Source organism: Miniopterus schreibersii, assembly GCF_964146895.1.
Source record: "Miniopterus schreibersii genome assembly, chromosome: 16".
In the NCBI taxonomy this organism is placed as follows: Eukaryota; Metazoa; Chordata; class Mammalia; order Chiroptera; family Miniopteridae; genus Miniopterus; species Miniopterus schreibersii.
Window position 1 is genome coordinate 24,731,339 of NC_138116.1, and position 141,095 is coordinate 24,872,433.

Below are 141,095 nucleotides of genomic sequence, written 5' to 3' on the forward strand. Positions count from 1 at the left end.
ACTCTTAATTGATCTCCCTTCAGGTGAAGTAACCAATACAACGCATGCATGCGCACACATACTCCAACATATCTCCTTTTCCCTGAAGTTCTCTTCAGGGTCTCCAAAATGCATGTAACACTCCTCCAGCTCTTACAGGGCTGCATATATCCCCCAATATACATATCCTATGCTTGTATGGACCCATGCTCAGATGTCTCAACCGTGTTGTAAATTGTAAAGCAACATATCAGTGGTAGTAGTTATTATTAGAATTCTCCAAACCACAAACTTAGAGCAACTCATTCTCCATTCTCCACTCAGTACTCCTTCCCTCACCATGACAGAGATAACCAGATGCCCTGAACACACACTCTCTTGACAGAATCCTTTGCACCTCTTAGATAAGTTCTAGAATTCTCTCAGCTACAGATTAGAGGTTGACCTTTCCTCTCCTAGTTAGGACCTCTGTCCTGCTCCTCATGTAGATGAATGATACCAACTTATGCCTGGAATAAATGCACTCCAGCTCATTCACCCTGGAATGACAGAAAGGAGAATCTTATGTTCCAGTATCTCTTGGGTACTCCTCCCTTATGAGCTTTATGCCATTTAACATATATTTATTAAGTACTTACCTTGGGCCGTGCATAGGGACGCAGTGGTGAACTGAACAGACAAGACACATTCTTATAGGAGGAAGTCAGGTGGTAAATGGTAATGTGCTAAATGCGATATAGGGTGTTAACTATGACACATGATAGGGAGTCAGTGGGAAGGGAGATGGGAGGGCTACTTTATTTTTTTTTAATTTTATTTTTTTTATGGGGAGCCAGTGGGAGCAGAGTTGGAGGTGATTAGTGGCCAGAGAATGGAAGGCCTGTTGCACATGGATTTTATTTTAAGTCATTGGAGGGAAATAAGCAGAATAGTGATAAAATGATACAGCTTTTATAAAAGACCACTGTGATAGATGGCACCCAGACCTGTTCCTGCCCCTCTTTCAGAATTCTTTTTTTTTTTTTTTTTTAAATACATCTTCAATGATTTCAGAGAGAGGAAAGGAGAGGGAGAGAGAGAGCTAGAAACATCAATGATGAGAGTCATTGATCGGCTGCAGCCCGCAACCCGGGCATGTGCCCTGACCGGGAATTGAACCCTGATCGCCTGGATCCTAGGTCGATGCTTAAACGCTGAGCCACGCCCGGCTGGGCTCTTTCAGAATTCTTGTTCCCTTGCCTTTTCCCACTCCAAAGGACACCTGGATTCCTGGGCTTATGACCCATCTTCAAAGCACATCGCTCCAACTTCTGCTTCCATCCTCTAGGAGGGCTACTTTAGTTAGGGTGATCAGGGAGGACTTCTCTGAAGAGGTGACATTGGAACAAAGCCCTAAATAAAGGATGAAAAAGAGTCAGCTATCCAAATAGCTGGAAGCAGGATCAGCTACATAATTTGTGCAGCTCAGTGCAAAGGGCTCTTTATTCAAAAATTATTAAGAAGGCCCTGGCCATTGTGGCTCGGTTGGTTGGAATGTCATCCTGTATACTGAAAAGTTGTGGGTTCAATTCCTGGTCAGGGCACATACCTAGTTTGTAATTTCAATCCTGGGCTGGGGCACATACAAAAGGCAGCCAATCAATGTTCTTTCTCACATAGATGTTCCTCTCTCCCTTCCCCTTTCTAAAATCGATAAGCATATTCTTGGGTAAGAATTTTTAAAAATTAAGAAGTTCAAGACAATGGCAGCAGAACATTAAGTGAAGCATGGGTGTTTCTGATGGTGGGGGGCACTGAAATTACAGAGTGAAATACACAGTTCTGAGTTTGCTTGGGGCCTGTTGGCGGACAGACTGTAGACAGGTAAGCCATAAACAAATGGTTGCAGAAGAGTGAGAGCTAGAGAGGGACCAAGTTAGCTGGGTGTGGGAAGGTCAGCATTAGGTGGGGGTGGGGAGGGGGTAGAGGGAAGGATTCCCTCTACCAGGAACAGACTGGCTTTGACCCATCCTTCCTTTGTTCTCTCTTCAGACCTCTGGCTCTTCTGAGAGCCCAGAAACACCGCCTGAACCTCATGACTCTGGTGGTTCCCTGCCCCTGACACCCCGGGTGGAGAGCCACTCAGAGGAGGAAGATCCTTCCGGGGCTGGCGGTGGCCTGGGCTGGAATAGTAGGGGTCCCGGGCCCCAGAGCCCCAGGGCCTACTCTGTGGAGTCAGTGCTGGGCCGGAAGAAGCACCGCAGGCGGCCTTCAAAGCGCAAGCGGCACTGGCGGCCCTACCTAGAGCTGAGCTGGGATGAAAAGCAACAGCGGGATGAGAGGCAGAGCCAGAGGGCCTCCCGGGTCCGAGAGGAGATGTTTGCCAAGGGCCAAGCTGTGGCGCCCTACAACACCACCCAGTTCCTGATGAATGATCGAAACCCCGAGGAACCTGACCTGGATGTGCCCCATGGGACCTCCCACCCAGGCTCCAGTGAGGAGAGCGAGGCAGGGGACAGTGGTGGGCAGGGCCAAGCTCCTGGTGAGTTCCAGCAGAGGGATTTCTCAGAGACCTATGAGCGCTACCACACCGAGAGCCTGCAGGGCCGCAGCAAGCAGGAGTTGGTGCAAGACTACCTGGATCTGGAGCGGAGGCTGTCGCTGGCTGAGGAAGAGACCAGGAGGCTGCAGCAGCTGCAGGGGTGCACCAGCCAGCAGTCTTGCTACCAGGTCGAGGAGCTGGCTGCGGAGGTAGAGAGGCTCCGGACAGAGAACCAGCGGCTTAGGCAGGAGAATGAGATGTGGAACCAAGAGGGCAGTCTTGTCAGTGGGGAGCCGGGCACCTAGGGGTGCCCCTCAACCAGGTTAACCCAAGGAGACAGTTCCATTTCATACATATTTAGGCCAGCTGAGTCTCAGGGTGGAAGGTGGCAGATGAAAACCACTCTCAGCACCGCTGAGAACAGCTTGACTTCCACCTTGTCATTTCTACAATTTGTTCTTTGATGTCATCTCATTTTTCACAGAGAAAATAAATGATTTTGGTGAAATTAAATGCAAGTTGTCTGGGACTGATTTCACTAGGGCTCAAGATTCTAATAAGCATATTCATCCCATAGAGGTTTGGGACTTGGGGTCCTAGTGCCCCCTTGCCCCAACCCCAAAAGGACAGCAGACCTCTGCATTGGGAACCTATCAAGATCTCCAGGATGCCTGGATTCTGCTCTGTGTGTTGGGGGCAGTCAGACTGCTCTGAAGGTTTTATAGAAGGGGTGTAGAGGTGGAAGGGGCTCAGTTAAGAGCCTCTGGGTTCAGACAGGATCTGACTTAAGATGTCAGATCTCTGGGAGGAGCTGGCAGCTTCCCCAGAGGAGAGAGGGCTGGGACTTTTGGAGAAGGTCAAGTCCAGGGGTTCCTTCAGGGTTTGTTCCCAGGCTCCCTGTGTTCTCCCTGTCTTCCCCACAGTTTAGAGGGCTGGGCTCGATGAGGTCTGGGTTCCTTGTATCTCTTTGTCCTTGATAACCCCCCATCCCCAACATCTCCCAGCCAGGGGAAGGGCACTTGCAAGTAAGCGCTCAAGGGAAGTTTTCTCCGGGTGGAAAATCAGCTCAAGAGGCAGAGGGGGGCAGTAAATCGATCCTTAGTAGAGTTGGTGGCTTAGCTTTCCTGGTGCCCTGTGTATCCTTCTCCTCTTAGCCTAATCACCTGTATGGTTAATTCCGTCTGAAGTGAGCCCCTCACCTATCTGCACATAATAGAGAGCTGAGTCAGCCACGGTGATGCAGTACCACCAACATGCCAGCAGTATTGGGCTCTGAAAAGAGCTCGCACACCCCTGCTGGATGGAAATGTTGGTGAACCCTGTATGTTGCCAGAACAACTTTCATTTCTGCTCTGCCACACCCAGGCCTCACCAGCACTTGCTTCTACAATGAAGCAAGGCGAGAACGGATTCTAGGAAGGGATGGGCTTCGAGAGAACAAATCTCCCATCTCTGTGGGGTCTGCCCCTGGAACCCTGGCCAGGGGTTTTAGGCCCTTCCATTTACTAGCTCTGTCAGGAAGGGCTAGAGAAATGATTGTCCCCACTTTGCAGAAGGGAAACCCAAGGCTTAAGAGAGGGAGTGGCTTTTAGAACTCTAGGAATGCTGACCTGACGCCTGCCTTCCCCTGTGGGGTGCTAGCCAGGGACCCACAGGCTCCTGGGAGCAGGCTGGGCAGCCTCCCTACTTCTGCATTCCCCAGCATGGAGCTCCAGGGAGGGGAGGGGGAAGGCCATGGGCCAGGACAAAGGCTGTTTACCTGGAGGGGTGTATGTTTTGTGTGTGTGTGTGTTTTAGTAACTAGGAGAGAAGAGAAGATTCCAGAGGGCTGCTGAAGTGTGGGGGGATGGGTGTGGGTGCTAGGGGGTAGGTGTGGGGGGGTGTCAGGAGGTGGCTTGGGCCAGCTGTCCCTGAGTAGGCAAGAACTTCACACAGGGGAAGGGACAGCTGAGAAGTTCAGCCCTTCTTGGCCCAGAAGCTGAGGAGCCTGGAGACAGGAAAGCTGCCAGCTGGCCTTCTCCACCCTCAACACATACAAACATACACAGACACAGACCCCTTCTCCCCCCCCCCCCCCGCGCCCCACAATGGCTGAAGGGCTCTTGGTCAGGGTCGTACCTAGGTGGGTTAATATTCCCAAGGTGGTGGGGGACAGGGTGAGGCAAGAAGAAAACAAAGGAGAAAAGGTGTGAGCTGGGAAAGTGTCAGGAGGGGCTGAAAGGGATCAGTGAAGAAGTCAGTGTCACCCCCTTTCCCCACCTCGTTCCCTGACCTCAGTGCCCCCCACACCCCAGTGGAGCTGGGAAGTCTTCAGTCTCAGTACTGGGGAGAGGCAGTTCAGCTACAGGTGGTAGCCAGGCGCAGGTTCATTTTGCCTCCCCCCTTTCCCTCTGCACTGGTCCTGAGCCTGAGCTTCTCCCCACCCACCACAGTGATGTAAGCTCCAATTTACAGCACCCTGTCTCCAACACACATAGCCCCCTCAGCTGGGAAGATGGGCTTGGACACACTCCCTTCTCTTTCCCAGGCCTTTCCAGAGCAAATGCCCAGTCCCTTACTTTTCTCGTGTTCGTTTGCTTTCCAGGACCTTCTTAGTCACTTGGGCTAGGGGAGGGAGGCCCAGAGAGGCAGATATTTCACAGGAGTGATTGCAGAAGTTTCTTACCACCCACTGTGAACCCTGGCCTGGGATCCTCTTTTCTTCGCCATCCAAGACCCCCCTACCTCAGGTAGGAACTCCTATGTTCCCACCCTGCCTGCAATAGGGTCAGGGAATGAGGAGAGGTAGTGGGGGTGAATCAAGGAGCTGAGAGGCAGGAAAAAGCTGCCAGGAAGTGGGGAAGGGGGTTCTGAGGTGAAGTAATTCAGTATGAGGAAAGAGGGTGGCCAGGTCCCATTACCCCTATTGGGTGCAGGCAAGGATCGCACTGTCCCTTTAAGTGGGGGTGCCAGTCAATGCCCTCCCCCAGCCAACCCAATTTGTGGGCACATTGAGCATGTGCAGGAGCTGTGCAAGCGGAGGGGAGGGAAGTAGGGGGATAGATTCCGGAGGTAACTCCTCACCCCCCTGCTTCCTGTAGATGCCCCATTCTCCTTCCTGGGTCTGACAAAGGAGCTATGGTGCTCCCCCAATCCCTTCCCCCTCCCAGACTCCAGTGGGTGCTGCCCGCAAGGGGCACTGGGGCCTGTAAGGGGTGATTGGCAGACCCTCTCTGCCCTGGGAATTCTCAGGCAGCCCCCTGCTGCCCAAAGGTGGCACACATACTCAGCCCAGTGACATCCTCACTTCCCTGGTGTTGGCGGTGGGTAATCTTCCTATTGCTTAACGTGTTCAATTTCATTCCACTGGTGCCAGAGGTTTTAAAAGATCCATATACCCATGATGACGCATTGCTCTGAAAATTAAGAACAGCTAAAAAGATGAGGTCCCTGCTCCCACCCCCAGGAGCTTCCAGTCTAAAGTCTGAGAGGAAGCAAACAGCTCAGAGGCTGAATGAAGACTGCCAAGTCCTCCTTGCCTCATACCTTACCCCCTCCTTCACCTTCCCTCCCCCCCTTGGCACTTGTCCACTCTTCTCGTTTCTTTAATCTCTTAGCCACAGGTACACTTTTTTTTTTTTAATTTATTGATGAGACAGAGAGAGAGAAACATCGATTTGTTGTTCCACTTATTTATACATTCATTAGTTGATTCTTTTATGTGCCCTGACTGAGATCGAACCCCCAACCTTGGTGTATCAGGAGGACGCTCTAACTAACTGGGTTACCGTTACCCAGCCAGGGCCGGTACCCTTGTTTTTAATTGAGGTGAAATTCACCTAACATGAAATTAAGCATTTTAAAGCGAACAGTTCCGTGGCTTTTTTTTTTCCTTTTTTAAAAAATATATTTTTATTGATTTCATAGAGAGGAAGGGAGAGGGAGAGAAAGAAACATCAATGATTAGAGAGTCATTGATCCACTGCCTCCTGCACTCCCCCCACTGGGGATCAAGCCCGCATATGCCCTGACCAGGAATCGAACCATGATCTGGATTATAGGTCGATGCTCAACCACTGGCCCACACTGGCCGGGCTTTGTGACATTTAATACATTGACAATGTGTGCAACTGCCACCTCTGTCTAGTTCCAACAATATCACTCCAAAAGGAAACCAGTACCTATTAAGCAATTACTCCCCATTCTCACCTTTGTCCAACCCAGGCAACCACCAATCTGCTTTTTGTCTCTATGGACTTAGTTACAGTGGTACCTCGGTTTTCGAACGTCTACCTTGACGAACATTTTGGTTTTGGAACCCCGTAAACCCAGAAGGAAATGCTTTGGTTTTCCAACATGCCTCGGAAGTGGATCACGCCACACGGCTTCCGCTGAGGGCAAGATCCTGAGGCCTGGCTGTCCGCTGTTGATCCTTCGGTTTTCGAACATTTCCGAACTCGGTCTTCCGGAATGGATCATATTCGAAAACCAAGGCACCACTGTATTCTTGATATTCTGGTGGTAGAGCCAAGGGGGAAAGACTGGTCTCTTGGAGCCTGTGTCAGAAAAACACACAGGCCCCTGAAGGCCTATGTGGAGGGTGTACTAGACCAGAAGAACAGCAGTCTAGACACTTGTGAGCTATCCCAGCTCTGCTTCTAATTCAGGGGCCTCCTCTCCTGCTTTGTTCAAGCTGGTGGGGACTTAGGCCAGTCCAGGATCCTGAGCTCTCTATGGCCTGTCCCTCGTCAGGGGGCTTCTGTCTGGGATTGTGTTACCTGGCCTGAAAAATATAACACCTCCCCATCCTCTTGGCTCCTCCCTGCCAGGTCCAGGAAGTCAAGGTGGCCCCAGGGGAATTGCTGTGAGGTTTGGGGTCGAGGGCATGAGATGAAGAAACTTCTTCAGTTTAGAGAGGTTGAGAAACTTGTCCAAGGCCACACAATGCCTGTAGCAACCAGTTCTGATTATATTTGAGCTCTTGACCATTGTGTCCTCCTGCCTTCAAAAAGATAAGTTAAGGATTTAGCAAAGTGTCAGCTGTATAAGAGGTGCTCTCAAATTTTACTACTTTTGGGGCGTTGCTTAATGGTGAAGTGGCTAGCTCCATTCCAAGGTGGAAGTTCCTCTCACCCCACCTTCCCTTATCTTTTGGAGGGGGTTTCCACTTCGCCCTCTCTACTGGCCTCCCTAGAATGACAGCTTTCGTGGGGGCGGAGGGGCTGCCTGGACCTGAACCCTTAGGGTAGGCGGGTATGGAAAGCATGGCTCCTCCTCCCCCAAAGAAGGAGATATTTGTTGCCTTCACCTGGGTGGGGCTCAGTTCTCCCATTTCTCCATGGCTGAACGCTCACCCCTGCCCCCCAAACAGAAAGGCCTTTGTGGACCCAGGAAATGGAGGGGACAGAACAGGCTGTGCCTGGCAGGGGGACAAGCTGAGCAGCTGCTCCCAGTTGGCCACTGTGAACTGGCTGCCTGTGAGCATGGACATTCCAGAAACCACCTGTCCCAGAGATCTTCCCTGGACTCCATCCAAGATGGGACGCCCAGATCAGCCCTCAGGGCATCTGCTCTCAGGGTCCTGCCTCATGGGCCCCCTCCCCTGCTTTGTCCTGGCCCCAGTGGCCCTGAGAAGAAGTTCCCAAGGAGACTAAGTTGTGAGGGGGACATTATGAGCCCCACGGATGTCCAGAGCCCATCTCTGCCACAGCCCACCATTCTTCAAAAAAGGAAGGGAAAGGGGTCTCCTTGGGCCCATAATCTCCTGTGGCTCTTACTCCTTCCAGCCCTCCCTGGGATTCTCCTCAGGCCCACACCCCCCCAGTCAGCCATTCGGACTCCTTTACCGCATGTGAGGACAAGGGGACGCTTCAGGCTCCCTCACAATAGCACCTGGAACCAAGCTCTGTGGCTGGCCGGCTGGCTCTCCCTCTTACCATTGGGACCTCGGGCTCCACTGTCCTTTCTAGCTAGACCTTCCTTCCTTTCTTTCCCAGTCCCAGTCTCAGCCATTTCCCTCTTGGGCCTTTGGAAAAGGCCCCTAGTCCAATTGTAATTCACAGTTGGTCCTCACTTGTAATTCACATCAGCCAGACGTCACCCCTCCTTGGATTCACCCTACTCCCAGGATCCCCCATGGACAACTTTGGCTTCCCTGGCCTCCCTGGGCAATGCTTCTCAGCTGCCTCTCCTCCCCCCTCCCCTGGGCTCCAGATGCTTGAGGACTTTCTTTTTAATCCCCCAAATGGCTACACAAGTGTGGTCCTGGCACTGTTGAAAAATTCTTTTTGTTATGATATGAAATTCGATGTTTATGATAAACTAACTTCACATATGCCTTTGTGGGTTTTCTATTCCACCAGTTGGCTATCTCATTTAGTTTCCTACTCCACCGGTTCTCTATCTCATTTATTGATAAACCAATCGCATTTAAAAAATTATTATAGCTGCATAATATGCTTTAATATCTGATAGCTCTATTCTCTCTCATAACCCTTTTACTAAAGATTACTGGATAGTCTTAGATTTAAATTTTTTCTAGAGTACATTTAAAAGCAGCTTGTCCAGATCCCTTCCCCAAAGCATATCTTTATGTCTTTATATGTGTGTTATGTGCTGCTGAGTCAGCTCTGACTCCTGGCGACCCTATGAATGAGTGATGTCCACAGCATCCTGTCCCCAACAGCCCTGCTCAGCTCCTATAGACTCGTGCCTGTGATTTCTGTTACGAAGCCCATCCATCTCATATTTTCTTCCTCTTTTCCTGCTGCCTTGTCTTTTTCCCAGCATTATTGTCTTTTCTAAAGAACCCTGACTTCTCACCGTGTGCCGGATGTACCTGAAGTAGGACAGCTTCAGTGTTGTCATTTTTGCTTCCAGCGATGTTTCAGGATTAATTTGCTCTAAGACCCACTTGTTTGTCTTTCTGTTGCCTAATTCAATATCTTATCTTTAGATTGGATGAAATATATTTCTAAATCTATGACTCTGTCTCATATTCTTTAACCATTTTTAAGTGTACAGTTGAATGGCATTAAGTACATTCACATTGTTGTGCAACTATTACCACCATCCATCTTCAGAGCCTTTTTCTTTCAATTTTCTCAAACTGAGACTCTGTACCCATTAAACAATCATTCCCCATTCCCCCTCCCCCCAGTCCCTGGCAGCTACCATTCTTCTTTTCATGAAGCCTTTTGATATGATTGCTTTCCTGCTGCTTTCCATCCAGCTGGAGTCCAGGTTCCCTCTCTTTGCAGAAATCCTTTGTCCAATAAATTATTGCTTCTCAACTTGACTGCCTATTGGAATCACCTAGGAAATATTTTTAAAATTCTGATATCTGGGTGCCACCCCCAGAAATTTCGATTTAATTCTTCTGGGGTACAGCCTGGGCCTTGGAATTTTTAAGGCTCTCTAAAGAAAGCTCCTGTGCAGCAAGGGCTGAGAAGCAGAGTTCTAAGAGCTCCAATGTTCTCTCTGCCCAGTGTGTGTGGCCCCGAGTCCCACATGTGGGTGTCTCTCCTTTGCCCACATCCCTAGGAGGACTCCCAGATGCCATACAAAGAGTCAGGGTGTTCGGTGAGCCTTGGTGGCCAGACCAGGGGATGAGCAGAGCTCAGGTTAAAGAAGGAAGAATTTCCACCAATCAACTAGGGGTCAAACTATCTCTGGAGACGCCTGACCTGGTTGTACCAGGGCCCGCGAGGAAGGGCAGGAGGTGAGACCAGAAAAATGCTGAGGACCCCTCCGGCAATCAGATTCTGAAATTCTGCCTGGTGAAGAGCTGTTGCTTCATTGTCACAGCAGCACCACCACCCACACACAGTGTGTGTGTGATGGTGACTTCTACCCATCTGGGCAGGGGGCCTCCAGCTGGGGGTTTTACCCAGGCCTCCTGCTATTGGCATCCATCTGTGTGCAAATGCTGTGCGTGAGTCTACAAGGAGTTTCAGAATCAAATGCTATCTTTGCCTCCCTTTTTAGTGCCTTCTTGATTGTCCCCTGCTCCTTTCTTCTCACTCACCTTGGAGATTAGGGAGGGAGGAAACCACTTGCAGGCCAGGGCAGGGAGGGTGCACCAGGGCCATCTGGGCTTCTCCAGTGTAAAGGTTAAGAGCACAGATTCTGGCATTGACCTACCCACGTTCAAATCCTGCCTGCTTTATGCTGCTCACTGCTGCTCTCCAGCCACTGCAGAACAGGACAGACACCTTCCCCATTGCCTGCCTGGACACTTATCCTTCTCTGTTGGCCAAGATGCCATGTCTCAGTGGGATCACCAACAGCATGATTTGTTCATCCGACAGATATTTACTGGGCGCATTAGTCTTCAAGGGCAGCCGTAACAAAGTACTATGGACTGGGTGTCTTGGAACAACAGAAATGTATAGCTTCACAATTCTGGGGGCTAGGAGTCTGAAATCAAAGTGTGGGTAGTGCCATGCTTCCTCTGAAACCCATAGGGGAAGGAGTCGCCTTTGCCTCTCCTTAGCTCCTGGTGGTTTGCTGCCAATCTTTGGCATTTCTTGGCTTGTAGGTTCCTCATTCCACTTCTCCATCTTCCCTCTCTGTGTGTTTGTTTCCCCTTTTTATTTTTTTAAAGGATTTTTTAATTAATTAATTAAGTTTTTTATATGTTTTTAAAAAAATTAATTTCAGAAAGAGGAAGAGAGGCGGGAGAGAGAGAGAAACATCAATGATGAGAGAATCCTTGATCGGCTGCCGCCTGCACGCCCTCTACTGGGGATTGAGCCACAGCCCGGGCATGTGCCCTGCCCAGGGATCGAACCATGACCTCCTAGTTCACAGGTCGATGCTCAACCACTGAGACACAATGGCTGGGCTGTTTCCCCTTTTTATAAGGACACTAGTCCTATAAGAGCCCAACGTAATATCCTCACTTTATTACCTACACAAAGACCCTATTTCCAAATAAAGTTACATTCTCAGGCACTGGGGGTTAGGATTTCAATGCATCTTTTTTGTTGAGGGATACACAATTCAATCTGTGACATTGGGTGTCCATGCTTTGCCTGGCCCAGTTCTAGACACTGGGGATATCACAGTCTCTGCCCTCGTGGAGCTTACCCCCTCTTCTGGTCTTTTAACCTATAGCTGCTGCTTCTTTTTAAAAAATCCTCAACCAAGCATACGTTTTTACTGAAATTTTTTTTTCCTTAAAGAGAGGGGGGGGGGAGAGAAACATTGATGTGAGAGAGAAACATTGGTTGGTTGCCTCCCATACACGCCTAGACAGGGGATCAAACCCACCACCTTTCAGAGAAGGGGATCATGCTCAACCAACTGAGCCACCCGGCCAGGGCTTAACCTATAGCTTCTTATTTAATACTAACCTTTGCTTATGAATCACTCTGAGCTTTCATTCACATGAGTTTAATTGGGCGATGTGAAGAGATCCTCATTTCACGGATAGGGAGCCTGAGTTTTGGAGAGCTGAAGTGACTTGCTCAGGGTCATGCGACTAATGAGTAATAACACAAGTAATAACAATATTCAGCACTTGCTAGATACCACCCAATGCAAGCTTCACACACTTCATCTCATTTGATTCCCACAAGCATTTTTTAGGATGAGGAAACTGAAGTTGCCCAATGTCATGGGGCTAATAAAAGATTGCGCTGGGACTTGAACCCAGATGGCCCAATTCCAGCGTCTGTGCTCTTAGCCACCACCATATGGCTCACTACAGGTAGACACAGCCTTGTGTCTTTTTTTGCTGCTCTCTGCTTTGCACTCTCAAGTCCAACCTACTACTCAACGGGCCCTCCAGGCCTAGCAGAGAGCCACCTCTGTGTTCTCCTTTGTCCAAGGGAATCGCCTTCTCCCTTTCTTCTTCCTTCCTGTCCCTCTCACTCTGGAAAGAGTTGCTTTTTCAAATGTTTAATTTATTCTGTAATATTATAGACATAAAACAAGCACCCATGTACCCACCACCCACTTTAAGAAATAGCAACACGATTATTGTTAAAGCCCCAGCTTTATATCACTCTCCAATTGCATTTCTCACCCTGGAGGGAACTAGGATACTAGATTGGTGGCAATCATTTCCATGCATCTTTAGAAACACAAAGTTTCTTTTGATTGACAGTAAGGAATTTTTGAGCTTGATTTTTTAAAAAATTCTCACCTGAGGATATGTTTTTCCCTGATTTCTTAGAGAGAGGAATGGAGAGAGAGAGACGTGAGAGAGGGACAATGATTGGTTGCCTCCCACAAGCCCCCCAGAAATGGAACCTGCCACCCTTTGGTATATGAAACTATACTCCAACCAACTGAGCCACACTGGCCAGTGCTTGAGATTGATTCTTGACAAGGAAAGGTGGTAGCAGGAGCTGGATCAATTTTGAAAATATATTATGATGAAATACTTCAAACACAGAAAGGCATATAGAATAATGGAATGAAATTCCTGCTTAGGAAATAAAACATTAAAAATAATTCCCATTTTAAAAAAATCCCTAGGGTTTTCCTCCCTGATTGCATCCTCGCAGTTGAACCACCCACCTGAATTGGGGGCTTATAATTTTGAGATGAATCTTGGGGGAGGAGCAGGGATTTGCAATCAGGTGAAGGTGGGGAAAAGGTGTCACCAACAGAGAGATCAGCAGGGCAAAAAGTCAGAGGAATCAGTTTGGGCAGCATGTATTGGGCATGGCTGGCAAGCTGGGAATCTGCGGGGGAAGTGAAAGGGGGAAGTTTGGGGCTGTAGATAAGCAGCCAACCCCACTCTCCTTGGGGGCCTCGCTTCTGTATTTCCCCCTATCACTGCCCTAATCACATGGAATCATAATTATCTGTTAGCTTAACTCAGATCCTAAAGGGAGAGACCATCTCAGTCATCTTTGTCACCAGAGCATCTAACACAGCGACTGGCACAAATGGGCTTTATTAAATATTAAATTGATAATGAATGAATGAATAATGGTTTAATTGATTTCGCCTTCCTTGGTGGGGGTGAGATGCTGGTGGCAAAAGAATGTAAAGTGTGATGGAGAGTGTTTTTGAAGAGAGTTGTCATTTTATTATCACAGGGTACAGTATGCCACTCCCTTCAGCAGTGTTGCCACATAGAGGCCTTACTTTAAGGTGCGTGAGTACGGGTGAGAAGCTGCTGTGCAGACAGGTGAGATGATGGGGTGGGTGACCAGAGGGCTTCTCCCCGCTTCAACCACCAGTTTCATTCAGCATTGTCACTGGCTCTGATTGGAGGCATGTGAATAATCAGTTTCCCATAGAAGCAGGGCCTGTTTCTCTTCCTTCAAAACAATCCCCAAATCCCCGACTGGGTGGTTCGGTTGGTTGCAGCAGCATCTTGATATGCCAAGGTTGCAGGTTCTATCCACAGTCAGGGCACATACAAGAATCAACCAATGAATGCATAAATAAGTGGAACAACAAATCAGTGTTTCTCTCTCTTTCTCTCTCTCTAAGATTAACTGGAAAAAAATAAAATCCCCAAAGCCTATGCCTCCCCTCCTGTGTGTTTATTATTTAGCTAACTCCGCTTATGGCTATAGAGTCAGTCCCTCATTTGCATTCCTAGAAGCCCCTCTCAGAGCTGGGCATGCTTCTGTGGGTTCTGAGTGGTGAGAAGAGCTTTTCTCAGAAGGTGCAATCCACATGAGGCCTAACAACCAGATAAAAGGAGTCTGCAATTAGTGGCATCTCTTTGCACACAAAGAATTAATGAGCTGAAGGCTGATTATTCTCTTGCACAAGTCAAATATGCCCTGCAATCCATTTTGACCAAACCTCAGAACTCCCCAAGGCTTGCAGTAGTAGTTCATTCTTTTTCATTGCAATGTAGTATTCCATTGCATGAACATACTAAAATGCATCAGTTCATTCTGCTGCTGCTGGACTTTTCAATTGTTTCCAGTTTTTGGTTATTTATGATTAGTGCTGCTATGGAAATCATTTTACGTGGCTTTTGGTGCACATTCTTCTTGGGCATGTAACTAGGAGTGAAATTGCTGGTCATCCTGTATGCATCTTTCACAGGAACTGCTCAGTGGTTTTCCCCTCTACCACCTGAATATGAGAGTTGCTCCACACCCCTGGCCAACACTTGGCTTTGCATTCTTTTTTTCATTTTATTCATTCTGGTGGGGATGGGCTTCCCTTTTCAAAGTCAAATTCACTGTGCTAAGCACTATATATGCATCTTTTTATTTTTATCATCAAGTAATCCCATGGGGAGGGTATTGCCATTATCACTGTTTTACAGATGAGAAAATTGAACTTGAAGAAGTGAAGGCACTTCCTCAAGGTCACATAGTGAGGCTAGAGTAGGGCCCCCAGACTTCACTGTCCCCCCCTGCTGTGGCCTGGAGCCCTGTCTGCTAGGGGTGGGAGACCCATGAAGACAGATCATTGGAAGCAGGTGAGACAAATGCAGTAACTGAGCCATTATGTGAGGAACAGTGGTGGCCCCAAAACTGAATGAGATCAACCCCAATGGGTGAGTCAGGAGGAGTCACAGAGGAGCACTGGATTGAACTGGATCTTTGGATAAGTCAACTTAGAGAAATAGCGCCTGTCTCCAACGGTCCTAGTAAGGATTTAAGGTGCTGGCATTAGGTAAAGTTCCTGGTACCTTGCACAGAGCTCATCTTCAATGAAGGGTTGTTGAAGAAATTGGTGAACATGTAGGAATGGTGAAAGAACTTCATACATTTATGGTCTTTCCTGGAGCCAGGGGGAGGGACGAAGTGACCTCTTTAGGTCCTTTCCATCTTGAGTCTGGGGAGGGGGAGCAGGGGAGAGCTGGAGTAAAGGGCCAGCTCCACCGTCCCAGGGAGGGAAGACCCCTACCCCCACCCCAGCCCCCTCCACTGCAGAGGGGCTGTGAGACCAACTCCTTTCTGCACAGGAAGAAATAACATCACAGGGCATCTCCCCACCCCTTCGGCACACTGTCGTCCTCTCCCCACCTCCATCCTGATCCCTGGACCCAGCAGAAAGGACTGGAGTCTGGGAGCAGCAACTCTTGGAGAAAGGCCCAGGCAGGCTGGGGATGGGCGGAGGAGGTGTGTGTTTGTTTTGAAAGCCTGGTGAGCTCAAGAGGAGAAAGAGGAGGAGAGGACTCGGAGGAGGAGGGAGAGGAGGGGGGGGAGGAGTAAGAGGGGAGGGGGAGGAGAGGGGAGGGGGAAGAGGGAAGGCGGAGAAAGAGGGAAGGGAGAAAGGGGTAGGAGTAATGTTTTATTTAGACTCTAGGGCCAAGAACCGAAGTCTCTTCCTGCTTATCCTGTCACCGCCTCCCCCAGGCGTCAGATGTGGGGGTTGCCTTGGGGTGCCCGAGGTGGGGAGGGAGTGCTGAGGGCCTGGAAGTGGGAAGCTGCACCCCGGCAGGGACGCGCCAGGCTGCCCACCGACCCGGAGGGCTGGGTTCTGGTAGCCTCGGCGCGGGCCAGGCCAAGCAGCTCCAGGTCCCCGCAGGCCCGGCCCAGGCTGCCGGGCCGGCTCAACAGCGGCACCTGCTGGCCGGGCCTCCGCGGGGGGGCTCTCCCTTCCCCGGAGCCCCGCGGGTGAATCACCCTGGAGGCCGCTCCAGGTGTCAGGGCGGCAAAAGTCCTGGGCCGGTGAGTAGCCCCAAGCGCTGGGCCTCGGCTCTTCCGGTCGGCACCTGTTCCCCTAAATTTGCCCTGTACACCCAGGGTCAGTCCGGGGCCAGCGCTTGGAGAAAAGAGCAGGATCAAGGTCCCCAACTTCAGGAGGCTTCTGGGCTGGGTAGTTTTTTGTTTGTTTTGTAAAACTTTATTTGGAAAAAAATATTCAAGATTACAGAAGAATTACAAAAACGATGCAAAGACGCTCCATATACCCCTTACCTAGATTCACCACTTGTTAAATAAAAATATATAAATATATTTTTTTCCTGGACTGAGAGGATGCCACAATCATGCCCAGTTACTCCCAGAAAATACTTCAGTGGGTGTTTTCTAAGAACAAGGACATTCTCTTGCATAATCACAACAGACTTCTCAACTTTGGGGAATTTAACAATAGACACAATACTTTTATGTAATCTACTGTCCATATTCCCATTTTATCAACTGATTCAATAAGGGTCTTTTAAGGATACTTTTCTCCTCTGTGTAGGATTCAGACCTGGGTCACACCTTGTATTTAATTGTCATGTTTCCTTAGGCTTCTTCAATCTGGAGCAATTTCTTATCTGTTTCATCTTTCATGACATTTTTTTCAGAGTAGGAACCCCCTTTATTATTTTAACTGAGCGCTCCTCGTTTTGGGTTCGCCTGGTGTTTCCTTACACGTATTCAGGCTGCACAGCCCTGGTGGGAATATTGCATAAGTGATATTATGTCCTTGGGGTGGGATTCTCCACCTTAAGGGTTCATGGGACTCCCGAACCTTTAAGAATTAATCCCTGAGTTATCTGTAAAAACTTTAATCAGATTTTCAACACAGGTTGTAAAGAACACCATTAATTATGTGTGTGTTTTCTCTCTGCTGAGGGCTGGCTTAGGCTCTGCCCCTCAGTTTCTCTCCTTCTCTCGCTCCTGCCACCAAACTTGCCATTGAAATTCGGCAGCTCCTGTTGAAAGCATTATTCTTTTTGAAGGCCACTAGGGACACCCTAATTGCCCAACTCAGTCATCTTCAGAGTCCTTACCCTCTTGACCTCCTCTCAGAGCATGGGGCTGGCCCTTCTCCCAAAACCTCCCAAGGCCAGGCTGCTTCCCCAGTCTCTGCCCATCCTCCCTCACCAGTGGACGACTGGACGCTCCCCTGTGCCTGCTGGGCACACTGGCAGTGGCCTTGCAGGAGGTGGTTTTCCTGGGGAAATCTGCAGGTCCTGGTCTTTCTTGTGCCGTCCTACATCCGAGTGAAGACATCTTCCCAGTTCCTGCCCTCAGATGGGTGTCTGGACTCGTTCAGCTTTCTGGTGGCTTCAACATCCCCTCTCCTCCTCAACAACATAGGAAGCAATCCTGAATCTCCATTGTCCTGTCTGGATTGGCCCAGTGGATGTCCCTCAGCTTCCAGGAATCACAAATGCAACTGTTTACTTTTCTCACAATCTGTAACTCTTCTTTCGTCTTTGTCCCGGTTGTGACCCACCACCTCTCTGTCACCTGCGCTCCAAACATGAGCTATTTTTCACCCTTACATCAAAACCATGCCTTCCCTCACTCTGCTTCTCTTTCCTGATCTGAGTTTTGTTTTGAAATCCCTAAATGGTCTTCAGTTCTTCCTTCTCTTTCCGACACCCTCAGCTGATCATGTCCCTCCTGGCCCCCCTCACTCTGTCAGTCACCAGGCTCAAGTCTCATATATTTAACATGTCCCCCAGGACCTTGAGAATTGGGCTTGTGGATCCTTCCAGACTCCCACCCTCCCCATCTAGCCTCACACCCCTCATTCCATTCATACCAAAGCTGTCATATTTCTCCCAACAGGTCATTGCCACTGGACCTTTGCACATGCTGTTCTTTCTGATTGAATGGACATTCGCAATTCTTTTTTCCCACCCCCTTCCACCAATTTGGTCAAATGCTCAAATGTCACCCTCTGTGTGAAGACTTCCTGACATCCTCAGGCAGCTCCACCTTTACATCTGGGCAAGAGGGGTCCAGCTCTGGCCTCCTCCAGCTATATCCCCTCACAGGGCAATGGGCCCACTGGGAGCCCTGCCTCACCTTCTAGACCACTGCTTCCCAAGATAACTTTCTACAGTAACGGACATGTGTTCTGTTTGCACTGTCCATTATGGTAGCCACTAGCCACATGTGGCTATTGAACACTTGAAATGTGGCTCAGTGTGACTAAAACTGAATTTTTAATATTATTTGATTTTAAATAGTTTAAATAAAAACTTAAATAGCCACATGTGGCTAGTGGCTACCATATTGGACAGCACGGGACTTGGCCATGCCTTAGGCACCTGGGATCTCAAGGTTCCCTGCCCAGGGCCCGCACAATCTATGTCTCAGGTTTATTCTCCTAAGGGCAGACTGTGCAGCTGATGTGCGTAGCCCTAGGTGTGCAGGTAGGTGAGGGTGCTGTTTGTGTGGTGTGGCTGGGGCTTGGATATATGACCTGGTGTGTGTGTGTGTGTGTATGATCATGGCCTCTCTTAGTGCAGGACAGAGCTGGGGGCGGGAGAAGAAGGGGGTGCTCTCCCTGAACTGTCATGTCCCAGTGCAGAGTCCTAGAATTTTTTTATTTGAACCTGGTTTTCTGGGTCCTCTTGAAGGTATATTTGCCAGAGTAAGAGGATAGAATTTATTTATTTTTATTGGCATGATTTATAACTTTTAAATGTTTAGATGAATTGTAAGCAGACTCCAGTTGACTTCTGGCCCTGGACCCACAAATGTCAGGAGTGGGGCTGGAGTTAGTATCTTCCTCTGTGGTCCCTGTGGCACCCAGAACCTCCCCTTACGCCCCCATTCTAGGCTGTGAGCTTTTCCCAGGCAAGCCCGGGTCTGATTCTTTTCAATTTCCCCAGTGCCTGGAAAGCTGTTGGCCCATCATAAATTGTTACTAAATAATGAGTGAAGAGGTTCAGCTGCTTGCTCAAGGCCTTGCCCTGATCTTGGCTTTCGTCACAGTGGCAGCTGGGTTGGCTGGCCAGCCAGGAGGGAGGCCTTTGAAAACTGGCTGTCCCTGGTCCAGGGGAAGCAGTAGGCCCCTGGGCCCCCCAGACCTAGGTTCTTGTCTCTGCTCTGCCATTTTCTTTTTCTAATCCTCACCAAATGATATGCTTATTGATTTTTTTTAGAGAGAGAGGAAGGAAGGTAGGGAGAGAGAGAGTGAGAAACATTGATTGGTTGCCTCTGGTACTTGCTCCAACCGGGGATGGAACCTGCAACCAAGGTGTGTGCCCTGGCTGGGAATTGAACCTGCCACCTTTTGAAAGGTGTACAGGATCACCTTCCAACTAACTGAGCCACCTGGCCAGGGCTGGTCTGCCATTTCCTTCCTTCCTTCCTTCCTTCCTTCCTTCCTTCCTTCCTTCCTTCCTTCCTTCCTTCCTTCCTTCCTTCCTTTCTTTCTTTCTTTCTTTCTTTCTTTCTTTCTTTCTTTCTTTCTTTCTTTCTAAATATGTTTTTATTGATTTCAGAGAGAGGAAGGGAGAGGGAAAGAGAGAGAGAAACATCAATGATGAGAGAGAGCCATTGATCAGCTGCCCCCTGCACATGCCCTACTGGGAATTGAGCCAGAAACCTGGGCAAGTGCCCTGACCGGGAATTGAACCCTGATCTGGTGCATAGGTCAATGCAACCGTGGTGGGGCTGCTCTGCCATTTCTCGACTTTGGACAAGTCACTTAACCTTTCTGAGCGGTGGTTTCCTTATCTGTAAAAAATGGAGTTAATAACACCAACATCAGCCTGTTACCATGAGGATTAAACTAAATGACACCCTTTCACAGGCACAATGCCTGGTATTTAACAGGTCTTCCATAAATGCTCCTTCAGTCAGCATTCATGAAATGCCTACTGTGTGCCAGGAGTTAGGCTCTGTGCCCCTTATCCTGGAAGATGGGCCTGGGTACTACTCTCAGGGGCTCTCTCAGTCCACCCTCTCCTCTTAGCTCTGCAGGTCTGGACACCTGGGAACCCCATTCAGTTGGTCACTGGTTACATGGGGTTCATCTGCCCTAGTTTATGTGGGCTTTAGGACCCTGAAAGGAAAGATCATGTTTTTCATTTCTGGCTGGGGTAGCAGAGCTGGTTGAGAAAGATGGATGGACAGACCAACAAAGGTAACAACTGTTGCTCATGGCCTCTCGGCTCAGCCAGACACCCCAGAGTTTGAGAGGGGACTAAATGCCTTCTCGGCAGACTGTTTCAGCTATTATGACACTTAAGCTGAAATTAAGATTTGGTGTTAACCAAATTGCTCATTTCCACCTCCCTCAACTGTCCCCTCAAAGTCAGGAAAAGCCTGAGGGCGAACTTGGGTGTGAATCTTCGCTGAGATTTTCTATCTGGGTGACTTGAGTTACTTTCCCATAAGCAGCCTCAGTGGCCTCATTAGGAAAATGGGACCAGGACAATCCCCAACTCACAGGGCTGTGCTTTGTAACTCATGCTTTGGGTTCTCCCCTCCCAGACTGTTACCTAACTCAGTCCTTCAGTATTTACCCCTTTGACTTCAGAACCGATTGCTGCCAAGTTTGTCTTCCAGACGCTCCTCCCACGCACACAAGCTATTTCCGCATCTTCATTGTCATCACCACCACTTCCACTTTAGGGCACCATGTGCTAAGGACTTTATACATAGGATTTTTGATATTTTATTCTAGATGTTTTCTAATTTTTATTAAGAGTTCTTTAACCCATGAATTTTTGACAAGTGAATTTTGACATTTTCAAATGCCTGGGGTTGTCTTTTCTTTTTATGTTGTCTTTTTGATGATTGATTTCTAATTTAATTCTGTTGCTGTCAGATAATGAGGTCTGCATGATTTTTTAAAAAATTGGTTGAAACGTGCCTTATGGTCCAATACGTGGTCACGTTTGTAAATGTGTGCCTGAAAGCAAAAGTGTGTTTGCCTACTATTAACTAGAGTATTCAAAATATTCAATTGAATTAAGCTTGTCAACTGCATTGTTTAAATCTTCTACATCATGACTGAATTTTTTGTTTAAACTACCAATTCCAGAGGGAGTTGATTTGAATCTTCCTTGACATTGGCAGACTTGTCTCCCCCCCCCACTATTTCTGCTTTATGATTCTGAAGTCATTGTTATTAGTTGCATACAACTACGGAATGGTTTTATCTTCCTGATAAATTGAAGCAGGGAAGTATCTTACCATCTCTCTCTGCATGTCAATTTTTTTTCAAGTTTACCCAAGGATATCACCTTCTGGACACCCTTGACTTTTATGAAGGAGGGATTGTCTCTGATTCACCCTTCTACCTTCTACCTTCTGAAGACCCAGGTTTTGTCTCCTTCCTTTCTGGATTTGCGCCTATGGGGTTTTTTCTTTTCTTCCCAGCTCAGCCTTGCATGGAAAATAGCCCACACTCACATTTTATCTTTTATCTAGCATTTTTAGTTGCTTTGTATCAGAAGGGGTTCTCTGGAAATAGAGTCCACCTTATTGCTAGAAATAAAAGTTTCTGCTAAGCCCTTTACATGAAATTTTATTTACTATTCAAAACAATTCTATGAAATACTATCTTGATTTTTTTCAGAATAAGACTGAGGCTCAGGGGCTTTATGACTGGGTTTGGATCCTAACTCTGACATTTACCAGCTCTGTGGCCTTGGTAAATCAGTCACTCAAGAGGGCACTGAAATCAGAGGGCACAGAAAAGAGGTCAGCCTTCCAGGGCTGCTGTCCAGCTTTAAAGGACACATGGAAAGTGCCTACTTTTGCACCTGCTACGGTGTTGGTGCTCAGAAGACTTCAATGACCTTTGCTGTCTACAGGGAAGGGCCATGTGCCTGGTTCTAGGAGCTTGTCCTCTCTTCAACGGGAGGTGTTGACAAGGATAGTTCAGTGTCTGCCTGAGAGTTACCTGGGGGACCAAAAAGGGCACACTTCCCTGACCCCACCTCCTGTGAGATTCTGATTGTGATGCACAGCCAGGTTTGGGCACCTTTGTCACCTGAGGTGTGGTTCATGAAGTATTGTCTATGTCACTTCCCTGGGCTGCCCTCTGGTGGGTTACAGAAAGGACAGTGTAGTGAGGTTACTTTCCTCAAGTTGCTTTTATTTTACTTTAACTTTTGAATAGGTAATAAATGCTTATGGTTCAAAAATCAACATGGTATAGAAAAAAATGCATTGAGAAGTCTTGCTCCCACCACTGCCTTGTCTACCCTGTTTCCCCAGCACATTATAAGTTACTACGTTTATTACTTTCCCTATGCAAAGTCAAACAAATATGAACATTTATTTTTATTTCCACCTCCTTTTTTCACACAAAAGATAACACACTATATATATACTGATCTGCACTGTATTATTCTTCAAAATATATCCTGGAGATCTTTCCACATCAGTACCTGGCATCTTCATTAAAAAAAATTTTTTTTTACAGCTGCATAGTTTTGCATTGTGTTGATTTAACCCTTCACTGCCCAGTATAGTAGCCACATGTGACTACTTACACTGAACTTAATTATAATTAATTAAAATTTGCAATTCATTTCCTCAGTTGCATTAGCCACATTCTGAGTGCTTGGTAGCTACCTGTGCTAGTGTACAGCGCAGATAGAGAACATTTCCATCATTGCAGAAAGCTCTGTTGGATGCTGGTTTCACTGATGCCCTACATCCAGACCCTTGGTTAATTTCCGGTCTTTCAGCAGTTCAGTGATGATGAGGCCCATCCCTGGGATGCAGGAGAGCTGAGTGTGAGCTGTCCTGGGAATCTGGGCCTTCAACCTCTGATCTCAGAACCTGGAAGGGTCCTGCAAAGGGAGGGCTTTTGGGTTTGGGGGTGAGGCTTGACCAGGGCCTGGAAACAAGAGTGGCCCTTAAGCATAGGCCTCAAACTTAACCATTTACTCTCCTTCCTCCAGGCCTGCCAAAATGCAGTCCTGTTCTCTCACTCAATATTTAAGTCCTGTGCTGGAGACGCAAGGATGGAAAAACACAAAGACGACAGAGTCTCTGCCTTGGAGAAAGAGACAGATCATCACCTGCCTTGTGACAAAGACTTTGAAAGAGACCTCACCAAAGATCAAAAGGCCTGCTAATGTTCCTGTTAGTGGGGAAACAGGCAATCTCATCCATTGCTGGGGATTTCAAATTGGTGAAAACTTTTTGGAGGGCAATTCCATGAAAATGTATCCACAATTTAAAAGTTCATAACCTTTGACCCAGCAACGTCATATTTATACATTTGTCTTACAGATACACACATGATTGCAATGTACTAAGATATATCCTGCAGGCAGCAGGGTGGCACAACCTAAATATCCACTAGGTGAAGGATAATAAAATAAACTGCGACACACCCATATGATGGGAGACTAAATATATTTTGTAAAGGCAGATATATTGTTAAGTGAAAAAACAAGATGCTGAACAGTGTGGAATGTATGCGATCATTTGTGTAAAACACAGACACACACATATACACACTGCTTGTATATACCCAAACTATCTCTGGAAAGATACAACTGTTTTTCTTTTTAACTGTGCACATGTATTACCTTTTATTTTTATTTTTGAAGAGGCACCAGCTGAGTAATGGCTAGCAAGGAGAGGGAGGGAGGAGATTCCTGAGTAAACCTGCTCAGTCACCAGAGTTCTGAGTGTACCCAGTGGCTGCACAAGCCCTGCATTGGAGGTGACAAGCTGACAACAGTCCAGAAATGTCACCCACGATGTGACTCCATCTTTCAGGCCACTGGAGGCCTCGCCCTATCTTGGCTGTCATAGTGCCTGTGCCCAGCAGGGGGAAGCACAGACCCACCAAAGCATGGGCTTCGAACTTCACAGAGCATCCCTTCTAGGATTTCTTCCTCTGTGGACCATGATTGATTGGAAAGGTAAGTTCTGCCAAACCAATCAAATTTGATTAGGTAGTAATTGACTAAATCCCCCCCCAACACACTTTTTTTTTTTTTTTTTTTTGGTTCCTCACAATTCTGAACAGCACAAGAGAGAGACAATGTGGTCTTGCTGGCCTGGTTGTTTTCCATACAAGAGGTCCCACAGCCCAGCCTGAATTCCACCACACCAGGGGTGAAAGGTGGTTGGCAATGGTGCTGATGGTGCAGGCTGGCAGCTACTGCATTTGAGGCTCCCCAACCTGCTTGGGTTTTCAGCTGCAGGCACAACTCCTGCCCTTCTCCTACTTGCTCAAAGAAGTGGTTCTGGGCAAGAGGAAGGAAGTGTGAACACCTGGCTCCACAGGCTTGACTAGTGGCAGCTACTGTCCCAGATGTATTTATAGTCTGTCCCTTGCTAGGCTGTGAGCAACTCAAGGACAGGGACTCTTCTCACCTGCCACAGAACCTCCAGGAGTGAGCACAGTGCTGGGCACATGGCCGGTGCTAAGTGGAAGTTTGTTGTTAAATGGGAAGAGGTAGTCATTGAGGAGATCGGGGACTAAATTCTTTAAAACAAAAGAAAAAGGGGAAAGAAGAAAGAAAGAGATCCTAGCTCATCTCAAGGGCAAGAACCCAAGGGCAAGACTCTGGTCTGTTCTAGGCTGGAGTGAGGACAGTGGGTACAGAACGGATCACCTTCTTAGCATGTCCAAGGAAAATTCTGCTTTGTCTTACCTTGTGGGTCCCTGACTGGGACAGGAAATAGGTGACTACATCTCTCACCCACCTGAGGTGCTGATGACCTTGGCAGAAGAAAGGTTTACATCAGGGCATCCTGGGAGAAGGGGCTGGCTCCTTCCACGACCTTCCTTAAGATTAGATGGTTAATTTCCCAGATCCTATTTAAATTCTTGTCAGGGATATTTTATTTATTTATTTATTTATTTATTTATTTATTTATTTATTTATTTATTTAATTTGAGAAGGAGGGCAGAAGGAAGATAAATTGATAAAGGAAGGGGACACTTATGGCCTCTGGCCTGGCCTAGAGAAAACCCAGTGCTCATTAATGGTTCTTCTCTCCTCAGTGCCCTGGTAGTGCAAGAAGGGACCAACTGGGGGTTCCCACAAACTAAATAGGGTACAAGAGGTGCAACTGAAAGAGAAAAGCTTCAAATTCAGGCTGGAGATTGTACCCAGACCTGGGGTTCTACACCCCCCAATACTTTCTCATCCTCTGGTCCATCCTGGATGAGAGCGGCAGTGGAGCACCAGGACAGCAGCTCCAAGGTAGTGTAGATTTTGAAGGTAAACAGAAAGGAGGCCTGTTTCTGCTTTTTATTAGCTGTGTGCCCTTGGGCGAGTCACTTAACCTCTCTGAGCCTCAGTTTCCCCATCTCTAAAATGAGGATATAAATATCTACCTCCCCTGGTTATTGTCAGGATTAATGAAAGGAGACCTCTGGAAGTATTCCTGTAATTGCCAGACATCAGAGATTGTTATTCTTCAAGATGAGAGGCTAACTTAGGTCCCTGGAGGTGCCAGCGTCAAGGAGATTTCCCACCCCCTCTGCAGTGCCTGTTCCTTTCCCAGCCTGGATGCAAGCTTTAATTCTTCATTCCCAACCCCCACGCTTCTCCTTGAGACCGCCTTGGTGGTCCCCAGAGTCTGAAATTTTGCCTTTTTCCGAGGGCGCTCGCATTCGAAAACCACTGGGGATGCTGGCACCCGCGCAGAGTTGGTCCAGGGTGGGACAGGTCTCAGGAATGGGGGAGGGGTCTCCGCTGGACTGGGCCTGCGCCCCCTGCCCTGCTTTGGGGTTCTCATTTGCAGATGGTTCCCTCTGGTTCTCAGCTCTTCTCTGGGCTAAATAGAGGGGAGAAACAAGGGGTGGGGGGCCTGGAAGGGGGTTCCCACCTTCTCAGCCGGGAACCCGACAGTGGACGCAGCCCTTGCGCCCCAGTGCTGCCCTGTTACGGGTCTCCAAGCTGCGCTCACAGTTGCCGACAATCCTCCACTCCGAGATTTGGCCCCTGCGGCCCCCAGCCGTGACCCCATCCCCCCCCCCCCCCCCAGCCGATTCCCAGGCTCGGAGGGAGACGGAGCCTGCGGTTCTAGGACCCGGAGGCGCTGCCTTGCGCGCCACCGCCTCAGCCTTGCCTCGGTCGCCTCCCGCTCCGGCAGGTGAAGCGGCACCGGCCGCCCCCTCTGCGGCAGGTGAACCGGGTCGGCAGCCCCCTCCCCGCCGGGCCATGGCTGCAGCCGACCCTCGGCCGGCACCCCACGCCCGCCCCCTCCCTCCAGCCCGCCCCCCTGGGGCTGGGTGCGTAGCGGCGGCGGCGAGGAGCGGTTTGCGCGCACCGGGAGCGATAGCAGAAGTTACACTCGCCGAGGGGGGAGCCCGCGCCGCAGCTTCCTGCCCCCGGCCCAACCCTCTGGCCCGGGCGGCCTGCAGCCTGACTTCCTCCCCCCACCCCGCAGCTCGCTGCCCTGCTTCTTGGACCGGGCCGCCGCGATGGGACGCCGCGCCCCGGCCCCTGCGCGCCGCTGAGCCGAGCTCCCGCATCCCCGAGCCCCCGCCGCCGCTGCCAGCTGCCGCTCACCTCGCCCCCAGGCCGGGAGCCTCGTCCCCCGCCCCCCGGAAAGCTGGATTTCCGAGGCTGGAGGCGCCTGGCCGGCTGGGTGGGGACCACCATGGGCAACGCGGCCGGCAGCGCAGAGCAGCCCGCGGGCCCCGCCGCACCTTCGCCCAAGCAGCCCGCGGCACCCAAGCAGCCGATGCCCGAGGCCGAGGAGCTGGAAGAAAGGTTTAACCGGGTCCTGGTGAGTGTGACCTGCCGCGCGCAGGGCGCGGACGGGGGTGGGGTGGGGTGCGGTGGGCGGCAGGAGCTTGGCACGCGTCCCCGCCCCCGGGGGCTCAGGTACCGCTTGGAGATCCCCAGCCCAGCGGCTGCCCTCCACGGGGTGGGACTGACGGTGGCTTCTTTAGGAGTGACTTAGCACTCTCCCCCCAAAACTTTCTTCTTCAATCACCCGGCCTCCCTCCCCAAGACACCCCTGTCCCCCAGCGCTCTCGGGTCTAAAGGTATAAGCAAAAATGTCCTGTGAGCAAGTTGGGAATGGAGCACGGAAAGGGGTTCCCAGGACACTCCCTTTTCCACTGCACACAGGCCCAGACACCAGGCTCAGGTCTGGAGCACCTGCTTGCCTCTCAGGGTCAAAGATGGAAGGGGTTACATTTTAACTCCTAGGAGCTGGAGACCGAGTTGAGGGGTTTGGTCTTGATTTGCTGGTGCCTACGCTGCTGGGAGCTGGGTTGTCAGATCACACAGAGGGGATGTCTGTGTTTCTCAGCCTCTGTATCCGGGAGAGGTTGCCTGTGGGTCCTTATCTTGGGCACCCCCCCCACCCACTGAAGGGATTAAGGTTAGGAAGGGTGCTGTCGGGATGGGTTGCTCACTCTGGCTCCGTGTGGAGCAGTCTGGAAGAACCCCATGTTGCCCACTGTCACTTGCCCCCTGGGGAATTGGGCATTTGGGGAGTAGGCCACTGGGGAGGGAGCCATCAGCTCAGGCTGAGCCTAGAGGCAATCAGGATGTGTTTGGTGGGTGGGGGCTCCAGAGCAAAGTCAGGGCTCCCTAAGACCTGGTGGGAGGCAGAGGTAAGGAGAAAGCGTCACTCATTCTCACTTCCTGTTCCCCACCTTAGCCCTGTCCCAGGCTCCCTTCTCTAACTAATTGCCTGATGGCCTGTCTCCTGTCAGCTCCCTTGCTGGACACTGGGTGACAGGCATATAAGGGAGTGCTTTTTCTGAGGCACTTCCCAGTCTGAGCCGCTGGCACAGCAGGTCTGAGGGTGGGGGCCCCAGGGAGGCGCAGACAGCAGAGCAATGCTGGCTGGTGGCAGTCTTAATGCTTATCCCCTCTACCTCCTTGACATCATTTCCCTTCCCCTGACTATTAGGTTGTACTTGCCAGATCCTCTGCATGGCCCCTCCTAACAGTTCCTGGAAATCTTGGCTGCTGCCCCCTCCCAGGAGAAAGGCTGGGAGGGGTTTGGAGGAGCTATGGGGTGGGGTGTGGTCTATCCTTGTGAAGGCACCTTGCTTGATTATGGGAGAGGGAGGGACTCTGAGGGACACCTCACACCAGGCTAGGCCATGATTACCACATCCTTCCACTTGCTCCCCTTTCTCCAAACCCATGGCCTGGCAAAGCTGAGCTGAGCTAAGCAGATGGGGAGGGGGGAGAATGAAGAGAGACCGTGTCTGGGGGCCATCTGGGGAGCCTGAGCTGCTGGTGGATCCCTGGACCCCTGCCAGCCTGCTTGGGGGGACCAGGGCCTGTCTTTCTCCCCAAGAGTGTATCACTGGATGGGGATGGGACTGGCTCTCAGGGTGAGGTCCAGGCCCCAATTCCTTCTCTGTTACATACACTAATGAGGAGAAGCCATGTGAATAATTCAGACCAGTGGAAAATCCAGAAGTCAAATGGTGAGGTTCTGATGCATGTGTAGGACTTGATTGCCCTGATGGCGTTTTGGCCTTTGCTCCGATTGGCTGAGTCTGATACTAAATGCCATTGGGAGTTCCTAAGTACCAGGGTGTGGAGGGTGGAGGCCCCAAGATGTGTCTTTGAGGGTGTCTTGGTGGGAAAGGGTGGTGGCTGGGTAGAAATCTAGGGCAGCACCACTCCAGCTCCCAGGAGCCCCAGTGTGCTTACATCTCCTCTTCTTCCTGGGGAGGGGTCAGCCTGTCCCTCATCCTGTATAGGTAGAATGCACTCAACCCAAGGTCGCTTGGCTAAGAACTTGGCTCCTCTCATTCCCCACCAGCAGGGCATGATGAGCTCCACCCTGGGGTGGCAGCTTGGTGTCTGCTTGAGGCTGCCCAGGGCTAAAGATTTGGCTAAACCCACAGGCCTGGCAATGGGTATTGCAGGGTATGCCTTCATCTGAGCACTGCCTCCACGGCTAGAGCTGAGTCCTGTCTTTAGTGAATGTCTAAGAGAAGGATCTCAGACTGCTGAGAGTGATGGACCACCTCCTGGAGAGACCCCCAGTCCTGATGGGAGAAGCACAGCCCTCCCCTTGGGATCTAGTCACTTGGCCCCAGGGAACCTCTTCCTTTCACTTAAGCTCAGCCCTTTCATTCCTGGTAGGGAGTAGGATCCTGAAACCCCAAACCACTCCTCAGCTCCTGGCTGTGGGACCCATCTTGTGGGTGAGGAGTGGTGCCCCCACCATGGCCCACAGCCAGAAAGGAGATGAGGGCCCTTGCTCTTCCTTTCCCATGGGCAGCCTTTCTCCTATGCATAGGTGGGTGGTGGGGGCTACTTTTCCAAGAAGGTTGTAAGAGAGAGGGGTGCTCCTGCTTAAAATGGAGGTGGGGAGAAAGAGCAGGTTGAGCCAAGGTTTCCCGCTGCTTCCTTAGCAACAGCTGAGGAGTGATGGCTGCCCAGCGACATGGGCCTGCTGCAATGGTGGGAAAGCAGCCCGCCAGGCTCCACGCTCTCGCCTCTCCTATGCCATCCCCAGGGTTGGGTGTCTTCCAGCCCCTTCAGGCCTTTCCCTGCCAGGGTTAGGGTTTGGGATGGTAAGGCACTCTTCCCAGACCTGCCAGAAGTGCCATGCTTATGGTCAGGCATAGCACATCCCTGATCTGTCTGAGCAGGGAGGAGCCTGTAATCTTGGGGCAATGGGATCAAGGTCAGGTGCCCGGGATGTTGTGCTTGAGGCCAAGAGTGATGCTGGGCATCCAAGAGGAGGCTGGACCACTTGGAGAAGAATTCGTCTGATGGGGCCTAGCATCGTGGAGTACCCTTAGCATGTGCCCAAGGTCATGGGCCTTTCCCCAGGCTGTGTGGAGAGGTCAGGACGGCCCCAAGGAGGGTGTGGGTGCTGAGATCCTGCTTTCAGCTGGATCCCTTCTCTGCTGGGGCTGGTGGTAAAGAGCAGAGGTGATATCTCCATTCTGTGGGCCTGTGACTGAGGTGCTGTCTCCTTGACCAGCTCCCTCCTCTGGGGTGGGGCAGATGAAGTATGGGGGGCATGTAGCTGTGGGGTGGCTCAGGCCTCGTGCCTCCCATCTCTGGGGTGTCTCACACAGAGGATCCCAATGTAGTTGTGGCCATGTGGTCAGATGTTGGGCTGGGCAGAGGCTGTGGGATGACATTCCCAGCAGGCAGGGCTGGCACATGCTGACCCTGGAACCCAGGGATGTAGTAGACATGATTCACAGTGACATCTGGGGCCAGTTGGCAAAGAGCTGGGCGAGATGGGCAGGAGCAGGTGGGGCTGCTCTTGGGGCCACCTCTGCATTTTTCTTGGGAACATGGAGCCCTGGAAGGTAGCTTGGGCCTCTTGCCTCTGAGAGGGGCCAGGGCTACTCATGGGAAAGGCAGAGGAGCTCCCTGGGATTTGGGGTCAGGAAGCTCAGGGGTTGAATTTTGTCTTTGCCACTTTGTGACCTTGAGCAAGTTATCTACCCTCTCTGAGCTTCAGTTTCCCTCATGTGTAAAAAGAGCATATGCCGACCTCCTAGGACTGTTGAAGGGATTAAATAGAGTTGAGGGGATCAAATAGAGTGCCTAGCAGGGTGCCTGACACAGAGCAAGTGCTCAGTAAACACTCCCCTGGGTGGGAGGGATGATGGAGTCGGTCTGGGCGGTTCCATCTTGGCGCCCTCCTAGGTGAAAGGGCCCAGCTCTGCCTCTCCCCTCTCCCCACTCCCATTGCCAAGAGCAACCAAGGTTGCTGTCTTTAGCCATCCCGGGCCAGGTTGTCCTCTCTGGCATCGTGCAGGTCCGCACAGTGGAGCCTACACCGAAAACTGCCTGGTGGCCGGAAACCACGAGAGGGAGGGCTCCCTTGGAGGGTGGGGCAGTGGCGGTGCTAACGGTAGCTGGTAGCTGTGTGCACATGTGGAGGAGGGTAGGGAGGCCTCCACTTCCCTCTGAGAGAGGGTGCACTGGTTGGGGGGGGGTTCCCCAGTGAGTAAGAGCTCAGTGTGGGCAACAACAGGAAGCGTAGGGTGCTGGGTGGCAGGAAATGGGGCTGGCTGTTCCTGGTTCCTCAGAAGGGGGCCTGGGGCCACGTTGTCTGCAGAAGACCCTGGGGATTCAGGACCCACATTTTCCATAGTCTTCAGTGCTCCTTCAGAGGAAACTGGATTTTCTTACCAGCTTGCCAGCCAGGTCATTTTGCACAAGCAACTTAATCTCTCTGTGCCTCAGTTTACCAATTGTGAAATGGGGATTGTAACAGTATCAGTTTTGTGGGCTTCTTGTTGAGGTTTAAATGAGGTAATAGATGTAAAGCACTTAGAATGGAGCCTGGCACTGAGTGTTTTGGGAGTATTAATTATTATTGTGGTGTCTCCTATCAATCTGACTTTATGGGCAGTGCCTGCTGCCCTGGCTGTCACCCTGCTTGTCCTTGCCCCTGCTGTGGGGACCCTTGAACCCTGATGGGAGAAGCTGTTAGCTTTTTGGGGTTATCAGCACTTGATCCTAGGCCTGGGTTACCCCACAACCCTCTCCTGTAAGCCTGGGATTGCTTATAAGGGACTCAGAAAAATCTATATACCGGAATTTTAAAAAGTGGATAAAATTGATTGTTTTTGGAAATACGCTGAGAACTCTAAAACAAAGGTTGAGGCCAGATAGAGGCGGATGGAGGAGATGGATGGAGAAGTGGGGACTGGGGGACAGGGCCACTTCTAGGCTCATCAGGCTATGGAACCGCTGCAGGGCTGGTCTGAGATTGGGGCTGGTGTCCAAATTCAGGGGCATCCTGGGGCTTGAAGGGCAGGCCTCAAGGGGAGAGGCTGGGCAGGTGGGTTGGAACTAGTCTCAGTTCAAATGAAAGTAAAACTGGAGGGTGTGGCTCTGTCCAGATGTAGCTTGAGCTCCTTCAGCCTCCTGGGACACCTCCTGATGTCAGCATTGGCTGGGGGTGGGGGTGGGGGTGGGAGGCGTGATATAAACCAGCAAGGGGCTGGCCTTGGGTGAGCAGGGCTGGACGACCCTCTGGCACTCAGAGAGGTAGGGGCAGGGAAGGAGGAGACACATTCTAATAGAAATGTTGGGAAACCAGCTCCTTTTCTTGGCTATACCCTAGGAGATGAATCCTGTCTCCTCCCTCTTACCCAAAGCATCAATGGCAGCAGGGGAAGGGTGCCGAAGAATCAGTTAATTTTCAGCCAAGCCTTGGAGACAGGTCTGTTTTGTCTGGATGTTTTCACTAACTTCTGCTTGCCACAGGATCCCTCACCTTGCGGTCATAGATGAACTCTCTCCATCCCCCCAATCCATGAAATGCCTCTTCACTGTGGTGCATCACCAAAGGGTGTTATAATCACATCAGAACACAGCTCCTCACAGGTGCTCCTAGGAGCTCTGTGAGCCTATGAGGCAGGAGGGAAGCGTGCCCATTTTATGGAGGAGGAAGCTGAGGCTCAAGGAGCAAAGAAGCCATAGGGTTGGTGGGCCCAGAGCTGGGTCTTGCCTCATAGCTGCTCCTTCCCTCTTCCCCCTCACAGGAGGCAAGTCACACACACCTGGACTTCCCTGTCCCTGCCCTTCCTGTTCCATTTGAGCTGTCAGCCTAACTTCTACTTGTCTCTCAGTGCTCAAACCTATAACGCTGCCTCCTTGCTGGGGCCCTGGGTCTGGGAGTCTGTTCTTAGTTTTCAGGATGGTCTCACCCACTCAGAGTGAGTGGCATCCACTGGCTCCTCTCCTGCTCCCTAGGGTGCCTGTCTCCTCGGTGGGCACAGCCAAGGAACAGCTGCTAATTAGCGCTCAGCGCTGTCAGAGCTATTTCTGATTTCAGAGCCTAAATTTAGCCCGTCTGGCAGGCTGGCATGTGGGCCTAGGGGCCTGAGGAGGCCCAGGTGGGGAAGGGGCAAAGGGGCACCATGTCCTCCATCACTGTCAGGACAGATGTGCCAGCTCCAGCAGAGGCCTCCCCCTCCCCACTAATAACCATGGGTCTGTCCTAGGGGACTGGACCAGGGCCCTGGTTCAGAGTCAGCTCTAGGCTCAAAGCCCGCCCAGCTCCCCTCTTACTGGCTTCGTAACCTTGGGCAGGTCACTAATCTGTGCCTGAACCTGTAAAATGGGAGCAATAGTAGCGCCAGTGATGGTGGTGAGGGTGGACAGCGGTCATCTGCGTGCAGGGCTCAGAGCAAAGCTGGCTCCCACAATTGTTGGGGTCATTATTATGGTTAGTTGCTGCCTCTAGAAGTGCCACTGGGACATTCGGGGAACCAAACAGGTGCCCAGGGTGGGTGAGGGCCCGGAAAGACCCATGTTGGGAAGTGGGTCTCCCCTCTAAGGCTCAGCCACCCCCTAAACTTCCCCCACTGCCATCTTCCTCCTCTCTGGTTCTGACCACTGCTCCAGTTTCCCTGTCCCCTCCTCCGGCTTCTTCCTTCCCCCTCATCCTTGCCCCATCACTTCAGCCCTGCCCTACCCTGGGTCTCTATGGGGTGGGGATAGATCAGGAGGGATGGGGGGAGAGAGAGAGAGAGGGAGAGAAGGAGAGAATGGTACCAGTGAGGTCTCCCTGGCCCAGTAGGACCCTCCCCAAGGCCGCTTCCTGGGCAGCCCCTCCCAAGGTGGTGGGCTCTGGTCTGGCTGTTGTAGTTGGTTTGGGGGAGGGTGGCCATGAGACAGCAGCAGTTTCCTCAATCAGGGCTCACTTTCACAACGGGGGTGAGGAATGACGTATCCCCATGCCCAGCCGGTGGGGGGGGGGGCTGGCGGAAGGTCAGTTTCACCTCTCAACTGAGGCCCCAGACAGAAGGCTTAGGCAATGGGGGCTGAGAGCACCCAGCTTCCTGTGGTCTGGGGCTGACCAAAGGCAGTGATTTTTAGGATGAGGCCTGGCTAGAGCCAGAGAGCTAGGCCCAGCACTCCAGAGAGGATGTTGGCTGAGGAGCCTTGGGTGGGTGAGGCCCCCTCTCTGTTCCAGCTGTGGCCTCCTCTCAGGGCCACGTGAGCTGGTGACAGGAGCTTCCTCTCATATCACCTGAGGAGACTTGGAGCTCCTTGAGGGCAAGAACTGTTTTGGGGGTCTGACACAGAGTAGATTCTCAATAAACGTGGGGTTTACTGAATTGACGTGAACTGGCATCATCTTCTGGGTCTATTAGGAAGACATGCTAAGTCCTGGGGGTCCAGGGAGCCCCGAGTGCTGGTCACACCTGGTGGTCCCACAGCCCCAGCGGGGACTCTATGCACGCCCTGCGGGGGAGGAGCTTGACAGGGACCGCGCACCCGTGTCATTCATTGCTGGGGAGGACCTTGGCTCCTGAGGGGAGTCCCAGCCTGGCCACCAGCACCACAGACCCAGCGTGCTGTCTGCTCTCCCCAGGTCCTGTGGCTGGGTGACCTTCTCCTGGAATCCCCCCCTCCCGCCCCCATAGCCATGATGCATCTGCTTGGAACTCCCTGTCCTCTGACCTCAGCTCCCTGGGCCTGCCTCCACCTCCTTCCTTCCAGAAGTGAGGAGGTGGGAGGGGCTGGAGAGGGAGGAAGAAGGGTGCTGCCTGCCATCCTTGCAAGAGTTTCTGGTGTTTGTGAGACCCTGGTGCCCTGGGCCGGGATGGTACACACGTGGTGTCTCTGGCGGCGTGTGGCCACACGTGGGCCTGTGAGCTTCTCACCCCCGTGGGAGCAGGGATGGTACCTTCTTATCACACATGGGGAGACGAGCCCAGAGGTGCTTGAGGTCCCAGGAAGTTAGGCTGAGAACCTACACTCCTGCCTCATGTCAGGTGTGTCAGGGAGGCGAGGTGGGGAGACAGAGCTCAGGCCCTGGAGTCAGGCACACTCTGAATCAAATGGCAATGTCACTTTCTAGCTTTTGAGCCCAGGGCAAGGTGCTCCACCTCTGTGCCTCAGTTTCCTCATTGGCTAGTGTTACTTATCTCCCAGGGTGAGGGTGACAGGGATTCATGTGTATGGTGGGCCTACTAGGGAGCTGGCCCCTAGTGGAGTCCCTGAAAATGCCCGTGTCCCCCTCCCCATGTGTTGGGGCACCAGGCTCAGGGGCTTTATCTTGTCCTCTCCCTCCCCAGAACTGTATGAACTTGCCCCCGGACAAGGTCCAGCTGTTGAGCCAGTATGACAACGAGAAGAAGTGGGAGCTCATCTGTGACCAGGTGGGTACCAGGACCCTTATGCCATTGGGACACCTTTCCCTGGCCAGGCTGAGGCTAGCAGGAGAGGGGGCGCTGCCATACTGTCTAAAGGGCCAAGACCCAGCCCAGAGGCCAGTGTAGCATCTGGGGAGGGTGGCGGGGACCTGGGAGCATCAGCAAGACTCTGGAATCTCCTTCTCTTGGACATGGGCCTCCCTGGGGACCTTATGAGTCATGAGCAGGGCTGGGCCTGTTCTCTGAAGAGCTGGCAAGGGCTAGTCCAGGCGCTAGCCAGTTTGGGTGGGGCTGTGTCACCGTCCTCCTGCTAAGCTTCCTGGAGCAGCCTCTGTGGACCCTCCAGCTCTGGGTGGGGGAAGAGAAAGGGTAACCCCAGGTTTGGACATCTTCATTTGACTCCAGAGGAGGTGGTGGGCAGGACCCCTTTTACTTGGGGTCCAGAGGAACTGTGTCAACCAAGCAGCTCCCCAAAGTCAGCTGGTTACTAAGTGGTGAAGTAAGGACTAGAACCCCTGTCTTGTGGTGCTCAGTCAGGATCCAGGCTTGCCACCTTCGTGGCTCACGGCTGCCCTGGCCCTTCCAGCTTTAAGGGCTGCTGTCCATGGTAGCAGGAGGACCCCTCCCACTGCTGGGACGGGGCGGGACCTTCTTGCCACAGTGATTTGGTGCGGGAGGGAGGCGGTCCTGTGGCCTGGAGGCTGGAAGTAGGGAGTGGGGAGCAGGAAGTCTCCCCTGGGAGCCAGGGCTAGGCCTTCAGCTGCTGCTAATGGATGGGAGGAGCTGACAGGACAGGATGGGGATGGGGAAAGGGCTGGGCCTTAGGGAGAGGGTGGGCACCTGCCACCAGAGGCTTTGAGACTGTAGTAGGAGTCCCTGCCACATGGCCTGGCATCTCAGGTTGGAGCTCAAAGGCCTGGGAGAGGTGGGAGGTGGAGGGCTGGGCATTTCTGAAGGGTTTGGGTTGGGAAGGATGGGAGCTTCTCTGGGTAGGAGGCCTTTGATATTGCCCCCACCTCTTTGTGGGAGTGGCTCCTGGAGTGCTGGGTGGGGCGGGAGAGGCAGGAGCCCAGGAGATGAGCCTACACCTGTCATCCCAGGTGAATGGACAGCTGGGGTAGCGTCCTGGGGAGGGAGCCCTCCGCCTGCGGAGGACTTGGGCCCTTTCATAAGGCCCCTCCAGAGTGTTCCTCTTCCTAGTACTCCCAGCTGTGGGCTGGGTGTGGGCCAGGGTGGGGGGGGTTGGGAGACTGCCCCCCACTGGCCTATCTGAGTCCCCTCCTCCCAGGGTGGGGTGTGTGGCAGGACTGACTCCTCCATACTCCATCCCAAGGGCTGGGCTATGAGGCCACAGTGGGAAGGAAAGGCTAGGCCCAGGGCTGGGGTCTTTGGAAGTGGCCTGGATGATTGTTTGGTTGGGCCTTTGGTATTTCACAGGGGTCTTAAGCAGCCTGGGATCTCTGGTCAAAACTGAGAATGGGACACTGGAACAAGGGCTGGTCATTTGCCCTGGCTGGTTCCCTGTACACCTCATTCCATCTCCCTAGGAGCGGTTTCAAGTCAAGAACCCCCCCACAGCCTATATCCAGAAGCTGAAGAGCTACCTGGAAACTGGTGGGGTCAGCCGAAAGGTAGCAGCGGACTGGATGTCCAACCTGGGGGTACACATTTCCCCCTTTTTCTCCATCTCTTTCCCCCTGCACCTTCCAAGCTCTGGGCAGCTGGAGTAACTGTGTGTATAAACTTTCCTGTGGTTGTGTGGTGCATGTGCGAGTATATGTGTTCATAGGGACTGAGAGTGCCCTGGTCAGGCACTTTCACAGGTTCCTCTGCATATTCCTTGTGTGCTTACATGGCACACATGTGTGTACTTGTATAGGTGCATGAGCCCTGTGTGTCTGTGCATGGAAGTGCAAGTGTGTGCTTTTGTGGTCACATATGGATGTGTGTGTACCCTTGAGTCTATGTACAGGGTGTGTGTGTGTGTACCCCACGTGTCTGTGTATGGATGTGTGGGTACCTTATATTTGTGTACCCAGGGTGCTTGTGTCTGGATGTGCATGTGTGTGTGTGTGTGTACCTGGGGTGTTCATGTTAGAATGTGTGTGTCCCCTGTGTCCTTGGGTACATGTGTGTATGCTGTGTGTCTGTATATGGAGGTATGTGTGTGCGCACTGCGTGTCTGTGCACAGGGGAGTATGCTTAGCCTGAGAATGCTTATTCTGTTGGGCAGGTGTGTGGAGGTGGTGGGGGAGGCTGACGTGAAAGGACAGTTATGGGGGGAGGGCTGGCTGCCGCCTGAGGGTTTTGTGGGCCTGTGGGAGGCTGGGTGTCACTCACCAGACTCCTTTGTTCTTGACCCCCAGTTTAAGAGGCGAGTTCAGGAGTCCACTCAGGTGCTGCGGGAGCTGGAGATCTCCCTGAGGACAAACCACATTGGGTGAGCAAGGGCTCAGATTTCCCTCTGGAGGATCTGGGAGAGCTCTGCCTCCAGGCAGCCCCTGGGGCTTCCCTTGCTTAATCCCCTGCCTACATCACTCTTCCTGTGGGCAACCTCCAGGGTGGGTGTCCAGGACAGCTTCCCTGCTTCCTCTCCTACCCATGCTCTGCCTGCCCCTTGAGGCATGGCTCGGTCATGGGTCCTGCTTGAGCCCCCGAGCATCCCTGAGCACCACTGGGTCTGAGACTGGAGCTGCTTGGTGTGTTCCTGGGGAAAGTGCACCCCAGGGGCCCTTGCCTGTTTTGTGTGCCCGCTCTGGGCAGGACCTTCTTCCTGACTGGAACTTAAGGAGCCCTGTGTCCTGCAGGTGGGTGCAGGAGTTCCTCAACGAGGAGAACCGTGGCCTGGATGTGCTCCTCGAGTATCTGGCTTTTGCCCAGTGCTCTGTCACGTAAGCCCCCTGCACTTGCCCTCATGCTGCTCCTCGGAGTCTTGATCCATGCTTTCCTGTGCCTTGCCACTCCTCTGGTCACGTCCACACAGTGCAGCCCAAGCCTACCCTGGAACCTACCCTTGGCCTTGAGCAATGCCTCTTCCTGAAGGCCTGCCATGGATAGGGAGGGATGTATCTTGGGGAGGCCAGCTGGGACCTGGTGTCTTACTCTTCTGTTCCACCATCCTCTCTCCCCCTACTATGCCCAGCACAGTGCCAAGAACACAGCCTCCTCCTGCCTTCTAGTCTCTCCCACAGAACTGTTTCTCCCCTCGATTCCCCCATTCCTCTCTTAAATACCTCTGCAGTGTTGGCATCCAACCCCACTCTGACCCCCAGGTATGACATGGAGAGCACAGACAATGGGACCCCAAACTCAGAGAAGAGCAAGCCCCTGGAGCAGTCAGTGGAAGATCTCAGCAAGGGCCCACCCTCGTCCTTGGCGTCACAGCCCAAGAGTCGCCACCTGACCATCAAGTATGTGGGCCCATGGAGGGGTGACGGGGAGAATGGAGAATTCACCTCTAGACTGCTGCACCCACCCAGCCTCACTCTGGGCTCTTAGGGATGGTGGGAGGGGTAGCCTGGCATTGGGGATCAGAGTAAGGGCCTTAAACAGAGCTCGGGACGTTGGTGTGTTAATAAGCCTTCAGGGGCGGGCACCTAGAGGCTGGAATCTGGGTGGATCTGGAATAAGGAGGAGGTTTTTGGGTCAGTGGGACCCTCTTCTACCCATATAACTCCCTGTTTTCTTCCTTGCTGCCTCCAGATGTCCCCCTTCTCCCCGGTATGTAGCTGCTTGGGGGCAGGTGCATGCCTGGTGGTCTCCTGGGTGGTGGTGGGTGGGGTGAGGCATTCAATTAATGCTCCTGGGTTCAGCTGCTATGGATAGGTCACCCCACCCTAACTTAGGGCATCCTGCTGGGAGGTGAGGAGAAGGAAGGAGATGGTCCTGGAGCCTTATGTGGATGCCCAGTTTCCTCCCTTCCTACTTTGGGTCTAGGGGACTCACTTCATATTAAGACCCAAACTCTCATAACATGTTTCTTCATTCATTCATTCATTCATTCATTCATTCACTGAACAAATATTTTTTAGCATTTACTATGTATCAGACATGGTAGCAGGTGTTCAGAAGAGAGATTACCCTGCACTTGTGAGCCCTTGGTCTAGTAGGGGACAATGTGTGACAGACTGTCATGGAAGTGTGACTTCGAGCTCTGAGAAGGGAGGCGGCCACTGCCTGGGGCATCAGGAAAGCTTCCCAGAGGAGATGGTACTGGAACTGTGTCTCATGATATGAGCTTTACGAGTAGTGATGGAGACAGGGAAGGGCATTCCAGGCAGAAGGAACAGCATGAGCAAAGACTCAGAGGCTTAGTTTTGCAATGATGAGAGAAGGGTAATGTGGCAGGCAGAGGGAGGAGGTGGGACCTCTTAGTGTTGTCGGATATGTGATATAACTGTCAAGAGGACCAAGAGTCGCAATTGTGATGTGGAAGTCACAATTGGCAAGATCTGCAACAATGAAAAAAAATCACGATTTTTAGCCAAGAGTTATTAAGCACTTACTATGTGCCAGGCACTGTTCTGAGCTCATTTCATAGTCCCAACAACCATATCAGGGAGGTGCTATTATTATCACTCTTGTTGCACAAATGAGGAAACTGAGGCACAGGAAGTCTAAATAACTTGCCCCGTAAGTGGTGAGCTGGGCTTTGGAGCAAGGCCCTCTGAATTTCGAGTCCACTTCTCAAGATGAAAGATAAGCCCATGTGGCTGGAAGCGCCACCTTGTGGAGAGCATTTCTGCGGCCGTTCCCACGCTTCCAGGCTCTCCATCCCAACACAGTGACCCTTCTTAATGCAAAGTTGCTGTGAAGGGTCTTTACTTTCCTGACCCGCCCTCCTCACATCCTCTCCAGCATGCCAGGCCCCAGGCCTAGGGCCCAAGGAGGCCTTCCTGCCCTACGCCAGCCTCTTTGGTTGGGTAGATGTGCCCCCCTCTTATCCCAGAGGCCATGGGAGTGTGTGTGGGGGACCAGGAAGAAGGGTTTGGGACTCTGACCCCTGCTGCCTCCTCCCACCCCCCCCAGGCTGACCCCGGCCCACAGCAGGAAGACCCTGCGGAATTCCCGCATCGTCAGCCAGAAGGATGACGTCCACGTCTGCATCATGTGCCTGCGCGCCATCATGAACTACCAGGTGGGTCAGCCAGGCCAGTTCTCACCAGAGGCTGCCTCAGCTGCTGAGGTTCTGGGACCAACTGTGCCCCCACCCTCTCCCCCACTGGAGAACCTGGGGATCTGGGCTGTTGGCTCGGGGTCTTGAGGCTGACAGTCTTGAGGGGAAGCCCGGATTTCTGACCCTTCCTGGTCAGGTCCCCTAGAGTACCCTGGACATGATTGGGAGCATGGGTATGCCTCATGTGGGGGCTTAGGCATACCAACCGAGAAAGGCTAGACACCAGGCCCATGGGGGAGCAGCTCTGGGTTATGTCACTGGGAGGAGTGATTAGTGAAGCTGGCCCTCCCTCACTCAGCCAGCCTTTGAGGACTCACTGTGTCCAAGGTACTGAGTCCTGACACTGACTTTTGAATAGACAAAAAGGTATTTAAAAAGAGGGACCAGACTTTGGCTGCCTGAGAAGAGGTTGTGGGTAGATAGAACTTCCTAAGCTTGAGGGCAGTTAGAGACCAGAATGGTATGGCACTGGCAATCCCAGAAGTGTGGGGTGGGAGGGTGCTGGCAGTTCTGGGGGTCTGCCTGGAGGAGCTGAACTCTTTCCTCTCCCCAGTCTGGCTTCAGCCTCGTCATGAGCCACCCAGCCTGTGTCAATGAGATTGCTCTGAGCCTCAACAACAAGAACCCCAGGTGAAGTCCGGTCCCCTAACCTTTCTGCATATCTAGATTCTCCTGCTACTTAACCCCTTGCCTACTCTGTCCCCCCACTCTTAGGACTACTGTTTAGGCAACCTGCCCTTCTCTCCCCAGAACCAAGGCTCTGGTGCTGGAGCTGCTGGCTGCTGTGTGCCTGGTGCGGGGGGGACATGACATCATCCTTGAAGCCTTTGACAACTTCAAGGAGGTACTGGAGGCCCCACTCAAAGATGTACTTGTCCTCTAGTGTTGCTTAGAGCCCTGATACTGGCAGTTGTGGCCTGTGCTGGGAGAAGTTGGGTGGACGTTTGGGGAATATAGGGTGGGGACAGTCAGGGACGGGGAAGCTCTGAAGAGGTGTAGAGTCACATGGGGGGACGGCAACAGGGACAACTATGTGCATTTGCTGACCCTCTGACGCTCAGCCTTGCCATATCCAAATTAGACTTGATCCATACATCTCAGAGTTGCTGACTCTGGGTCACTAATCTGGTTAATGGGCTCATGAGAAGTAAATGCTTGAGAATATGACACAGAAGGCAGCACATGGCATTCATTCTTTTAATGAATATTAGCATCTACTATGTGTTAGGCACAGAGCGGACACTTGAGATATGTTAGTGATCAGTGAACAAAAGAAATACAGATAATAACCAACATAATAAATAAGCAAATTAAATAGTGTGTTAGAAAATGATAAATGCCAAGGGGAAAAAGTCATGGATGCTGTAGGGAGAACTGGTTGCAGGGCGGTGAGGGAAGCCTAATGAGAGGTGAGATTTGAGCAAAGCTGTGAGGGAAGCGAGAGACTTGGCATGGCCGCTATCTCAAGTAAGAGCACACTAGACAGATGGATCAGCAAGTGCAAATGCCCTGAGGTGGGAATGTGTCAGGACACCAGCGTGGCCAGAGTGGAGTCAGGGGGAAGGCTGTGAGAGATCGAGAGGGAATGGAGGTTTTGAGCAGAAGAGTGACATGGCCTGACTTAGATTTAACTTGAGAGGAGCCTATAGAGGCACAAGGGTGGCAGCTGGAAGATGACGTAGAAGGTGTGTCACTGGGGTCTCAGTGACAGCCATTCTCCCCGCCCAGGTGTGTGGGGAGCAGCACCGCTTTGAAAAGCTGATGGAATATTTCAGGAACGAAGACAGCAACATCGACTTCATGGTGAGCTCAGGAGCCCAGCTTGGGCTGGGTCACTCTCAGATGCAAGGTGCATCTGGGGATCGCAACTGCGAAGTATGAGGACTGATGGTTGGTGGGGGAGGGGTAGATGCTAGAGAGGGGGAGGCTGGAGGGAGGGGACATGGGGAGAAATGTGGATAGGAATAAAGCTGGGTTAGTGGAGTGAGAAATGTGCAAAGGGAGGCAGACTTGAGTGGTAAGAGGGGGGCAGAAGGCACTTAGAACCACCCCCCAGAGGATCATAGACCTCCTCATGTCCCCCACCCCCCAGGTGGCCTGCATGCAATTCATCAACATCGTGGTACACTCAGTGGAGAACATGAACTTCCGTGTCTTCCTGCAATATGAGTTTACCCATCTGGGCCTGGACCTGTACTTGGAGGTGAGCCCTGCACTGTCCCCTGGACTTAACCGTTTGCCCATTGCTCAGTAGTTGGCATCATAGGTGTTGGGGTCAGGCAGACCTGGGTTCAAATCCTGGCTCTCCCACTTCCTAGCCCATGTGACTTTGGATAGGTCTCTTTTCTCTCAGTCTCAATTTTCCCATCTGTAGAATAGGAGAATCTTAGATATGATAATGACTCTCAATAGGATGGTGTCTGCCACGTAATAGACACCCAGTCCATGGAACTAGGCCCTAGAATAGGCTCCAGGTGGCCCTGGGTCTGGCTCTGGGAGCACATAATGGGGAGTGCAGAGATACTGGGCCAAAGTGAGAACTGACTGACTCCGGATGGGTGCAGGTCATGGGGGAGTTCCTTTCCTTGAGGAAGGTGGGCAGAAGGGCTTGGTGCTTCCTGGCCTGAGCAGAGAAGCTGCAGCTTTCTTCTCTAATTCCGTTGGGAGGCTTCCTGGAAGAGCAGGGTCTTTGGGATTGGATTTATTAAGCCAGGATTAACAGCAGGCTAGGGTAATACACACACACACACACACACACACACACACACACACACAAAATGTAATATTACTCAGCCATAAAAAAGGAATGAAATACTGAAGCATGCTACATCATAGATGAGACTTGAAAACTTTATGATAAGTGAAAGAAATCAGACACAAAATACCACATAGTGTATGATTTTTTTCTATAAAATGTCCAGAATAGGTAAGTCCAGAGAGACAGAAGTGAGTTGGTAGTTACCAGGGGCTGGGGGAGGAGAGAATGGGATATAACTGTTAATAGGGACAGGGTTTTTTTGGGGGGGGGGTGATGAAAATGTTCTGGAACTGGATAGTAGTAATGGTTGCACAACCTTGTGAATATACTAAAAACTACTGAGTTGTACAGTTTAAAATAATGAATTATGGTGTGTGAATTATATCTCAATAAAAAATAAAGGAAAAAAGACAGGCTAGGGATCAGATCCCTTCCTCTGGGCTCTGGTGGTGATGGGAGGTGTTGGAAAGATCCCTCACACCAGGCCTCACCCATCCTTCCATCTGGGAGACAGAGGCTTCGGCTCACAGAGAGCGACAAGCTGCAGGTGCAGATCCAGGCATATTTGGACAATGTTTTTGATGTGGGCGTGCTGCTGGAGGACACTGAGACCAAGAATGCTGTGCTGGAGCACATGGAGGAGCTGCAGGAGCAGGTGACCCTGGTGAGAGCTGCTACTGAACTCGGCCCAGATCATAGTAGGCCCACAGGTCCATACAGCAGCATCAGGCACTGGGCCTAACACTGGTTCTAGGTGTGAATTGGGCATGGCTGCCTGGCTCCTGAGTTTGACCTGAATCTAAATCCTAAATCCTCTGAGTGCCTTTCTCAGTGAGTGTTCATTGAGCATCTACACTGTGCTGGACCTCTGAGGAAGGCAGGCACCCTCCTCTCCCAGTGCTTAGACCCCAGGCCATGACTTGGGTGGAACCTCAAGTCTGAGGCCCCTCCCAGCTCAGTTTCCTCTTGGCCCAACACCCCTCAGTGGTGCCTTGGATTTCCCTCCTGAGAGAACTTTAGTGCCTTCAGTGCCTCACCCACTTGGGCTCAAGTGCCAGGCTGGGCCCACCCGACACCCTGGGCTAAGTACGTCAGGAAGCCTCCCCCAGCTCTCCAGGCAGGCATGCCTGATGCCACCCCCTCACCGGTGGTGCCAGTGCCTGACAGCGGGTGGGAACTCACTATGTGCCTGGTGCCACAGCTGACAGAGAAGCTTCGGGACGCGGAGAACGAATCCATGGCCAAGATCGCTGAGCTGGAAAAGCAGCTAAGCCAGGCCCGAAAGGAGCTGGAGACCCTGAGGGTGAGGCTGGGGAATGGGCCGTGCCGGGGGTGGTCTGGGCTCCCAAGAACAGACCAGTTGGGGCTTCTAGGCTTGATACCTACCTCCACCCTGGCAAGAGGATGGGGCTCAGCGCCAGGCCTGCTGGTGGGCACTGACCCTTCCTTTGGGGCTTGCAGGAGCGGTTCAGGGATTCGACTGCCATGGGCGTCTCCAGGCGTCCACCTGAGCCTGAGAAAGTGCCTGCCCCTGCTTTGGCAAGGCCCTCGGCCCTAGAGCTGAAGGTGGAGGAGCTGGAGGAGAAGGGCTTAATCCGTATCCTGCGGGGACCCGGGGATGCCGTCTCCATCGAGATCCTCCCAGTTGCTGTGGCAACTCCAAGCGGCACTGATGCCCCGACTCTGGGAGTGCCCACGGGTTCCCCCAGCCCAGGTGCGCAGGAACTCCAAGCTGGGTGGGGCAGGGTGGGGGGACCCGGGCCTGGAGAGGGAGCCTAAGGACATCACCTGCCGGAAGAGTTGGGGGGGTAGGTTTGGGCTGTGGGCGCAGCCCAGGCAGGTGAGGGTGGGTGGGACGGGGGACCAGTGCGCATGCGTATGGCGGGGAGGCGGCGACTAGACCACCCGAGCCCAGAAGTAGACACCCTCACCTGCCCTTCCTTGTTCTCGGTTCTCTTTCCCACCTTTAGCAGAGCCAGTTTCCGGAGTAGCAGCCCCGCCCCCGCCCCCCCCACTGCCCGGCCTCCCCTCCCAGCAGGAAGCCCCGCTCCCGGTGCCACCCCCAGCCCCGCCCCTCCCAGGCACCTCGGAGCCACCGCCACCGCCGCCGCCACTGCCAGGAACCCAACCACCCCCACCGCCGCCGCCACCACCACCTCCTGGCACAGATGGACTGGTGCCCCCGCCACCCCCACCGCCTCCGGGAGGTCCCTCTGATGCTCTTGGAGGGCCTGGCCCAGAGATGGGCCCAGGTGAGTGGACCACCCAAAGCTGGGGGGAGAGAGAGGGTGGGGCCCTGGCCTCCCCGCCTTCCAAGACCCTCTCCTGCTGCCTCCTGCCTGCCCTGTCAGGCCTCGCTGGGCCCTGGTTCCCTCCAGCCACTCCATTCTCTATGGCCTCAGTACTCACCAGTCTCTCCCTGTCCCAGGAGTGAAGGCCAAGAAACCCATCCAGACCAAGTTCAGAATGCCACTCTTAAACTGGGTAGCCATGAAACCCAGCCAGATCACGGGCACTGTCTTCACTGAGCTCAATGATGAGAAGGTGCTGCAGGTGAGTGTGGCATGGCTTGCTGCCAGTGTGGGCACCAAAGGAGGAAGGGACTTGCCTGAATCATGCTGGGCACTAGGAGTGGTCATCTCTGCCACCCCATTTTACAGATGAGGATATGGAGGCCCAGGGATGGGCATTAAGCCAAACTGGATTAGTGAATCTAGTCGGCAGTGTATCCTTACTCCCCTGGAGGCTTTTCCATCCCTGCAGAGGGGCGGCACATCCCTCCCGCAAGTCTGGCCTCTCCTCCTTTCAGGCCCCTCTCCACCACCTTCCCACAAACAGCCCTCCCAGTTCCACTTTCAGTTTTTCAAAAGGCATGTGTTCTCTCACCTCCAGGCTGTTCCCTCTGCCTGGAATGCCCTTCCTTTCCCCTGTTTAACCCTGGCCAATTCAGCTCTCCTTCAGCTAAACTGCTTGGAGTCTGGGTCCCCTGAGTTGGGTACTGCTTCTCCTTCTCCTCAACACTCCCTGTGCTCCCCCTGTATCCCCCATCAGGGCCTGTGGTCAAGCTGAATTACTGGCTTGTTTCTCTGCCAGTGGCCAGGTGAGGGTTGGATAGGTGGCTGTAGCACTGACTACAGTGCTCAGCCAGGAATGTACTCGACCCCAGCTCACCCAGCCCCACCTCCTCTCCTTGCACCCTCAGGAACTGGACATGAGTGACTTTGAGGAGCAGTTTAAGACTAAGTCCCAAGGTCCCAGCCTGGACCTCAATGCTCTCAAGGGTAAGGCAGCCCAGAAGGCCCCCAGCAAAGCCACACTCATTGAGGCCAACCGGGCCAAGAACCTGGCCATCACCCTACGCAAGGGCAACTTGGGGGCTGACCGCATCTGCCACGCCATCGAGACGTGAGTACCTCTGCCTGGGGCTTGTGGGAAGCCCAGCCCTTCTGCTAGGCCAGGGCAGTTAGGCAGGTCCTAGTAAAAGAGCCCCAACTATGGGACAGAGCCCACCAAGCTTTATATCAACCCTGGCCAGGCAGTAGGATGGGGAACCTTGTTCCCATTTTTAGGCCGAGAAACTGAGGCAATACTGTGAGTTCATGCCCAGGTTGAGATGTTCCCATTCCTCCCTGCCTCCTTGCCCAGCTATGGGCACTCAGGCTCAGGCATTTACAACTGGACATCTGCCACTGATGTGCGATGGGGACCCAGGTTTCCCAGCTGCCAACTTTCCTTAACTTTTACCTCTTGTTCCCTGAAGCTGTTGGCAAATAGCAAATGCTGAAGTTCATTTATTCAATCAAGGAAGGGGAGGGGATAGTCCTACTCTCAAGAATTGGTGGGTGTGGAATGATACCTACCCCTCTGCCTCCAGGTATGACCTCCAGGCCCTTAGCCTGGACTTCTTAGAGCTGCTGACCCGCTTCCTGCCCACGGAGTATGAGCGCACCCTCATCGCCCGCTTTGAGCAGGAGAAGCGGCCGCTGGAGGAGCTGTCAGAGGAGGACCAGTTCATGCTGCGCTTCAGCCGCATCCCGCGCCTGCCAGAGCGCATGGCCACACTAACCTTCCTGGGCAACTTCCCGGATACCGTCCAGCTGCTCATGCCGGTGTGGGCGGGGCAGGCAGAGTGGTGTGGGTGCGGCCTGGGTTGAGGAGGGAGGAGGCCACCCCAAGCCTGGGCTCCAAGAGGATATTTGGGAGTACTTGAGCCTCTTATGGGCTTGCCCCCACCTAGCCTCAATTTACCTTGCCTTCCCCATCCCACCCCCAGCAACTGAATGCCATCATCGCAGCCTCGATGTCCATTAAGTCCTCTGACAAACTCCGCCAGATCCTGGAGGTAAGAGCCCAGGACAAAGGTCTGGGACGTAGGGTCCACCCTTGACTCCTTGCCTGTTCTGGGTCTTGTTAGAGGGAGACTCAGGCCCTGCCCTGCACACCTAGGATGCAACAAATACAATAGTCCCACTTCTCACATACAGGCTCAGGGTGGGAGTGAGGGCCATGTACAAAAGAATGAACTCTCAGAGTGGGGCAAAAGAATAACCTCTCAGAGCTTATTCTTGCATTTTTATTTATTAATTATTGTATTCAAAGGTGGCTACAACTGTAAACTACTTTTGCCCCACCCTGTAAACAGTATCACACCTCAGGCCCTGCCTTGGGTTACTGTGTGATTAGCAGAGTACCCACACCTGCTCCGTGGAGTCCAGAGAAGCAGTAGAAATGGCTGTTAGAAAGGTGGTGACTCCACAGCCTGGGAAGAGATGTTGGCAGCACAGTTATGGGTAGGAAGAGCAGAGAACAGAATTGGATGTGCCATGGTGTTAGCCGTGCACATGTGTCAAACACATACACGTGCATGTTCATGTGTCATGGACCTGAAGGGCCCATGCAGGACTGGGCTGAGTGTGGGCTTGCTCTTTGCCACCTTTTCTTGTGCAGTTTATACTTCTGGGGGTTTCCTCAGCTCATTACCCTGCTGGGCTCTTCCCCTGACTCTCCTAGATTGTCCTGGCCTTCGGCAACTACATGAACAGCAGCAAGCGTGGAGCAGCCTATGGCTTCCGGCTCCAGAGTCTGGATGCGGTGAGGGGCGAGAGAAGGGTTCTCTTGGCCTGGGAGGTGGGGGAGGGCTGGTGGCCTGTGGCTTACAACGGGTCATTGCAGCTGCTGGAGATGAAGTCTACTGACCGAAAGCAGACACTGCTGCACTACCTGGTGAAGGTCATTGCTGAGAAGTATCCACAGCTCACAGGCTTCCACAGTGACCTGCACTTCCTGGACAAGGCAGGCTCAGGTATGGGTGGGCAGTACCCCCATCCTTGGGTTGGGGGAGCGGCTCAGCCCTGTGGATTGATATGGGCTGGGAGATAGCAAGGCAACGACAGGATGTAATTGGACAGGAATGCTGCTTCTCTGATTCCCTGCCTCTCTACTGCCCCATCCCCCAGTGTCCCTGGATAGCATCCTAGGGGATGTGCGATCCTTGCAGCGAGGCCTGGAGTTGACCCAGCGGGAATTCGTGCGGCAGGATGATTGCGTGGTACTCAAGGAGTTCCTGAGGACCAACTCACCTACCATGGATAAGCTACTGGCAGACAGCAAGACAGCTCAGGTGGGCTGGGGCAGGCTGGGCCCTGGAGGTGGGGAGTGTCGGGTGGGGGGGTAAGACAGGCTACCTAGGTGAGGTCCAGTAGCCAGGGCTTGGAGGGACGTGGCCACAGCTGGGAAACCTTGGGGGATGGAGTAGGAGTGAGGGGCCACCTGCCAGGAGGAGCAGAGATACAGTGGCTGGTATCTTAATGGGGGAGTACAGAGCAGTGGTCGGGCTCCGAGGGGCCCACACTGATGTGGCTGACAGGCTGTGTCTGTAGGAGGCCTACGAGTCTGTGGTGGAGTACTTCGGAGAAAACCCCAAGACCACGTCTCCCTCCATGTTCTTTTCTCTCTTTAGCCGCTTCATCAAGGCCTACAAGGTATGTGTTTCTGGTAGGCAAGTTGGGACCACTGAAGGACACCGAAGCTTATCTGTGTGGGCAGTGGGAGGGGTGGGGCTGCTTCTGTCTTGGGAGTGGGATAGGTGAGGGAGACCTCAGCTCATGAAGACCAACCTTGACCCCTCAGAAAGCTGAGCAGGAGGTGGAGCAGTGGAAGAAAGAAGCAGCTGCTCAGGAGGCAGGCGCTGAAACTCCAGGCAGAGGGGAACCCCCAGCATCCAAGGTAGGCAGCTGCCGCTGAACTTGACCCTGGGATGCAGGGATGCTTAGTGTTCTCATCCCAAAGGGGTGGCCCACCTCCACACCCTTACTTAAAAATATATATATTTTATTGATTTCAGAGAGGGAAAGGGAGAGGGAGGGAGAGATAGAAACATCAATGATGAGTTATTGATCAGCTGCCTCCTGCTCGCCCCCTGCTGGGGATGGAGCCTGCAACCCGGGCATGTGCTCTCACTGGAAATTGAACCGAGATCTTCTGGATCCTAGGTCTGTGTTCAACTGCTGAGCCACGCGGGCTGGGCACACACTCTCATTTTTACTGACAGACCCTGCGAGTAGCCTGGGATGGGAATGGGTTCCTTCAACTCAAGCCCCCATTGGGGGCTTGCTGTGGGGGACCAGACAGACAGGATTTGGTGGTGTGTGGAGGAGAGGATCCTGGAACTGGAGCTACATACCCTTCCCCTCCCCCCAGTCCCCACCCAAGGTTCGGAGGCAACAGATGGACCTCATCTCTGAGCTGAAACGGAAGCAGCAGAAGGAACCGCTCATCTATGAGAGTGACCGTGATGGGGCCATTGAAGATATCATCACAGGTGAGGGCTTGGCCAGGACTGTCTCGTCCTTGGTCTACTTCTATGCTGTTCTCCATCTACCTCCCCATCCTGGGGGTCTGGCTGCCTCACTGCCTCTTTGCTACTTTGTCTTTTTTCTTTTTCTTTTCTCTCCTCGCTCCTTCCTCCTAACCCTCAGTGCTCAAGACGGTGCCCTTCACGGCCCGCACTGGCAAGCGGACATCCAGGCTCCTCTGTGAGGCCAGCCTGGGAGAGGAGATCCCCCTCTAGCTCTCAGGTACCTGGATGGCCTGGCCTCTGATTCCAGTGGCTGCTCATAGCCCTGCAGGTCCTTGGGGGGACTGAGTCTTGCTGCCCGCTCCTGGGACATGCATGCTGGGATGTATTTGAGGGGGTCTGGTAAACACAAGCCCCCTCCCACATGCATACAGCTTGGGTCCCTAGGAGGGTAAGGCCTGTGCTCTGGAGTGGTAGTCCCAACCCTGGGCAGACTTCTGAAGGGTAAATGTGTCCGTCTCCTCTCTACCAGATCTTCGGAACCAGCCCTATATCCGCACAGACACAGGCCGCCGCAGCGCTCGCCGGCGACCTCCTGGACCCCCCATGCAGGTCACTTCGGACCTCTCGCTGTAGCCTCTATTTCCGCAGATGGACTCTGGGGGGTAGGGGAGGGGGCAAGCCGGGGCTCGAAGAAGGTGGTCCTCAGCTCGGCTGGGCCGGGCAGTCCCTTTGCCGCTGTCCCCAGTGGTGGGCTCACCTCAAATGGACTGGAGCACTCTCATTTTGCTCCAGGGGACAGTATCCCCGGCCCCTCCCCCCAAATGCTGCTTGCAGCACCCTTCTCCCCCCAATAGCCATACTGTACTTAGCCTCAGCGGGAGCCTCGCCTGTAACTTATAAAGTGCAACCTCCTCCTACCCCAACCTGCGGGGATTCTCTATGGACCTTATTTTTATACAAGATTAATAAAGATGTTTGCAAAAGATCTGCATCCGTTCCATGTCCCCACCACACAGCAGCCTGTTTCGTTCAGCAAACGCTTTACTTGTACATGTTCTTCATAGCAGGTATCTGCAAACAGGCAGAAGGGAAAAAGGGCTGCTTCTGCACTAGAGCTGGTGGGGGGGAGCCAACTTCGAGGGGAGAGTATACTCTAGTGGTTGGTCCTGGAATCCTGCTGGAGGCCGAGGGCGCGTGTGGAGCGTCCAGCCCGTCGTGCGGTTAGAGACGCCGGATTAGCTTCCCCTTCAGGGCGCCTTTGTGCCTGCCCCGTCCCGTTTCCACCAGTCCTACCTACTTCCTAGCTGGGTACCCTGCCCTGTCCTTAGTCAAGTCTGTGAGTGACCTCAGATCACATCTCTGACTGTTGGACCTCCGTCTCTGCCGGCCCTGACCCCATTTCTCGGAGTCCTGCTCCCACTCTTCTTTGCCTGCCCCCCCCCCCCCCCCCCCCCGTGCCGCCCTGGCTTGTCACATCCCATCTGTCTGCCCCGCCCTTATTCTCTCTCCCCTCCCCCTCCCCACCCCTCCCCCTCCCCTCCCCTCCCCTCCCCTCCCCTCCCCTCCCCTCCCCTCCCCTCCCCTCCCCTCCCCTCCCCTCCTCCCTCCCCTCCCCGCCCCTAGCATGGTCCGCCCCTTATCTGCAGGGCCCGCCCCCACTCGTCGGCCCCGCCTCCCTCCCTTCCCCTGCCGCCTTTCACCTCCGCTGCAGGCCCCGGGGCAGTCCCGAGCTTGGGGTGGCGGGAGGGGTAGGTCTTGGGAAGTCGGACTCTTGTGCTCGGGCCACGTCCGTCCGCGCGGCCAGGTTGGGTATCTGCGAGTAGGCGCTGCGCGAACCTAGGGTGGGAAAGTCCGTGCGAGGGGAAGGAGGGCCAGTCCTGAGGGCGGGTCCTGAGTGAGAGTCCGCTTTCCCGCGGGTCCTCCCAGCCCCACCAAGGGACGCTCTGTGCGGCGAGCGTGCGGGCTCCGTGCTGGGAAGGCCGCTGAGCCGCTGGGCCAGGCAGGACGAGGTGAGGCCCCGGCGACCGCGCGCCCCGCAGCCTTGGCCGCGGGCCGTGCCCTCGCAGCCTGGGCTCAGCCGCAGAGCCCGCTGCTTCTAGGAGTAGCAGCTTGAAGGAGAAGAGTGGAGCAGCCGCCTCAGACACCGCCTCCCCCGCTCCTCTCCATCTCACAGGTGGGGAAACCAAAGCTGGACAGGAAGCCACTTGTTTCTGGCCTTGGGCCCCAGGAAACAGGCCCGGAATTCAGGGCTCCCATCTCTGGGGCAGGAACATTAAGGAACCCATCCTGGGCCCTGTAGCCGGATATAGTTGTGCCCACCTACCTCATCCCTCCTGCTTGTAGGGCACAAAGCCCTGCCTCATCAGCTTGAACAGGGTCTCTAAGTACAGGGTCTGCAGGCCTTGGGGGGTCACAGACCCTGCTTCCTCACCTGGCCTGGTGTCAAAGAACACAGGGGAGGGAAAGGAGGAGCCTCCCTCAAGCCAGGCCCATCTTGCCCCACAGGCCCTGCCACTCACCCAAGCACTGAGCGAGGTGGTAGCTGTCTGTGAAGATACCCAGGAGGTCTTTGAAGCTTATAATTCCGTCACCTGGGAAGAGACAGGAGGGGGTGCTGTGTGTGCCTGCCCCTGCAGAAGGCCTATACTAGGGGCTTGCCAGAAGTTCCAGGCATTAGAGAAGCCAGTCCTGCCTCTAGCCAAGTGTCAGCCCTGGTTGAGTGGAGGAGAAATAGCCCTTGCCCTGGGGGAGCACCAAGTAAGGCTGAAGATTAACACAGCAGAAATGTTTGGAGGCTATGGGATAGGCATATTGATCAGGGCAGACTTCCTGGAAGAGGAAACTTTAAAATAGACCAGGCCAGGGATTCTGTGGGCTAGAGGTGGGAGAAGATGAGAGGGCAGAGATGGGGGCACCCACCATCCAAGTCTGCCTGCTGCAGCGCCTCACACATCTATGGGCTGGATACCCATGGTGCACAGGGCAGCTTTCATGCTGCGCATGTCCACAGTGCCTATTGGGCTGGAGCGGAACAGTTTGAAGATATCCTGGAATGCTGGGGGCAGGAAGAGGGGCAGGCAACAAGGTGAACTGCATACATAGTAACCCTGAGATCTGTCCACTGTAGCTCAGATGGGACTGAGGATTGGGTCACTCCAACCCCCCTGGGCATTATAATTTTTAATATAAAGAACAACAGTGGCTGCTGTGTGTTGGAACTTGTTTAGTGCCCATTCAATTCTCATGTCCAAAACTCATGTTTGGACATGTCTGTATGAATAACATTCAAAACTTATGTCCAAGGTCACACCACCAGTAGGTGCAATCCTGGGCTTTGAACTCTGGCAGTCTGGCTCTGGAGCTACAGTGCTTTGAGGCTGTAGGAGCCCTGCTGGCATCTGGCATGTAGGAGGCACAGAAAATTACTGATGAATAAAATGCTTCTGTTTTGAGGGACCTCTGCCAATATCAAGGCATGATCTTTGGGGGGCATTGGGTTCCCCAAATGTCAAAGGGGTTTCTTTTTAAATGTTTTTATTGATTTTAGAGAGAGGAAGGGAGAGGGAGAGAGAGATAGAAACATCAATGATAAGAGTCATTGATCGGCTGCCTCTTGCATGCCCCCAACTGGGGATCGACTCCCTCAACCCGGGCATGTGCCCTGACCAGGAATCGAACCACGATCTCCTGGATCCTAGGTCGAGGCTCAACCGCTGAGCCACACTGGCATGTGTGCATCGTGCTTCCTCTGTCTTTGTGTGGATGTGTTATGTGAGTGCCTGTCAGCTCATGGTGTGTGTGTGTTGCATGCACTATTACACATGGCTCTCCCCTACATTTTGTGGTACCTCCAACTCAAGGCTGTGGCCTCCTGGAGGGCCAATCTTTCAGCTTCATTATTTCCCTCCTTCAAGCCCCTGGACACTGTCCCTTCCCCATGCCAGGCCTTCCCCAGAGAAGCAGGAAGGAAGAACTCCCTTCAGAGTCGCCTTCTTGCCTGCTCAGCCCCACCCCCAGGAGACTCTCTTCAGATGATCCCAATGTGTCCCTGGCTTCAGGCCAAGAGGAAGCCCTATTTTATGATCTAAGAAACTGAAGCCTCAGAGAGGGCACTGAGGCCTCCCCAAGACCAGTCGTGAGTCTGTTGATGATATGGAGGCTAGAATGGTGTGAGTGAAGTGGAACTCCCTGTGGGGAGTGAGCAGGTGGGACTGGGATAGCTAAAAAATGAGGTGGCATCCCTAAAAAACTGAGATTAGGACTTCGCAGCCAGGTGAGCTCACTGGTTCAGGAACTTCTGCACAAAATGTCTGAGCTGGGAGCCAGCACTGGAGCCTTTATTGGCTTTGTTTAGTCATTTTTCTGGGGGCAGGCTGGGGCAACAGCTTAAAATGGATTTTCAGCAATAACGGATTCTGTTTCTTGGTTCCCGGCACTGAGCTGCAATGCAAAAGAGAGAGTGTCACTTGGGCCTCAGTGGGAGGGTCACAGGAGAGGGATGAGTCCAGAGGCCACTCTGAGGAGGACACTGGGGTAAGAGGACCTATTCCTGCTGCACACTGATTGGGCAGCTGACATTGTTGTGTCCATTCATCACTAGGAAGCAGCAAGGGGTGCTGGAGAACCATGTCCCCTGTTTTGCCACTCGATGGGTCGGAGCCATTAGGTTCTCGGCAGGGCAGACACTGGCCTGAGCATTTCCGATGAGGCAGAGGTCACCTGGCCTCTGGGTGAGAAGCTTCCTAATGCTAGAATGGCCCTTCCCATTTTGAACCCAGGGCCCTGCCTGAGCCCTGGAGTGCTCACTCTCCAAGGTCCCCAGGCCTCCTGCAGCCCTGGCCTTGGCACTCCACCTCAGCCCACTGGAACCTTGTTTCCGGCAGCCTTTATGAGGTCACTGAGGTTGAGCCAGCAAAACCCACCCCATCCCCCACCCAGCCCCCCATTCTACTGTTCCCCACCCTCACCCAACTGTGTGGGGAGTGCACTCGCCCCCCCACCCAGCCTTCTCTCATGGGGAGCTGTGTGCCGACCTCACTTACTTGATGTTGTCTCCTTTCGGTGGAGAGGGCCTGGCCGAGGTGGAGAAAAACTTTACTTTCCCTTCAAGGGCAGTCTTCTGGAGCCCCGGCTTGCTAAAGTCAAAGTAAGGGTGAAGGAAATTCTTGTCTTCCTGCTTGCAAGCTTTCTGCGGCTCCCCGGCTTCCAGTGGTTTTTCTGGTGGCTTCCCTAGCAACTCACAGAGCTTTTCCTGCTCTGCTTCCTCCTTGGCAGGCGGCGGGGAGGCACTCTCCACCACCGGCACCGTGGAAGGCTCCTCGGCCTTCTGGGGTGGAGGTTTTATTATGTTCCCCAAATTGGGCAAGTCCCTGTTGCTGGAGGAGGCTATGGCCAAGGAAGATGCAAGGTTGATCAGATCTTCTAGGCCGATAGCTGGTGGGAGATTGGAGGGCGAGTGGGTGCTTGGCGGCTGCGGGGAGCCTGTGTCTGAAAGCTCTGGCTGGGTGCTGGGGCACTGGAGCTGCTTCTCGGAGCACGGGGTGTCCTTGGGGACTGACTCCAGTCTCAGATGGTTGGTGGTCTTACCTGTGCCATGCTTGCCAGGCTGCCTGCTGGTGTTCCATTGCAGCAGGCTGTGTTCTGAGGCCTGGACGCGCTTGTCTGCCCAGAAGAGGTGCTTGGAAGTCTGCACAAGGATGGAGCGATGGGTGGGGGACACTTGTTCCTCGTCGGTGAAACTCGGGTGGATGGAGTTCAGCCTCGAACTCGGCTGGTGGGTGTCCTGCTGCCCCTTTGTGGGGGGCTGGATGGACTGTTCCTTGCACTTCTGTTCCTCCAGGTCTTCATTGCAGGCCTTCAAGTTGGAGTCCAGTTTGGTCTCAGACTTGAGGATGGAGCAGCACTCCAGCGGCGGCACAGCGATGGTCTCCTGGTTCAGTTCTGTGTCTAGGTCCCCGTCCATTTTTTGTGGGGGATCCAGCTCTAGCAATTCATTCTCCAGCTGAAAAGTTTTTCAACTGAAAGCTGAGGAGGCCCCTGCCCCTCAGGCCCTCCCTGGGACTCATTCCTTGCTCTGCTCCCTGCCCACGCTCTGCTCACTTCCTCCCCCCGCACTTGCCTCTGCAGAGACCTGCCTGGGGCAGGGAGGCGTGTGAGCAGGTGTGTGTGAGCAGGCCAACGCTGGTCTGGTACTAGGGCCCCAAGGCTGTCAAGGGTAGGGGCTAGTTAGAATTTAGGGAAGATGGGCCTCCAGGAGCCCTGCCCCGCCCTTCCCCCACCGCCTCTCCTTAAGAGGGCCCCCCCCCCCCCCCCACTGCTACCTCCTGTTCATCTTCCTCCTGCGTAGGCTGGGGCCATTCCTGTGTGCCCTGGAACTGGTGCTGGTTCATGTCAGTCCTAAGGCAGGAGGAGACAGAGTGGGTGACAGGGCTCCACGGGGTTGGTGGGATGGCTTTAGGGGGAAAGGGATGTCTGGGGCCCACAAGGCCCCCCTGCCTTATACAGCAACTGGCCCCCTGCCTTGTCCACTCCCCTGGCTGTCCCTGCTTCCACCAGGAATTCTGGAGTTGTGTTCTCAAACTTCAGTGAGTTTAGAAAGTGCCTGGAGAGCTTGCCAAGCTGCCCCTCTCCCCCTGAGTTGGTTGGAGGCGAGGCCTAGGACTCTTCGGTGTAACTAAGCATTCCAGTGAGCTGATGCAGGTCACCTGGAGAACCAGTGCTCAGGAAGTGGCTCCTCATGGAAGGAGAAGCCCAGGGCACTGCCTGCCCCCTAACCTGCTCAGTCCCAGCTTGGCAGATGTGGAAAGCAGAGGGGTGTGTGTGTGTGCGTGCATGCGTGCGTGGGGTCCCCTCAGTTTTGACAGCAGTGTGCTGCCATCTCGGCCCCCTGCCTTCAGTGCTCAGCCATGCGACCTGGGCCTAGACCTCCTCTCCTTCCTTAGGAACCTGCCCACCCCCAACTTGGACAGCTCTGTCCTTAGAGCAAGCTGGAGCTAAGGGTCAGGCCCCATCCACATCCCTGGTGTGCCCCACTACCCCTTAGTCCCCCCAAGGTTGATGACTGGAGGCAGAAGCTGGAGGGGGTGGTACCCCCCACCCCCGCCATGACCTTTTGGCCTGGATACTACCCTTGGGGAGATTTTGAAAACAGGCAAGATGGAGGGAGATCCTGGGTTGGGGGAGTACATGAAAACTTGGCAGTGGTGGCAGGGGGTAAGGGTTGGTGGTCCTGGAAGGTGGGGGAGAGGTCCTCCGATGATGGGGGACTGGTTCTCACTGTGTCTCCATTATGTCCACCGAATCCTTGCTACAGCAGGGAAATCCATTGGCACCTGGCAGGGAGAAGGAGGTGAGGGCAGGGGAGCAGCAGGTGGGAAACTCAATGCCCTGTGTGCATGCTCTCCTACCCAGAAGCCTGGAGCTGTGCGGGGTCCTTCCCCATCTCCCTCCATTCCTGCTCCTCTGTCCCTTTCTCCACTCTCTCCTGCCAGGCTACAGATCTGCCACTCAACCTAACCCCAGCCGCTCTTATCCTGAAGTCCATCTCTCTATCCCTGGCTTCTCACCTCGTCACACCCTGGGATCATCCATCCCCGACTCTGGGCCCAGGTTCTCAACCCAGGTGCTTGTCTTGAGCTGATGCTGACACGGATCTGGTGATTTATGAGCTCTGGTATCCCTCCACAGAGGAGACCGACTCCTTGGGGCAGCTCCCCCCACCCCAGGTCCCTCCCTGGAGGCTTGTATTTTTTACTGCAGAAGCTTTTTTTCATCCTCTGGGGATGGGAGGCACCAGGCTGTCCCATCCTTTGCTCCCCAGGGTAGTGGACCTCCCCATGGTGAGGTCATCATGGCAATGGGCAAGTTGGGTCCCCGTGAGCTGGGAGTGTGTCAGAAAGTGACAACCTTGGCTCTGGCTGAGAAAAATTGCTCCCAGGATTATATCAGAAGGATTGGAATGTGCTGTGGCCTCTTCCCAGAGATGCAGAGGCTGAGGTGGATCCCTGCATGGCTGGTCTTGGGACTAGGATTTGGGTGAGTAGTTCAGCCTGGGCCATGGGATTAGCTGACTGGCTGGGTGTGCCACCATGGGCAAGCTCCCAGGGGCAGCTAAGTGGTCTCTTCAGAACCCTCCACGCTCCCTTGACTTCCTCCCTACTTCTCTCTTCATCTCCAACTCCATCTGCCCAGGCACTGCTCCTCCCAGACCTCTGACCCCACAGCCTTCCTTTCTTGTTTACAAAGTTTCCCTGGCAATTGAATCAACACCCCCCAGCCTTAACCCTTCCACGAACAGCAACTGAGTGTGGACAGGAGGTGAAACGATTATGATGTGGACCTCACAGCAGCACTGGGGGTTGAAAGCAAAAGTCTGAGGTTGACTCAACTTGGGGCTTCTGTGACATTCTGTAGTATGAGAAATAACTTCAGTTTCCAATTGCTGGTTGCTAGTATACAGAAATGTACTGATCTTGTATCTTGCAACTGTCCTAAAATCCTTTTGGTTCTAGGTGTGTGCTTTTTTCATAGCTTCCATAACGTTTTCTAAATAAACAATGTGTATAACTCAAGACAGCCTTACTTTTCTTCCTTTCCCACCTGGTGTCTCTTTATTTCCTTTTCTTGCCTTATTGCACGGAGAACAATCTCCAGTACAATGCTGAATAGAGTGGAGAGCGGCCATCCTTGCTTTGATCCTGAGTGTGGGGGGAAAGCATTCGTGATGTCACCATCAAATATGATGTTAGCTGTCGTTTTTCTCACAGGTGCCTTTGATCGGGTTGACAATGATCCCTTCTATTCCTAGTTTACTTAGCTTTTAATTAGGAAGGGATGTTGGATTTTGTCTGATGCTTTTTCTGATTATTGAGATGATCATATAGTTTTTATTTTATATTCTGGTGTAACATATTATATATTATATAGAACATGTTATACGTTAACATATGAATACTGACATATGTTATTCTGTTAATTCTTTTTTTTTGGTGAAATACATTGATTTTTAAAAATTGATTTTTAAACCACTCTTGCGTTCCTGGAATAAACTTCATTTCACCATGATGTATTATCTATTTTTCTTTTTTTAGAATTTTTACATATGTTCACGAGGTATACTAGTATGTAATTTTCTTTCCTTGTAATGTCTTTGTCAGGTTTTGATATTAGAGCAATGCTGGCCTCATAGAATGAGTTGAGAAGTATTCCCTCTTTAATTTTCTGAGTTTGTGTAAAATTGGTATTATTTCTTCTTTTGGTAGAATTCACAAGTGAAGCTTGTGAACCTGGGCCTGGAGTTTCCTTGGAGAAGATTAATCACAAATTCAACTTTAAAAAATAGATACAGAGCTACTCAGCCTATTTCTTCTTTTTTATCATGGTAAATATACATAACATAAAGTTGCCCATCTAAACTATTTTTAAGTATACAATTCATGGCATTAAGTACATTCACATTTTTGTGCAGCCATCACCACCACTATCTCCAGAATATCTACTTCTTCTTGAGTGAGCTTTTGAAGTTTGCATTTTTTAGAAGGAATTTGCCCATTTCATCTAAGTTGTTGAATTTATTGGCATTCGTTGTTCGTAATACTTCCTTATTATCGTTTTCTTATCTGTAGAGTCTGTAGTGATGTTACCTCTTTCATTCCTCATACTGATAATTTCGGTCATCTTTCTTTTTGTTCCTGTTCACTTTGGCTAGAAATTGATCAATTTTGTTGATCTTCTTGAACCAGAGATGTGTCCTGCTCCTGCCTGATCACCATAAAGTGACACCTGCCAGGTATAAGCCCTGCAGTCACAGGCTCCCAGTCAGCTTTTTATGATTTCACTCTTAAACACAGACAGCCGAGCATCCCCAGACATTTGAGGAAACTGCCAACATGCAAGTGACAGACCAAGAGAAAAGGCGACTCTGGAATACCAGAAGTAACTTGGAAAACATAAGGGAGCTTAAAGAAAACGCTACTCATCTTCAGAGGTTCAGAGATGAAAATATTCAATAATATAAAATTGCATCCAGAAAGCAATTAAGAAAGAATTAGAGCCCAGTTGGGTGTGACTTAGCGGTTGAGCATCGACCTAGGATCCAGGTGTTTGGGGTTTGATTCCTGGTCAGGGCACATGCCCGGGTTGCGGGCTCGATCCCCAGTCGGGGGCGTGTAGGAGGCAGCCGATCAATGACTCTCTCATCTTTGATGTTTCTCTCTCTCTCCCTCTCTTTTCCTCTCTCTGAGATCAATAAAGATATATTTAAAAAAAAAAAAGAAATTAGAGAAAGAACTTTTTGGTAAATAGAACTGGAATATAAAACACTTTCGAGAATCTTCCTAGAAAGTGGAACCAAAATATCAAGACAATGTGAGAAAAAAGGATCAATCGGAAGTCCAATTCTAGAAGGGAAACCCAGAAAGACTAAAGAACAGACAGAAGAAAATTTCTCTAGCTTAAGAATGTCATTGACTTAAAAGCGTTCACCAAATGCCCAGAAATACAGACATCAAAAGATCCTTGCTGTGAAAGTTCATTGCGCCAGGAGTAAAGAATTCCTAAATGCTTCCGAAGTCCGAAAACCAGTCACCTACTACGGGGGGAGGGGAATCGCACTGGACAGAGTTAGCAGCAACGGTTGTCTTTAAAATTCTGAAGAAAACAGTTTTTAACCTAGAATTGTATATTGAGCCAAACTAGCATTTCAGATGTGAAAAGACTCAGAAAATGTACTTCTTTTGGGGAGGGGGGGGGGAAATTAAGCAAAATTAAGGTGTAAAACAAGAGAGCCAGGAAGGAAATAGTGTATCTCCCCCTCGCCCCCTCCCCAGGAAAGCAGCTGAGTCCCAGGATGTTATTTGTATATAGAGACCTGCGACCAGTTCGCATAGTTGTAAGAAGATGGACCCTGGACCATCTGAAGTAAAGAAAACCTGATAGAGTAGTGGATTAGATGTAGAGTTTAAAGAAAGCCAAGGCTTTGATAAAACAAAAGAGTACAAGGAAAAGGCAACTAGAAACTCCAGGAAACAAAAAAAGCTATATGAGAAAGGAAAGGTAATCATGGTAACTTTCCTGGCTCTGCAGTAAACAGTAGTTATGTAGTCACAATGATGTAAACCCTGGTTATTAACTTTCAACTTTTAGGATCAACACATAGACAAAATTTAGAAAACATAATTATGGGTATGGGACAATTGGAAATGCTGCCAACCTTGATATTTAAAAAATAAAAATACAGGCTAGAGTCTTGGAGGTGAAAGGCAGGGAAGAAAGCTGAAGGGAATGGAGGGGCACTAAGAACTTCATCTTACTATGTGGATGTCAAAATATACTGTCTAAAGTTAATGAAAAACAAAGACATAAATATGTTAAACTTACCAAGGTATCTGCAGATCTAAAAGCACTGCTGGGAAGGTGGGGGAGGTGGGGCTATTGGAGCAGGATGGTGGTAACGTCTTGAACTGATAAACCAAGACAGGGCCTGAGAGCTGGTAGAGTGATAAGGTGGTCAGTGGGCAGAAAAACCAGTTCCAACCAAACCGCGGTTCCTCTGAGGACGGAGACGGGGTGTGGTGCAGGGGACTCCTGCTTTTCATCACTGAATAAGCTCTTCAGTACTAGTTAACCACATGCACATATTTAATAAAGTTAAAATACTGAGCCTGAGCTATGAGCCAGGCACTGTGCTAAGGACTGAGGACACAGTGATGACACACATAGTCCCTGCCCCCCTGGAGTTTTCAAGTCTTAGGCCACAACCACCGGAGACCCGCTAATCTCTATTTCCTTTTCCCACTTCTGAGCTCTAGACTTAAATTGCAGTCACCGGTTAGGCATTCTCCCTAAGGGGCCCTCAGCTTCACCTTGTCCAAAACACCACGGTTCCCTCGTCAGAGCCTGACCTGTCGCCTCTCTCTGGAATTCCCTTGTTCCCTATGGTGGTGATGTTCAGGGCTCACTTCTTCCTAGAGGTCTTCCAGGCTCCATCTCATGGCCCTGGTCTGGGGGCTCCTCTTCCAGTCACTCTACCCCACCCCTGTAGACCTGGATCTGAGTGCATGGCCTCTTGCTGACCCTCAATTAGAGGTGGGTAGGGTGGGTTGCTCAGTTTGCATCTCTGATTCCCTGCACAGAGTATGGCACAAGGGGATGCTCAGCAAAAGTCTGTGCAAAGAAATGAATTCCTTATCCCCCCCCCCGCTAAACGCTGCGGTTTATCCTATTCTGTGGGCCCAGAATAGAGTGGCCAATGTCGTTCTGCATGTCTGACCTATATTCCTGTCCAATCTCTCATCTCTTTATAACTCTCTCTCCCCTCTCTCTGGTTCATCCTTCATCCTATCACCCAAATTAGAAGCCTGGGTAATTTGTAATCTTCCCTCACTTCCCAATTTCTGATTTTCCTCCTGCTGATGCTGACCTTATGCACAACCCCTTTTCCACCCCCACTGCCTCTTCTCACCTCTCAACACCAAAGTCAGCGCAAATCCAGGACTTACTCAGTGCTGAGTGCTTTGCACACATTCAATCTTCGGTCACCCTATGCACAAGTGGTCATGACTCTCCTCTCACAGATGAGGAAACTTGCACAAGGTCACACAGTTATAAGAGCAGTGCCAGGATCTGAACACAGACCTGACTAAACTCCAAACCCCATGATGCTAACCACTTTGTTTTCTGAAATCTCTTTAGGCCTCTAGCAGAACCATTGCAACCATATTTCCCTCCATCTTATTTTTTTCAATGACCCCAGAGTGAGTCTGCTGCATCACAGTTGCCTCTGGTCACATCCTGACTCTAGGGTGACCTCAAATATCTTGCCTGATCTGATCTGTTTCCTTCTTTTTAAAAAATCTCTTAGTATGTAGCTCCTTGCCTTGCTCCAAGCCCAAGAAACTCCAGTGCACGGCAGGCCCTTTTATGCCTCAGTGCCTTTGCACATGCGATTTCCAATACCCAGAGTTTCTTTTCTGGCAAAATCCTAGACATACATGAAAGTCCAACTCAAATTTCCAGTGCCATCTATGACATACCTAGCTGTCCAATGCACATTTAAAAATTTTTTTAAACCAAAATTCTCTTGAAAATTTTATTAACCTCTAATAACAATAAATCATTCAACTTTTCATAGTCTTTATGAAGTTATTTTACAGATGAAATTTATTTGAAAAGTCCTCATGTAAACTAATCAGACATGAATAAACTTTTATAATGAACTCTCAAACAAATCTTTTAAATATGTATCTTACTTCTTGGAATGACAATAGTATTACTATAATAGTATTGTTTTCTTTTTTTCAAATAAACTTTTCAAGATTACTGGTTATTAGCAAATCTTGATTTTTTAATACTCTGCTAAGGCAAGAGAGAAACATGATACTTTAAGATTTCTTTTCAATTTCCTATGAACTACTTTATAGGAAAAAATTATTTGTAAGTATTCTTATGCTTAAATTCTAAAAGTAATCTTTAGTTCCAACTGAACTCGGTGCTCCAAGATTTAAAACAAAATTTTAACGATAGTTACATAATATAGTTTTAATCACTAAGTTCTTGCTCATCACTGAAAAATGTGCTTCCCTTAATCCTTGGGTGTCTTGAATCACCAGATGTGCAGGGGCCTCCCGAACTGGTTTCCATTATTTTGTTGGTTTTGGCTTGCTGGAAAGCTCTGGCCTGACCGAGGCTCTCAAGAGCAGGGTCTTCCCCTTATTGCCACTTTCTATTTCTTCACCCACATTCATAACACTTAGATTTATCAAAGTAGTTTTGTCTTCGGGTGAATTCAACCGTTTCCCATTGTCAGTAGCAATGCTTGCTTTTATCACTCAACCGAATAACTGTTTTTCGCCCGGGTACAGTTTTGTGCAGTCTTTATCCAAAAATAAATGCAATGCCTTTATGCTTCCTGGTATCTTTATCTTTCATTAGAGTAACCTTTGCAACTTAGTCACACTTGGAAAATATCCAGTATAAGTCATTGTTGGTCAGGGAAAAGGGCAGGTTGGATTACACTGTGACTTTACTTAGGGCCAAGCCACCTCTCATTTCTTCAGTGGGGTGGGCCTGGGAGATTTGAAGAGCCTGAGCCCTCGGCTTAGTTGGGGCTCAACCCTGACCATTCCTGGCCCCTGGTAGCAGCCTTGGCATCCCGGGTACTGGGAAGGGTCAGGTGCTGAAGGCAAGAAGGTAGCTGCAGCAATACCTCCTCCTGGCGCTCCTTAGACCCAGGAGCTGGAGGTGGGCCCAGAGGCTGGTGCTTTTGCTGGCCTACATTATAACTTTTAGTCAACTCTTCAGACCCAGGGTCTAGCTAGCATAAGAATAAACCCAGAAGGGGGTGCAATAAATGTTTCAGGAATGACTTAAAGTGTCTGCATAATTGCTACCCAACAGATTTGGGAAAGGAGAGGAGCTGCTCTCTGGTTGTTGGTTTTGGTACATTTTTTAATGCTGGCCCACGGTCTTCCTGGGAGAGAGGGTCCTGAGAGAAAAGTCTTGATTTCATTGGGGATCTGAGTCCCAATTATTCGAAACTGGGAGACTCAGGGTCCTGAGGGGCAAACATCTTTCCTCCTTGGTACAGAGAAGAGCGCAAAGCACAAAGGAGGTGCTCATTAAACGTTTGTTGAAGTGGATTCCTTTTTGCTTTCTGCAAAAGTTCCACGCATCCTCCAGGGACAGCTGGACGTGATTTTAGCGGTTGTCAGCGGTTTGGATAATTCATGAGTCCTTTCCTGGGCACAAGGTTACTGCTCTTAGGACCCCTGGGAAAGAGCCCTCCGAATCTGCGGCCTTAAATTAACCCCAAGGTGTGCGTGGGTGCCGGTGCACACGCACGCTGCCGCACCGCGCGGGGCCGGGCTGTGGGAGTTGGGGCAGCACCCGCCCCACCCCCGCGGGACGGGGAGGGGTCGCCCCTCCTCCAGAGCCCCGGGCTCGACTAGCAGGGGCAGGGACCCGGGGCCAACACTGCCCCCTCCGCGCCCCGCCCCTCACTTTCACTTTGCCTGCCCCGTTCGCGCCTCTTCGTCCCTCGGAGCCCCGCCCCGCCCCGCCCCGCCGCGCGCCCGCTCCCACCTGTCACCCCCATGCAGACCGAGGAGGCGACCGAGGAGGCTCTGTCGGGGAGGCGGGGGGAGGGCTGGTGGCTGCTGCCCCTCCGCCTCCGCTGTGCTCTTTGGTTGGGGACTGTGCGTGGGAGGTGGAGATGCTGTGGGCGCTGCGCCTGTGATGTCGCTGCCTCTGTGACATCCCAGCCGCGAGTCCTACCGAGCAGGGGACAGCTTTCAGGATTTCCGGCGCGTGGGTAGGAGCGGCCTTTGGGGGGCGACCTCCGGAGAAGACGGCCCCCCCCTTGTTCAGCAGCCAGAGGCTCCTCTGGAGACCTCGGGCGGCTCTGCTCCTCTGCAGCAGGCCCAGGGCAGCGGGACTGCAGAGCGGGTAAGCCTGGAGTCTCCTGGACTGGCCCTTGCACCTGTCCTGGGCACACTGGCACAAGGCTGCTGCCCTTTCCGTGTACCCAGGACCCCTCCAAGAACCCACTGAACCTTCGGTCTTTACCCCAAGGTGTGCAGGTATGTCCCCGCACACACACTCTTGTGCACAGCTTCAGGGGGTGTGGAGCCAGATGAGACAAGGCACCCTGGGTGCTGGTGGCATCCACCCTCAGACAGGCCCCTGTCCCATGACCACCAAGTCACCCCTGAGCACATGCAGGCCCTCAGGAGCTGCCTGGAAGGGCTGGGAGTCCAGACCTACCCCCAGTTCAGTTCTCTGGAAACCTGGCCCCAGGGACAGGAGCAGTGGGTGGGGCAGTCTTTGTTCTGGGCATGTGGTATGCCCCAGCTATTCATGCCCTGGTCAGTGCCTGGGCCTTTTCTTCATCAACTTATTCCTCCCCTCCGCCTGGCAGTGTAAGGCAGGGATTTCCCTGCTGCCACCAGGTGGGGCATCTTGCCTAACTGGTCTGAATGGATAGCTCAGAGGTGGGACTGGAAGTACCTACTGGGAGTGGTGGGAAAAGCAGCCCCACTCAAGGGCTGAAAACTGCCCTTGCCCTAAACAAGGGGAAGACTTGACAAGATCCCACCATGAGGGCACAGGGTGGCAGCTGTTAGGATCCAAGTTTCTGCAAGCAACAGACAAGAGTGGAAACAGCCATGGCCTAAATATGTGTCATCACTTCAACTTTATTGCTTACAGAGTTCTCTAGATCTTGAACTTTGCAGTACCAAGGCTGCAGTTCTTCATGTGTTGGGGACCGGGGTCTCTCCCTGGGGAGTGGTATGGCTCCATGTAGATAGCTGGACAGAGAGCACCTTGGCAAGACATAGGGACAAACTTTTCCCAAGGAGGAATCTCAGGGGATACCCCCTTTCCCCAGGGGCTGAGACTAGCAGGCCCCTCAACCCCCAATGATTCACAGTTGATTAATGCTACATGAGTCCTGATAAGCTTCCCCCATGAAGAGGCTGGACTGGGACAATGGAGAGGAACTGGGTGGGGGAGGCTCATCTTAAATCTGGAGGCGTGAAGGGATCACATATGTGGAGACAGGTCAAGACTTGATCCCTTCACCCCATCTCCTAGTCTGCTTGTGCTCATGCAGAACCAGTGACCTACCCTTCTGGAGGGCAGCCATGAAAGTGCTTTGAGGTCATCAGAGTGCAAAGTGCAGCTGGCAGTGCCCCATGACCGGGGGCAGGGTGGGGTCAGTGTGGGCATGACGCCTGAGCTGTGTTTTGGGAAGCTGGTGTGTAAGATGTTGAAAGCTGTGGCTCGAGTAACAGCAGCACCTACATCTGCTGCTCTCTTTTCCATCTATCATGCCTTGTCCTAAGACAGTTCCTATCAGGAAGGTCCTGTCACTCACCCCTCACTTTCACAGACTAGAGGGAACTGAGTGCCAGCTAGTCAGGGGCGGTGCTGGGCCTGTAGCTGGGGCCCAGTGCCTGCTGCTCTGGGGAAGACTGGTGGCCAGCAGCAAAAGGCCACTTGCTTGGGGACTGAGAACCGTATCACTTAAACACCTTCTTTGGTCCTTGGCTGAAGCTGCTGAGTTCAGCGCAAGACCTACGATGCAACACCCTAAAAAGTGTGGTGTATTATCCCAGGGAGACTTCCTGGTCAGGCATTCCTCCCTCCCTGACTCTGTCTGAAGAGTTCCTAGGTCTAAAAGGGGTTCAATGGCCAGGCAAGGCCAGGCAACGGGGTCAGAGGGCCCCCTGTTTACCCAAAGGCGGGCACACCTTCTGCCTGCCTGGCCCTGTACTGGACCTGGGTATGGGTCTTTAGACACTCAACACCCTCATTCCTGCCTAGAGGCCGAGGGGCTTGCCCACCCATCCCTGACTGGGCCAGAAACTGTTCTCCCCTGACTGCCAGCAAGTGGTCACTGATCCAAAGGGGTCAGGCCAGCTTGTTTGGTTGTTTGGACCAGGGCAGAGAAGACCCTCTCTGTTCCCCGTGGGAAGAGGCCTCTTGCCTTCCTTCTCCTCACGTGGGCACAGGGTGTTCTCTTGGTGGGCCAGGAAGGACACCGGTGGGAAATCCTAGGGGGCATTTTGCTGGCACCCACTTTGCCCTTGGTCCCACTGCTGAGATCCCTGGGAGCAGCCTGAGCTTGTGTCTCCGCAGCAGCATTGAGCACTGAGAAGGAAGGCTGCTTCTGGCTGAGTGGAGCCGGTGGTGGAAGGCTGGGTTAGGGCCTGTTCTCCAGCTGGCCATGCTTGACCCTCCAGCTCCAGGCGAAGCTGCCATCTGGGGCCAGGGTACACTGCAGGTCGATGCCCGAGTCTGGCACCTCCATGTCGTAGCGCACAGGCTGCCCGTCCTTGGTCACCAAGCTGAAGGCTGCAGCTGGGATCTGGGGCAGAGCAAAGCAATGGGCCTGAGACAGTGGCCTTGGTCTCAGGAGCTACCTAGAAGTATAAAGCTGCCAGTCTCCTCCAGCACTGGGAGCTGCCTCCCTCCAGTGAAGCAGTCAGCCCTGAGGGCACTACTACCAGCCTTTCACCTGGTACAAGTGTGGGTCCTGAGAACCCCTCAATCACCACTGTCAGTCTTATCCTGAGACCCCGGGGGACAGCCAAGGCCAACTATTCTCTACAGGGCCATTTCTACTTATTCAGAAGCTTTTCCCTAGGAGGGCTGGGCCAGATGCACTGGCTTCTGGAACTCTGCCCCTAAGCGTGTACCTGCCCCTTACCTGGCTGCTGATGCCAGTTGCGATGTCTCCCACCTTGACTCGGTGGAACTCCCGGATGTGCAGGTGTTCACCATTGAGAGACTGTATTTGGACTTTCACACCTAGAAGGCAAGCAAGGTGTGAGTCAGGAAAGCGGCTGTTGGCTCCCTAAGGAGCCCTAAGTAGAGGGAAGCAGGTTGGCTATGAGGAAGCTGCACAGATGACTGGCCCTAAGGTTATACACCTGCTAGGTTTTCCTGGCCATTTTCTGTCATCTCCAGAATCTGGTCTGCACAAAGCAAAGAGCTAAGATTGGCTTCTATGGGGAAGTAGTAGTCCAGCATGCATGCAAAGCAGAAAGGAACTGGAAACAAAGATTCTTAAATTAGACTACAGGCAACTTAGACTGTAATGTTCCCTGAGCTGGAGAGACCTCTGGCCAGGCAGTGTGGGCTTGATGCCATGAGTCACACTGGCCCTGGGGAGGGCCAGCCAGGGAACTGTGAGCTGATGAAACCCTCATTCTACTGAAATCACAACATAACGTATGCAGCCAACCGTGAAAACTAAGTTCTATATGTGTTCTTTCTCCAATTCTGACTTCAAATCCCAGAGAAGGGTCCCAGCACACTTGTTGCTGAGCTCTTGATTTCAATGCTCATGGGGTCCTGTTCTTCCTCTTCCCTTCAGAAGACATTCACTAATCAGCTTCCTGACTCTAGGCCAAGACTCTTGACTCTTGACTTCTGAGACTCCATCAGCAGCCCACGAGGGGCAATGGTCCCTCTGCCCCACCAGGAAAGGGTGATCAGGGCCTTTGCTATAAACTGACTAAATGGCCAAATACTTCAAGTTCTGGGTGCCAGGTGCCTTCCTCTCCCTTCTCCATGTGCCAGGGGAAGGGAGACAGAAACCTTTCAGGCTCCCTAGTCCCAGGTGGATCAGGTGCTGGGGCTGCTGAGTAGGTGGGTGTTGGGCTGTACCGTTGAAATAGCTTGGCGTGTCAGTGGGCCGTCCCCGGGCCAGCACCATGTTCCAGCTGGAGCTGCAAGCCTCGGCCTGGCTGCCCCATGAGTGCACGCCAGAACTCAGGGTGTCCCGTGAGCTCTGAGAGGCCTTTGACGGGTTCTGAAACAACAAGGGTGGGCACAGACTCAGGGCGCTGGGTTTAGGGCATCATCTCTGGTCTTGGTCTGCTTTGGGGCAAAGGGGCCCTGGGCCCTCCCCTGTGGTGAGCAACTGCTCTTGTCCTAGGCTGGCGCATGGCTCCACTGGGCACTTTAGGGGCTAAGGAGGGGGCTGAGGTTATGAGGGGCCCCTGTGCTGGAAGAGGGTGAGGAGTATTTTTATGGGGACCAAGACCCAAGCCTCCTTCCCCACCATCCCCAGTAGCCAAACCATTCCCTAATGCCCAGCTGTGCTGGAGATGGACTGTTTCACTCTGAGAAACCAAGACCCCCTGCCCCAGTGAGACCCCCCCAGGAAGGAAGGGGTGATCCCATCACCCTCTCTTTCTTTACCCACTAGTTGCACACAGCCCATTCACCAACTGGACACAAAGCCACCTGCTCTGTGCCCTGGCGCCTAGTCCACTGCTGACTCACCTTTTCACTGTCATCTGACAGGGAGAGGCTGTCGATGCTGAGGCACGAGAGAATTTGCTCCTGTTCCTCCAGAGAAAATGGCTGGGACAGACTATTCAGAAATAATTCTGCAGAAAGAAGCAGAAGATGGCTGTGGAAGACTGGGAGGGGTCCGCCTGTGCTGTCAGGGGTGTTCCTGCACAGACTGTAGGAGCTGATCTATGGGGAAGGGGCTGGAAGAGAACCCACACTGGCTGGAAAGAGGAGGAATCCAAGGCTGTGGTGGGGCCCAGGCTTGAGCCCAGGGATCCAGAGGCCACAGCACCCATACCTATTTCCAGCTGCTGCAGTTCCTGCTCCGGGAAGGTCGCCTTCCGCTCTGGTGAGCTGGGGTTTTTGGTGGGGGCTGGGTCCAGGGAGGACAGAGGCAAGGGTTCCCACATCCCAGACTCCTCCTTGGCCCAGTTCAGGCTTGGACACTTGTTTCGCTCTGGGGGATCTGGAGGTAGAGGAGGTTGGAGCTTGGGGGCCCCGCCTGTTGTGTCCTCAGCTGGCTGGGTCCCTGGGGTCCCTGGTGAGAGCTCCCTCGGCTGGGCTTGAAGGATCTGGTGAGAGTGGGCCGGGCTTGGCGGTGGATGGGCTTGGTGTGACGGCAGATGTCTTGGCTCTTTATACTCTCCCCTCCAAGGGCTCTTCAGACCTCCCACTATAAAACAGAGAGCACACGTGGTGAAGTGGACACAAGCCAGCACATTCTAGGCCAGGCCAGGTGGCCTTTCCTGAGCAGGGAGGGAGGGCTCTTGCCTCACTAAGGGAAACACTTTAGGAGGGCAGCGTGTGGTCTCCAGAGGAGGCCTCTTCCATTAGGTAGCCTCCTATAATGGGAATAAGACTATTTCTGGGTTTTATTCCGTTTTCCTCCTAGGTAACAGTAGCGGATTTAAAAGTGACCGAATTGGCTCAAGAGAAGGACTTTATTAATATTAACAGTCAAGAGAAGATTTGAAAACCGTTCTGGGTTAACACCAACTCAAGAGTTCCCAGCTCAACTGGCCTCCCTGGCCCTCTGTCTCTCTTACTCCTTTCTTTCCAGCCAGGCTTCCCCAGGCACCATTTCTCTGGAGTTGGGGTTGGGGTTGGGGGCGCAGTTCCGCCCCCAGGCCATCCTTACAATGTCTGTCTATGTTTGGGGTCAGGGGCTATGCAAGGTCCCTCTCCTGTTTTATTTACCCCCTCTTTTTTTATCCTCAACTGAGGATATTTTTTCCATTGCTTTTCAGAGTGGAAGGGAGGGAGAGACAGAGAGAGAGAGAAACACAATTGGTTGCCTCCTGCATGCACCCCGACCAGGGCTGGGGATTGAGCCTGCAACCAGGTACGTGCCCTTGGCCGGAATCGAACCCGGGACCCTTCCGTCTGTGGGCTGATGCTCTGACCACTGAGCCAAACCGGCCAGGGCTTTACTCCCTCTCATTTCCATAACCACTGCCTTTCCCCTGCCCCGTCCCCCAACCCCGGAACATTCCATTACATTTAATGCGTGATTTTGGGTTTGGTCTTGTTCTTACAAAGTGTTTGTTTTTATTTATCGATATTTTAATTTATGAAAAAGGCATCGTGCTTTAGCCTCTCTGTTGGTCTTTCACCCAGTACTACGGTTTTAACCAACCAAGTTTCTCTGTGAACATGGAATTGTCTTAACTGCTGTGTGGTGCTCCGTGGAGCATCCCCGACCTTTGGCCTCTCCCCTCTCCCAGGGAGGGACACCCGACTGCACCCAACTCCTCTCCCACAAATGATGCTGCAGTATGTGTCCTCAGAGTGTCCCCTTAGGGATCTGGTGAGAATTCCTTTGGCGGCATACCCCCGAGTGGAGTGTGGCTCACGGGTCTGTAGATGTCTGCCCAAGTGCTACCAGGTGCCCTCAGCAGAGCCTAAGAGCTCCTGTCCCACATCCCCACCAGTACCTAGTGCTACTAACTTTTGGATTTTCCCCACTCAAATGCTCTACGTGGGAAAGCCAAGGCTCTCGCAGGTTGAGTACCTTGCTCCTGACCACTACACTACCCCACAGCCTCTCTTGTCCCTCCAGCCAGCTCAGGGCTCTTACCATGCTGCAGCGCCAGGCTGACCTTCCCCCACAGCTCTATTGCAGATGCTCGGTGGTCAGGCTCTTTCCTCAGCCCCTCCTCAATGGCCTGGGCTGTGAGAGGGGCGCAGGAAGGTGGGATCTCCCTCACAGGCGGAGGCTCGCTGGCAATCTGGGGGTCAAAAAGCAACATGTGAGGCCTGCCTCCCCTCATATCCAAGCACCCAGCTTTCTGTTCTTGCTTCTCCCCACTCACCCCACCCTGATGTGCTGGGGTTGGTCATGACTGGAGCGGCCTGGAGTAGAGTGAGGGCTGAGACTTTTCCAAGAAAAGGGAAAAAAGGGGTCAGATAGGACAGGTCAGAACCAGGCAGCAAGACGCCATGACCTCCAGGCCCGGCCTGTTCGGAGGCAGGCAGAAGTTGCCCAGGGTGTGGACGTAGGAGAGCTCTGACCTGCCAGGAACCTTCAGATTTGGGGGACACATACTTTAGTCAGGATCCCATATTTATGATGAGACTTCTTCCTGTTCCTTGCTCCCATCTACCACTGAAGAGCAGCCAAAATGCAAGGCCACCTCAAGCCTACAGCCAGGGCCCTGCGGCCCAGCTGTCTCAGGTGCTGACACTGACCTTGAGGCAAAGCGGTCCTCGGAAGTACTGAGTCCAAGGGTGGCAGCCGTTGAGCATATGCAGCATCATGCAGCAGCTGCTCCACACGTCCACCTTGGCATCACAGGGCTTGCCCATCACTACCTCAGGAGCCATGTGGGTCTCTGTGCCAGGGATGTAGTCCCCTGAGGAGGTGAGGGAGACAGGAAAGTCACCTGAGACCTCTGATAGGCAAGAGCTCCGGCAGTGATCACCCAGTCCATTCCTGAGATGCCTTAAATTTGTCTTTGTTAAAGAGCTTTTAAATAGATAAAGCCTCCATATCAAACCTGCTGGGGAGGAGCTAGGTCAGGGGTTCTGCTGGGGACTGGTACAAAGAATACATCATTCAAATGTGCACTCTGCCCTTTGGACTAAATCCTTAAAGTGCTTTTTAAAAATGGGAAGGGCCTGGCTGGCATGGCTCAGAGGTTGAGCATTGACCTATGATCCAGGAGATCAGGGTTCCATTCACAGGGCACATGCCCAGGTTTCAGGCTTGATCCCCAGTGGGGGGTGTGCAGGAGGCAGCCAATCAATGACTCTCTCATTATTGATGTTTCCATCTCTTTCTCTCTCCCTTTCCCTTCCTCTCTCTGAAATCAGTAAAGGTATATTTAAAAAAAAAAATGGGAGGGACCTAGACATTGAAAATTAGGTTGTAGAAGACAAATTAATGATATCATGTTCCAAAAAATTTTAGTAAGTGAAAAAGCAAACAAACAAGAAAACTTATGTGCATAAAAGACTAGAAGGATTGATACCAGATGCAAACAGTATTTTTTTCTGGTGATGTATAGTTTTTATTTTTGCTTAGCTCTACTTTTGCAAACGTATTAGGAAAAAAAATTGTTTTTGTAATAAGAAAACAACAAGTTATATTAGAGTGGAGGGCAGGTGTCCATGTTCAATCTGTATCTTTAGAATCACCATCAGAGTCCTTTAACTACAAGTAAGTACTTCCAAAAGGTGGTTTCTCCAGTGGTCAAAATGAAACCATTTTATGCTTAATGCTATAAATGAAAAAAGCAGGGCACAAAACTGGGTTATAATGGCCTTAACTATGTACAGAAAAAGACCAAAAAGACTTGGAAGGAATTATCTAAAATATTCACGATTATCTTTTTGGGCAAGAGGAATGGTGAGAATTCCTTTTTTCCTCCCCTTCTGTACCACTTAACTCTGTAGTTGCAAAATATCTTACAATGGGTGTGGATTATTTTCATAATCAGAAAAATATAAGTTAAAACCAGATATTTCTCCAGCTACATAGTCCAGGCCTTTGTGCCTCCGGAAACTGTACTCTCAGAGGTGGGGGGGAAGGCTGAGGTCACAGGCTGGGAGCACAGCTCCCCCAGAGAGGCCAGACAAGAGCGATAGAGCCATGGGAGCTCCTGGAAGACCTGGGACCTAGGGTGAGGCATGCAGTCTTTCCATTCTTCTCTGTGCAAAGGGAACATCAGAAACAAGCAGCTGACATGCATTATTGCATTTAAGCCTGACAACAAAAGCCTTATTCTACTCTAGGGTTGTTGCGGGAATGCAGTATGTTGGTGGACTTGAAATGCTCACGTCTCTGATTGCTGTTATGAAAGGTACAGGAGAAGGCACAGGGCTAACGCTTATAAGGCTACTGGCCATTGTCATCGTGGGGAGGGGCAGTGTGGGGCAGCTTACCTGTGAGCAAGGAATTCCCCAGGCCATCAGGTCGAAGGCACACAGCATGGCCAAAGTCACAGAGGGCTGCACGGCTCCCATCATTGGACAGGAGCACATTGTCAGCTGCCAGGCCACCCCAGGGAAGAAGAGGAACAGGTGAGTCACGTCAGGCCCCAGCCCAGCCTGGACCTCCAGTGACGCAATTTTCTGGCTGACCCTATGTGGCAGCTGCTGCTTCTGATTAGTTTCATTAGTCATGGAGGAAGGGAGGAGGGTATCAGTTCAGGCTCGAGGCAGGCAGCCGGTAGGAGTTCCAAGAGTTAGGGGACAGGAGCAGAGTTTACTCTTGGGGATGCTGCCACTTAGCACTGCTGCCCCCACCCTCCGCCAGTGGTCACCAGTGTGTAGGAGCTCAATCTGTAGTTCTCGGTGCCCACTGGAACTATAGTGCCAGGCTGAGGGCTTAGAGAACACTTCCCTTTCCCACTGGCACAGCCCTGTCAGCCTTACTCAGGTCCTGCCCCTGGAGAGGACCAGGGAGCCCCTGCAGATTGGGGAGGAAATCAGGCAGGATGGGGAGAGAAAGAAGCCTGCTGGGGACCAGGGCTCACCTTTGACATCGCCGTGTAGAATCCTTCGGGTATGGAGGTATTCCAGCCCTTCCAGGGCCTGGCCCAGGTAGTACAGGGCTCGGTCCTCCGGCAGACAGCCCGTCTGCTTTATGAGCTGGCCCAGCGAGCCACCTAGGAGACGAATGGCCAGTCTTTACATGGGGCTCTTCCAGGCCTCCAAGCCAGGGGCAAGGGCCCTCGAAGGGCAGGTGGTGGAAAAGCAGGCCTTTCCTGCCAATGTCACAGGGTCAAGAGGTTAAAAATGGATTGAGTGGGGACCAAGGTCAACCTGCGCGCAAGACTTGGGGAAACCCTTGGCTTTGAATTTTGAGGGAGAAAGAGTGGGACCTGGCTCCTTACCTTCTAGCAGTTCCATGAAGATATTGACCCAAGGACCTTCCTTCACTGCTCCATACAAAGGGACGATTCTGGGTGAAGTCAGTCCTGCACATGACATCAACTCCTCTGCCCGAAACATTTCGACTCGCACCTGAAAGGCCCAGAGGTGGCTGAGAGTCAGGGTGAGGGACCAGGGCTGGCTCCCTATCATCCTGCCAGGACCCCTGGTGCTCCCTGCACAGAGACCGTTGATGTTCCCAGTGACAATTCTGAGGCCAGACGGCCTGGTGCACCTATGGGACCCTCAGAAACTAAACTGTGTACCCTTGGGGTGAGGGGCAACTCCCAGGACTTGATTAAAGTTCTGCAGGGCTGACATGCACGAAAACACAAAAACTTGCGATTCTTATCCAGGCTCCTGGCAGGCTGTCCACCCTCAAATTTGCCAAACACAGATTTTTTTTTTTTACCCCAGCACAAATGACTGGGCAATTTCTAGGACACAGGACCTCTCATTTATCAACACCCATAACTACTCTTCAGATGCTGGATTTCTGACTTATCTGCCAAGATTCTGACTGTCAGTGCGACCGAATCCTCAGCACTCCTCTGACCTCATGATTGTCTTTTTCCTCTGAGGACTAAAATGTCCATGTAGACAGCACACTGTTGTTTACTCTGTTTGCAGCTGTTTCCCTAGCATCTGGGCACAGGAAAGGCTTCTGGGGAGGGGTTTGGCCAAGGACCCTCCCAGGCCTGAGAACACCCACTCCTTTCTGCAGGGACCCGTATGCTGTGGCAGGAAGAAACAGACCCTGGATACAAACATCCTGGGCAGAGGCCCTGGCTCAGCCACTTCTGAAGGTAGATCGGTTCCCCTAAGCTATGTGTTTCCATAAGGGAAAGGTGGGAACGGGCATCTGCTCCTGGGCAGAGTGAGGATTTGGAGGGATGATACCCGGCACCGGGCCCAGCAACCAGTGGGTGCTCAGGAAATGCTAGCTTCCCACCTCCTCCCTCCAGCTCAGATAAGAGCAGCTTATGAAAAGAAATGCTTAGACTTCTTAAATGGACTTGCTCTCCTTTCCGTGGGGCGCTCACGTTTGCCTTGAGAAGTACCACCAGGGGGCGCGAGGGGTAGCAAAACCAGCCTGGAAAAAATCAGTCAGGTCCTGGCAGTTTTCTTTGGAGACCTGCTGACTTGGCAAACAGGAGCTCTGACGATGTGGGGTTTTTGGACGTTTGCCTATCAGTGGAAAATGTCTCTCTTCTGGTTACATAAAGAATATCTGGTTTTGTTAATCAACTCGCATGAACTTTGACTCTGTCAGTGTTTCCAGCTCTGAACCTGAGTTGGAACTAATTCACCAATGGGACTTGTATTAGCAAACGTCTGTAACCTCACTGCTTCCCAAACTGTTAGCCGAAACACCTTGGGGCATCACAGAGAACTCAGAAGGGCATGTCAGGATATTTTTACTTTTGAGGGTTACAGCAGTGATGTACAGTTGCTGGACACCGCATAGACTGCTAGTTTGAGACAGTTCACTTTCAACACTAGATCGCATAGCATGCCTTTTGATGCTATATCTTTATGAAACTAGGTTCTTGGGGGTTGCCGTGACACAAGCTTCAGGGGGAACATGTGAAGCAGGAAACAAAGGTGATGGTGTTGAATCTGCTTTTGAAGTTCGTGAAGTCGTGCAGTACCCAACAATGACTACATCCCGTTAGTAATTATGGTAAGAACAGAAGAAAAAAATTTCAACTTATACGTATTTTTATTCAAATGGCTACTAAGTTGTTAGGATAAAGACATTATTGGACCTAATTACTTAAGAAATGGAACTGTTAGGTACTTGTTTTGGCCCGGGGGCCATCAAAAAATTACTGAGACATTAAGAGCTATGAACCAAGAAAGTTTGGGAATCTCTGCTTTAACTTTTAAAGACATTCCAGCCCACCTAACCCAAGGAGGCTGAAGGAGACTCTTCAAAACACAAGATGCTTTAGAAATCTGTGCCAGCTCAGGGGGAGCAAGCTGGAAGGGCTGTCCCCAGGGAGCCGGGTGGGGGAGAACACACAGGCTGTGAGCCCAGGCCAGCTGCCCATGTGGCCCACCTCCCCTCTCTGGACTTCAGTGTCCTCATCTGAAGGCTGGCTTGGATGATGACGTTAATGAGAACTAATATTTAATATTTAATATTTAATGCACACTTTACACACGCCAGGCACTGTTCTATGCACTTGCTAATCATGGTTTGCATCTTACAATAGCCCGTGAGGTGATATTTACTTGGCCAAGGCCAGGCTATCGCAGATCAGCGGCAGAGTCAAAAGGAGGCTCCCAGAACTCCATGCTTGAGCCAGATGTTCTCAAAAGAATGGTTCTTAACTCTCTTTGGGCCACAGACTCCTTTGAAAATCTGATTAATGACACGAACCCTTCCCCATCATAAACGTGTGCGCATCCATCCACCTATCACATGCGCGCGCGAGTTCATGGTTCCTATTCATCTGCTGATACCCATGCACCAGTAAGGAAATCTGTCCATGATATACTATCACATGAAAAAGACATGGTACAGAACAATCTCTAGGGTACAATCTCATTTAAATAAAGGAAAGAACTACATGTTTTTATATGCATAACAAGTCTAAAAAGATTTATGTCAAAGACTAGTTGCCTCTGAGAGTGGGGCCAGGGAACAGGGAGGCTGTGGCTTTTTGGCTATCATCTGAATTCTTTTATAATAAATCTGTATTTATTTGCAATTAACAGTAAGATCAAACAAAACCTTAAAAACCAAAACCCAAAAACTCTACATTAAACATTAAACCCGGACTCATGACCAAGCAGTATCTAACCTGGGGCCATGGATGTTCTAGGACGAGAACCAAGGAAGTGCTGTCCTCGCTAGGTACTGGATCCTCCCCAGGGAGCACTGGAGGGTGCACAGACTTGCTCTGACCCTATGTGCAGCCTGACCTCTGATCCCTGACACCCCCATCCTACTCCCTTAGCAGGGAACTGATTCTCAGATCTTTCAGATGAACATCCTAAAGGATCCCGCTGCCTGCCCTACCCCCTCCCCTCGAGAGAAAGGAGAGAAAGGAAGGGCTGTCTGCCTGGTCAAGGACAGCTGTGTGGGCTGCCAGCAAGCCATCCCCACTGAGGCCTTGGGCAGCAGGAGAGTTCGGAGAGTGGGTGCTCTGGTGGGCTCCAGCAGAAGCAGGAGTGCTGAGTGGATGGGTGGGAGCCGTCCTGACTGCCTCGGGGAGGTGAGAAACGGGGTATGTGTCCTCTTCTGCTATATTAGGGTTGTTTACCTTGTTGCCTGGGACTCTGAGAGCCTCAACAGGCGAACAGCTGAGAAGCCCAGTGACTAAGCTCCCAGCACTGGCCATTCATCTCCAGGACACTTCACACCCTCTCAGGAGGGACAGCTGAGCCTTCTCCGATGGCCTGGGGAGGGAGCTGCAGCCGAGGGGGTCAGGCACGTGGCCTTGGCATCCCAGTGGAAGATGGTGACCCACGCTGGCAAGAACTCCGCACATGTTTTGGTCAGTGGGGGTTGGTGAGGGTAGACCTTGCTTATTTGACACAGTATGTCTGAAGTTTGGGGTAATACCTGTGGATAGTCCCCTCTCTTGTCCCATCGCCCGAGGCTCAGACTCTAGAATCTAACGCCCTGTCCCATGGACAAGCCAGGGAAGTCAGGTTCATTAACATCACAATCTGAATCTTCACCCCTTAAAGCCACAGGCACCCATGACAGCGGCAGAGCTGATGTCCACTCTGCACGGGGCCTGGTCTGGCTATTTGGTTCCTTTTCATTTGGGGATCAGAATCCTTGACAAAAGCCGCTTGAAAATAAGGTCCATCTCTGAGCTAGTTTATTTCACCTTGCCAACAGGCCAAGAAAATGGCCCGCAAACATGTTTCTGATTTCTGGCTTTAGAGGTCTTGGATGCTGGCCTTGGGCCACAGACAAGGTGGCTTCCAGTCCAGGTGAGCTGAGAGCCAGAAGGAGGAGAAGAGGTGGCAGAAGGGGAACAGGGCTGACACTTCCCAGGTCTGTGAATGTGAGGCTGGTGGGCCTGTGTGTGATTTGACAGAAGGAGGCCTCAGTTCCAGGCCCAGCTGTGTGGCTTTGGGGAAGGCACATGACTCTCTGGTCTCCAGTTCTAACATCGGTGAGATGAGGGAGTGGAGAGTTGAATCATACCTGTGTCTCTAACTGAAATCCTAGGACCACCAGTCCTTCTCCCCACCCTCCCTGAAAAGTGGTTCAAAGGCAGACTCTAGTCAGACAAGCCTGGGTCTCTTGCTAAGTCTCATTTCCTCATAATGTCCACCTCCCAGGACCTATTATACCTAAGCGACAGGAGGCAGAGCCCAAAGTCAAACCAGATCTGACTCCCTACATGCATGGCCTCAGGCAGAGGCTATTGCTGTCGGGATTACCTTTAGGCCAGGTGCGGGGTGGCCCCACTATGTGGTTAGGGGTTTCAGTCCCACATGAATGTAATGGTGATCCACCCATCTTCTAGGTTTACCTGCCCCGGCCATGGCACGAGGAGTGGCCCAGGCCACATGCATGCTCTCAGATTCGCTCTCACGTACAAACATACCAAGTACAAGTCCTAGGCTGGAACAGGTGACTGAGACTGACCCAGTGCAGCTAGGAGAGCCAGGCTCCATTAGCAAGTTAGACCCACGCCGCCCTGTGACTACCTTAAAGGAAAGCAGAGGGAGTGCAAAGGCTGCCCGGCCTCCCTCTCCAGCCCCTGGAGCTCTGACACTATTTTTGGCATACCTTTTTGACAGCACACTGGAAGCCAGTCTGCTTGTCCTCCATCCTGTGTACCTCTCCGAAGGAGCCTCTACCCAGGCAGGGCTGGTGCGTGGCCCAGTGGACCTCCTCCCGGTACTCATAATCCACCGGCTTCAGTTTCTGGAGTTGGCAGGAGAGAGGCCAGTTTCAGTGGCCAGGGCCACAGAGGGACAAAGAGTAACAGGAAGGCCCTCTAGCTGGCGGGCCTTGCCGGCTTGCTGGGACTGAGCCCTCACAAGCAAAGACACCATCGACCTGGGGGTTGGGAGGGCAGGACCCAGAGAGGGAGTCATGGGAATAAAGTGAAGGCGAAGGAGGACCTCATGTGCTGCCCGAGGCAAGCTGGCCCTTGTGATGAAAAACCCCCAGACTTGTGGATGTGGGACAGAAACAGAACTGTTAACAACCTTGACAATGAGAAAATGTAACTCGGGAGCTAACAGGTGGTAGAAAGGGAAGGACAGCACAGGGGGCGGGGCCGAGGGATAACATGAAAGATGGATGGGACAAATCCCAGAAACTTAAGTGTGCGAAAGTCATTTGAAGTTGAAAGTCATCTAGTTAGAGAACTAGAGGAGAAGGGGAAAGAAGGGGAGTAGTGAAGGAGGGCAAAATCATGTTTCACATCGGGGGTCATGGGGTAGCTTCTGAAGATGGTATTTGCTTATTTCTATTTCTGAGCATATGTATTATTCTCTCTGTCTCTGTCTCTGTCTCTCTCTCTCTCTCTCTCACACACACACACACACACACACACACACAATTCAGCAATAATGAGGTAACCAACCAGAACTAAAAATAGAAATAGCTAGAAAGGCACAAAAGTGAGCCTGGAGGTTGAATGGGAGACTACTACTTTTCATCAGTGATAAGCTATTTGCTATGATTTCATTTTTTTTTTTTTTTATCACATGCATGAGTGATTTTGATAAAGAGAGAAAACCATCCCCCTAAAGGGTGGGAACTAGAGAGTGAGTCTGGCAGGTTTCCAGCAATGCCCCTTCTGCCATAGCAGGTCCCCCCCCCCCCCCATTCCCAGCTGCTGCCCTTGACCCTGGACTTGGTGGTGGTCTGGTAGTGGCATGTGCATGTGTGTTTGGGGGATTACTTACCTCAGTAAGCAGGACTCCCTCGCTGTCCTCAGTTTTGGGGCTGGGCTTCTGGGGCCTGGAGCCTCCTGCCGACCAGGTCTTGGCCAGGCTGGCCAGGCTGTGGGCCTGGCCGGAGCTTACGCTGCCTTGCAGAGCGTGCACCAGGTACTCCTCCACAGAAAACTTCTCATGAGTGCCACGAAGTGGGCAGCTGGGCTCCAGGGGTGGGCCAGGCAGGGGCTTCTGACTGTCTATACAGGCTAGTTTGCCCAGGGGAGGGCCAGGCAGGGGCTGATGGCTATCTACACAGGCCAATTTGCCCAGGAAGGACTCTAGGGGATGAGGTTTCCAGGGCTGGAGAGGGTGGAATGGGAAGGGATGGGGGAGTCTGTTGTAGGGGAAGGGGTGAGCAAGCTGGGGCAAGGGGCCTGCATCCTGGGGGTGGTGGAGTTTCCACACGTGGTTTAGACATTGCAAGGGGCTGATCAGTTTGTGGAGTTCCGATCGAGGCAGTGCTGGCCGTAGGCCCTCCCCAAGTTTCTTAAAACAGAGTTGGCCAAGGTCTGGCTCCTTCAGAGGATTGGTGAACTGGGGGGCACTTCTAATATATGGGGTGCCAAGTGGGGACTCGTCCTCCTGTGGGGAAAGCACAGGTGTTAGGACATAGGGCCAGGGCCAAAGCACAGGCGCTGTCCCAAAGGCCCATGAGCCGGTTCTGGGGATGATGGCGGGTCTCACCTGCACAGGGACCGTGCAGCTCTCCTGCTCAGGGGTTCTGGGGAGGGGTCTGGCCAAGGCCACTCCTGCCTGAGCCAGCGACTTTGAGCTCTTCTTCTTGCGTTTCTTCCGGGCTTTGCTGCGACGCTTCCCCTTCCAACACACGCGGGCCATTTTGCCCTCAGTTGCATGGGCCACATTGTTGGGGATTTGGTCAAGGCTCTCAGACTGGCTGTCAAAAAGGGGACAGATACGCATTTTGAGCACGAGGAGTCAACTGCTTAGGTAACTGCAGTTAGAGTCATAGACAAATCCCAGCTTACTTGGTACTTGTATGAACTTGGAAACATTCCTAAACCCCCAGGAACCTCAATTTTCTCATTTATAAAATGGGTGTAGTATTTTTTGCCATGCAGATGGAGAGGTTTAAGGAAACCACCCATTTAAAAAGCCTACCTCAGTGCCCGGCCCCAAAGGTAAGCTTCCAATAAACAATATTACTATTGTGACAGGATGCTCCTCTGGACACACACTCCTCTCCCTGCTCTGCAAGGTGGACAGTTCCTGGAGGTCCCAGAAGGTGGCGTGTGACTTGGAGGGTCATACTTCATGGTGGGCATTCTTAGCTCTAGCTGACAAGTTTGTTTCTGTCACCTCCAGAAGAAGGGACAGTCGAGATTGGTCACCTCTGATGCCTGGTAGTCATGGGAACGTGAGAAGCCACAGAAACAAAGACATCTTGCCTGGGCTGGTGACTGGGGACTAGGAGAGCCTGGCCTCTCTGATGGCCTGAGGCTCCCACCACCGTGAATCTCACTGGCTCTTGCCCTGCCCGGTATTAAGGCACTGACAAGTTTCTCAAAGTGCCGCTGCCAAACAGCTGTGGAGCAGACCACGGCTTCAGCCACCCTCCCACAAAGGGGACAGACTCCCCTTAGTCCTGGGGGCTGCTAGAGGCCTACATGCTTCTCAGACAGCTGATAGAAGTGGGTCCATCAGAAACCCTCTCCCCTGGGCAAAAGGCATTGGGGGCAGTGTATGGAATTTGACCAAACACTGAGCATTTCTGGGTTCAAGGGCAGCAGCCTTCCCCACAACCTTTATCAGTAGCAGTTTCCAAATTCCAATGATAAAAAGTCCGCCTGGTGGTAGGGGAGGGGAGGAAGTTGTTTCCAGGTTCAACTTTCAGTTGCCAAAAGTCATCTTTGGGGATGGGGAGCCTGGGAACAGCCTGAGCCTGGCTTGGCCTCCTTCCTACAGGGCCACAGAGCTATCAGTCTGTCCAAATTTCCAAACCCTCACCCCTCCCGGGTGTGTCTCACAGGAGAAAAGACACTGCAGGTTTCTCCCACAGTTAGAGCAGCCCCTCTGGGCCTGCACTTACGGTCACACACCAGTGAAAAAGTGACTCCTATTCCTGCACCTCCCTATTGATGGGAAACGAGGGGGAGCAGCAAGGACTCCAAGGAGAACAGAAATAAAATGTCAAGCTGATGTGACCCAGAGGCAGTCATCCACAGGCTGTGAAAAGCTTTTGAAAAGCTTATTTGGCTGAGAGAGCAGCTCAGCCAGGAAAGCCTGGGTGGGTTCCAAGGGCTGCGCCGCAGGTGCTGAAGGAGGGAGCCAGGGGTCACCGGGGAGCGGCCTGGGCGAGCAGCTGGGGGCGGGAAGACGCTGGCTCAGTTCCCTGTGTCCCACTCAGGCTCACCTCCTTACCTGTACTGTTTCGACCCAGCGATGAAAATCCGTTCCGAAAAGGTGGGGCTGAACTCCTGGCTATTCTCACCTTTTAAGTGAAGGAAAAGGGGTTGTACAAGCAGAAGGGAGAAGATGGGGAAAGGGAGTTCAGCTCTTAGGAGAGAGGCGCTCTACAGACCCCTCCTCCTCCGCCCCTGCAGACCACCTCCCTCTGCATCAGTGGCTCACCTCCTTCCCCACGCCTGCTCCTCTCACTGACTGTCTCACCCTACACTCCCAGTTTAAGGGTCACGAGCAGAGGGCATGCCTATAATATGAGGTCACAGGGTGCCCACCTCATTTCACTTACTGTGAAGCTTAAGTGAAATGAACTATACAAAACCCTCAACACAGTGCTTGGCACATATAACAGCTCAATAAATGTAAGCTATTATATATTTACATATATATGTATATGTGCGCTTACGTGTATATTATTATGTTATGTTACTCCACGTCAATTTTTATTCTCTCATCTCTCCTCAAAAACCAGACAGAAGGCAGTGGGAGATGAGGGGAAGGATGTGTATATGTGGGAAGATGTCATCGCCAGCTGTCTGTCTCTGCCCCAAGAAACCTCCTGGGTTGGAGGGAGGGTGGGTGGAGGAGAGAGGAGACTCCCAGTCCAACCCAGCTCTCCAGGGAGTTTCTCAGGCTCCGGTGGGAGCCATCATTTCAAGTCCTTTGGAGGTATTGTAAGTGGAAGCAAAAAGCACCAGGCCAGGCCTCACCCTGCAGCAGCCCATGGCCCGTCAACTTGCTCAGCAGGACCAAGAGCAGGTGTTCATTCTTTGGGGTGGGGCCACCCTGGGATGGAAGAGAACAAGCCCCAGAGGGGCTTTCCAGGAGACCTGGCCTTTCCTGCCTGGGGCCTCTCCAGAGATGCTCAGGCTGCCCAAGGTCACAATGGAAGGCTAAGGGCCTGCCTGACAATCCTGCAGAGTCTCCAGGGTCTGTGGAGCCCACGATTTCCTGCCTTCCAGCTCCCCTCCCTGCTCTGATTATAGTGAGCAAAAGCCTCCACTTGCCGCTTCTTCCCCCTTATGTCTCGCTCCCCTGCACTGTGATAGCTGCCACGCCACACTCACTCTTAGCTTAACCCCTCAGTTGTATCTTGTGAGAATCACACAGAATGGTCACCCTGACCTCCCTCACCTGCACCGGCCACCCTTGCAGAAGGAATGCACCCACCTATAGGCCCACCCACCTGCCCTCTCTGCTAATACCCCTCCCAACCTGGGGTCCCTTACATTCAGCCTGGGCAATGATGGAGATGGCGGCTGGCCCTCCCTCAGAGCCTTCCTTGGCTGTGCCTTTGGTAATCACGTCGTTCAGGATCTCCCACTTCCCGCAGAACACGGGGCTCTTCTCCACGGCCTCAAGCTTGTGGACGGAGCTTTGCTTCTTGCCCATTGCCTGTGTCTTCTCCTTGGCTTTGGCGAGCTCCTTCTGCTGCCCGACTGTCGAGCCAGGAGCGCCTGGGCAGGCCATTTCCATCACTGCCATCTCCCAGGCTCACGCTCACCCTGAGGGAGAGACCAAACACAGAGCGGGTCACTCACAGACCCCAAGGGGCCCCGGCCAGGCTTGGGTGGGAGGAAAGCAGGGGGAAATGGCTCTGCCTCTTTAGGTCACATGCGCTTATCCTCCAAATGTCCCAAGTGGCAAAGAAGTCTACCTCTCAGCATCTACGCTGGTCGCATGAGCTGTGAGCCCCCAGCCCTACCAGCACACCACCACAGACAGACTCCTCCACTCTGCCCAACGAGGCTTCCAGCCCACCCCCGCCAGACAGCCGTGGCACAAACATCTGGGTTGGTTCTTTCTTGCTTTTATAAATAATGGCTGAATCTTCGGTTGTTTGTTTTATGGCAAACTTTGCTTGCCCAGAACAGGGTGGTGGATCCTATATTCCAAAACCATTAGTCACTGCATTGACTGCTCAAGCCTTGTCTTCTTAGAGGACATGTCTACACTGTCCGCAGTGGCTTTCTCCAACAGAAGAGAATAAAGCTTTGTTCCCTAGCAGGAGGTAAATATATGTATGCATGTGTGCATGGGCATGTGTATGTATGCATATGTGTATGTACATATGGGATCTTACAATGTCTAAAACTCAACATGCAAATGGCAGCACCAGCACTTGGCTTCTGTCCCAAGAAACATCTGTGGTTCTCCAGTAAAAACTGACATCCTTCCCTCTGTAATGTCCAAGCTCATTTGCTGAAAACCTCTCCTAGGTATCATTTTTTTTTCAGGCACATTAGTAGTGGAATTTACATTAGAGCCTCCAACACCAACCTACATCTCTAGAAATATGAGGACAGAGCACAAGAATTCACCTCTCTGGGTTCCATCACCAGCAGCCCTGAAACACAACAGTACCATCCTGACACTGTGACCATTTGGGAACTTTTTAAAGACTGGGGCTGTGAACTCCCAAGGAATGGGGTCTTGACTTGCTGTAGATAAAGCCTGAGGAGGCACCAGATGCAAATAGGTCTGTAATGAGTGCTCTCAGGTCTCAACGCTGTTACTAACAGATGCAGTCTTCCCTGCTGTAGCTCGTCCTGGATCCTGCCTCCATTTACTCTTTGGGCAGAAAGACAGACCCTGTGAATGATGCCAAACCTCTAACGCCTCTGGCCTATCGCCCTATCCAGCTAAAATGAGACAGTCGGAAGCTGGGAAACATCAGGCTGATACCTTCCTACTGAGTCTTCCTCACCACAGTGGCTACCAAAGACTGAGCCAGTCTGACTGGGGTGGGGTGAGGGGGATGGGTGTGTTGGTCACTAATTTGATCCTCACATCTGTGCCTTCAAGGGCCTCCTAGCTTTGAACTCAGGGTGGCTCCAGCTTTCAGCATGCATGCCTGGGTTTGGTCCTGAAGGCTAGACACTGAGGAGGCTGAATGGGTGACCTCATTGTACTTGATGACTTAAGAAGTCCAAGGGGTGTTCTAGCTTCAATTAGGTGAAAGCCCTCCAAGGCAGGCTGTTTTCCTTGTAACCACACCTTTTTCCCACCCACACCTCCTTAACCCCTGCAGCCTCCAAAAAGGAATTAATCTAGGGCTACAGTACCTCCTACTTTCCTCAGGTTCTTTACCAGGGGAATTAAGATCCTAAAAACAACCCAAACCTCCAAACCTAACAGTCTTAAGACGTCTGCTTACAGGAACTTCCATAGTACTGTTTTAACCTCTTCATTTTCACTTGAAGAAACTGAGGCCTAATTTGGCAGTGACTTCCCCAAGGTCACCTAGACTGTGTGACAGAGCAGGGCCAGGACCTAGAATCCCAGGCTGTCGGCTGTGCTGCCCACTCCCCAAGTATCCTGGGTTATAGGCAAACATGAGGGGGGAACTCATAGTTCTCCCTGGTCAGGGAGGGTTGGTGCCCATGGTGTATAGCACAGAGAGGCACAGAGGAGACAATCGATGTTGACTGAATGACGGAATCAGAGGATGGTCTTCTGAGACAGGATGATCCTGAATGTGGGGGATGAAGAGAGAATTCATCTGATGAGTAAGAGAAATGAGGCCAAGTGGTCAATGGTTGTGCTGAGGGCACCCAGCTGTTAGAGATCTAGCTGTGCTGGGGCTCAGAGAGCCCGTCTCTGCCTAACATGGCTCATCCTGAGCTAGAGCTCTCACCACCAGCAGCCATCCTTTCACCTTAGTGGTTAGGAGGGTCACTGGCCAGGCACCCTGATCCTCCCTCCATGAGCACATCAAGCTCCCCTGCCCCGAGAAGCTGAGGCGGAGGCAGCCGAGCTCAGGGCCTCTGCAGTTCCCTGGTGACTCATCCAACAGCCTGGCAGGCGGAGAGGAACGAGAAGGCTGTTGAGAAGCTAACCCAGCAGCTGGCAGCTGAACCTGTGAAGGGCACGGGGAAAACAGGCTGACCCTCACCTCCCAGGGCACGAAATCACGGCCTGGGAACTGTACAGCTCTCTTGTGGCTGGCTTTCCCGTGCCACATGACCATGACTCAGGCCCTCACGGACAGACTCCAAGTTCAAGAGGCTATTCTCAGGACACTTTGGCCTAACAGCTTTTTTACACACACACACACACACACACACACACACACACACACACACACACACACACTCACCCACACATGCTCCTTCCCCACTTCTATACTGGCCTGGTCTACAAAAACAGGTTCTGCATTAAGCCTGGGACTGCTAGCCAGGTGGCCTTCCCTGCCCTGGGTTTTGGTTTCTGGCTCGTCACCCCAGCTCATAGTTCCACAGCTCTGCTGCCTCCTCTCTCCTGCAGCTCATGGAGAGTGAGGACTCAGTGGGAGCAGTTATGGCTCTGCCTTTGAAGGCAGGTCAAAATCCTGACCCATTACTCAGCCTGGACTCTCTCCCCAGCTCCACTCACGCCTCAGATGCCTTCAGGCCTCTGCTCTGTCAGAGCTGAGGATGTATGCGAGCAGCAGCAATAGCCAGATCCACTCAGCTCACCCACAAGGCCATGAAAACAAAAGCGGAGGGGAAGGGGGTGGAATTCATTCAGTATTCTTCTAGGGCCTGATGCATGTACACTGCCTGTTCTCTCTTCTCTGGGGCCTCGATGAGCTCCTGGGGAGGTCTGGGGGTAGGACTGACTGGGATGATACTAGATCAAACCTTGGGCAGATCTGTAAGACAGGTTTGCTGTAGACAAGGCTCTTGGATCCTGAGACTCAAACCTGGGTCCCTTACCAGATAGTAAAGGTCTTCCATGCAAGGTGAGAAGTTCTTAACGTGGGTTCAAGGATGGCTTCAGGATGGTCTGTGAGCCCAAGAAACTATATACAGTTTGTATCTTTTCCCAGGAAGAGGGCCATAGCTTTTATCACATTCTCCAAGGGTCTTACATGCCCCAGAAGGTTGCTGTAATACCCCAGAAGATCAAGACCAGGGCTAAATACCTGATGCTGGCTCTGCTCTCCCACCCCAAGGAAGAGGGCACCCAGCTAATGTAGCCATTTGCAACCTGACTGCAAGTTACAATAATCAGATGAGTTCTTAAAATGCATTCACCCTAGACTTACTGAACCAGTCACTGGGCAGTAGGCCCAGAATGTGTACCCTTGACAAGTTCTCTGGATGATTCTGATGCCATGGCAGCCACTAGCCACATGTAGCTAGTTACATTTAAATCAATTAAAATTAAAACTGCAGAAAGTTCTATTGGACAGTTCAAGTCTAAGGCTATGATAGCAATGTTTTCTCAACAGCAAAATTTCTGTTCCTAGGATTCTGAGACAGGAATGGGGTATAGGTTAAATACATTTTTTATTAATTGGAGGGTACAAAAATAATGTTTTAAATTTTATCTTCAGCGTTGATAACCTCTCTTAAATGTATCATATTTCACTTCCCTGTTTTAATAAGTACGGTAAAAACACCAGACTAGGAACCAGAAGATAAGCGTTTTAGCCTTGGCAACTTTTTTAAAAAAAAACAGTGGGACCATTTTTCTCAAATGAAATCATACCTCAGCTCCCAATGTATAAAAGAACTAGAAGCAAGCAACTGATATGTAACTCACATTAGAAAGTGGCTCTGCTAAAGGTGGGCAAGGGTCCTACATACCTCCCTTCTCTTCACCCAACAAGGACCTCTGCAGAATCCTAGGTCTCCAAGGAAAAGAGTTTGCAAACCAGTGGCCTAGGAAATCTTTTGAGGTTCCTTCTAGTTCCCAAAATGCCACCGATTTTTTGGGATTATTTGAGGGCTGGATGACTCCAATTCAGAATAATAATTGCCAGTATTTACTGAGCACCTACCATTATTAATTTCAGTTTCAGATGTGAAGACTGAAGCTTAGAGAAGCTCAGTAGCCTACCGAAACAGTCACAGTCACAGGTTGCAGAGGCAGGGCTGACCCCATCCTGCTGCCTCCTGAGCCTGCATGCTCAAGCTTAAGCAGGCCACCCAGTTTCTTAGCGTCTTTGGAATTATTTTGAGGACTGAATGAGGTAGAGTACAGAAATGCCAACTGGTTTGCTTGGCCAATAGAAGATGCAAAATGCAAGTTCACTCCCTTACCCTTCACCAGGCCCATAAATGCCACCACAAGGACAATGGGACTTCTCTGTTTCAGCACCATATCAACAAGGTGTCAAGCCTTACTTAAGCCATTCAACACACTGAGCTCTTGGTTCTCTGTATATAAAGAGATAAAAATCTCCATCTTACAGAGTCATCTTGAAAATGTCCACTGAGGCGCTGGCTGGTGTAGCTCAGAGGTTAGAGTGTTGGCCCGTGAACTGAAGGGTCTTGGGTTCGATTCCTGTCAAGGGCACATACCTGGATTGCAAGTTAGATCCCCAGCCCTGGTTGGGGCGTGCGTGGGAGGCAACCAATTTCTGTGTCTCTCTCACATTGATGTTTCTCTCTCTCTCCCCCTCTCCCTCCCTTCCACTCTCTAAAAATCAATGGAAAAATGTCCTTGGGTAAGGATTAACAACAAGAAGAAAAAAGAAAAAAAAAAAAGGAAAAAGAAAATGTCCACTGAGGGGCCAGGGCAGACCAGGGCAAATCCCTCTCATGACTATTTCATCTGGAAGTAAAATCTGTCCTTCTCTGAATGCCCAGCGGGGACAAAGAGCAGAAGTAGAATGACTCAACTTCCTTTATAAGATATTAGTTGAAAACCAATCTTATTCTGATGCTTCCTCTTTTAAGCCCCAGTTTGCCTGGCCACTAGGCCACACGGGGCCAGCCTGTGCCTCTCAAAAACAAGGGGCTGTGCAGGAAGGGGAACCAAGGGCCAGTGCCAGGCAGAGCGAGCTGGCCTTGCAAAACAGTCGTCTGGCTAGGCAGACAGAGATCCCCATGCACGCTCAGCCCTGGCTCCCTTTCAGCCCTGCCTGCCCTCCCCAAACCTCTAGCCCAGCTTCTGTTCCAGCCAGGCTGCTCCTTTCTCTGGCCTGAACATGGGCAGCAATGGGCGGGCCTCAGATTCTTTTCCTTTGCTACCCTGTTGCTCCCATAGAGAGTGCCTTCTTTCTTTATTAACAGTTGTCCAGATCTCACCTATCCTTTAGACCTATCTCCTCAATGAAACCTTTTGTAGTAGGCTCCTGTACTCATTCAACAAGTGTTCAATGAGTGTCTCCTGAGGGCCATGGACTGTAAAAACCACGACCAGTCATCAAACGTCTTCTATGTGCTGTGTATGTGCTAGGTGCTTTATCTACATTACTGATGAACCTCCCACAACCCTGTGAGGTTGGTAATATTGTTCCCATTTTACAGATGAAGAAACTAAGCTTCCAAGATGTTACCTGCAGAAACAGATCAGGCCAATTTATACAACTAGAGCATCTAACATGGGGTTAGGGATAAAGCTAGGAAATGCCTGGCCCTTTCCTGTGGGACTCAAGGATCCTCAGTTCCTTTATAGAATAAAAGCCTGTTGGCAGAGGTACCTGGAACAACCAGGAATTGAGCAGTATTACTACCCATGTGGATATTACTACCCTTATTTTACCCACAGGACCTACTCACTGTTAGTAATAATTTCTTAGCTTGTGGAGGCACAAGAACTAAAAATGAGGAGTGTCATCAGTAAGGGCTGAATCAGCAAAAAATTGGTCAGATTTCTAGTGGACTTACACTAGTACATGTTCCTGGGGTGTTATGATTTTTAACTTGATTAGCTTTAACAGATCATTTCATTTTCTTAAAACAATTAAAAAGAAACTCACATACTATACACATACAAACAAGAGTTCTAGGAAAGATGGCACTACCTTCATTGAAAGAACCACTGAAAATATCACCCCAATAAATTCAATAAAAAAGTTAAAAAAAAAAAAGGAGAGAAAAAAAGAAAGAACCACTGAAGGATGTGCTTTGGCAAGCAGAAAAGTAAACCAGAGAAGAAATGGGATGTAAGAAACAATGGTAGGCACAGGAATCAATATAAATGCTAGTCAATTTAATTAACAATTGAATGTTAAAAAAAATTGTTTAAACCATTTTAAAACATTAAGTTCTAGACAATATACATAAGGAAGAAGGGTGGAGTGGTTGTACCATTGGTAGAGAGTGATAAGAACCTTGCCTTTAATGGAATTTACATATCAAAATGTTTACACTTCATTAGAAAAAATATAGTTATATGTGAATGTTAAAAGTTAAGGGTAACTAATTATAAGAATAGAAACACAAATTCAGAGTTTTCAAACCAGGAGGGTAAAAAGGGAAAAATAGAAAACCTGATTGCTCTAATAAAAGGTTAAGGAGAGAAAGAAAAAAGAAACAAAGAAAAAGGACAGTAAGTATAAAATGAAACACAAGTTAAGGTGGCAGAGATAAGTTGAAATATTAATATATCATTAATCACAACAGACATGAATAGGTTAAGTCCACCTATTAAAACACAGACAATCAGATGGATTTTAAAAGATCCAACTATATAGTGACTAAAACAGACAAAACAAAATTATACAGAAACGTTGAAAATAAAGGATAGAAAGAGATACCCAGGTCAATACAAAACATGTAATATTAATATCAGACAAAATACTTAAGACAAAAAGATGTAACAATCACTTATATGCACACCCAATAAAAAGCCTCAAAACCCCGAGATTGATGGCAGGTTGAGGCTTTCTGGATGAGTAAGGTCTTGGCTTCACAGTGTCCTGTCACACTCCAGAGAACTGCAGGCTCTTATAACACAGCATTCTTGGAGCATGCATTGGGTCTGCTGGGTGTTGGGCCCTGTGCTGGGCGCTGGGGGTACACTGAGGAAGAAGATGCAGTCCCTTGAGGAGCTTACAGTCTACTGAAGGGAAACAGACAAGTAGTCAGAAAATTACAATACAATACAGTAATGCAATGACAGGCGCAGGCACACAGCAAATGGCAATGGGAACACATGGAGGGACATCTAGCCCAGCCTGGTGGGTGTCAGGAAAGGCTTCCTAAAGCAGGTAATGCTCATGCCGAGTCTCAATGGTGAGCAAAAATTTCCCAAGAAAAAGGAGGGGGTATTTCAGGTAGAAGGAATGGTCGAAGTTAAGGCACAGAGTGAGTCTATATAGGAATCACAAAGAGCTCGAAGTTACCGGTGGGCAACTTAGATCAGAAAGCTGGAGATGAGGCTGCAGATGGAGTTCATGTACCAGACAAGGGAAATGTGCTTGGTCCTGATATACCCCCAGGGGTTAAATTCTCAGAAGAGAAAGAGGGGTATGATTCAGAGGTAGAATTCCAGATGGAGGAGCCTATGGGGTAGGGGCAAATGGTGGGTGCTGGGCATTAAATGAAAACCCTGCCATTGGGACAGAATCTCCCCTACCTCCCCGGACTGGTCTGACAATATCAAAAGTTAGAGGCATCTGGGAGGCTTAATTCTTTCCCTTAGGTGGGGACACAAGGTGGGCGCTAGGACCTAGAAACGGACATCTGAGGAAGGAGAAAAGAGTACTCCGATAAAACAGCTGGAGGAATCTCAAAACCTGCCTCACTTGCCAGCTTGGGTTCTGCTTCCCAGGAGAGCAATTTCTGCGCATTTCCCATTAAGGAGGCTATGAAATGTGAATGTACATTAATCATTAAAACCTTACAGATCAATTATAAGAAAGAAACCTGCCATGCCCACAAAAACGCAGTCTCGCTGCCAATTCCATGGGTCAAACTGCTCAATAAATGAAATGTATGGAATAAAATTTATGGCTGTCCTTCAATTCCTACCACGCGCCTGTTTCGGCTGGCCCCACACAGGCAGGAACACTGCTGGACAGGCCCCCTTCAAATGTTTAAGGCAATCATCTGATGTCTATTATATCAGCATAGGTCTTACCCACTTCTGCTTCTTCCTGACCCCCTCCCATCCCACACTGAAGCTGAGCTAATCTTAAAACATCATGTCCTTAAGATAACCTCAAACTCAAAGACATCTATTGGCTCTGCGCTGCTTATGGGCCCAGTCCCAACTCTGTGGTCCATAATCTGTCTGACCACTATTTCCCTAAGCACAAGATTTGGCTCTGGTTGGCTTGATCTCTTCACATCCTGTAGCTACTCAGATCTACAGGTCCCTAGAGGAGTGTGCCCCGTTCCTGTGTGGGCCACCCTGCACATCCCGCTTGTCCTTCAGCGCCGAGTTCAGACCTCCCACCTCCAGGGAGTCCCTCCCAACAGCGCCCGGCATGGCTTTCTTTTCGGACTGCCTACAGCACTGGGTCTCCTCACTTTTCTCACCCTCACCCTGGCCCTTAACCACACCCTTACTCCCTTTAATCATCAAAAGAAATAACATAGATGAAAGAACTCTGGAAACGATAAAGCATTATTCCAAGAGAAGGCAGACATTTCTGTGTGCACAACTCAGATTCACAATCTAGGCATGGAGCAAATAGTAATACAGAAAAACATGCACAGAGATGTTCGGTGTATTTTTAGAACAGTAAAAAACTGGAAAAAGTCTAATTATAGGGGAAGGATAATTATTAAATAAATCCTGGTACATCCATTAAAATTGCTTATAAACAATTTTTAACTATATGGAGAAATGCCAAGGGGACACATTTATAAAAATGCGCACCTAGCACAGAATGCAGCAACGTTTCTCTCTTGGAGGCGTTTAATATTCTTTATACTTTTCTAATTTTTCCACATTTTTTCCAGTGAGCATGTATGACTTTTCTCAGTGTTCACTTTTTCACAGATGTTCCCAAGTGGTTAAAAAAATACAGGAAAGATATACAGCGAGCCGCGTTCATCCTTTCCACCCTCCCCCCACTCCTTTGAGGGATCCCTGTTACAGGTTTCTTGTATATTCCTCCAGAGAAGTGCTCTGGGTACGAGATGAAGACTTAGGAGGCACCTGGTCCACCTCTATGTGTGGGACTTAATAAGCATGTGATGACCGTTCCCCCACCCAGCACACACCCCACGCACACAGGGAGCCTCACCGGATCCTCCGGGGCTGGTCAATGAGTTCTGGCGCAGGGCCACTAAAACAGAAGGCTGGGGGTGGGCAAGCTCATCCCTCCTGGTTTTGGTTTTCATTTCACTCCCTTTTTCGCTCTCCCCTGGGGACCGTGAAGTAGGAAGGTGCTCAAAGATGGCTCAGTCGGCCGTCCTCAGTTCTGATGGCCACTGCTTCCCTGCTTTCACTTACCGTCATCCACTGACAAGTGTCTATAGCGGCCACAGGCCTGGGTTGGTGCTAGGTATAAGAAATGCTTGTGGGCACAAGTGGCCCCTAAAAGAGTGCGAAACAGCAGAACCGGACCTGAGAGAAAACCACCAGCTCCTCCCTCACTGCTCACGTCAAGGGCTGGGATCTGAGGGCTGGTTCCAATCTGGGAAACCTGAAAGGGGCAAGGTTTTCTGGCTAATCTCTCCTACCTTCCTTACATAATACCTAACCTGCTTTTAAACAAAACCTTTGTTTTGTTTTCAAACACAAAAGTAATACTCGTTCATTGTAAACATTTAAACAATACAAAAGGGACAGAGAAAAAAATCCCTGTGCCACTCCCTCCTCCCCACAACATAAGACACACTTAAGTTTAGTATAAATCTTTTTAGTTCCATTACTATACATATACAAACATATAATTTGGGACTATTTTAAAAATAAACAAGAGATTATACATACACAATATTCTATAGTTCTAGGTGGTAAATGCCTGGAATCGGACTTTCTGGATGACCCTTTTCTCACTGGGCTCTCTCTTCTCTCCTGTTTCTATGTGTCAGGAAAATAGGCAGCACCTATCAGTCAAGGACAGGTGGTTCCCAAACATTATATTAGTTATTTGCTAGAAACATACCCTGGCCCTCAAGGTGCTTATAATCCAGTTGGGGAAAATGGGTGGAGGGATAAAGAAATGATAAAGGAAGTGCAAAATGATCTTGGGATGAAAGGGCCCTAAAAATCATTTATTCTAATATATCACTTAATAATCCTGGGGGATGGCCATCCAGCTACGTAACAGGACGGCCTCAGCGTCAAAAGATCTCGTTCAAATCTTCGTCTCTCAACACTCTAGTGTGTGACCATGGGCAGGTCACTGATCTGAGACTCAACTATCTCCTCTGTTAAACAGGGATCCTGAAACCTACATAAAAGGATTTTATAGGACAATTAAATGTAAGAAACAGTGTTTAAATGCCCAATACAGTGCCTGGCACATAGAGGGTGATCTATAATGGAAGCTGTTATGAGTTCTTTCCATGACTGGAAGTGCAGTCCTTTGATAGGCCTTGCCTATGCAAAGCTGAAGCCCACCTCCCATAGCTTCCAGCCAGCTGCCCTAGTGTCAGAAGGAAGATCTGGAACAAACACTATCAAAGGAGGAGGGGAAAAGCCGAGAGCAGAGGGACAGAAGTGATCAGGAAGAGAAGGGCAACCCATGACAGAGAATATTCCCTCTTGCTTCTCTCTCTGCTGGCAGTGCCTCAGCTCTAATGGACTGAGGAACGACCAGCCGGTGCATGATGAACCAGGACCCAGAATTCCTTGGCAGCTAGAACTGAAATCAGATGTCTTCTGGATATCTTTGGGTATTTTCAACCATCTGCTGCTATGTGTATATACAATTACATGCTGGTTGACAGTAATAATAAAAATAATAATGACAGCTATTATTGGTTATGAATTAGGTCGCACATGCATTATTTTTTTTTTCTTTTTAACTCTCATCTGAGGATATGTTTATTGATTTAGAGAGAGGAAGGGACAGAGAGAGAGAAACATTGATCGGTTGTATCCTGTATGGTACTGAACCCGCAACCTTTTGGTGTATGGGACGGTATTCCAACCAAATGAGCTACCTGGCCAGGGCAGCACTGTTTCTTGACTCCTCACAATAACTCGGTGGGCAAGGCACTAAAATTATTCCCTTTATACGGAGGAAAAATCTGAGGCTCAGTAGGTCAAGTCATTTGTCCAAGGCCACACTGCAAGGAAGTGCCAGACGCAGGATTTGCACATGGGACTCTTTCTGTGAGAGATCATACTCTCAGCCATGATCCTATACCCAATTTCAAATGATCTAAGTTTTAAAAATTGAGACCTAAATGCAGAAGCTGCCATAAGCCAAAGGTTTATTAGTGAGAAACCCAGGGGGAAGCATAAACGCAGCCAGCCTATGTTCCGGGAAAAGCAACTTTATAATGGCTATGGGGAGAAAAGCCTCCGATCTGGACATGTGGCAAGCCTGTGTTCCTTAGTCTACTCGTCTAGCACAGCTGGGCCCATCCCAGGGACCAATTCTATGACAAACTTCAAGTTTGCCTTTCATTTTATAAAGCCTGCTTCCAGGCTTTTTGAGCCTATTTTACTGTTTGTTCGTTTTGTTTTTTGTTTTTGATTTTTATGGCAAAGCCCTGAGTATCAGCTACGATCTTCATAAATATGGCAGGTATTTTGTCTCTAGGCCCCTGACTTGGGCATCGTATAAGCTTTAAAAGGGAAGTGTGACAATGGCATTTTCAATTTAACTTTTAAATCCTTTGCACAAGGAGAGCCAATAGCACATAAAAAAGATTGCCTGGGCAATCTCAGTGGTTAGAGCATTGGTCCTCGGATTCAAGGGTCCCAGGTTCCATTCCAGCCAAGGGCACGTACTTTGGTTGCAGGCCAATCCCCAGCCCTAGTCGGTGCGCAAGTGGGAGGCAACCAATTGATGTGTCTCTCTCACATCGATCTTTCTCTCTCTTGCTCTCTCCTTCCACTCTCTCTGAAAAGCAATGGAAATAATATTCTCGGGTGAGGATTGAAAAAAAGAAAAGAAAAGATGCCACCAGAGCATCATTGATCCACAGAGACAACTATGGAATTGGCATGCAGGAGAAAGGGGGAGAAAGTAGCATTGAGGGAAAAAACCCAGTCACAACTACACACACACTTCATTTTATACAATAAGCAACAAGAAATTTTTAATGTATGTTATATAAAAAAAATTTAAGTGTCACTGAAATCTATAGGTTGGAGTATTTTGTGTTACTGAATATTGTGGGCTGCAGTGTATATTGGTCAATAATGACCAACTTCCAAAGATTACAGTGCCCTAAAGTGCCCTCAACATGACATAAAATCAGGCCAGATACAACAAGCTTTCTTTGATGAGTCAAAATGCACTTCTGGATCTTGCCAGCCTGAGGTCATCACTATAAGCAATGTTTGGTTGTGAAGAACGGCTCTCCTTATGTAACCTTTCAGATTGGATTCTGAGCAAGGAGCAGTTCCCTGGGCTATGGGCAATCCACTTAACACAACCACTCCCCTCCTCTGTCGGTTTGTAACTGGTTTTCCCAGGCGGGACTGGCAGAAAGCAGGGTCTACCTGTATTCAAAGAAGATGGAGAAAGACAGGCCCAGCCTTCCTGTAAGGGAGGAGGCAGCTTCAAGTTCATTGTACTTACTGGTGACTGGTTTTGAAATTGAGGAACTAGTTTGAGGAACTACAGAACAAACAAGAAACCCAAACACCTCAGCTTTCCACGGAAAGCATGGAGGCAAATGGAAGGAGGCACATAATCTAGTTCTGCCCTTTGGCAGTGGGGCCTTGACCATGGCCTGGTTTCAGATGCTGCCCTGCACACCCTTTGCTAGGCTGGCCTGAGTGACGAGCTTGAGGACATGAGCAGCAGGGGTGCATCTGACATGGCCCTTTACAACAGCGGTTCATATTCTTGTCCTCCCCCAGAAGGGCGAAAGGGCTGGGACCTGTGATATGATGGGATAGTCACAGAAGATCTCGGACCAATTCCTTGGTATAGGAGGGCGAACCATGAAACAGCCTGTGGTTCTCTCATCCTCTCTCAGGCCAGCAGGGCCTAGAAGCGGGAGTGTGGATTCTGGTCTTGTGCTTTCACTCAACAACAACACTTAGCCAGTGGCTACCAGGCTCCAGGTGACGTGCTGATCAGAGCAGATGAGATGGTGACCAAGGGAGACAAGGTCCTTGCCCCCATGGAGCTTTCACGGTGTAATCCTGGAAAGCCTTCCTGGAATGTTGAACCTAGTTACTAAGAAGCACTGTCATGGATCAGGCCTCGGACCCTCTGCCTAAGGATCTGTCTCAGAGTGGCACCAAGCACATGGGATTTGCCAGTCTGGTCACTGCCTTCTCTATTCCAGCCTGGGAAGCTAGGATAAGTCTCCATGCCTTTAACAGCTGGCAACTCATTCATTGTCTGTGTGCCTATATCTCTGCAAATGGCTTCTTTCCTCCAGAGTGCTGGTTTCCAGATTGCCCTCAAGCTCTTATTCCAAGATGAGAGAAATGCTGAGGGTGTTCCTGCCCAGACACCTGGGAATGGGGAGGAGGTGCTCTTTCCCCCGCAGGGCTCTGTGTGTGACAGTTAATGCTGGGTCAAGAGGGAAAAAGCGGGCAGTGGGGCATGGTGCCTTCCTCGCTCCTCTCTAGCTCCCACTGTCATGATTCACGATTCAGTACCTGTACTGTGTCTGCTTCCATGTCTATCTTTCCCCGCCATGGTGAGCTCTTTGAGGGCAGCACCCCCATTGTCCTCATTTTTATATTCTAGCACCTAGCAGAGCCTGCCACAGTTGATACGCTTGTGCCGCGGGCTCTGAGAGCCTGGCTGGCCTGGGCTATCAGTGTCTAGACTGTCCAGGCACCTGGAGAGCTGGAGGGATGAAGCCAGCTTCTTGTACAAGGTGTCACAGCATGCTGTATTGTGACTGAACCCCAACAGAGGGTATTATGCAAGGTGGCTATTGATCCACCTTTGTCACCCTTTTCCTAAATGCTGAACTAGACACCCAGTTATTGCCACTTCCTCGATAAATGTCCCTTCTGAACTGAACAATGCCCATCTGGTTTCAGATCGGTATATACATGCTAGATGGGAGGTGATACACAAATTTCTGCCTTTGACATGTATCTCTGTAAGGCTATTTCTGCCTCTCAAAGTTCAACATTTGCCAGCAGGGACTGTTGAGCATGGTCTCAAGGAGACTGGTTCATCCATCTAACTTCGTGGGCCAAAGGAATCTATTTCTAATCTTCATTAGCAATAGCATCCTCATTGGAGGCTGGCTAAGGCCGCTTTTCTTCCCAAGCTCCCAGCTGTATTGACCGGTAGGCTGATTCTGGCCCAGTGAAAGAAAATGTCAATGTCAGCAGGTGAATAAGTGGCAGACCTTGGATACAACAACCCTTTGTACTTGCAGGGGCCACCGTCCAGGTATGACATCATGCTTTGCCCACAGGAAGAGTCTCTTCACTGACAGAAGCTGGATCGATCCAGCCAAGATGACACTGACTATTCTGGCTCTTCTGGCCACTTGCATGCCACTAGCAACATGTCTCTTCTTCATAGGACAAAGATACAGAAGAGATCCTTGGTGCCCAGTGGGTTTGTACCCTTACAATCAATCATTCATAGTAACTGAATGCCCACTTTAGGTAAGATACTGCTTGGCGAGGTGGCAAAGTGCCCTACAGGTATAGGCAACCTTTGAGACTTCCGGGTAACCCTGCCCAGAATTGTATTTTCTTATCAACCTTGATCTTCTTTTAGTTACACGAACTTCATGGTATAAGCGAGTGTCAAATAAATAGCTTTCTGTTTACTTTTCCTTAGACCCGGAGCAGCTGCTGCTCTGGCTCCACCCTTCCCAGGTCTGCCAGAGCTTGCAGAAAGGCTGAGGGTGATGGGTCAGGGTGGGGGAACAAAGGAGGAACAAAATGCAAGTACTGCTTCAGGAATAGTTCCTTTGTTCGGCGGCAGCGCAGCACAGTGAAGAGTCTGGACTTTAGTCAGTTTCAGTCATTAACTAGCTGTATGGCTTTGGGCAACTCAGCTTCCTTGGGTCACCATTTTCTCTTTTGTAAAAAAAAAGGGGGCGAGCAATCTGTAATGATCAATTCCAGTCTGTAATTCTAATAGCCCTTTCTTGAGAGAGCAGTTAAGTCCTAAGGTCACATAGCCATGCCCGCCGAAGTGACTGCTGGCTAGTCCAGATTGACGGGTGTGCACCTGGGGCTGGGAAAGTTTGCGACCACTTGTGTGGTAATACTAGTTCTTTCCCTGTGGTTTCAGTAAAGTCAAGCCCACCTTGTGGGTGACCCTGGACATTGATTACAGATGTCCCTGACCATCAGCAGTCAAGCTCAACAACGACTACACTGATCTAGAACAGAGTCTGAACAAACTCGTAGCCTTGATGGACACCTGGTCATGGCTTTAGGGGTAAGAGGGTCAGCAGAAGCCATAGCAACCAGATATGTGTGGAAGGGATGGCTCAAGAGTTCCTCTGCTGCTTCTTTCTGAGTTCAAACAGTGGCTCTAGAAGTGTAGACAACCGAGGTGGTGGCAGGCTTGGAATTCCAGAGTTCCCAGAAATGCAGGGTTTAATCTAGCCTTTCTAATCACTGGAGCTCATCAGAGCCTCCAACTCAGGTGGTAAAAAGCAAGGCAGGTAGAAAAGGGTTCTGCAAAAGGTCTTTCACACCAAAGTATGGTTTGTATCTCTCTGCTCTTTGCCAAGGGGTTTCCCAGCTCCATGGAGCCAAAGCTCCCCCGCTGTTTCTTTGCTGACTGTCGCTGGAAGCAGGCCATTTTCTACCCTCAAGGTGGCTGGATTCAGGAGTGCAGTGACAGTGCTGATCTGGGCTCTGTGCCCTATCCACATGACCCCGTGCCAGGGGATCCATCTCTCTGTCAGTCAGCCAGCCCTGGGAGCTTCCATTTGCTTCTATATCCCTGCCTCCAAAGCCCTTGGGTGGAAGTGAACATGGTCTTTGGCAGAAGGCTTCTCCACATGGTCTGCTCAAGACTTCCTCTGCAACTGTGTTGCGTGGATAAATCGCCTGTCACCTACACCCCTGCATGGGTGACTCACCTTCCAGAGAAAGTGCTTTGCTCACCTAAGCAAAGCTGCCTGGAAAATGACGAAGGTACCTATCAAATGCCTATCAAGTCTGTGGGGCCAACCAGCTACTGAGCTGGGTCCAGACACTCTCTACCTCTCACCTCCAGCCTGAAGTCAAGTGTGGAGCTGCCACTCAAGGCCTGCTGGTTTCATTTTCATCTGAACATGATGCTTGACATCCGGTGATCTATTTTTTCTAAAAACTGAGTTCACTTTAGAAATGACTCTTTGGCCATCTAGACAGCTTCCCCAGGAGAAAACAAAATGTTATTTAAAGGGAACATCAGCCTGGTGGGAGCCTATATTTTTGTTTTGTATTAAAAAGGGGGGTTAAAAGAATTTAGAATGTAACGTGAAACTGTTTCCCCTCTTGGGTGATTTAAAGGGAACTCTGCAAGTCTGTGACTACAGATCCAGGGCCCCTAGACATGATACCAGTGATGATAAGTTGACAGAGGTATATTTATGAGGAAGGAATGGTGAGCTGGGGGTGCCACGTGGTGGTGGGAACCCTACCCCCCAGAACCAAAATTGTCTTCCTAGTCCCCTGAACAAAGAGGAACAAGTCCTTGTCGACTTATCTTCTACACAGTATTTTCCTTTATCACTTCCAGAGTTAAGTTTGGGACCCATTCCACCACATGGAAGACACAAGAAAGTTCTAGAAAGGCCCAGCCCTGCCTCTGGCTCAGATCCTGGGAGGGACAAGGGTGCCCCCGGTTTAGAATCACCAACTCTGACCAGGCAGAGCCTGGGACTTTTTAGGCTCATTGGGAGGGTGGTGAGGACAGGATTTAGTTTAAGACAGGGCAAGTTGACAGCTAAAACCTCCTTACAGAAGAAATGTCTCCCAAAGGTCCTACTGAGAAAATGACTTGGCTCTGTCAGGCAGTCTGACCCATCCTGACATCATCTTACAGAAAACAGGTCTAGTCAATGTGGTAATTGGCAACTACTACTACTGCTATTATTACTACTACTACTATCACCATCAACGTTTACAGCCAAACAACATTACCATTTACAGCTGTTGTGTTTTGTGGCTTATTATATTATATGCCAGGCACTGAACTCAGCACTTAACAGATATCCTCTCATTTTCTATTCAAAACAACCCCATGAAATGCTTCTGATTCCATTTACAGATGAGGCACCTGAGGCTTAGAGAAGTGAAGTGATTTGCCTGAGGTCACACAGAGAGTGGCAGGCCTGGACCTGACCCAGGGCAGTCTGACTTCACAGCCTAAACCCCCACATTTGACATGGAGACACCATGGACTTGCTCTATTGCTCTGGATACATCACTTCACCACTCTGCCTTAATTTCTGCATCTGTAGAATGGCCATAGGCTATGCTATTCATCTTTCAGCCTTTTAATAATAATTACGAATAATCAATATCAATTAATAATTGTTAATGACATCTTAATATTAATACATGTTAATATAAATAGATAAATAAAGAAGCTCCCCTGGTTTAGTTACATTCAAAATTGACATGTTTCGGGGGGAAACAACCAATTTATCCTTTCATGAGTAAGTTAGTAGAAAAAGCAGTGAACTTGATGTCAAGAAATGTGGGTTAAATTATGGGCGCGACACTGATTTCCTGAGGAATCTTGTCCACTTCTCCTTAGGAGGCTTCCCTTTCCTGACCTTTGGCCCTGTCTTTCTTTATACGAGTATCTTGAGAAAAATACAAAATAGCTACTAAGTACCATTATTCTGGATGCCATATAATTTCCAGGGATTTATATCAGGAGGACAAGGGATTAAAGGATATAAAACAGCAAGAAGGGAAGAGAATCATTTAAACTAAAATACAAGGAAGGGCCACTGAGGAAATATGACTTTTCTTTGCATTGTCACTCAGGTAGTAAGACAGGCTCACAATGAAGGACCCCTATCCAACACACTTCAAAGTCTCACTCAGCTCAACTGAATTGCTCTACTACACAGTTTGCCCTATGTTTGGCCTTCCATTTCTAATTTACTGCTTTCGACATTTCAGTCAGCATCACTGAGTACATACAAAGCTTTCACACATACATCACTCTGAGTGCTCACCCTCTCCCTTGAGGATGCTCACCCCCACTCCTTCCCCTTCCTAGGGATCTTGGTGTGCAAGGGCCAGAGGGGCTGCCTGGTCCGCAGAGTTCCCCAAATCCACTGACATGGAATTGACCCCCTCCCCGCTAATTTCACACCAGTGCCATCAAAAGTGCCCATAACGCTCACATGTTTCCAGTTTAACTGAAATACTAAAATGGGGCAAACAGGAAGCATCAGACACAACTGCGGTAGTGACTTATTAATCATGAAAGTAGAATTTTAGTTGCATTTTAACCTTTTGCCAGGAAAAACACACACACACACAGCTTTGAGATGATGGAAGCCAATGGCACAAATATGCTGCCTATATGTGTATCAAGCTGACTTTTACTTTTAATTTAGGGTTGAATTTGGTTTTAAGATTCTTAACTATCTACCCAGAAAGAACATCCATGAGTCAATCAACATGAATCTGTTAGCTCTTCAGAGACAGGCTTGTTAGGAAAGCTCATGTGCTGTCCATTGAGACAGGAAAAAAATAGGAAATTCAGAGTGGTTTCACAGGCCAAAGTGATAAGACATTGTTGAGGGTGCCAACAACGAAGAAAACAACCCTGGAGGAAGCTTTTCCTCATCCACACCTCTATAGATCTCTCACCAGACCCTGGCCAAGATGAACTGTTATCACGAACCAAAAAAATCACAACAGTTGCCTGGAGTTGGACAACCAATCAGGGCAAGCTTGCTTCTCAACATTAAATGATATACAAACACTCCAACAATATCACAAAGAAGTCAGTGTTCAACAGGAGAACCAAAATGAGGAAGCAAACCTCCATCTGTTGAGGCGAAACGGCCAACCAGACATTTTTGTTTAATAGATGAAGGCTCATTTGGCAAGGTCTCTTGTCTGTGGTGCCACTCCCACAAACTCTAACAGACAATACCAGGGGCAAAAAACCCCTTCAAAACCGCCCCTTCTATTCTGAAAACAGAAGATGACCTAAAGTTTGGCAATTTATTGCTGTCTGATTTCACAAAAGTGCCAGGACATATACCTGGATATATATTTCTAAAATTAAAGTCAGAGACTATTACTTTTATTTTGAGACCTTCTGAGAAGTTCACCACACCCTTCAAAATAAATGAGGATGTCCTAAAGGTGTCTGAGAAACTCAGAGGTCTGGCATCGCTGCACCAAAGGAACTGACTTTGACATCACTTAAAAAACACCAAGAGTAAATCCAAACACATCATAAGCAAGACAAGCACCTTCCACCTGTCCTCTCCCGTTGAGAGCATGATACTAACACCAAACACTTCTCCCTCCTTTCTGCATCTAAGTCCCAGAATGTGGTCCTGGTCCAGGATAAAGAGCCTGGGCAAGATTACAGTGGCCTAGCTTGGGTCCTCGCCTGAAGTCCTAGCTACTAGGCTTTAGGTAAGATATATACCACCACCTCCCTCCTCAGGTGCCTTACCTATAAAACAAGACAATACTATCTTATCACACACGTTTGAAGGAAAAAGGAGGTTACAGGTATTTAGATACTAAGTAAAAAACCCATCACTCATGTTAAGATACTATCTCCCTCTAATCTTTCAGAACGACCATATTTCTAGTCAAGGGGTTTTCAACATTTTTCCTGGAATAAACTTCAGACTGCTATTTTGCATTAGGCCCCAGCTCTCATCATTTCATTTCACTTGCTTTTAGAGTTCCTAATCAAGTCCCTGGTGTTCACTGCCTCCATTTACCAAAAACTGATTTCTGTTACCTTGACTCCATTCATCCTCTCCCCCACCCATACTCATTCCCCAGTCCATCCGTGACGGCTGAGAGCAACATTTTAACTTTCATAAGGAAGGTAACGATTTTTCTGAAGTCACCCAACACCAAGGAGGGTCCTGAGCAGGTGGGACTCTCTGCACTGTACAAGTGGCCTCCTTCTGCCTGGTGCCCGGGGGGCTGTAGGTTGCTAGGGGCCACAATGGGCTTCCAAGGTGGAATTATATTTGAGCCGACAGATAAAGTGCCAGATAAAGTCCCGAGTGGAGCGGCCAGAAGAATTACACAGGCGTCAGGGGAAGCAGGAGGATGCTGCGAGTGGCCAGCATGCTCCGCGGAACGCCAAGGGCAGGCTCTGCTCCTTCTGCCCGCCCCGGGTGTGTGACCCGAGAACTTCCTAGGGAATGCCGGAGGGTTTCGCTGACAGGGCCGGTGGGAGGGCACACGGACACGGCACACCTGTGCATCAGACACCCTCCGCCCGGTGCGGGGCGAGCCCCAATCCTACGGACCACCCAGGGAACGCGGCAGGAGCGGCAGGCCCGGCGGTGGGAGCAACTGAGCACGGGGGAGTCGGGGTGTTGGGAAGGGGAAGTAGGGCGCCCCCCGCTTCGGGCGAGCGTGTCGCCTGCGGGAGTACGGGGCGAGGACAGCGTGCGACCATGGCCCTGGCAGCATGAGTGCGGCGCGCGGGCGATGAGACCCTAGGGCCGAGGGCCCGCACGCTAGTGGACACGTCCGACCGGCCGCGCCGCTGACCCTACAAATCTGGGGCGGCGAGCCAGGCCGCATCCCGGTCCCGGCCTGAGGGGCGACCCATCCCCGGTGCTCCCCGCTCCGAGCCCTGGGGCCCCGCCCAGTCACCTACCGGCGGAGCGCCGATCTCCCCAAGCAGCGACTGTGGCGCTTGCCTCGCCCACGATCTCCTGCCGCGGGTTGTGCACCGTAGCTCCCTGGGCCCACGATCGCCCCGCCCCACGGTCGCCCCGCCCCGGCCTCGGGCCCCGCCCCGGCCTCGGACCCCACCCCTAATGGCTTTCCGGGCCGTCCCCGGTACCACGCCTCCCCCGGCGGCGGCAAATTTGCCTCTGTTCGCGCCTCCTAGCTTTGGCCTCACCTCGACCCTTTGGCCCCGCCCACTCCTCCAATTTAACCAATGATCTGGCGCGTCTCGGCTAGTCGCGCCGTACCGCCCCCAGCAACGATTGGTTAGCGAGGCCTCGTTTCCAGAAATGGGCACTATTTCCGGACAATGTTTTTAGTAAAAGCATCGGTGGGCGGATGGATGACAGAAGGCGGAGGCGGCCAGAGTTTGGTTACACATGCGCACTCAACTTCTGGCTTTTTTTTTTTTTTTACTGGTTGTGTCTAGGAGGTTACGGGAAGTAAGTAAATGTGCGCATGCGTGGGCACTCCCGGTCTCGGACTTCGGTTACCTTGGAGATGGCGAGGCGCTCTCCCTACTTGGTCAAGTTCTGCTGACTCTTTGCTGGAGGCCTTCAGAGCCAAGGCTGGTCGGGGCGGGGGGTGTGTGTTGGGGGGTTGTTGGTGGTGGTGATGGTGGTGGTTAGAAACATTTTTATTGAGCACTTACTCCGTGTTCAGCGCAGTGGAGTCCCTGAGCACTAGTAAGACAGGTTCTAGTTCCTGCCCTCGAGAAGCTTAGGGAGCCAAGGGCCTACACAGGTCAAACCTGTGTGTTGAACCCCAAGTCCGATGAGAGCGGGTGGGCGGCCTGGTGCAACGCTTTCCCACAGCCAGAGAAGCAACGTGGTGCGAGCGCTGTGCGAAGCATCTCCTTGGTGGGTTTACAGGTTATAGAACAGGAAAGAAGACTATAACGATCTGTGCAAAAAGGACTGGAGCCTGAATCTGCACCAAGGTGTCAACAGTGCTGCTTTCTGAATGCTGGGGTGGGTGGGTGGGTGGGTGAGTGGGGGTGTTTAGGGACTGTATGGATATTTTTTCTTTTCTAATATTTGCTTATCTGTATTTTCATTGAGCTTGTATTTTATTTGTAATAAAGAAAAAAAAAAATCCCAAACTTTAAAAGTTTGCAAAATGAAAAAGATATACCCCTACCTGGGCAGGCTACCTACCCCCATCAGTGATCCCCCAGCAGGCAGGTGTGGTAACTGGCTCCAGTAGGCAGGCCCCATTCAAAGCTGTTTTGGGAATAAAGATCACCTCATCGCTGGAAGTGTTGGAGCAAAGACCTGCTCAGGACCACTTTTCAGACAGTCCTTGGTAGTTCGAAGCCTATTTCTGGCGATCTGCACCCAACAGACATCTCCCTTGTTGGGGGGTGGGGAAGACCATTCATTTAGGCAGAGGTCAAAAACTCACAGCCTAAGGACTTCACCAACTCACTCATGCCATAAATATCCTTTGTTTGGCTGGTCCTGTGTTTTTTATTAATTTGAATTGTAATGCCTTAGGGAGAGCCTGCAGTTTCTCACAGCCCCTGCCCCTGCGGTGTTACACCCAACCACTTACCCTTATATCATCTGTCTGGCTCCTGAAGCATTCCAGATTGTGGCCCTGATAGAACTTTGCTTCGGAGCTGAACAGTCTCTGGTACATAAACTGGCCGTGCTAGTGACCAGCTTGCAAGATGGTGGGCAAGAAGGAAGCTGGTGGCCCCTAAAGCTCTTCCAACCCTGGAGTTTTTCATTTCAGTGACTCAGGGAGAGGCGGAGCTTGGCCAGACCGTGGGTTACAAGTTGGTATCAGCAAGCCTGGATGCAGGGCTAGCCTCTTTCACCACCTGTTTGCCTCTGGGCATACCACTTCTCAAGAAAGACGTGGGCACAGGCCCAGAGTCTGCAGATGCTCCCTGGCTCGCCTTTTCCTTTTCCTTCTATCACCATTCCTTCTGTAGGATACCCAGTGCCCACACACTTAACTCAGCTTCCCTTGACATTTCCCTGGGCCTCTGCCTGCCCGCATCCACCCTATCAAGAGCATCTGCCTTTAAATCTATCCATTAATACTAATGTGTATTAGTAGGGGAGAGTGAGTGTGTTGACTCAAAGCTGCAACTCCCAAGAAGGGATTTCACAGCAGGCTGCAGAGGAGGAACAAACCACTACAGACTAGATGATACGGGATAAGAAGGGTCTCATAATTTCAGCTATTTTTCTCAGGTCCTTTCCAAGCCCCACCATGTGTGGGGTGAGGAGAGAAACAGCACAACACCCACTCTGAGTGAGCACCTTGAAATGCTTGTACCTTCTGGAAGGGGAGCTTTAGGGCAAAGTTACTTCCTCCCAGTCCAGCCAGTTAAGTCACAATAACCTGAGAAGGCTTCTAGCCCTGAGTCACTTGTGCAGCTTCGGCTTTGCTTTAAATAAAAATAAATCAATGTTTACTGGGTGACTCACACCTGGAGCAGTGAGCCCGGTTCTCAGTACTCTTGGATTTCCACATCCCACCTCAACGGTTCAAGTCTGGAAATAGAAGAGTGAGACTGTATCCTTCCAGAAAGAATAGCAGCTTCTGTTTTTGAGAGCTTACAAAAATTAAACCAGACACTTCTAAGTGCTTTGTGTGCATAACGTCTGAACATTCACTCTAGTCCAGGGTTTCCCAACCTGCCACTATTGACATTTTTGGATTAGATAATTTTTTTTTGGTGTGTGTGTGGGGGGGGGGGGCTGTCATATACATTGTAGGATAGTTAAGAGCATTCCTGGCCTCTGCTCACTAAATGCCAGTAACATCACCCCCACCCCCCAAACCTAGTTGTGACAACAAAAAATGTCTCTAGACATTACCAAATGTCCCCAAGGGAGCAAAATTGCCCCCAGTTGAGAACCGCTGCAGTCTAACCCCATAGAGTGTGTACTACTATTATCCCCACTTCACAAGGTGAGCAAACTGAGGCTCAGAGGGAACTAATTTGCCGGAGGTCATTTTACTGTTAACAGAAGACCTGGAATTCAAACCAGGTGTGACCTCAGGGCCCTGCTCGCCTGCATATTGTTGTACATTCTATGGGTTTGGACAAAAGTATGATGACATGTAGCCCTCATTATAGTGTCATACAGAGTATTTTCGCAGCCCTAAAAATTCTCTGTGCTCCGCCTATTCCTTCCTTCCTCCCTCTCAACCCCTGGCAGCCAATGGTCATTTTACTGTCTCCATAGTGATAAATAAATAAATTGTGATCCATCCAGACAGTGAAATGTTATTCAGTGCTAAAAAGAAATGAGCTATTAAGCCATAAAAAGACATGGAGGAATCTTAAATGCATATTACTAAGTGAAGAAGCCAATGTGAAGGGCTACATACTGTATGATTCCAACAATATGATATTCTGGAAAAGGCAAAACTATGGAGACAGTAAAATGATCACTGACATTTTAGGCCAATCCTCTTCCTGAGGCTTTGGAGATACTGTATCTTCTGTCTCCGTTTTTTCTCTCATTCTTAAAGATTGAGACACTCCCCAAATTTCAGTCCTAAGCCCCCCACTTCTCTACATATTCTCCCTGGGAGTTCTCATTCACTCTTGATTTCATTTAGTTTTTCAACATACATTATTGAATACCTATTATGTGCCAGGTACTTGATTAGGTCCTGGTGACAGAGAGAGATGAATGAGTCATGAGGTCTTCCCTCAAGGAAGGAGATGGACAAAGTTTCAATACAATGTGGAGGGTAGAAGGAAGCCCTGGGTGAGGTAAGAGCACGTAAAAGCAATCATAGAAGGCTGCCTGGAGGAGTTGATGCTCAAGCTGACTGCTGTCAGGTACACTAGCAGTAAGCCAGGTGAATGAGGTGGGAAGAACATTCTGGTAGAAGAAATAACATGAAAAATACATGGAGGCAAGAGACATATCAAGGTACATTTGGGGAATTGGGTGTGGGGTGCAAAGGATGAGGTAAGAGAAATCCTCAAGCTGGCCTTGCAGGCTGTGATCCGGATTGTGGAGGGCTTTGTATGTCATATTTAGTAGGCTGGGCAAGGGAAAAGACAAATAACCTTTCTAGAATAGAATTTTAGAGACATTTCTCTGCAGTGTGAAAGGGCTGTGTGTTGGGGTGGGGGTGCAGGCTACAGACTAGGAAGACAGTTGAGAGGATTTGCAGTAAACCAGATGAGAGCTGATGGAGGCTGGGCTAGGGCAGTGCAGAGGGATGGGGACCAGGATAGATTAGCCAAATATAGAGAGACTCAGAAATGAGAAAATAAGTAGGGTAACGCATAGATGGAGGCTGGGAGGGGCGAGTATGGGCTGCTGCTGCTGAGGTCAGGTGCCACAGAAGGAGAAAGATTTGGAAAGAAGAGGAGAGGCAGCTTTGGACACAGTATATCCTTCAAGGCTGTTGACTTCCAAATTAATACCTCATCTCTGACTTTGGTTCTGAGTACTGAACTAGAATTTCCAGGGGCCCATAAAGCATTTCCACTTCTAGCCACCTGTCATCTCCAGCTCTATACAGTCCCCCAAGCTCTACAGAGGTGTTCCTTGCCCACCCCTCTCTGTTAATGACATCATCACCAAGCTGAGGGGTCTCCATTGCCCCCTCTAGCCGTGTTGACTCTACCCCATAATGCCCTTTGTGTCTGTGGCCTCTTGAGTCTCCCCTTTCTGCCAGGTGTCTCAGTGTTTCCTCTTTTCCTATCATTTCCATCCCAATCTTTCCTATTCTCTGTTTTGTTACTCCCACACTCAAAACTTTCAGTGGTCCCCCATGGCCTACTGATAAATACAAGTTTGTCTGGCTCTCAAGGCCCTCACAGTCCAGCACCAACTTACTTTTTGCTCTTACTTTTCACAACTTCCCCTCAGACACCCTTCTGTACTACTTACTTACCATTGCCCCCAACCACTGTGTGTTGTGTATCCAGACCACAGGCTGTCCTGCAGACTAAAATGCACCCCTCTCCTCTGTCTGTCGGGGCACACCCATCCCTCAAGGCCCTCATGAAACGTTTCCTCTTCAAACATCACATTTCTCAGTTAACTGCCTGTCTCATCTCTTTTAACAGGCACTAGGCACCTTGAGGGCAGCTTACAATCACCACGTGGTGAATTGATTGGTACTCAGTAAATGGGTGTTGAACTGAATTGGCTAAAAAACCATTCCTCAGATCAAGAACCTGCTGTGGCTCCCTATTGTTAAACATTGCAGAAATCTGTTCCTGTGGCATCCCAGGATTCATCTTAGGTATCTAACTTTCCTCTTCCACTGTTCCCCAAATATGTCTCACACTCAATTTCAGCTCTGTGTCAGAAGTGTGAAAGATATGAAAATGAATAAAATACCTCTTCCCTGCCTTCCCTTTCCTTACTACTGGGTAGATGAGCTATGCATACTAATCGCTAATACAGCATAATGCTAGTGTTAAGTTCTGCAGTAGCTTTCTCTCATGGGTCATCCTGCCTATCCTTTAAGACAGAAAGTCTAATTTTGTTCATAGTGCTAACCTGTGCAATTAAAGACAATTTTTTTAAATCCTTACCTGAGGATGTCTTTTTAAATTTTATTTTAGAGAGAGAGAGAGAAACATCAGTGTGAGAGAGAAACATTGGTTGCCTCCCATCTGCACCCTTCCCGGGAACTGAATCCGCAGCCTTTTGGTGTACGGGACAGCGCTCCAACCAGCCGAACCACCCGGCCAGGGAAACCTGTGCAGTTTTTTTAATCCTCACCTGAGGATATTTTTCCATTGATGTTTAGAGAGAGTGGAAGAGAGGGAGGGAGAGAGAGAGAAACATCCATGTGAGGGAGATACATTGGTTGGTTGCTTCTCGTATGTGCCCCCACTGGGGCCCCGGATCAATCCTGCAACCCAGGTACGTGCGCTTGACTGGGAATCGAACCTACCACCCTTCGGTGCATAGGCCGACGCTCTAACCACTAGCCAGGGCAACCTGCAGGGGGTTTCTTTGTTTTTGGTTTTTCCTCTTCATTAATTTTTTATTTTATTTTATTTTACTTTTTTGTTTAAAATATTACAGATGTCCCTTTCTCTCCCCAATACCCCACTCCATCCTGTCCCTCCCCCCCCCCCAGTCCCTCTCCCCACCGTTGCCCGAGTCCTTCGTTTGTGCATATATGCATATAAATTCTTTGGTTACTCTCTCCTCACTCACCCCCTTACCCCCCACCTTCCCTCTGACCTTCGTCAGCCTGATCCATGCTTCCATGTCATTGAATCTATTCTGTTCATCAGTTTATTAAGTTTAGATTCCACAAATAAGCGAGATCATGTGATGTTTGTCTTTCGCCGCCTGACTTATTTCACTTAGCATAATATTCTCCAGGTCCATCCGTACTGTCTTAAAGGGTACGAGATTCTTCTTTACAGCTGTGTAGTATTCCATGGTGTGAATGTCCCACGGCTTTTTTACCCACTCATCTACTGATGGGCCTTGGGCTGTTTCCAGATCTTAGCTATTGTAAACTGAGCTGCTATGAACATAGGGGAACCTGCACAGTTTTAAATGCTTTCCCAGACTAGGTTAGCCACGTGACAAAATTCTGGCCAGTGAGATGTACATGGAAGTACCCGGGTGGGGCTTCAGGAAAAATTTGCTAAAGGGGGCCAAGCCCAACTGGCACGTGCCCTTTCGTCTTACCATCCTTCAGTGTGGAATGCGGCCCCACTGCCAGGAGGTGTAGCAGCCAGTGTTTGAGCATAAGAATGACAACCTCGCCCTGGCCGGTGTGGCTTGGATGGTTGAGCGTTGTTCCATGCACGGAAAGGTTGTCTAGTCCCTGTCAGGGCATGTGGCGGGGTTGCAGGCTCGATCCCCAGTAGGGGGCGAGCAGGAGACGCCAATGATGTGTCTCTTTCACATTGACGCTTCCCTCTCTCTCTCTCTCTCTCTCTCCCTCTCTCTCTAAAAATCAATGAAGACATATTTTAAAAATATTTTTTAAAAAGAATGATAACCTCATTCTCTGATGGCAGAGCAAAAGGGTAGATGGGCTTGGAGTCCCTGGTGGCCGCTCGAAACAGGGATACAACGAGGGACTGCCCACCGTACAGGGACTGCTGACCTCCAGCTTCTGGCTACATCATGAACCCACTGCAGTTGGGTTTCTGTTACATGCAGTACTGACTGGTATGGTGAGATTTGTAAAATTTATCTAACTGTTGAGAATTTCCAACAGTGAAAAATGGCCCCAGAATGAAATCACACCGGATCAAGCTTTAATTTGTAATGAGCTTTTATGCTTATGAGGGCTTGTGTCACAGGTGGAGACAGTAAAGAAAGACTGGTCTGTAGCCCAGGTCAGTTGAAAGCACCATTCTTATTTTCTGAGAAAGGAAACCTCGCCTGGGAAAAGCTGTGGAAAGAGATGAATGACTTAATGGGCTGGAGAAGATGCCAAAAATGTCATTGAAGGACTACGTGTCTTCTGTGTTGATAGGCCGATCAGGACCAAGATGTTTTACCCTGTTAAGATAAAAGATGCTCAGATTAGGTGGAGGGAAAACCCAGGTGTTAAAATGCAGAGATTAGAACAGATTGTCAGCCTGTGCTTTCACAAACTCTGTGTCACCCTTACAGAAATTTCCTATAAGCCACAGCTTCCCGAAGGGCAAAACTTGGTTCCCAGTGGCGTACTAGACAATGTGAGACGGTCTACAGCACTAAGTAACATTGGATCTCATGCCAAGAAAGTTATTTTCTTTCCAGTTCTTTTTTTACATTGTCTATTTCTTGAATAGTTGTTGTATGCATTTGTACACATTTCAAGAGTGTATTTTGGCCCTAGTTTCTGGCCCTAGTTTCTCCTCTTTTGAGGCAACTGTTCTTGCTAGTTTCTTGTGTATTTTCCCAGATATGTATTATGCATTTACAAACATATAAATTCATATAGCCCCTTCTAAAAAACGAATGGAAGCATGCTATACACAATTTCTTTGTACCTTGTTTCTTTACATATTAGTGAGTTCCATTTAGTACATGTAGAGCTGCCGCATCCTACTCCATTGTGTGGCTGGTACGGAATTTACCTGGTTCCCTTATTGACGGACTTAGTTGATTCCAACCACTTCCTATTATAAGAATTTTTCCAGTAAATATCCTTGTACCTATTATCATTTTGAATATTAATGAATCCATGAGCTCAACAAATATTTGTTGAACACCTACTATTCACCAGGCCAGTTCTAGGCACCGAGGGTGGGGGATAGATTAGTGAACACAAAAGACCTCATATCATGGAGCTGCCATAGACTAAATCCCTACTAGTGAGTCAGGCTTTCCTTCAATCCCTCTAATAAAGTCAAGAAGAAAATCTCACTTTAGTGCCAAATGTCTTTAATAGCTTTCTAACTCTTGCTACTCTCTAAGATTGGGAGTGTTGGTTTCAGGATTAGAGTCTTTTGTGGGCCACAGAGTCAAGCTAGAGTTTAATAACAACACTTGTTTTTTATTGGATTTATTTTTACAAAGCAAATGATAGTGATGTTCCATCTAGCATCAACATATGAAAGTTCCGTTCAAAATATGAAGGTTCCTTTCAAAATAATTTAAGTTAAAAAAAAAGTGAGTCAATTTAAAGAATGGTAGGTAAGTAATAACACAGGTGGAATTTGGAGGTGGAAAAATCCCAGGAAGGCGATATCCAAATGATTGAGGTTAGGAAATCGCTGATATAAACAAAGCCAGGAGGAAAGGGGAGGCCCTTTATCCTGTAGTTGGTTTATTTTATTTTATTTTTTAAAAGATTTTTAAAAAATTGATTTTTAGAGAGAGAGGAAGGGAGAAGGAGAGAAACATTGATGTGAGAGGGAAACATTGATGGGCTGCTTCCTACACGCCTCCTACCGGGGAATGGAGCCCTCAGCCCAGGCATGTGCCCTGACTGGGAATCGAATGGGCAACATTTTGGTGCCTGGGACAAGGTCTAGTCAACTGAGCCACACTGGGCAGGGTGATGTTTATTTTTTATATCCTCACTCATCTTTGGTGTTGAAATGGTCTTGCCTCCATATTTCTTCCTGGGCAACTTATTTGTTTGTCATTTATTATTTGCTCTGTAATTCTGATGCTTAGATTTCACTGAGTTTTTGGTCATGAGACATTTTTGTGCAACTGTTATCAATTAGTATTCTCTCAGAAAATCTTTTTCTTTTGAATTCCCCAGATGCCCCAGCCTCTTTGTCATTGCTGGCTCTGGAGATATTTGGAGCCGCCTCTGCCAGGGGCGTTCAGGCATTACCCTTAGTCAGATTTTGATAATCTGGCTGAGGCTTGTTCAATAACTCTCTTAAAATATAATATGATGAAACAACCAAGCCCAAATAGGCCTTCGAGGAGAATTCAAAGCCATAATCTTCTGAACAATTCCCTACAACCACCAGTGGGCCTATAATCACCCACAGTTTGTTAGCTAAAGACATAAACAATTAGCTTGGTGGTTGCAAATATAAGTGCTTTTCTTACATGGGCTCTTTATGACAAGTAGGTGGTAGTAAGTTGGTAATACTGCTTGTCAGCTGTGGGCAGAGGGTTGGCGATGCCTCAAGGCCAGAGGCAGAGAACCTTTGTGGGGGGAGATAAGGGGCCAGGACCCAATGGAGGGGGTAGTTGGGGTATAGGGGCAAGCAGAGCTGTAGGCACCAAAGGAACACCTGGGTACTAGGAAAATGAGAAACAACAAAAAGTAAGGCCATCCAGTAGCAGTTAAATCTTCGAGCTTTGAAATCTGGTGGACTTTAACTGCAGATCATTAATTGCTGAGGACCTACCATGTACCAGGCACCGATCTAAGCATTTTACAAGTACAAATTCAATGGTTCTCAAACTTTTTTTTCCTCACTGGAGGACATGCTTTCACTGACTTTTTTTGATTTTTTTTTTTTTTTAAATAGAGAGAGGAAGGGAGAGGGAGAAACGTTCATCAGCTGGGGATTGAATCTGCAACCTGGGTATGTGCCCTGACCAGGAATGGAACCCATGACGTTTCATTGTACAGGACGACGCTCCTACCAACTGAACCACACTAGTCAGGGCTCTCAAACTTTTTAGCTCACTCTTAAAATTTTTGGAAGACTCCCAAAGAGCTTTTGCTTCTGTGGATTATATCTGGTGTTGTTTAACGACTTTTTCACTGGTGGGGAGAAATCCTGATTTGTAGCATTTGCCAATTCTCATGGTGTAAATACTTCCACCATGGCCATTTTCAAGATTCCAACCTACCATAAGAAATGTGAAGTGTGGAAAGAAGTGCACAGTCAACTCTCCCAAGCAAGTGCAAGCTGACTCCAGTACACTGCTGGAATATTTATTGATATTTAAAGTATGAGAAGTTAAAATTGAGAAAATAAAAATATGCAGTCATTAAAAATACTAATAACAAACCCATTACATATTAGCATAACATTCTTTGTGAAAATAACATTTTCTAAAATAAAAAACATTTAGTTAAAAAGTGACTTTTTAAGATATATATGTTTCCAACTTCATTTAATGTCTGGTTTAATTAAAGACAGCTGGATTCATATATGTGCATTCGATCTGATGTGATATAACACACCATATGATCTCTGAATAACACTGTAGGGCAATAAAGGTAAATAATGTCTTACTATTACTATGAAAATAGTTTTGACCTCATGGATGCCCAGAAAGAGTCCTGGGGACTTCTGGGGGTCTGTGGACCACACTTTGAGAATTGCTTTACTAATGCCTTTAATTTTCCAAACAGCCCAAAGAGGTAGGTTTCTAATTGTCCTGATTTTACAGATGGGGAAACTGAGGCATGGAGAAGTTAAGTAACTTACCCAAGGGTACTTAGCTAGAAAGTGGAAGTCAGAATTCAAACAAAGTCAGTTTATAGTGATGGGATTGAGTTGGTGACTGTCACTTACTAGATGTGTGAGCGTAGGGAAAATTAGCCACTCTTAGCTTGAGGTATTGTCATTTGATTAACCCACTGTGATCTCCTAGGTTGGATTAGACTTGACTTTCTATCTGATGGGCTCCTTATCTGTGCACCCTTAGCATTCTCCCTCTTTCCTGCCCTCATTGCACTGTGTGCCACACTACAGTGGCGTTGTCTAATCATCCCCATTGGGCTGTATACTCCACGAGGGCAAACAACACATCTACCTTGATTATAATTGTCTCATTGGGGTCTGGAACAAATGCTGGAAAATCTTTGCTGAAGAAAGAAATGAATAAATAAGTGAGTGAAGGCAGGATGTAGTCCATCCTACTCAGAATCCTCTGTGGCTCCAGGGAGGGAGAGAGAAATGAGGACAGGGGAAGAGAAGGGGGTTATGGTGCACTTGTATACACTTGCCCAAGCCTATTGCATCATCATAATCACATAATTAATCACAGACTAAGAAAGGCCTCCTCCTAAATTCTGCAGAGCATTCTGATCATCCCCTTTTTGCCTGGAGTCACTTATACTCAATGTGCCCATCACTTGGCACTCAGACACTCAGTTTAAAAGTCCCTCCAGATTTTATTTTATTATTATTATTTTTTAAAATATATCTTTATTGATTTCAGAGAGAGGAGAGGAGAGGGAGAGAGAGAGATAGAAACATCAATGTTGAGAGAGTCATTGATTGGCCGCAGTCCGCAAACCGGGCATGTGCCCTGACCGGGAATCGAACCCCGATCACCTGGATCCTAGGTCGATGCTTAACCACTGAGCCACGCCCGGCCGGGCTTTATTTTATTTTTTAAAAATATATCTTTATTGATTTCAGAGAAAGGAAAGGAGAGGGAGAGAGAGAGAGAAACATCAGTGATGAGAGAGTCACCGATCAGCTGCCTCCTGCATGCCCCTGACTGGGGATCGAGCCCTCAACCCGGGCATGTGTCCTGACCGGAACTGAACCCCGATGGCCTGGATCCTAGGTCGATGCTCAACCACTGAGCCACGCCCGGCTGGGCCAGATTTAAAAAATAAAATAAAATAATAATATCTACTCTTTACTGAATTTTAAAAATATGTTTTTATTGATTTTTAGGAAGGAAGGAAGAGAGAGGGAGGAGGGAGAGAGAGAGAGGAACATTGATGAGAGAGAAACATTGATCGGCTGCCTCCTGCACCCTCCCAATGGGGATCGAGTCTGAAACCCAGGCCCTTGTTCTGACCAGGAATCGAACCAGCGACCTCTTGGTGCATGGGTCAACGCTCAACCACTGAGCCACACCAGCCAGGCTCTCCAGATATTCTTTATCCTTCTAGAAAATTCTGCATCTCCCCCTGTGCTGCTGGGGGGTATGATTGGGGAGCTCTCTTCCTTTTTCCTTTATATCCTGGGCTTTGTTATCAGCAATTTCCCTACCCTTTTCTAGAACCCTTAAACCTTTAAATCTCATCACCTCTAGAAAGGGTCAGGCATGAAAGAATGGAATTGTTTTGCTCCAGTGCCTCACATTACCTGTCACCTAATTAATGGCTGCACTTTGGAGATTGAGGACCCTGGGGAGAAAGTGGCCTGGCAGGTGGGAACAGTAGGATTGAGGCCATCTCCCTGGGCTGGAGCCTCTCAGCTTCCTCTTTCGTTATCTATACGGTCCTTTCCAACAGTGACCTTCTAGGATTCTCAGAAGCCTGCGAGGAGAAGTGTGATTGTGGGGGAGGGAGGGAGACAGTACAGAGACAATCAACCAGGATTCTGCCTGGAAGGTCATGAGGTTGAGCTCTGGCACCAGAAACCTTTAAGAAGCTGCAAAAAGGAACTGAGAAAACAGCCAGGAGTCTTCATCATGGAGTTCCTGGAATTCTGCTTTGTATGTGAGCTTCCAGCAGCAGCCAAGGCACCTCTGACTAACAGGAGATGAGAATGGGAAGTGAGAGGGTGGGTGGAGAGAGAGCTAGGCCTGACAGCTCTCCAGGCACTGCCAGCCCACAGACTGGCTCCAGGTTTCCTCTGAGAGCTGACCTGGGTCTACCCAGAACCCCACCCATGAAGGTGGGTGGCTACAGGAGGCCGGGCAAATCAATAGGTCAGGCTCTCTTCCCACCCAGGATCAAGCTCTCTGCCTACCTGGTCTGGAGCAGGCAACCAAACTGAGGCAGTTATCTGTAGAAGGTCATCTTTAAAATATGACCCTTACCCAGGAAGGAACACCTGACCCCATGACCATTTTTATGCTTTGGTAGTTGTCATCTTGGAAGATACTTCGAGCCTGGCCTGGGCCACAGGACTGATGGATTTCAGTAGGAAGGGGGAGGAGGGAGTGGGAACAGCAGTTGAGTAGGAGTGGGGCTGAGGTTCTTAAGGAACAGGAACAGTTGGGATCAGAGCGATACCCCAGGTTGCAGACAAACCCAAGGATCCCATTTTCTCCCTTCACCCAACATCAGTGCAGGTGATAACTTGCTAAAATAAAAATCCAGGGTAGCCTTGGTGTATTCTTGTCTTCTCACACTGTATCACAAGAGTCTTTCACATGTCTGTCTTCCGTCTAATTTGTGAGCTCCTAGAGGACAGAGGACTGGGCTGTACCCATGTCTTGTACTGGGCCTGACACTCAGGGAGGGCTCAATAGGTAGTAGATGAATGAATGAATGAATGAATGAATGAATGAATGAATGAAGCTGCAAACATGAAGACTAGAGTCAGGAGTGGGATGTTGTTGGGAGGAAGCAATGCAGCCAGGAGGAGCTAAAAGCAAAGGCAGATTGTGGAGAGGAGTGGATGCATGCTTCCTGTTGCTACTTACCTTGTTCTAGGGGCTTAGGGCAGCTTTCTACTCCTCCTTCTCTCCCTGACTGCTGCCCTGGTCTCTAAATGCTCAGAAAAGGTGGTTAATCCATCCATTCAACAAATATTTATTGAGCGCCTGCCCTGACAAGCCCTGGGTTCTGCATAATTAGGAAGGAGACCTACACATTGCCTGCCTCAGAGAGCTCCCAGTCTAGAGTCAGTAAATAAGCAATTATAATGAGCTGTGAGAAGTTCTGTGACCTGGTAGGTCTCATAGGGCTGGGGTGACTGTATGATTTATTATCCTAATTGGGACACTTTTGAGAGTTAAAGTGATAGTTGCACGGTGAATTCTCCAGGAAGCAGATTCTGAGAAAGAGATTCGAGTGCAGAAAGTTCCTGAGGAGTGCTTTGGGCATCAGCACCTGTGGAAAGGAAGGGACAGAAGCCAGATTGGGCAGACGGAGAAGCTGAGATGTGACACAGTCTCAATGAAGGCCTCAGTCAACCCCAAGGGCGCCCAGAGCTGAGCGGGCCCTGCAGCCTCATCTCCAGTTGGGTGAGGGGGCCTGGCTCTTATATCATCTTGTTGATCAATCGTTAGATACTGGCTGGCTCTGGAAGGAGGTGTGACCTTAGGTGAGCCTGTTTTCTTCAGTCCCCAAGGAGGGTTGACAGTTGAAGGCATCTCCTGGCAGCATTCCTGACAGCTAGGGATTTGGGTAGTGCCTCACAGCGTCTGCCACTGGGGCACTGATGACAAACATGGGCAGACAACAGGTGTAAACCAGGCTGTCTCAGGTGCCCACAGCAGGAGCACCTGCTGGGTCTTTCGGCTAGAACCCTGTGCCAGTGCAGGGTGGCATAAAGCTCCGGGCAGCAGGAACAAGCTCAGGTTATTCAGTCTGCAGCCTTTTCATTGAGAGCTCTCCTCCTTTCCCTCACCTGTTTGCTTTTTAGGACCACCTGTGGCTTTCACATGCATGACTTCATTCCGTTCACACTTATCCTATCATTTAATTTGCAGTGAGCCCTGGCCAGTGTGGCTCAGTTGGATGGGCATCGTCCTTTGTACTGAAAGGTTGCCGGTTCACTTTCTGGTCAGGGCACATGCCAGGCTGTGGACTCCATCCTCGGTAGAGGGCGTGCAGGAGACAGCTGATCGATGTTCTGCTCTCATATTGATAATTTTCTCTCTCTCCCTCTCCCTTCTTCTCTCTCTAAAAAAATTTTAAAAATCAATAAAAAAATCTTTTAAAATTTGCAGTGAGGTGGGTGTAATTATTATTCTCAACCCCACATCCAAACTGTAAGGGAGTCCTTTTGCTGTTACCTCTAAAACAGAGCCCCAAACCATTTACATTCTCCATCTCCACCACCTCCAGCATGGTGCAAACCACCGCCACCTCTCTCCTGACGCCTGATATCGATTTGGTTGTGAAGCAAAGTGGTCAACAGCGTGAAGCTGCTGAAAAAGTCAGGTGACAACGTGAACAACAACAGCAGCAACAACAACAAAGAACACCAAAGGAGCCCCAGGTAGAGCACGTGCACTAAAAAATCTTCAGGGAGGCCCCAAACATATTCGATCTGAAAAAAATCAGCACATGACCTAAGTGTTGAGGATTCTCTCTTACGAATAAATTGAGAGGCAGGAGAGCACAGTGGTGAGCAGCGTGGCTCCTGAGCTTTATGTAACCAAAGGCCAGCTTCTTGATTTCTCTCCGTCTCAGTTTCCTTGTCTGTGAAACAGGCTAACGATAACAGAACTGTTATAGAGGACTATTAGGAGAAGTAGTGAGTAACTTGGTATGACATTTAGAACAGTGGTAGGGGCACACAGGAAGTGCTCTACCAGGGTTAGCTAGTGGTTTTACCCTCTGAGCTGCTATCTTGGTCCACATTCCGCATGGCTGGTGCCCCTTCTGGTCCCTGCCTTTCTTCTGTTCCCGTCTCTGACACTCTCTACCAACTCCCACGTGGAGCCACGTATCCATTCAGCAAATATTTTTTGAGTGCCTACCCATGCACCAGGTGCTGAACTCTTGTTTTATTCGTCTACAGCCCACAAGTCCTTGAGCTAGTGGACAGGCTGCCCCGGGCTTGTTTTCACTAGAGATGGGAGGCTCTGTCTCCAGCCATTTCTTGTTCATGCTCAGGGTCCCCCAGATGGAAAGCCAGCTTCCGTGGGGCTCAGCTACCACTTGGGCCTTCAGCTGATGGCTGAGAGTGAGCATCGGGAATGACCCCATGGGCCCTTCCTCTTGGACTCAAAAGGGCTCAGTGGGAGAGGAGGACCTTTGCAGCATAGGACCTGCTCTCTCACGTGGCTGCATGCTCCACATGGTTCTGACCTTGGCCGTGGCCTTACGTGCTCCTGACCTGTGCCTCCTCTTCTTGGATGTCCCTCCCTATCTCAGCGAGGCCCTGGAAGGGATGAGGGAGGAGTAAGAGGAATAGACCAGAGAGAGCAGGGGCAGAGCAAGTGGAAGAAAGGACTGAGGCCCAGTGAGACAAGAGGGTTGAAAGGGAGGAAGGGTGAGAGGATGCTGATGATGAATTAATGCATTTGATGCCTTAATTCACACACTAGCCTTTTGAGGTCAGTGCTATTATCGTTCCCACTTCAAAGGGGAGGAGTCTGAGGCAAAGCTGGCTTATGAAACTTGCCCAAAGCCTTATGGCTTTAAGTGGCAGAGCTGGGATTTGAACTCAAAGGCGCCCTGGAAGGGGAAGGGCGCAAACGTCCCAAAGGGGCATCCTAAGGGCAGGCACCTGGCATATAGATGGCAGGCAATGAGTAGTGTTGAATGCATGGTGGTGCAGGGGGTAGGGGCTGGAGGCTATGGACTGGCTCTTCGCATAGATCCTGGTATCTGTTGGCACTGGCCAGTGAAGCACCAGGTCTTCCCCACCAAGTAATTGCCCAGCCACCTTGGCCAGAGGGAGACCTGGACTCACCAGTTCTGTGTCGGCTGAGCCTTCACTACCTGTGTAAGGAGGAGGCGATGACTTGTGTGGGCACAGCTTGACATCGGTCACTTCCTACCCTTGGGACCAGAAGAGAGGCACTTGCCTAACTTTCCTCCATCGTAAAATAGGAGTAAGTGGCCAGTCCTCATGGGGTTGTTGTGAAGCTAAAACTGCACAGGGGCAGAGCCCTGCTCAGTCAGGGAGGCAATAAAGAGATGCTGTTATGATTATGGCCCCTCTCCTGGTCACCAGCTCTACTGTGCTGATGGCTGAGTCTTTACAGTTTACAAAGCCCTTTCTGCTCCCATCTCAGCCTCACTTGGATCCCCTCAGCAGGTGGGCAGCCACTGTGGAACCTTCCTCTGTTTCACAGATGAGTGAACTGAAGCCCAGGGGGTCAGAGAGGAGGAGGCGGCCCTGCCGAGGTCTGTAGGGGGCCTGTGGGGGTGTCAAGAAGAGAGTGCCCCCTCTGGGTCCTGGAGCTCAGTGTGGCCTGCCTGCCCGCCCCTCCTCCCTCAGCCACGAAGCCCATCAGCATGGCTGGGATCTCTTGGCCCATATCTGGTCCCCATGTCCCGTTCCAGCAGCAGCCTGACCTCGTCCACTTGGAGAAAAACAGGAAGCTGGGCTCTGCCAGGAATCAGAACACACCCTTCCTCAGCCCTGGGCTGGGAGGACACTGCGGTGGTGGGGGGCTCTGGGGCGGACATGGGGCAGAGTGTGGGATAGTGGCTCTGCAGGCCAAGCCAGGGTGGCCCGGGCTTCGCTGCCTTGCCAAAGAGCGTGGCTTCATAGGCTAGGTGGGCTTAGGAGGAGGAACCCCTGGCCTTCCTCTCCTGTGTGGGGACAGAATTCTAGGGCACCAGGGCCACAAAAGACTTTTGCCTTGGTGGACTCCTTCCTCCATAAGAAAATATTAAAAAGTATATTATACAACTGCATTGGTATAAAGATGAATATAATCTGAGCTGGACTCATGATGATATAGTCATTATTATTTTATTCAATTTATCTTCTGATATTAAAAGAAAGTAAAATAAAAGCATTTGGGCCCCTTAAAGTATTGTGGGCCTTGTGCCTAAAGGATGAGCCAGCCCTGTGGGGGCAGCTCCTAGCACTTTCCTGGCCTGCAGAAGCTGTGTCGTCCCCCTCTCCCCCCACCCCCCATGGCCACCTAGCACAGAGATTAGCACTCAGACATTAAGGGGAAAGCCTGGTTCAGCCTAGAAATAAAACCTCGCTGAGCCTCAGTTTCCTCTTTTGTGGAATGAAAGCATCTGTCTCCTGATGCTCTTACGAGATGATCCTGTGAAAAGTGTCTGGCCCAGAGCCTGCCAAGGAGGGTCCCTATTGTTTTCACAGCCTATTGAGCCTCAGAGCCCAGGGAGACCACAGCAGCTGCAAGGTACCAAGCGTGGGGTTTGGGGACATCCAGCATTTCTACATCCTTAACTTTTCCCTCCTATCTTGTCTGTCTCTCTTGGACCCTTCAGAGTCAGACCCAAGGCAACAATGAACTAATGTTGCCTTCACCCTGTTTGCTCTGAGAGGATACTGACCGTCAGAGAGGTTAGGTACCTTGTCCAAGGTCACACAGCTCACAAGGACAGAACTGGGACAAGAGTTTAGATCTGACACCCCAAGATGGTCTTGCCAACGGGTGTGTATGTTGGGGAGGCTCTTGAGACAAGGTGGATGACAAGGGTTGCAGTGACTGTGGAAGGGCTCAGGATCTTGATGGGGTGTGCTGGCAGGCGCCTCATCAGTGCAGCAGATCTCTCTCTAGCTGTCCCCCAAGGGATCTCTGAGGAGCTGGACTTTGTCTGTGCCCTGCTGGGTGCCCTGCACTCCTCACCCCCTTCCTGTGCCCCTGATCGTCTACACCAGCTGTTTCCTCCTGGCAACATAGTAGGTCAGGTACCTCCTGGGTGCAGAACTCAGGGAACAAAGTGGCTAAGAGAACAGCCACTATTTTATGTCAGAGTTTAGTCATCTTTAATTTTAAACTTTTTATTGGAAAACAATTTGCTATCTTTAAATCTACATAATCTCACAAATAGAAATACATGGAAAAGCTGGTATTCATGTTAGATTTCACTGAAGAAGACTGAGACCACACATATTGTTTAAGCACAAAAAGTAATCCCTATGTAGCGTCCAGAGGATGGGCTTTAAAAACCTTGAAGGAGAGGCTGAATTTCCAGCTAGCAGGGATGGTTTGGGTTAAGCTTTTCATTTCTGTGATGTTTCTAATTAAAATCTTCCAGTTCCTCTGGCTGAGTTAGGCCACATTAGGTTCTCGTTATTTTGGTATTGCCTAAGAATCTGAGCTGGGGCTGGGTGACAGATGTGCTCCTCAGCCCTGTACCCATGGACTCTGTGGGCTGGTGGCCTGAGATGCCACTGGCCTAGCGCCTCCTTTGCCAGAGGAGGATGAGGGTAGGGGTGGAAGGACAGGTCACACAGCTGGTGGCCGCTGAGGCTGGCAGTGAATCCTTGCTGGGATTTTAATGACCCAAATCTGATCCTGTCACTGCTCTGCCTGAAACCCTCAGGGGCCTTCTCTGGCTCTTCCAATAGAGGGGGAGGCTGGGCAGCCTGCTCAGGCCCCTTCCAGCCCAGTAGGGTAAGGCCCCTGCCCCCCGGAACCAGGCTGCTTTGTTCGCCAGGTCTCACTGCCTCACTTCCCACCACTCTGGTTGAAGCAGGTCCTGCTGCTGTTACTCCCCATTCCAGCCTCCAGTTGGCCGCCTTCACAGCCTTCTGCATCTGGAAATGACCCATTTACATGCACAAATGTTTGAGTACAATCTTTGGATAGAGCCCCACTGGATTGTAAGCTCTCTGGGGACGGGCCTTGTCCTGTCCTGCTCACCACTCTGCACCGAGCGCCCAGCTCAGTGCCCAGCCCACAGGAGGCACCCAGGAAATATTTGTTGAGGCCATTTTTGCACTGGGGCATGCAGTAATAATCCACACCAATGGCTTCAACAAACATTTACCGGAAGACAGGCTTAGGGGTCTCACAGACTGGGGTTCCTGTTCCATCTCAGGGTTGTCATCTTCAAAGTGCAGATAATCGCTCCTGGCTCGTTTCGCAACTATGGAGAAAGAGAGACAACGCACAGAGACGCCTGGTGTGGCAGAGCACGCACTCAGCAAACGCAAGCAGCTGTGATAAGGATTCCCTCTGGCGACAGGGTGGGTGAGGGTGAGGCCCAGGATCCACTGCACGAGACCCCACAGGTTTGTCTACATGAATAGTGGACATTCATCACCACAGCCACAGAGGTTTCACCCCTTGTTGGATTCGTCTGACTTAGAATGGTATTACTGCCATGGTTTTCAGACTTGGCTGTATGTTGGAATCAAAGGGGAGTTTTTAAAAAAATCCTAATGCCTGAACTCAGCCCCAGAGATTCTAATGTAATTGATCTGGGGCATGGCCTCGCCATCAGGACTTTTAAGTGACCCCAGGTGACTCTACAGTGCAGCCAAGGGTGAGAACTACTCCAGGGGTGACTTCAGGGGCCTCCTCACTTCTCACCACTTTCTTCCCACCTGCCTGAAATTTATTTGGCACAACACAGAGGTTTTCATGGCACAATGGAGACAAATGGTTTAAAACGAAAAGGGTGAATTGAACAGAGAAACGGCTGAATCTCTTTCCCACACAGGCTCCATCAGTCAGCTGTCAGATTCTTTTCTGCCTTCCTAGCAGGAAGGGGAGTAGAGCAGAAGGGCTGGGTTCTGGAAGTGGGAAGGGAAAGGGAGATAGGATCTGGGGTCTGGAGACCCATGTCCTAACCTCTGCTTTGCCACTGTGTAAATATGGACAAATCACCCCTCTCCCCCACCCTGAGTCTCAGTTCCCTCTCCATAAAATGACATTCTTTTGGCATCCTAGAGCCAGGGCCAATTCCACAGTCCCTAAGAACCAGCCTGCCAGCAAACCTAAAGCCTGCACATCCATGCAGCTCCCTTGGATTCTAGCTTGCCCTGTTTCTGAAATTTATTTGTTTAGCACAATCGAGTTATTATAAAGCTTAATTCCCAGAAGACATCACTGTACTTTTGAGGTTATGAAACAACTCAAAGTAAATTTATGAGGTGTCGACAAGTAGAGGTCGTGGGGGATCAGCCTTTTATTGCATAAACGAGAATCTTCTACATCAGCTGGAGGCTTATCAGCAGTTAGATGTTGCCTAAGAGTAAAAATGTTTCCTCTTTTGAGTAGGTCACTGCGGAGCCACTGTAATGATTTTTTAATGCAAGTTATTTAAAGGGACCCCTGTTCTTGTTCCTTGTTTCTTGGAAGAAAGTAAATGGAAATTCCAAAAAAAAAGACAGGAGTCCTATAAAGCACTTTTTTTTGTTTTGTTAATACTCACCTGAGGTTATTTTTTCCTTGGATTATTTTTAGAAAGAGTGGACAGGAGGGGGGGAAGGGGATAGAGAAACATTGATGTGCAAGAGGCACATCGATTGGTTGCCTCCCTCACCTGGGGCAGGGGATCAAACCTGCAACCCAGGTATATGCCCTTGGCTGGGAATTGAACCCAAGACCTTCAGTGCATGGGCCAAGGCTCTAACTGCTTAGCCACACCAGTCAGGGCCTATAAAGCACTTTTAATGAGACACAGGAATGAGTAGGGCTGAGGTAGGAGAATGTCCTGGAACCAGCCTGAAGGGTGGGCCCAGGAAGGCATCCCTGGGCAACCACTCTTAGCTTTCAGATTTTTCCCCAAGGTCAGTGCTGAGGGCTTCCCAGCCATGCAGCTCAATCAGGCCACAACAGTTGCACAAATCACAACCAGCTAGCACCAGTCCAATCCGGCCCAAGTCCAACTTTTTTGAATGTTAGAACTTGCACATTTGAGGTCAATCTCTGTTGGACACAAAGAGAAAGGGTATTCGGGAAAGGACAAACTTTTTCCAGAAACTCTCTGGCACCCAGCCCCCTCCCCCCTAATTCAGAGATGGGAGCACATCCAAAGCAAGGCAACCTCACGAAGACTGCTCAGATACCCTGGGAAAATTTCCCAGATGAAATCCACTCAGTCATCTCAAAATCTGCATTGGCTGAGTCTCCTTGTGCCTAGCACTGGGTTAGATGCTCAGATCAGAGTTGGGAGGTAAGTAAACCTGACATTAGCCCTGTGCTCTCTCTGCAAGGAGGTTGAACAATTCTGTGTTCCAGGCACTGTGAATTCAGACTGGGGGTTGAGAGGTGCAGAAGACCTGCCTTATTCTGGAGGGGTTCTCAGTCCATGGGGGAGACAGGCAACAGACCTGGCTTGACTAACCTGCTGCCCTGGGGCTGGACCCCACCTGGACAGACCCTGGCTCTTGATTTCACTCACAGCGATCCTTAGGTTCCTATACCCCACTAGCTGCCTGAGGGGCTATCTGGTCGAGCCAGTCTCCGAATAATTTATCTTGATTACTGAGTTTTTTGGCATCTCCTGAAATTTTGCTCTTGAGACAAATGCCTAACTCATGTAACCTTAATTGAGACCCAGACAGACTTCTTACTGATGGCCACACATATACAAGCAGCTGCAGGCCAGAGGGGTGAGTGCTTGGAACAGAGCCCCATGAGAGTTTACAGGGACACTTGCCTAATTCTAGGGGCGGTGCTTCCCAAAGTGCTCTGTGAAACATCAATCCTATGAGGTGCTCCTCCAAAAGAAAAGATTTGTGGGCAAATATGTTTGGGAAATGGTGCACACTCTACCTTCCCCTTTAGATATTTACAATGGAAGTGATCACAATGAAGGCTCTGAGATTCCTGAATGAGAAAACGTTACTTTTCTAGCCCCATCATCTGTGGCTACTTAGCTGGGTCTGCTCAGGCAAGTTTATTGATGTTTCTTAAAGTGAAATGAGAGGGCCCTTATCTCCGAATCTCTTGAGGGTGCTTGTCAGAAATACAAAATCCCCAGCCCTGCTGCAGACTTTCTGAGTCAGCCTCTGGAGCCAGGACCCGGGACTCTGCTTTGAATTAGCTCCCGGTTGATTGCCATGCATGCTCAAGCTGAGAACTCCAGGTAGATCTTCCCAGGCCTTGGCTTTTTCTCAGAATGTTGTAAAGATCAATATGTAAACTTGACTAAAAAATTAGTCAAAAAGAAACTTAGACACTTCCCAGTTCATTCTACGAGGCCAGGATTACCCTGATAACAAAATCAGGCAAAGACATCACAAGAAGAGAAAACTATGGATCAATATATATGTAATGAATGTAGATGAAGAAATCCTCAACAAAATTCTAGCAAACCAAATCCAGCAACATAGCAGAAGGATTATATACCATGACCAAGTAAGATTTATCCCAGAAATGCAGTTGGCTTAACATCCAAAAATCAGTGAATGTAATACACCATATCAACAGAATAAAAGACAAAAACCATATGATTATCTCAATACATGTGGAAGAAGCATTTGACAAAATCCAACATCCCTTTATGCTAAAAGCACTCAAGCTAGGAATAGTAAAGAACTTCCTCAATTTGATTAAGGGCATTTTTACCCACAGTTAACACACTTAATGGCGACAGACCGAATGATTTCCCTCTATGAAGGAACAAACACAACAAGGATGTCTGTTCAATATTGTACTGAGCAAAGAGCAGAATGATGATTGCCGGGGGCTGGGGCAGGGGGAAATGGGGAGCTGTTGTTCAGTGGGTATAAAGTTTCAGTTATGCAAGATGAAGAAATTCTAGAGATGTGCTGTATAGCATAGTGGCTATGGTTAACAACACTGTATTGTGTACTTTAAAAAATTTTTTAAGAGGGTAGATCTCATGTTAACTGTTCTCACCACCAAAACCAAACCAAAACAAAAGAATATGAAGAAAGATTTGTAGGTGATGGATATATTTATTACCTTGATTGTGGTGACGGTTTCATAGGTGTATATATATGTAAAAATTCATCAAATTGTATGCATTAAATATCTGCTGATTTTTGGTATATCAATTATACCTCAATCAAGCTGTTGAAAACAAACAGACCAACAAGCCAAAGCCAAAACAAAACATAGAATTGGAGGGTCCAGCCAGAGCAATTGGGGTAGGGGGTGGGGAATGAAATAGAAGGCATCCAGACTGGAAAGGAAGGAGTAAAACTATCTATTATCTCAGATGACATGATATTTTATATAGAAAAGCCTAAGAAATCCATCCAAAAACTACTAGAACTAATAAGCAAGTAAAGCAAGGTTGCCAGATATATAAATCAGTTGTATTTTTCTACACTTGCAATGAACAACCTGAAAATAATTTCATTTACAATAGCATCCAAAAGAATAAAATATTTAGGAATAAATTTAACAAAAGAAATGCAAACTTTATACTCTTGAAAACGTTGTACTTTTGAAAACTGTCTTATTTCCAGAAGTTGATAAGCTGATTCTAAAATACATATGAAAACTCAAGGGATCCATAATTGTCAGAAATATTTTAAAAAAGAGCAAAGTTGGAGGACTCACACTTCCCAATTTCAAAACTTACTACAAAGCTACAGTAATCAAGTAATCCAGACAGTGTGATACTGGCATAGGGATAGACATAGATATCAGTGGAATAAAACTGAGAGTCCAGAAATAAACCCTCACATTTATGGTTAATTGATTTTTAGCATGGATATCAAAACAATTCAATGGGGAAAGAATTTCAACAAATGGTGCTGGAACAACTAGATATCCACATACAAAAGAATGAAGTTGGATCCCTACTTCACACTATATATATAAATTAATTCAAAATGGATTAAAGACCTACATGTAAACTTTTAGAAGAAAACATAGTACAGGGGTAAATCTTCATGATCTTGGATTAGCCAGGGGTGGGGACCGTATGGCCCTCGAGCCCATTTGGTCTGGCCCTGCCAAGGCAACCGCAGGCGGGGCTCGAAATTAAGAAATTCAATTAAATGTTTGACCAAATACAGCAGGCTAATTTTTAAGTTGATATTTTTGTATGGCCCGAGAATGTTACAAATATCCAAAAGGCCCTTGGCAGAAAAAAGATTCCCCACCCCGGATGAGGCAATGGTTTCTTTTCTTTCCTTTTTAAATCCTCACTTGAGGATTTTTTTCCCATTACTTTTCAGAGAGTGGAAGGGAGAGAAAGAGAGAAAGAAAAACATTGATGTGTGAGAGACATCGATTGGTTGCCTCCCGCACTGGGGCCTGGGATGGAGCCTGCAACCCAGGTACATGCCCTTGGCCGGATTCCGTCCGTGAGCCACCCCTCTAACCACTGAGCCAAACCAGCTAGGGCTATGGTTTCTCAATATGACACCCAAAGCACAAGCAACAAAAGAAAAAAAGTAGATAAATTGAACCTCATCAAAATTTTAAACTTTTGTGCTTTAAAGACACCATTAAGAAAGTGAAAGACAACTCATAGAATGGGAGAAAATATTTGCAAATCATGTATCTGATAAGGGTTTAGTATCTAGAATATGTAAAGCACTCTTACAATTCAATAATAAAAAACAGATAGCCCAATTTAAAAACAAGCAAAGGAAGCCTGGCTAAGTAGCTCAGTTGGTTTGAGCACTGGCCCAAAATGCCAGGGTTGTGGGTTCCATCCCCCTCAGGGCACATACAGGAATCAATCAATAAATGCTTGAATGGGTGGAACAACAAATTGATGTTTCTCTCTCTCTCTTTCTCTCCCTAAAAAATCAATCAACAAAACAATAAAAATAAAATAAAAACAGGCAAAGGACCTGATAGAACCCCCCTACACACACCGAAAGACATACAAATGGCCAATAAACACATGAAAAAATGCTCAACACCATTAGTCGTAAGGGAAATGCAAATCAAAGCCATAATGAGACACCACTTTGTTCTACTAAGATAGTTGTTGTTATAATAATAATAATAATAATAATAATATTCAGGCAATAATAAGTTGGTGAGGATGTGGAGAAATACACTCTTGGTGTGAATATAAAGGGCGCAGCTACTTGGAAAATGGTAATAAACTCATCTAACCCTACTTGAGGCCCTGACAAACCTCTGACTGATGGCAATACACACACAAGCAGCTGCAGGCCGGAGGGATGAGTCTCTCAGAAGGTTAAACACAGAGTTACCGTGTGACCTGGCAATTCTGCTCCTAGGTATGTACCCAAGAGAATTAAAAACATACACACACACAGAAACTTGTACGTGTATGTTCACAGCAGTATTATTCATAATAGCTCCAAAGTGGAAACAACCCAAATGCCCACCAATGGATGAACAGGTCTATAAAATGCGGTATATTCACACAATGGGATATTATTCAGCAATAAAAAAGAATAAAGTACCGATTCATGCTGCACTTGCATGAGTCAGTATAGCTACCCATGTGCTAAGTGAAAGGAGCCAGGCACTAAGGGACATACATTGTAGGACCCTATTTATACAAAATGTCCAGAAAAAGTGAATCTATAGAGACAGAAAGTAGATTGGTTTGGGGCTGGGGTGGGGGTGGAGCAATGAGGAACAACTGCTAAAGGTTATGAGGTTTCTTTTTGAGGTTGAAAATGTAAAACTGATTGTGTCGATGGCTGCACAGCTCTGAATATTAAAAGCCATTGAACTCTACATTTTATTCGGGTGAATGGTATGGTATGCAAACTAGATCTCAATACAGCTGTTACGGAAAGGACAGAAACCTTGAGATGGAACTCCAGTTTCAGCCCCTGACTGATAAAGTTCATCAGCCTTGACACAAACAGAACCAACCAAACAGGAATCATTACCTCCCAGCTCGCGCTTCCTCTTCCCCCTCAGGATGTGTTCCCTCCCCTTGCTCATCCCACCCATGGCCGCCCTTGTCGATGTAGCCAAGGAGCTCTGGCTGCAAACCCTAGGCTGGTACTCAAGGTGCTTCTCTGTTTTGATGTCTCTGAGTAATTTTCAAGATCTCATTTATTTCAAGGAACATTTCTTTAGAATCCATGTTCTGCAAAGCACTTGGAAGAAAAGAAATATGGCTATTGCCTCCCATTTCTTGCAGTCTTCTAGGAGAGACAAGACCTATCGTTTAGGACTGAATCATTTGATGTAACTAAAAAACTCAAAATAGTTAAATGAGACAAACGTAGTTCTCTTAGATGAAACAGAAGCCTGGAGGAAGGTGGTCCAGGGCTAGTATTGTTGTCCCTTTGGGTCACTAAGAACCCAGGCTCCATGTTTTCCCATTTTGTTCCAGCAAGAGGATTTCCCATCCTCAGGGTCACTTCTTGGGCCACTGTGGCTGCTGGAGTGGGTTGAGAATGAGTGGGAATTGAGGCCGAGTGAGCAAAGAAATGACACAGTAGTTGGATGTGCATATGGGGTCAAAAGAGGAACTTGAGAAGATGGGAGATAGAGGCGAGTGAAATGATCTGATTCAGAAGGAGAAGCTGATGGTATCAGAGGGGGGAGAACATCTCAGGAGTCCAGTTCCTGAGAAGATGAGAGGAGGTGGCATTTGCAGCCCACAGGGAGCAAATACTCTTGGAGAGGAGCAGGGATACCCTTCCAGTTGCCACAAGGAGAGGGAGGACATGGTACAGGTGGGGAAGTGGGAAGGGGTGGGTGCTCCTACAGGGTTGCTTCTAGTTTCTCACTGAAGTTGTCCCCTCTTCTCCCTCCCTCCCTCCCTCCCTCCCTCCCTCCCTCCCTCCCTCCCTCCCTCCCTCCCTCCCTCCCTCCCTCCCTCCCTTTAAAATTTTTTTATTGATTTTTGGAGAGAGAAAGGAAGTGAGGGAGAGAGAAACATTGATTTGTTGTTCCACTTATTTATGTATTCACTGGTTGCTTCTTGTGTGCCCTGACTGGGGATGGAACCCACAACCTTGGCGTATAGGGACGATGCTCTAACCAACTGAGCTACCTGGCCGGGGCCCACCCTTCCTCCCTCCTTCTCCCCTCCCTCCCTTTCTCCCTCCCTCCGCCCCTTCCTTCCTTCCTCCTTCTTCTTCCAGCATTTATTGAGCACCTACTGCATCCCATGGCACGGTTCTGGGTGCCGAGGTTACAGCTGTGAATGAAACAGACAGAAGCACTTCTTGTGGGTCATACATTCTCCTGGGCCAAGAGGGTCAATAATTAAGATGAATAAGTAAGTTTTACTGACGTCAGAAGCGCTATTGAGAAAACTACAGCAGGAAAGGAGGTGGGTAATTTGGGCTGGAAGGCAGGAAAGGACTAAGGGCCCAAGGAAGGGGCCGTGGAGGAAAGTGGTGCGGGGACGGGATTGGAGGTCTCCAGAGCGGTGGTGCAGCCGGAGAGCTGGCAGGAAGGGTGATGGTGTTTGAGTGCGGGATGCCTGAAATCAAGGTGGCACAGGTGGGACAAGATCTAGAATGTGCTATGGGAGTGGGTGGCTGAGCTGGCGTGGAGGGAAAGAGCTTTGGAGGTGAGGGGGTCAAGTAACTGGGAGGCCAGAGCATCAAGGGGTCTTCCCTGTGGACGGTGAGTTGATGAGAATGTTGAGTTTACTGTGGGAGTTGAGTGGAGACTGTGCCTGGAGCCAGATTTGAAATAAACTAGGAGGATTGTCAGGAGGCGGGTGGTTGCCCCAGGGAGAGGCACTGAGGTTTAGCCAATTGGTGTGAACTTCGAAGGATCTAGAGTTTTTGAGGGAGAAAGAAAGAGAAATGATTTGGAAGAAGCAGAGGAGAGCAAGGAAAACACCCACCCACCCCCACCTCCTGGCTCTGAGGTACCTGGAATATGTGAGAAAAAAAGAAATAGCTGCTTCTTAAGCAGGAGGAAATGTCTCAGCTTGGCTCCCATTAAGGCCAGGAGGTAGAGGCAAATTTCCAGAAGAGGTTGAGTTTGCTGTAGAGCAGGAGTTACAGAGAGCCCAGGAGGAGGGTTGGGAAGAACGAGGAGAGGGGATGGGCAATTTGGGACAAGTGTCAGCAACTTCATTTAGTGAACAGGTGATTTGAGGCTTGATGGAATAGTCTCACTGGTCTCTAGGAAGGAAAATGGCCTAGACTTGCTGATGAAGATTCGTTTGCCTTTTTTCCAAAATATTTCATTATGAAAAATTTCAAACATACGGAAAATTTGAAAAAATTGTTCATGGGTACTCTATACCTACCACCTAGATTCTATAGTTAATGTTTTGCTCTATTTGCTTAATCACATATCTGTATATCTCTCTGTCTCTCCATTCATCCATCCATTCACCCATTCACTTATCCTTCCATGTTGTTTTCTTTTTGAACCATTTCAAAGAAAGTTGCAGATGTCAGTAGATTTTACCCCTGAACACTTAAAGATGTATACAATTAACTAGAGTTCAATATTTGTTTATCTTTTTGAAGTAAAATTTACAAACAGGAAACACGCAGATCTTAATTATACACCAGATGAATTTTGACAAATGTCTGTACCTGTATAACTCAAACACCCATCAAGGTATAGTAATTACCATCACCCCAGAAAGTCCCTCATGCTCCTTCCTAGCCAGTCCCTTCCAGGCAACCACTGTTCTGATTATTTTTAACCCTAATCTGAGGACATGCTGGGGGGGGGGGGGAGAAAGAACGATGTCGGAGAGAAACATGATAGGTTGCCTTCCATACGATCCCTGACCAGGGATCAAACCCACAACCCAGGTATATGCCCTGACCAGGAATCGAACCAGCAACCTTTTGCTGCACCAGACAATGCTCAGCCAACTGAGCCACTCCGCCTAGGCACTATTCTGATTCTTTCACCATAGATTAGTTTTGCCTGTTCTAAAACTTCATATAAATAAAATCATGTTATATGTACTCTTTTGTGTCTAGACTTTTTCTCTTCACATAATGTGAAATTCATTCATGATGTTGCATGTATTGGCAGTTAATTCCTTTTTATTCCATTATGTGATTATACCAAAAGACTTATTTAATCTTCTGTTATAGTCACTGGAGCTATTTCTAGTTTTAACAATTATGAATAAAGCAGCTATGAACATTCTTATGTGAGTCTTTTTATGGACATATGATTTCATTTCTCTTAGGGAAATACTGAGAAGTGAAATTGCTGATTCATAAGTAGCTTTTGTTTTAAGAAACTATCAGATCTTCATCCAAAGTAGTTGTGCCATTTAACATTCTCACTAACAATGTGGGAGAGTTTTTATTGCTCTACATCCTTGCCAACATTTGATGTTGTCAGTCTTTAATTTTAGCTGTCCTGGTGGGTGTATATTTGTGTATCATTTTGGTTTTATTTTGTATTTTCCTGATGGCTAATGTTGTTAATCACTTTTTTATGTCATTCTTGGCCATCTGTATATCTTCCATTTTTAAGTGTTTACTCTAATCTTCTGGCTATTTTAAAAATTAGGTTCTTTTTACTATTGACTTGTAGGAGTTCTTTATACATTCTGTGTATAAGTCCTTTATGAGATATGTTTTACAAATAATTTTCTTAATGGTGTATTTTGATGAGCAGAAGTTTTAAATTTTTATGAAGTCCAGTTTATCAATCTTTTAAAAATAGCTATTGCTTTCTATGATCTATTTTAAGATAACTTTGCCTACCCCCAGCTCCCAAAGATATTCTCCTGTTTTCTTGTAGAAGCTTTATGGTTTTAGCTTTTGACTGAGGTCTATGATCCATGTCAAATCACCTTTTGTGAATGATGTGTGAGAGATATTGAAGTTTATTTTTAATTTTTTTTCTATATGGATATTCAGTTGTTTTAGCACCATTCATTGAAAAGACTTTCATTTTCCCACTGGATTGCTTTGGTGATTTTATTTAAAAAAAAAAAAATCAAATGACTGTTTAATCGTGGGTCTATTTCTGGGTTTTCTATTCTATTCCATTGATCTGTTTATCCTTTTGATAGTGACCCAATGTCTTGATTGCTGTAGCCTTATAATAAGTCATGAAATCAGGTAAGGTAAATTCTCCAATTTTGTTCTTTTTCAAGATGCTTTGGATATTCTAGGTCCTTTGCATTTCCATAAAATTTTAGAGTCAACATGTCAACTTCTACAAAAGCATCTACTGGGGTTATGATTGAAATTGAGTTGCGTCTAAAGATAATTTTGGAGAGAACTGACATCTCAACAATATCGAGTCTTCTAATCCATGAACATATCTCTCCATTTCCCTAGGTCTTCTTGAATTTCTCTTGGCAATATTTTGTATTCTTCGGTGCAGATGTTTTACACATATTTTGTGAGATTTTTTCCTAAGTATTTCATGTCTTTTAATGCTATTTCAAATAAAAAATTTTCAAATTTTATTTTTTATTGCTGGCAGCAGAGTTGAATGCTGGAACAGTGAAAGAAAAGACAGTCTATCTGGAGGTCCTACATTTGAGGAGGCAGGGATGGGGGAGGTGCCATTTACTTACAGGCAATTATAGAGGGTCTGAGAGGGTTGAATATCATATGGCTTTGTGATAGGAGGCAACTTAGATGCACAATATAGTCTGGAAGACCGGCTTCCTTTCTCTACTCTGTTTCTGAGAAGAGATGTCATCTTCCTCAACACTCTCCCGTGAAGGAAGCCAAGGGCCTTGGGAAGGTACTCATGTCCCTCTCCTCCCCAACCTCCAGAGCTGCATCATTCAACCAGCTCTCTGGCGGGGCTGCTGCCACCATGGATTGAGATGAGCATGGCCCTCTGTGGGCAAGTAAGCTGGCCTCGGTGGTATAGGTGACTATTTTGCCCTCTCTACGAGAAGCTGCCCTGGCCTCTGGTCCTTAGCTGGCTTAGCCTGCAGGAAGGAGATGGAGGCTGAAACACCTGGGATTTACTTTGCTAAAAATATCACAGCCAAACTCCCGGGCTGGCTTTCTGCTCTCCCCCACTGACATCCACCCTCAGTGGTTTCCCCAGCCTGTTTCATCACATCATTCCACACAGTTATAGAGTCTGCTGCCCACACCTCTCACAAGGGCCAAAACTTCCAACTCACTCTGAGGAAAGATTCTCAAGAAGCAGAAAACTAGACAAGCCCGAACGCCACCCATCCTAAGTCATCTCTGTTTCATGAGGAAAGGTGGGTGTGTGAGGGAAGGGAAGGGAAGGGAGGAAGGCTGGGAGCTCCTTGTTGCTAGGCAACCAAGCTGTGTGTGTGAGGGAGTGACAGCTCTGCTGGGCACTGCCACCCCTCTCTACTTCCCATGATGCTCCCAAAGGCCCTTTCAAGAAAGGTGTACTTACTATGCTTTAAGACAATGCTAGTTGCTGTAACAAGTAAACCCCCAGATATATTGGTTTGTTCTCACTCAGGTACCAGTTCATAGCAGCTATCTCTGGTTTGCAGATGGCTTTCCTCCATGCAGAGACCAGGCTTTTTGCCTTTGAGACTCTACCATGCCCTGGTTTAACCGTCATCCTTGGCACACCCATCTAGTAGGAGAGGGAAGAAATTCTGTGGAAGGCATAACTGTTTCTCAAAGGCTTTGGCACAGAAGTGGCACATATTTTGCTCACATTCCACTGGCAAGAGCCTGTCATGGGGCCACACTCAGATGCTAGGAGCCTGGGAAATGTGGCCCCTGGCTCTGCAGATGTTTCCCAGTGACAATTTGACCCTGGAAAGGAGACCTTGGGTTTTGCTGTCCCTGCCACTGAGTCCTGCTGAATTTTAACCAGTTATGTGACCAGGTTGGATTGTCCTCAACCTGAGTTTCTCATGGTTTCCTCTGTCTCTGAAGTTGCTTTCCACCTCACTCAGCCACCTCAAGTTCCCCTGCTTCTAGACACTTGCCAAAATGTGACCTCCAAGTAGCTTTTCAGAGACCTGAATATCCACACTGAGGTCTTCCATTCTTTCTGGGTACCTTCTTTGCCATAAACATGAGCAGAAGTAACATTTGGGAACAAGTCTACCCTTTCTTATCTGCTCATAAGGTTTTAATTCCTTCAACTGAGGACCAAGGCTTCCTCCCCACAGTCAATGCTGAACTTTCAAATAAATGTGCCTGGGAGAAGGGTAGAATTCTCACACCCTGCAAGTCCTTCTAGAGGGGAGGAGCACAAGGGGACCCTGGGCTGAGCAGAGAAGGGGGACAACTGTAGAAAGGGGGGCTGTGGGTCTGGTGCAAGATTTGCTGATGTCTCAGATATACTTTTCAATCACATGTTGAGTGTCTTTGGGTTTTTAAGACTATTCAAATAGTGTCCATTTGTTAGTGCTTGCCCTGTGCCGAGCATCACTAAGCACGCCTTATGAGCATTATCTGATTAATCTTCCCTAATGAGGCAGGGGCTTCTATTTTATCCCCATTTTGCAGATGAGGAAAGTAAGGCTCAGAGAAATGAACTTTCCCAAGGTGACATAGCTAATGAATAGAAGAGCTTGGATTTGAATCTAGGTCTTCAACTTCAAGGTCGGCTAATTCCTCTGTGCCTATATCTCCTCTTCCCTGGGACACCCCACGTGATAGAGGCACCTAAGGCTCGAGTTGAACAGCCACTTGCTCCTCCAGCCTTCCTTGCAGTCATGTCGGGGCCGTGTGGTTAACTCTGATCAGTGGGCTGTGAACGGAAGTGACATGTGTCATTTCTGGACCAAAGCATTTAAGTGCTAGAGTCCAACCCTCTTGCTCTCCTTTCCCTTTAGTGGTGACTATAGAAGCCATGGCTTGAAATGGAGGAGCCACTGGAAGGCAGCAGCCTGGGTCACTGGGTCATGGTACAAAGGACAGCTGACCTGCAGAGTTGCCCAACCTGTAGCAGCTTTGTGTGAATGAGAAACACAGCACTGTTGTGTTAGGCCACTGAGATTTGGAGATTCATTTGTTTCTGCAGCAGACTTCATAGGCCAATACACCAGAAGAGGGTACCATGTATATCACTGTGCCGCCAGTTAGCTCCTGAGAAGGTAGTGTCCCTCAGACACTTGGTTTTGCGACCTGTATAGTCCACCAGAGTAAGAATGGCCACCCAGGCGAGCTGCCAGAAGCAGATGGGAGAATATTGAGGGTCATCCTGTGCCCCTGAGCAGCAGGGCAGGCCTGGCCTCTTGTTCCAGAAGGTTCTTCCTCTGCCAGGCATCAGGCTTCTCCCGGCTGCTGGTTTCCAAATCTGCTGGCCTTTGGAACAGCCCCTCTGTCTCCACCCGCAGCAGACAGCTTCCAGAAGCCAAGGCCCAGACACCACTGGCGCCTCTCCAGATGCCAGCCAAAGTGCCTGGGCGTCTTCCGGAGCCTCACATTGTCTTTCAGATGTGTCCCTGGGGACTCGGACCTCTTGCAATCGAGGGGGGGCAGGGAGCCACTGGAACTTTGTACCCATCCTGCTGTGCCCCAGCCCCTGGCAGCCACCACTCTACTTTCTGGTCCTGTGAGTTTGACTGCTCCAGGCTCCTTACATAAGTGGAATCACACAGTGTCCGCCTTCTTGCCTTTGACTGTTTTCATATAGCACAGTGTCCTCCAAGTTCATCCAGACTGGAGCCTGTGTCAGAATTTCCTTCCTTTTTGGGGAACAGTACCCCAGCGTGTATACCACATTTTGCTTCCCCAGCCCTCCCCCACGGACACCTTTGCTTCCACCTTTTTGCTATTCTGAAGAATGTTGCTGTGACTATGGGGCACAAACATCTCTTTGAGATCCTTGTATCTTTAGGTTTTTAAAGCATATGCACGTGCTACTTATTTGAAAAAATAATAAATTAAAAGTTCAAAGGATGAAATACAAGTCAATAGGAATGGAAACTGTACTATTTCCTCCCACACCCCCTTGGGAAGCTCCTGTGTAGCCTCCAGTGGTACATTTGCCCCCGGGGTATCATCCCCTGCAGCTTTCTCACCCACCCCCACCCCATTGCCTCCACCATCCCACCCCCCGCCCCACAGGCTCACAGAGCAACAGCCAGGCCCTGGGGCCAGGCAGGGGTCCGCAGAGAGGGTCTTTGTTAGTCCTGGGCAGGGGCTCAGGGCAGCCATGCCCTTGCTTGCCTGCCACCCGCCCACTGCCAGATCATTGACCCAGACACATTCCTGCACGCAGCCTGCTGCACAGCCAGTGACTCGTGGCCCAGGCAGCCCTGGAATGCCCGGCCTCATCCTGGGGCCCGCAGCCACTGGTTTTTCCATTTAGAAACTCCTTTGCAGCCTCTGCTCCAACCAACCCCGCCTCCCTCTGGTCCCCAGCATCGAGGGAAGGAGGGCAGGGTAGCTTTGGGACAAACCCCCTCTCTGTGCAGTGACCCACAGGCCTTAGAACAGATCCATGCTCCCTTATCCCCAATTCTAGAAACCCCAAATGCCTGAAAACTAAATGTACAGGATGGCAAAACCTGGCCTGAACTGACAGACTAAGTTATAGTCTCTTTTTTGTTAATCTTCTCCCGAGGATATTTTTTCCATTGATTTTTTTAGAGAGAGTGGAAGGGAGAGAAGGAAGGG

At 49.9% G+C, this 141,095-nt stretch overlaps 4 protein-coding genes, 1 long non-coding RNA gene and 1 pseudogene across 10 annotated transcripts in view; 3 read left to right on the forward strand and 3 right to left on the reverse strand.

Annotated features, from left to right (window-relative positions):
• Window positions 1-3,013, forward strand: part of HEXIM2 (HEXIM P-TEFb complex subunit 2) — a 5,063-nt gene extending 2,050 nt beyond the window's left edge. For both annotated transcript variants that reach the window (XM_081115706.1, XM_081115707.1), the window contains exon 3: window positions 2,011-3,013. In XM_081115706.1, coding sequence (XP_080971832.1) covers window positions 2,011-2,805 — 795 coding nt within the window. In that variant the 3' untranslated portion in view covers window positions 2,806-3,013. The remainder of the gene's footprint in view (window positions 1-2,010) is intronic.
• Window positions 3,014-26,493: 23,480 nt separating this feature from the next.
• FMNL1 (formin like 1) lies at window positions 26,494-50,864 on the forward strand. Of its 4 annotated transcripts, none has more exons than XM_081162180.1 (26): window positions 26,494-26,814; window positions 35,075-35,158; window positions 36,700-36,813; window positions 37,519-37,592; window positions 37,960-38,043; window positions 38,425-38,562; window positions 40,181-40,289; window positions 40,882-40,958; window positions 41,079-41,172; window positions 42,057-42,131; window positions 42,421-42,531; window positions 43,601-43,750; window positions 44,288-44,389; window positions 44,548-44,800; window positions 45,057-45,338; window positions 45,515-45,639; window positions 46,289-46,491; window positions 46,961-47,195; window positions 47,360-47,428; window positions 48,097-48,177; window positions 48,259-48,388; window positions 48,543-48,706; window positions 48,966-49,067; window positions 49,216-49,311; window positions 49,786-49,906; window positions 50,415-50,864. In XM_081162180.1, exons 1-26 carry the CDS (start codon window positions 26,686-26,688, stop codon window positions 50,516-50,518), a joined length of 3,306 nt encoding a protein of 1,101 aa, XP_081018306.1. In that variant the 5' UTR covers window positions 26,494-26,685; the 3' UTR covers window positions 50,519-50,864. The 4 variants fall into 4 exon arrangements, with proteins under 4 accessions (XP_081018306.1, XP_081018304.1, XP_081018303.1 ...); XM_081162178.1 differs by lacking the exon at window positions 50,415-50,864 and adding an exon at window positions 50,064-50,219 and having other exon boundaries at window positions 26,601-26,814; XM_081162177.1 differs by having other exon boundaries at window positions 26,603-26,814; window positions 45,060-45,338.
• A 717-nt stretch (window positions 50,865-51,581) lies between these two features.
• LOC308568814 lies at window positions 51,582-54,513 on the reverse strand (annotated as a pseudogene). Its single transcript has 5 exons — window positions 54,462-54,513; window positions 52,805-53,006; window positions 52,209-52,460; window positions 51,818-51,980; window positions 51,582-51,721 (listed from the first exon to the last, which is right to left on the reverse strand). The product of its transcript is annotated as an uncharacterized misc_RNA (transcript).
• Window positions 54,514-54,906: 393 nt separating this feature from the next.
• On the reverse strand, window positions 54,907-66,610 carry SPATA32 (spermatogenesis associated 32; the record flags this gene model as incomplete). Its single annotated transcript, XM_081162025.1, is given in 6 exon segments — window positions 54,907-55,886; window positions 56,206-56,281; window positions 64,983-65,080; window positions 65,083-65,148; window positions 65,150-65,290; window positions 66,509-66,610. Coding segments are annotated over 6 exon segments (1,446 nt in total). The 3' UTR covers window positions 54,907-54,923.
• Window positions 56,201-63,094, forward strand: LOC308569244. Its single transcript, XR_014000589.1, has 3 exons — window positions 56,201-57,919; window positions 59,146-59,264; window positions 59,592-63,094. It is a non-coding gene; the product is annotated as an uncharacterized lncRNA (long non-coding RNA).
• Window positions 66,048-106,066, reverse strand: MAP3K14 (mitogen-activated protein kinase kinase kinase 14). The gene is made up of 16 exons (XM_081161102.1): window positions 105,972-106,066; window positions 84,637-84,912; window positions 83,366-83,435; window positions 81,671-81,881; window positions 80,954-81,568; window positions 79,824-79,961; window positions 75,025-75,154; window positions 74,665-74,796; window positions 74,072-74,176; window positions 72,377-72,540; window positions 71,766-71,916; window positions 69,987-70,361; window positions 69,677-69,783; window positions 69,056-69,200; window positions 68,094-68,194; window positions 66,048-67,751 (listed from the first exon to the last, which is right to left on the reverse strand). The coding sequence occupies exons 2-16, from the start codon at window positions 84,890-84,892 to the stop codon at window positions 67,587-67,589; spliced, it is 2,865 nt and encodes a 954-aa protein (XP_081017228.1). The 5' UTR covers window positions 84,893-84,912; window positions 105,972-106,066; the 3' UTR covers window positions 66,048-67,586.
• Window positions 106,067-141,095: the final 35,029 nt, after the last annotated feature.

Bases quoted from the DNA above. Each gene is read 5' to 3' on its own strand.
- MAP3K14 (XM_081161102.1), bottom strand. From the start codon at position 84,892: ATGGCAGTGATGGAAATGGCCTGCCCAGGCGCTCCTGGCTCGACAGTC. The intron at 75,155-79,823 runs GTATGCCAAAAA...TGGGCCTTTCAG, and splicing joins TCCAGTGTGCTGTCAAAAAG to GTGCGAGTCGAAATGTTTCG. The intron at 72,541-74,071 runs GTAAGCTGCCCC...TCACCTCCTCAG, and splicing joins GGGGAATTCCTTGCTCACAG to GGGACTACATCCCTGGCACA.
- FMNL1 (XM_081162180.1), top strand. From the start codon at position 26,686: ATGGGCAACGCGGCCGGCAGCGCAGAGCAGCCCGCGGGCCCCGCCGCA. The intron at 38,563-40,180 runs GTATGTGGGCCC...CACCCCCCCCAG, and splicing joins AGTCGCCACCTGACCATCAA to GCTGACCCCGGCCCACAGCA. The intron at 43,751-44,287 runs GTGAGAGCTGCT...CTGGTGCCACAG, and splicing joins TGCAGGAGCAGGTGACCCTG to CTGACAGAGAAGCTTCGGGA.